At 50.7% G+C, this 131,053-nt stretch overlaps 4 protein-coding genes, 1 long non-coding RNA gene, 5 other non-coding genes and 1 pseudogene across 14 annotated transcripts; 4 read left to right on the forward strand and 7 right to left on the reverse strand.

The window, feature by feature from the left end:
- Positions 1–2,014: 2,014 nt before the first annotated feature.
- On the forward strand, positions 2,015–6,889 carry IDH3B (isocitrate dehydrogenase (NAD(+)) 3 non-catalytic subunit beta). 2 transcript variants are annotated; one of them, XM_062203951.1, is made up of 12 exons: positions 2,015–2,067; positions 2,228–2,308; positions 2,422–2,520; positions 2,608–2,728; positions 4,502–4,562; positions 4,636–4,768; positions 4,870–5,003; positions 5,095–5,197; positions 5,294–5,440; positions 5,590–5,684; positions 5,779–5,839; positions 6,452–6,889. In XM_062203951.1, exons 1-12 carry the CDS (start codon positions 2,032–2,034, stop codon positions 6,536–6,538), a joined length of 1,158 nt encoding a protein of 385 aa, XP_062059935.1. In that variant the 5' UTR covers positions 2,015–2,031; the 3' UTR covers positions 6,539–6,889. The 2 variants fall into 2 exon arrangements, with proteins under 2 accessions (XP_062059935.1, XP_062059937.1); XM_062203953.1 differs by having other exon boundaries at positions 6,751–6,889.
- NOP56 (NOP56 ribonucleoprotein) lies at positions 6,887–12,539 on the reverse strand. Its single transcript, XM_062203950.1, has 12 exons — positions 12,482–12,539; positions 12,235–12,324; positions 11,893–12,007; positions 10,480–10,641; positions 10,189–10,387; positions 9,673–9,860; positions 9,441–9,592; positions 9,202–9,302; positions 8,686–8,834; positions 8,335–8,456; positions 8,016–8,153; positions 6,887–7,333 (listed from the first exon to the last, which is right to left on the reverse strand). The coding sequence occupies exons 1-12, from the start codon at positions 12,482–12,484 to the stop codon at positions 6,971–6,973; spliced, it is 1,782 nt and encodes a 593-aa protein (XP_062059934.1). The 5' UTR covers positions 12,485–12,539; the 3' UTR covers positions 6,887–6,970.
- LOC133769261 (small nucleolar RNA SNORD57) lies at positions 8,220–8,291 on the reverse strand. Its single transcript, XR_009867153.1, has one exon. It is a non-coding gene; the product is annotated as a small nucleolar RNA SNORD57 (small nucleolar RNA).
- On the reverse strand, positions 8,548–8,618 carry LOC133769262 (small nucleolar RNA SNORD56). Its single transcript, XR_009867154.1, has one exon. It is a non-coding gene; the product is annotated as a small nucleolar RNA SNORD56 (small nucleolar RNA).
- On the reverse strand, positions 9,054–9,139 carry LOC133769290 (small nucleolar RNA SNORD86). The gene has a single exon (XR_009867176.1). It is a non-coding gene; the product is annotated as a small nucleolar RNA SNORD86 (small nucleolar RNA).
- On the reverse strand, positions 9,992–10,126 carry LOC133769273 (small nucleolar RNA SNORA51). The gene has a single exon (XR_009867164.1). It is a non-coding gene; the product is annotated as a small nucleolar RNA SNORA51 (small nucleolar RNA).
- LOC133769294 (small nucleolar RNA SNORD110) lies at positions 10,733–10,804 on the reverse strand. Its single transcript, XR_009867179.1, has one exon. It is a non-coding gene; the product is annotated as a small nucleolar RNA SNORD110 (small nucleolar RNA).
- A 9,091-nt stretch (positions 12,540–21,630) lies between the features above and the next one.
- TMC2 (transmembrane channel like 2) lies at positions 21,631–76,467 on the reverse strand. Its single transcript, XM_062202303.1, has 20 exons — positions 76,434–76,467; positions 75,870–75,914; positions 72,212–72,527; positions 68,065–68,217; positions 64,105–64,195; positions 59,404–59,485; positions 58,944–59,050; positions 53,077–53,175; positions 49,645–49,787; positions 46,877–47,024; positions 45,052–45,240; positions 43,612–43,791; positions 42,038–42,187; positions 38,432–38,560; positions 32,760–32,827; positions 31,837–32,076; positions 29,635–29,760; positions 25,299–25,377; positions 24,489–24,606; positions 21,631–21,851 (listed from the first exon to the last, which is right to left on the reverse strand). The coding sequence occupies exons 1-20, from the start codon at positions 76,465–76,467 to the stop codon at positions 21,631–21,633; spliced, it is 2,718 nt and encodes a 905-aa protein (XP_062058287.1).
- A 19,737-nt stretch (positions 76,468–96,204) lies between these two features.
- LOC133767864 (uncharacterized) lies at positions 96,205–102,944 on the forward strand. Of its 3 annotated transcripts, none has more exons than XR_009866914.1 (4): positions 96,205–96,415; positions 97,173–97,648; positions 99,006–99,131; positions 102,058–102,944. It is a non-coding gene; the product is annotated as an uncharacterized LOC133767864 (long non-coding RNA). The 3 variants fall into 3 exon arrangements; XR_009866916.1 differs by having other exon boundaries at positions 96,205–96,355; XR_009866915.1 differs by having other exon boundaries at positions 96,205–96,351.
- On the forward strand, positions 99,541–99,961 carry LOC133767863 (activated RNA polymerase II transcriptional coactivator p15-like; annotated as a pseudogene).
- A 3,948-nt stretch (positions 102,945–106,892) lies between the features above and the next one.
- On the forward strand, positions 106,893–116,417 carry SNRPB (small nuclear ribonucleoprotein polypeptides B and B1). 2 transcript variants are annotated; one of them, XM_062203954.1, is made up of 7 exons: positions 106,893–107,015; positions 109,080–109,231; positions 110,868–110,979; positions 113,674–113,826; positions 114,636–114,774; positions 115,092–115,217; positions 116,023–116,417. In XM_062203954.1, exons 1-7 carry the CDS (start codon positions 107,013–107,015, stop codon positions 116,058–116,060), a joined length of 723 nt encoding a protein of 240 aa, XP_062059938.1. In that variant the 5' UTR covers positions 106,893–107,012; the 3' UTR covers positions 116,061–116,417. The 2 variants fall into 2 exon arrangements, with proteins under 2 accessions (XP_062059938.1, XP_062059939.1); XM_062203955.1 differs by having other exon boundaries at positions 106,895–107,015; positions 115,877–116,415.
- The last annotated feature ends 14,636 nt before the right edge of the window (positions 116,418–131,053 follow it).

Below are 131,053 nucleotides of genomic sequence, written 5' to 3' on the forward strand. Positions count from 1 at the left end.
ATGATAGTTACTCTCAAGAAAATGAACATTTTCTGGAATAAAGATAAGATTATTATCAGTAATCAGATCTAGATGGCCCATTTCTCTTCTTTTTAAATCTGAGTTTCCTGGAGTAAAACAAAATATATTTTTTAAAATTCACTTTTTTCTTCATTAGAAAAAGCTATTTGGAGAAGACAAGTGGTGATGATGGCAACAGCAGTGTGGAGACTAGGAGGTGTATGGGAGCAAAACAGGGGTGGTCTCTGGTTTTGATTTGTTTCAGGAAATACGTGAGCAGACAGAGGAGTATGTTATATGAACAGATTATATATTAACTATAGTCACAGCTTTGTATTCACACTGTTCTTTCCGTTAGTTCTGAATTCTTACTCTCTAATCCTCTCATCCTGCTACTACAGAGAAGGCCCACCTTCAGGAATGCAGAAAGGGAGGCACAAAGGCTGTGCTTGGTCCCCAGGATTAGAACTGCTAAAGTAGCTGGGTAGACAGCAGCCTATGTGTGTAAGCAAAAGACAATGGGAATTTCAAAGAAAGTAAATTGATGTGCAATGGAACAAGGAAACGTGCCCTGAAAGCAGGCCAGCAACTTTGAAGTCACCAAGGGGATAGGGTTCATAAGCCTGTACTTTTTTTTTTTTTAAATAAGGTTTATTTATTTGAAAGAGTATGTGGAGGTGGGGGAGAGATAATCTTTATCTGCCATTTCACTCCACAGATGGCCACCATGGCCAGGGCTGGGCCAGGCTGAAGCCACGAGCCAGGAGCTTCTTTCAGGTCTCCCACATGGGTGGCAGGGGTCCAAGGACTTGGGCCCGCTTCAACTGCTTTTTCTCAGGCCATTAACTGCGAGCTGGATCAGAAGTGTGGCAGCCAGGACAGGGACTGGCACCCATACAGGATGCTGGCCCTGCAGGTGGCAGCTTTACCCACTATGGCACAGCGCCAGCCCCATAAACCTGCATTTTTATTTATTTATTAGTTTTTTGACAGGCAGGGTTAGACAGTGAGAGAGAGAGAAAGGTCTTCCTTCTATTGCTTCACCCTCCAAAAGGCTGCCATGGCCGGTGTGCCGTGCCGATCTGAAGCCAGGAGCCAGGTGCTTCTCCTGGTCTCCCATGGGGTGCAGGGCCCAAGCACTTGGGCCATCCTCCACTGCCCTCCCGGGCCACAGCAGAGAGCTGGCCTGGAAGAGGAGCAACTGGGACAGAATCCGGCGCCCCGACCGGGACCAGAACCCGGTGTGCCGGCACCGCAAGGCGGAGGATTAGCCTATTGAGCCGCGGCGTCGGCCCATAAGGCTCCATTTTAACAAATGCTTCGGGTTTACTCAGATATGTGACCCAAAACTACAGTTCCAGAATAGTGGGGTCTTCCACGTATCGCTTGTAAACAACAGGTGACTACAATTTGAGATACTCGTCTGAGATTTCCCTTCAGTCCCACTTACAAATGAACTAATTTCTGGCACCAGTTATGGGTCTGCTCTGGGAGCTCAGGCCAACACACGCTTAGCAAAGCAACTGTGCGCGAGAAGCGCTCGACCCCGCAGTGAGGCGATCAGAAACAACAGAGCCCTGGGCGGACCGCGGGTCCACGCAGCCAGACCCGCGTTTCCCATGCACTGTGGGCTGTGTGGTCTGCGTTCGACGGCTCTGGATAAGTGTTCACTGAGTGCTTGGGAAAACCACCCGCAGACCGCAAAGCATGACGACGAGACGGACTCCGCAGCACTGGCTCTCAACCTCTTGTTAAACTCGGGGTCTCCTCTGACAAACGTAAAATCACATATTCTGCTTTGATGTCATTTTGAAGTTTCAACATAAACATGGCTCCAAACACAACGCAACAGATAAAGCGCTCAAGTGTCCGAGACCTTTGCCGCCAGAAAAAAATAAGGAAGAGAAGCGGGCACGTCCCGTAAGCTGCCGGGAGAGAAAAACGCCGCGCCCCCCCAGCACGGGCCGGAACTCGGCGTCCACGGCCGCGTCAGCTTCTGCGTCACTTCCGGCGCGACTTCCTGCGCAGAACATGGCGGCGCTGAGCGGTGTCCGCTGGCTGACCCGAGTGAGGCCCAGGGACACGCCGGGCAGGGGACGGCCGGCCGGGCGGGGGGCCGAGGGTTTGTCCCGAGATTTCAAAAGATGGCCAGGTCCCTGCAGTGTTCGGGGTCGGGCGGTGGGGGCGGTCCCAGGTCTGACCTGATCAGCTTGGGTGTCTGTCGCAGGCGCTAGTCGCCGCCCGGAGCCCTGGGGCATGGAGAAGCCTGAGTACGTCGTCCGTGGTGCACGCCGCCTCGCCGAACCGGGTAGGCGCCAGTGTGGCTCCAGTTCCGCCCAGCCCGGCCCCTTGCCTTTCTTCCTTCCCTGGACCCCCGCCCTCGCCCCAGCTGTAGCTGTTCCGCCCTCTCCGCTCCCGCAGGCCGAGGATGTGCGGGTGGAGGGTGCCTTTCCCGTGACCATGCTGCCGGGAGATGGCGTGGGGCCGGAGCTGATGCATGCGGTCAAGGAGGTGTTCAAGGTGAGGGCCTGGCAGGGGTGGGGGTGGGGGGTTGGAAAGGACTTACTCCATCTTGACCCTGCGGTGATTTGGGATCTGCCTTTGAAGGCTGCAGCTGTCCCGGTGGAGTTTCAGGAGCACCACCTGAGTGAGGTGCAGAATATGGCCTCTGAGGAGAAGCTGGAGCAGGTGCTCAGTTCCATGAAGGAGAACAAGGTGGCCATCATTGGTACGTGTGCCCGCGGGCGTGCATTAGGCCCCCTCCTCCCCACAGGCCTCCCAGCACTGCCCCTTGGGCACCTGTGCCTTCCTGTAGGGAGCCCCTGGTGGAGAGGCCACGGAACGCTCCAGGGGCTGGGTGTCCGCCCTGAAGTCCATCATCTGTCATCAGGTCTTGTTAACTGTGCTTCTAGAATGGTAGCTCTAGCTGCCCCTTTTCTTCTTGCCCTCCCTTCTGCCTCCTTAATCTCTTCATTGGATTTTTTTTGGCTTTCTGTTCTCCCCCTACAACCAGTCCATCTTGCCCTTCTCATATTTTGGATGACCCTGCTAGGCTCAACCTTAGAACAGGAAATTTAAGGTTTGTTTTTTTTTTTTTTTTGAAAGAGTTATGTATTTATTTGAAAGCCAGAGTTACACAGAGAGAGAAGGAGAGGCAGAGAGAGAGAGAGGTCTTCCATCCGCTGGTTCATTCTCTAATTGGCTGCAACGGCCAGAGAGCTGCGCCGATCCAAAGCCAAGAGCCAGGGGTCAGGAGCTTCTTCCAGGTCTCCCACGCAGGGGCCCAAGGACTTGGGCCATCTTCTACTGCTTTCCCAGACCACAGCAGGGAGCTGGATTGGAAGGGGAGCAGCCGGGACTAGAACTGGCACCCATATGGGATGCTGGCATGGCAGGTGGTGGCTAAACCTGCTACGTCACAGCACTGGCCTCAGGCAAGTAAGTTCTTATAGAAGTTGGCCTCAGCTCCTCTGCCTTTCATCACATTAGACTGGTAGTTTCCAAATGTATATACTGTCTTACACTGTTCTTTCCACCTAGAATGTTCTTCCTTGATGTTGTCAGAGCCTTCTAGCTCACGCATTGCATTAGTGTCCTATAGTTGACATAAAAATACCACAAGCCTGGTGGCTTAAAATAACATTTATCCTCACAATTCTGGAGGCTAGCAGTCTGACATTACGGTGCTAGCAGGGTCCCACTTCTTCGCAAGGCTTGGGGGAGATTCCTTTCTTGCCTTGCCAGCTTCTGTGGCTCCTGGTGTTCCCCAGCTTGTAGACACAATTCTCCAATCCTTGCTGCTGGCCTCATGTGACTCTACCGCCTTGGAGCCTCTGGGTCTGTGCCTTTGTCGTGGAAGTTAGGGCCCATCCTAGGCAAGGATGACTTGCTCTCAGGATTCTTAAGCACATCTGCAGATGCTTACCTGTAAGGTCACGTTCACGGGCTTGGGGGCCAGACACGGACAGACACTTGGAGGGTCAGTGATCAGAGTGCCAGCTCCTGTGTGACATTTCCTGACGGCCCAGAAGGGATTTCTCCTCTGTGTCGGTATCTTCCCTGTGGTCTTCATCAGGTCTTTGATGGTCTCGGTCTTCCCCAGTGCATCCCTTGCTCCTGGAAGGTGGGAGCTGTGTGGTTTTTGGTTGGTTTCCCTATTGCTTGACATATGGTTGATACGCTGTAAGTGTTGACTGACAGATATCAAATGAGTAGACAGAGAAACACCCAGAAAGGTCGTAGATCTCCTAGCATTGTTTCTCAAGCTGAATTAAGTGAAGGCTTTTATGAAAACAAGATTGTCCTTCTTTTTACGTCATTTTAAATGTTCAACCTACGTTAGGTACAGCGCCTGAAAATAAAGCAGTAGGCAAGTTTTTCTCATTCTACCACGTAGTTTTCCTTTGCTGCTTGCCCCCAGAAGCAGTTCGAGGAGATGGGGTCTGGCTTGGGAGGATTGGACACTGTGCCTGACAGCCCTTCCCCCACTTGGTTTGCACAGGAAAGATCCATACCCCAATGGAGTATAAGGGGGAACTGGCCTCCTACGATATGCGGCTGAGGTAGGTGGGGAGTGGGTGTGCTCACGGGGGTGCAGAGGCGCCTGCACAGAGCTGACGGCTCGGTCCACTCTAGGCGCAAGTTGGACTTGTTTGCCAACGTGGTCCATGTGAAGTCACTTCCTGGATACAAGACTCGGCACAACAATCTAGACCTGGTGATCATTCGAGAGCAGACAGAAGGGGAGTATAGCTCCCTGGAACATGAGGTGAGCCCCTGGAGAGTAGGGAAGGCAGGGCCAGGGGGAGAAGAGAGGCGGAGCCCCTCCTCACCCTCCCCCCACTGTCTCTGCCTTCTCTTCTCACCCAGAGTGCAAGGGGAGTGATTGAGTGCTTGAAGATTGTCACTCGAACCAAGTCTCAGCGGATCGCCAAGTTCGCCTTTGACTATGCCACCAAGAAGGGGCGGAGCAAGGTCACAGCTGTCCACAAGGCCAACATCATGTGAGGCACCCGGCTTTGCGTGGGGTGGATTCCTGGGGAGGCAGCCCCTGTAGCGTCTTGACTGATTCTGTTCCCTTTGGCCCTTGAGCAGGAAACTTGGAGATGGGTTGTTCCTGCAGTGCTGTGAGGAAGTCGCTGAACTGTACCCCAAAATCAAGTTTGAGACCATGATCATAGATAACTGCTGCATGCAGGTGAGGCCCTCCCATGTCACCACGGTTCCGGGGCTCGGTGCTGGGGGTGGGGTGGCCAGTGGAACTGACTGCTCCCCCTCGTGCCCACCCCCCCAGCTGGTGCAGAATCCGTACCAGTTTGATGTGCTCGTGATGCCCAATCTCTATGGGAACATTATCGACAATCTGGCTGCTGGCCTGGTGGGGGGAGCTGGCGTGGTCCCTGGGGAGAGCTACAGTGCCGAGTATGCCGTGTTTGAGACGGTGAGCAAGCTCGCTTCCTCTAGCCTTTCTCTGCCTTTCCTCTGACCTCCCATCCCAATGCCGCCGCCTCCTAAGTGCCCCTGGCTTGCTCCGCCTCTGCGCCCCCCCCCCCTGCCCTCCCAGTCACTCTGGCCCGCCCCCCTCTGCAGGGTGCCCGGCACCCATTTGCCCAGGCAGTCGGCAGGAATATAGCCAATCCCACGGCCATGCTGTTGTCCGCTTCCAACATGCTGCGGCATCTCAAGTAAGTAGGTCCCGGGAGGCTGGGGCCGGGGAGGTCGGGAGGTGGAGGGTGGGTGTCTGGCAGATTCTCAGCCTCTTCCCGTCCCCGTGGGCAGTCTCGAGCATCACTCCAGCATGATCGCGGACGCCGTGAAGAAGGTGATCAAAGTCGGCAAGGTGAGTGAGAGAGGCTGCGGGTTCCGGGGCTTGGCGCTGCTCCTGGCGAGCCCGGCTGGGCGCCTCCTCCCCCCAGGCCCCAGAACATCTGCCCCCCCCCCTTCCTCTCAGGGCTGTTCTTCACCTCCTCTTGGCTGTTTCATCCTCTTGCTCTCCTTGGCCTCTTTAGTTCCCATCCACTGCCCTCGCAGGTGTCTGTCTGTCTGGGGTGGGTGGAGCAGCGGAGGAAGAGGCAGGCAGGATGAGGCCCCAGCTTTGCCTTCCCCAGGCCTGGGAGTCCCCATCCCCCTGCTGTCTTCTTTTCTCCCACCTGGTCTGTGCCTGATTTCCTCCAAGGCAACCTCATCCTGTCTCTGATGTGCATCCCCCCCTCCTTCCTGCTCAGCCCACCCATTCTGCCTTGGCAGCAGCACAGCTCTCATGGTGGCTTGGGAGAGGGGCAGGTCCTCCCTGCTCTTCCACACCTGCCCACCTCCCTCCATCCTGGCTGCCTCACATCTTCTCTGAACGTGTCACCCTCCCTGGATTCCGTGTCCTCCATCACATTGCCCTACCCCGCTTCACGGGCTGTCTTCTCTTCTTCCCCACGGCTGTTGCCGCTGGTGGTTGTAGGTGCGGACTCGAGACATGGGCGGCTACAGCACCACAACTGACTTCATCAAGTCTGTCATCGGCCATCTGCACCCCCATGGGGGCTAGAGCCCTTTATTCCTCCCAACCTCACAAGGACCATACATCCCTTCAGTGCAGTGGACCAGGGAAGAGCCCTTGAGCCTCTAGACAGTGGACCAAACCCATCTCTGGGCAGAGCCTAGGTTGTCCTGGGGCTGGCTCCTTAGGGACCCGAATTGGTGGGGGGGCCGCTGGGGGTGGGGCCCAGGCTGCAGGATGATGATGATTCTCACCCACAGGTTCGAACCTCTGACATGGGTGGCTATGCCACCTGCCACGACTTCACTGAGGCTGTCATTGCTGCCCTGCCCCACTGATAGGCCCTACCCATGCTCGCGCTTGTTCAAGGTGTTCAATAAAACATTGGTCTGTCAGTCAGCATTTTGTGATGTTTTATTGGGGCAAGGACACAGGGTGGGAAAGGGGACCCCTGACAGGTGCAGGGAATGTCCGTGCTAGTCAGTCTTCCTGGGATGCTTTATGGAGCTTTTTTTTCTTCTTGGCACTGCTCTTGGTGGCGGCCTCCTCAGGGCCGCTGCCCCCTTCCTCCTTGGCGGAGAATTTCCTCTTTTTCTTGGGGACCTTCCTGGTGCCCGCCTCTTCCACATCATTCGCCATTTCCTCCTGGGCAGAGGGCTTCTTCCTCTTGGGAGGGCTCACGCCGCCCCCTGTCTCCACCAGATCACTAACCAGCTCCTCCTTGGAAAAAGATTTCTTTTTCTTGGGTTTGGAGGAAGAGGCAGGCGGCTCCTCTATCCCGTTCTCCTGAGGAGCCTCCTGGGGCTTTTGCTTTTTCTTCTTTTTGGGTTTCTCCTGTACCTCCTAAAGGGCAAGATGGGGGAGTCTGTGAGAGCGTTGTCACCTATGGTGCTCACATGCACCCTGCCTCCAGTTAAAATCCCAGCACAGCCACAGGGCAGAGCCACTGGCAGCTAAAGCTGCCCAGGGTTTCTGGGGTGGTTGCTTGTGTGGGTATACCCTTGGAAGGCCACCCCAACACTACTTACTGCCCATTAGAAATTAAGATAAACATGGACTGTCATCTATCAGCCCACTAAGAGCCTACAGTGAAGCCCGCCATGCTGGTCACCATGGAGCAGAGGGGCCTGAAGCACACACTGGGCACTAGGTGAAGATCCCAGGGGAGTGATCTGGCCTGGCACGCCAAGACCTCCCTGCCCCCAGCCCCACTGTGAAAGCTACCGCCTCCGGACACACTGAGAACAAGAGCAGGAATTTGCACTGCCCCCGCTTGAGGACTCCTGGGAGGCGGCCGAGGACAGCGCACTGCCCAGGGACGGGTGTGTGCTACAACCAGCTCTCTGGGCTCTTGAGCAAGTTCTCTCAGCACCTATCTCCTTCCTATGGAATCAAGAGGTAGTTTTAGATGTTTCAGTCCAAAGGCCTGGGCTCCAGACCATGGCTCGGCACAGCACATCCTTTGTTCTGCTGTGGCAAATCCTGCGGTCTAGGGTCTTCCCTGGGGGCGGCCCTGCCCACTGACCTCACACTCCTCCGGGGTGCTGCTGCTGTTCCCTGAAGATGCCAGGGCGAGCGCTGCTAGGCGCTTCTTTTCCTTCTTCAAGCGTTTCTTCTCCTGCTTCTCCAGCTTCCGGGTGATCTCTGCAGCCGCCGCCTCTGCCTGGCCACAGGAAGGTGGTGAGTGGCCTGCAGACCTGGCAGCTCCAGGCCCCCCGCTGGCCATGCTGGATCAGGCTCATTAAATCAGTTTTGTCGCCTCCACTCCACAAGGTCAGGCCGAGACTGCTCATCACCTCCAACAGCCAGCTGTGGCTCCCGCACCCAGCCAAGCCCAAACTGACCTGAACCATGGCTTCCTTCATGACGTCCAGATTCTTCCGGGGAATCTCTCCAGTCTCATAGAAGGACAGCCGCTCTTCAACTTGTTCGCGAAGCTTCTCCCCAAATACACTTGTGGGTACCTCTGTGTATGTACGTGCAGTTGAACAAAGTGCTGTCAGCCTCTGAGGGTCTAACTCCCCCGCCCCTTGTGCTCCCTCCCTCTACCCCCAGCTTCACTCAGACCCAGAGTATCAACACTCACTAGGTGAACTGCTGTTGACGAAAAATATTACCATCATCGTGGAAGCTGGGAAGGTAGTCAGCCCCCTCCCGGCCAAGACCCGCCTCCTCACGGCTGCCACCCCCCATACCAGAGAAGCAATCGATTCGTGAGGCAATACTGCATTTGTTGGCCAGGTATCGGGAGATGCGGCCTTTGTTCTTGGCGGCGGCTCGGCCAATGAAGGTGGAGTGGAAAATAAGTCCATATTTGGGTGTGTTACCCCGTGTCTTCAGGGCTCTGGGAGAACATTCGGTGGAGAGTTTAAGATCAGCAATCTCAACCCCATCAGCCAAGGCAGCTCCGCCCCCTTCTTCCCCTCCCTTCCAAGTCTCCAGAGCGAGCCTCAGGCTGGGCTGGATCATGTATCCCAATGCATGCCAACCCGGCTCCCAGAGGCAGAGGGAAGGCATCCAATGTCGCTGACCTGGAAACTTGGTCCCTTTGCTGGGCCCTGGGAATCACTCAGACACCAGGACTGGCCATCACCCCCATAGCAGAGGCCTGCACAGGTCAGGGAGCCCTGGTCAGCCATCACTGTGATCCCCAAACAAGCAGTGGGCACCAGAAGTGGCACCTGAGTACAGGCAGGTGCCCTCACTGGTACCTGAACAGGGCCTTTTCAGCCCCAAGGATCTGCACTGTGGATGCTGGATACTTGGCCAGGTTGGTGAGACTGCCAGCATGAGCAATGAGGCGGGCACCTACCTGGAGAAAGGTTCAAGGAACGAGTCAGAGACCAGCTGGACTTGCTCCCTGTTTCCCCCTGGTGGTCAGCAGCAAGCAGTGCAGGATGACGGCATGCCCTCGGCACCACCCCCACCCCTCCTGTTCCCTGTGACATACCGCTTCCCCAATGAGAGCAGACAGACTGGGGGCCACCTGGCTCATCTTGGAGCGCAGGTAAGTGTGTAGGCTCTGGCGGTACTCAGACAACGACACCACTCGGCTGGAGAAGCTCTCGATGTTGATCAAGTCGATGGCAGAGATGTCCATGCCTGGAAACACGCCAGTGTGAGTGCAGGTGCCAGCCGCTTGGAGCCCTCCCCCTGTGCCGGCCGTGAGGCTCTGTGCTGACCCATGGAGGACCGGGAGGCATCCAGAATGGCCTTGGCCTTGGCGCCATCCATCGTTAGCTCCTCCAGCTTTTCCAGCTTGTCCTCATTCAACTCCTTTCGGTTTCCGATGAACTGGGCGAGGCGGCAGTACGTGGCGTTGTCATTGATGATCTTCACCAGCTCTGGAAAGTGATAGCCGTACCACTCCCTGCAGAGACACAGTTGTGCTCAGTCCTGGCTCAGCTGCCGCAAGGCCACAAACGCACCTGCCTCAGCCCTCACCACCCCCAACTCGGCCTGGAGCAAACAGGGACAAGCTAGATGCCGGTCCCCTCAACGCCTTGTCCCCCCACTCACAATACAGCCCAGGCACGGTGAGGCCAGAGCTGAGGTGTACATGGGGAGGGCCTGCTCTGCCTCCTCTTTCTATACAGTCAGTGTAAGAACACAGCCTGTGGTAAGCACCAGGAGGCCCAGCCCACTCGCCTAGCCAGATTTGCAGAGGCTCAAGGTGAGGGGTGGCCTCTGGCTGTTACCTGACTCGCATGGAGAAAGTGTTGATGTCTTTGTCCAGCTGGTCCAGGAGGCTGATGGACTGGATGATCATGTTGTCCACCCGGTTCACGTTAAACTTCACTTTGGCACGAGAGTAGCTGTGGCCCAGGCCCAGCTGGGCTTTACACGCCGACACATCGGTCAGCCCCTTCACCAGATTATGGAAATGCAGACGGACACCTGGGGCAGCCAAAACAGGAGCGTGAGCGAGCCAGCTCTGGCACCCCCGGCCCCCTCCCAGGAGCAATCTCGTCGCTCTAGCCAAGCCTCACCTCGAAGGATCTCGGCTATCACGCCTCCAGTCTGGCAGCTGTAGCCCAGTTCCTCTTGTATAGCGGCACCAATCTTGGGGTCCCCAACCCCTAAAAGCACTTTCTTCTTCTTGGACGGCAGGTGAGTCTCCAGCAGCAGGCGGAGGTCCTCGTGCACGACACCTCAGGACGAAGAGCAGGGTGCCCACTAAGTGGCTGAGGGCCGAGGGATCCTGCCTCCCTGGGGCGTCGGGCCCCGCCCTCCCCGCAGGCATTGCTCAGAGACTTGGAGACATCAGTGACAGGACTCAGGGGATTGACAGATTTTTTCGAGTCATCATTGCAAAGCCTGGCTGAACCATGAGAGAAACCGGACTCAGGCGCAACAGCCCAAGTGGGACACACACCAGCCCCCTCGACTGCAGGGGACACCCAGTGGATCCCTGCAACTGGATGCCAGACCCCAGATATGTGTGTTTCCTAGACATACCTTGGATCAAGCCCAATTTACAAATAAGGCAATTTAAGACATGAGCTAATGAAACTGTACAGTAACTACAAAAGTTACCAACTGAAATCTCATTAAACCAAGTCTGGACTGGCGCGGGAGGCCCCGCTGTACAGCGCTGTGTAGTAGGCTAAGCCTCCGCCTGTAGCGCCGGCATCCCATAAGGGTGCCGGTTTGAGTCCCCGCTGCTCCTCTTCCAATCCAGCTCCCTGTAGATGGCCCAAGTCCTTGGGCCCCATTTGGAGAGTGAACCAGCGGATGGAAGACCATTCTGTCTCTCCCTGTCTGTAACTCTCTCAATAAATAACAGTATCTCCTATCCCAATTTGCCTTCTGGGACCAACACCCTTGTAATTATCAAAAGTGCCCCTTCCGAAGGATTAAAAGACACAGCAGAAAATTAATAAGAGAACCAATCGTGGCCGGCGCCGTGGCTCACTAGGCTAATCCTCCGCCTTGTGGCGCCAGCACACCGGGTTCTAGTCCCGGTCGGGGCACCGGATTCTGTCCCGGTTGCCCCTCTTCCAGGCCAGCTCTCTGCTGTGGCCAGGGAGTGCAGTGGAGGATGGCCCAAGTCCTTGGGTCCTGCACCCCACGGGAGACCAGGAGAAGACCCTGGCTCCTGCCATCAGATCAGCGCGGTGCGCCGGCCGCAGCGCGCCAACCGCGGCGGCCATTGGAGGGTGAACCAACGGCAAAAGGAAGACCTTTCTCTCTCTCTCTCACTGTCCACTCTGCCTGTCCAAAAAAAAAAAAAAAAAGAACCAATCGTGCCAAGGCAAACTTGGGCACACGTACAAGTTAAACCAGCCACCAAAAAAAACCACTGATCGCTAACTACAAAGCTAACTACATCGTGGGTTGCATGCGTGAAATGCACCTTAACCACACAAGCCAGCCGACCCCGGGCGTCGACGCCGACTCACCTTCCGACACCGCGTTGGCATTTTCCAAGGCGACCTGGGACGAGGAGAAGGGCGAGAAGGCCACGAGGCGCACGATGTTGTGGAACTTGCCCAGGTTGAGCACGCACTCCTCCACCTGCCGAGGCAATGAATGGCGCGGCCGGCGTCAGGAGGACGCACCGGGGCCGGGCTCTGCTGTGGGACGCTCACTTCCAGGGCTCCTAGCGCGACCCCCGCCCCGCAGTCTTCCGGGCCGGCCCCTCCAGCCCGCGCGGCCGGCCACGTGGGAGCGCGCGGTGCATGCCGGGGGCGCGCGACCGGGGCGCTGCAGCGCAGCCGGGCGAGCCCCCCGAGACCACCCACCTGCGGCAGCAGCAGGCTGATTTCCTCCACTTCCTTCAGCGCCAGCAGCGCGTAGCCGACCGCGTGCTCGAACAGCACGTGCAGGAGCACCTGGAACGGCAGCCGGGGTGCGGCCGTCAGCTCAGCCCCTGCGTTCTCCCGGCCACACTCCCAGGACACACCGAGGCCCGGGCTCTGGCATTCGAGTTCGAATCCAGGCCCGGACCACGGCCTCCGCACAAGCCCGCGACCCGCAACCACTCCTCACCATGGCGCCTGCTCCTTGCCCGGCTCGCAATGCGGCTTTCTGGCTCTGGCGCGCAGAACCAGGCTCCAGAGGACACGCCCCCCGTCGGGTCGGCCAATCAGAGACCGAGGACGGCACCATCTCAGAGCCTTCGCAGGGGGTCCTCTGGGAGTGGTATCGCCCAGAGCGCGAGTCGCGGTGGAGCGCGCGCGGACGAACCGGCCTTTTCCGGTCTCTGCGGCTGCGCGGGCGGGCGCGGTTGCCTGGGACACGCGGGATCGGTAAGGCCCTGCAGGCCGCAGACCTGCAGAGGGGCGCTTTTTCGGATAATGGTCCGATGGCCCGTATTTTCGTAATATGAGGTGTGAAGCAGGGGCAGGAGGAGCCCCGTGGGCGCAGAGCCCGCCCCACGCCGCGTGGCTGCCCGCGCGCCTCACGCCCCCGCCGCCCCGAGCCCGGTGGGCCGCGCGCTGTCTCCTCTCCGGGACGCGGTCGGGCCCTGGCGCCCTCAGCGCAGCGCACGTGGCTCCTCGCAGCCGCATTGCCGAGTTAAATGTAACTTCCTAGTTCTGGGGCGGGACGAGTGTCGGGCGGTAGTGTAGGAACGGAGCGACCCCGAGTCCTCGTGGAGCGGTCTCGCTGGCCCGGGCCGGCCGGGTGTTGCTCGCGGCCCTGAGGCCCGGGAGCGCTTCCGGGGGTCGCTGGGCGACGGCTCCCGTGCTGCTGCCGCGCTAAGTAATGAACTTACAAAGCCAGGCCTGGCCACCCCAGGGAGGACGAGCACGCCCTTCCACCGTGGGCTGTTGAGCCGCAACTAGCAGGCGCGTTCACAGCTTCAGCCATGTGACAAATTCCCCCTTTTTGGGTTCGATGTGGTCGGGACAACGTCTGTTGTGCCCAGATCACTAGATCCCCGCAGAGATCCCCAGAGAGTCGATCACACCGAAATGCAGATCACTAGAGACCCCCAGGGAGTGGATCACACCGAAATGCAAAAGCAAGGTTTATTGAATACAAGCCGCGACAGGGACCCCAGCCAACCAACCTGCGCAGGCCCCGGTCTTCGTTTGGGAGAGTTTTTAAAGGAAACAACCACAGGCTTACATCAGCGGGGGCTTACAGCACGGAGTTGCTCTTAGTTGAACAGGGGGGTCTCCAATTGGCTTGGGTTCAGGGAGTTACTTTATTTAGCAATTTCTTCTGAGCTGTCCTTGGTAAGCTTTGCTATCTCCGGAATGACTGAATGTCTGCTTTTACAAGGACTCGGGTCTGCTACGGGAAACGGGCTGCTTTTTTTTTTTTTTTTTTAAATGGAGCTACTTTGGCTCTTCAATCTCAGCATTGCCTGCTGATGTGGTTCAGTTCTGTCGCTCATACCGACTGAGGCTCGGGAGTCTACCTCAGGGCATTTCACGTTTTAAAATAGAATTGTAAAATCATCTGTTACAGACTTCCTATGCTGAGTGCACCAAATTAAACGGATGCTTTAATATTAAGACATTAGTGCTGTGACATCCGTTTTTCCATTTACCTCATTATTTCCAAACTTCAAACTAACTCTTCCTGGGATTACAGGTGCTTATCCACTAAGGATAAGTTGGGGGCTTCTTTTTAAAAATTAAAAAAAAAAAATTTTTAAGGCTGGTGTTGTAGCATAGCAGGTAAGGCCGCTGCTTTGGATGCCAGCATCCCACATGGGTTCTGGTTTGTGTCCTGGCTGCTTGACTTCTGATCCAGCTCTCTGCTAATGGCCTAGGAAAAGCAGAGGAAGATGGCCCAAGTGTTTGGGCCCTGCCACTTATGTGGGAGACCAGGAAGAAGCTCCTGGCTCCTGGTCGGTCTGGCCCAGCCCCAGCTGTTGTGGCCACTTCAGGAGTGAACCAGTAGATAAAAAAATCTCTAACTTCCTTACTTTGAGTAAATAAATGGATTAAAAAGTAGAAAAAAAAAAAGTATGTCACATACAAAGTAGGGTGTATGTGTATACATAAATATGTAGTACATACTTTTTCATATGTACGTACACATGTGAAATATATACATTTCTGTGTATTTAATCAGCATATTAAAAACCTGAGTCACTCGGTGAGCCAAAAGATAACCAGTCAGACTATGAATGGATTCCCATGCTCTGCTCTGAGGCGCTGTGATGGACTTGCCATCTTAAAGAGGTGGCTGATGGGGATGCGGGGTCACACCCTTCCATTTACCTGCCCCTGGCACCCGTGAGCCCAACCCAGGTGGTGTCTGCCCGTGTGTGATGTTCCAGACCCTTCTTCACGCCTGTTTGCTAGGCTCATGGTTCCTGCTTCAGTCAGATCTTCACCCAAGTGGACTTGCTTTTTTTTTTGACAGGCAGAGTGGACAGTGAGAGAGACAAAAAGAAAGGTCTTCCTTTTCTGTTGGTTCACCCCCCAATGGCCGCTGCAGCCAGCGTGCTGCAACTGGAGCACCACGCTGATCCGAAGCCAGGAGCCAGGTGCTTCTGGTCTCCCATGCGGGTGCAGGGCCCAAGCACTTGGGCCATCCTCCACTGCCCCCACGGGCCACAGCAGAGAGCTGGACAGGAAGAGAAGTGACTGGGACAGAATCCGGCACCCTGACCAGGACTAGAACCCGGTGTGCTGGCGCTACAAGTGGAGGATTAGCCTAGTGAGCCATGGCGCCGGCCCAAGTGGGCTTTTACAAAGTCTTAGGTTCCCCTTGTCCGTGCCAGCTTCCTCTCTACCACCAGAATGGACTTTTTATTTATTTATTTTTTTGACAGGCGGAGCGGATAGTGAGAGAGAGAGAGACAGAGAGAAAGGTCTTCCTTTGCCGTTGGTTCACCCTCCAATGGCTGCTGCGGCCGGCGCACTGCACTGATCCGAAGGCAGGAGCTAGGTGCTTATCCTGGTCTCCCATGGGGTGCAGGGCCCAAGCACTTGGGCCATCCTCCACTGCACTCCTGGGCCATAGCAGAGAGCTGGCCTAGAAGAGGGGCAACTGGGACAGAATCCGGCGCCCCGACCAGGACTAGAACCCAGTGTGCCGGTGCCACAGGTGGAGGATTAGTCTGTTGAGCCACGGCGCCGGCCCAGAATGGACTTCTAAGGAGTATCCGGTCATACTTGGTTGATGCCCACAGTGGATTGGAGTAGTGGGAAGAGTATGGACCATCTGTGGGAGCTGGGCTCCAGGCCTCCTGGTATCAGGCCCACCCCCCCACCCCCCAGCCCTGGCCCCAAACTGGCCTAGCTCTGTGATTTTAGTCACTAGAAGGTCCCATTTTCTAACTTCCAGTGGCGGTAGATGGATGCTTACTGCCATCTGATGAAGTGTTGGAAACAGGGAACGATGACCAGCATGTACATTTGCCGATGGTTGGCACGCTGGATGTTTTTGGCTTAAACATCCTTGTTAAAGTAAGAGTCCTCTATTGGGGTCTGGTGCTGTGGCATAGCAGATAAAACTGCCGCCTGCAGTGCCAGCATCCCACAGGGGCACTGTTTCAAGTCCCGGCTGCTCCACTTCCAATCCAGCTCTCTGCTAATGTGCCTGGGAAAGCAGTAGAAGATGGCCCAAGTCCTTGGGCCCCTGCACCCACGTAGGAGACCTGGAAGAAGCTCCTGCATCCTGGCTTCAAATCAGCCCAGCTCCAGCCTTTTTGACTATTTGGTAGACTTCTCTGTCTCTCTCTGCCTCTAACTCTTTCAAAAAAAAAAAGTAAAAAAAAGAGTCTTCTCTTCGCCAGCTCTTCAAAATGCGCTGGGGTTTATGGGAGCACTCTCACAACCTAGTTGCCAGGAAAAGGGGCACAATGTGTTCTGTAAGTGTTGCTGTGGCCCTGAGAGCGGGCACCATGTGTTTACATTAGGCCCTGAGGAGTCATTTTAACCTGCGGGCGTGAAGATCGGAGGCATGGCGAGTGGCAGGGGAACGAGCCTGCAGCAGGATCACTATTGCCTCAGAGTCCAATGAAACAGTTCAATTCTCCTGACCTTTCACAGACATTGTTTTTGTGTTAGGCAGCCTTTTGCCATTAAGAAAACATCTGACCCAGGCTACTTACAAACTATTATTATTATTAATGATTTATTTATTTACTGGAGATAGAGGTCTTCCATCCACTGGTTCACTCCCTAGATGGCTGCAATGGTTGGAGCTGTGCTGATCTGAAGCCAGGAGCCAGGAGCTTCTTCTGGGTCTCCCACGCGGGTGCAGGGGCCCAAGGACTTGGGCCATCTTCTACTGCTTTCCCCAGGCCACAGCAGAGAGCTGGATCGAAGTGGAGCAGCTGGGTCTTGAACTGGCGTCCATATGGGATGCTGGCACTTCAGGCTGGGGCATTAACCTGCTGCACTACAGTGCCTGCCCCCCAGTCAGTTTTTAAATTCATTAAAAAAATTGTGTGCTATGGGACTGGTGCTGTGGTGCGATGGGTTAAGGCCCCAGCCTGCAGCGCCGGCATTCCATATGGACGCCCATTCGAGTCCCGGCTGCTCTACTTCCAATCCAGCTCTCTGTTATGCCTTGGAAAAGCAGTAGAAGATGGCCCAAGTCCTTGGGCCCCTGCACCCACATGGGTGACCGAGAAGAAGCTCCTGGCTTCAGATCAGCTCGGCTTGGCTGTTGTGGTCATCTGGGGAGTGAACCAGCAGAATGGAAGACCTCTCTCTCTGATTCCACTTCTCTATGTAACTCTGTTTTTCAAATAAATAAAAATAAATTAAAAAACAAACAAACAAACAAAAACTGTGTGCTGCATGCCAGGTATCTTTCCAGGACTAGGACTACAATAGAAACCAAGTCCCTGGCATGGCAGTACATTCTATTAAAGACAGGAAGTCGAGTGAACATGTAGCACATGAGATGTTGACGTGTTCAGGAGCATTGCACTGTTTTATAGAGGCCTTCAATGAAGAGGTGGTACTGGGCAGAGACCGTAAGGAAGCAAGTCAGCCATCCATTAGAGAACTGGGAGGCCAAAAAAAAACAATGGTTGGGATAGGGTTTTGTCTGCACCCCAGATTTGAGTGCCTGGGTTCAAGTTGCAGCTCCAACTCTTTTTTTTTTTTGACAGGCAGAGTGGACAGTGAGAGAGAGAGACAGAGAGAAAGGTCTTCCTTTTTGCCGTTGGTTCACCCTCCAATGGCTGCCGTGGTAGGCGCACTGCGGCCGGCGCACCGCGCTGTTCCGATGGCAGGAGCCAGGTGCTTCTCCTGGTCTCCCATGGGGTGCAGGGCCCAAGCACTTGGGCCATCCTCCACTGCACTCCCTGGCCACAGCAGAGAGCTGGCCTGGAAGAGGGGCAACCGGGTGCTCCAACTCTTGACTCCAACTTTCCACCAATGCAGACTCGCGTTGGCGGTGGCTTCAAGTAATTGAGTTCCTGCCACTCTTGTGGGTGACTTGGACTGTGTTCCCAGCTCCCAGCTTTGCCTATCCTGGCTCTGGCTGTTGCCAGCATCTGGGGAGTGAACCCCTTGATGGGACCTCTTCCTCTTTGTCTCTCTGCCTCTCAAATAAAAAAATGAAAACCATGGTAATAATAATGCGTGACCTGACTTCAGAGACTTTGCAACCCAAAGGGACTGCTTTTGTGCAAAGGCGCAGTGCCTTGGCATGGAGGCTGACCAAGCCAGGTGGAGTTCCCCAGGTGGACTTCATGGCTGGTGGGCATCTTAGGTACCAGAAAAGACTGCGAGGACGGAAAGAGTAGAAGAGGTGTGAAATTCAGCCAGGTCAGTAGTTAGAATGCAGGAGCCCTTGAAGGGACGCTGGGATGAGTGGTTTGGGACTGAGGACATTCCTGATTCTCCATCAAGCAGCGTGTGGTTGGAGATTAATTTGGAGGTGAGGAGCCAGAAAGTTTGCCCAAAGGGTTCCAGCTGGGAAAGTGTCCTGCATGGGTGGGCAGGTCTCAGTGGGAGCTACAGCCTTACCAGGTGTGCGCCAGGTTGCAGCTTAGAGCCGCGAGGGGATTACACGCTGTAAATCACCCGACCTGTATTATTGGGCCTAGCCAATGGCCAACAGCGCCATTTTGGTGTAAATTAACTCCGTTTTTACCCAGCACTAATCTATGGAACTAGGACAGCTTCAGGAAAGGAAGTTGCGTAGACCCACCATAAGACAGTGACGCTTCACTCTCAGTCCGTAGTACAAAAATCCTCGTTAACTCTGCAAGGGCTTCAGCAGCAGTTGCTGGGCTCTCTTGTGAGACGTGGAAAGAGGCCCTGCCGCCTTCCTTGGTCCTGAGTGACCCGTAAATGCACCTCCCCTGCACAGACACAGAGGAGGGACAAGCTCCCGGACAAGGTTGTTAGCCTCACCTTCCTCCTCTTCTGGAAGCCACGCGGAAGACAGCGGTAGATTAGGGTTCCAGGGTGCAGGTTTTGTTCAGGCGATGCTGCTGTGTTCACACCGAGACGGGAGATGCCGGAGCTTTTCTGGCCTGTGATAAAGTCTCTTATTTCCTGGCCACTGAGCACACTGCTTGGCACCTTACGGTCTCAGACGCAGCAACTTGTTGAATTGTCGCAACAGAACTTGAAGGTTGGGTTTGTAAGGCCCATTTTACAGTCGTGGTTCTCTGACATCAATGATGATCACTCTGTATACCTCAGGTAGCCAGCCATGACCTTGGGTCTTCAGTTTTCCAAACTTGCTGCACTGCAGGACAAATGGTCTGGCGGGACACTGCAGACAGGGTCAGTGACAGCTGTCCCCAGCACTGAAGAACAGGCGCAAACTGCATCTTCAAACATTTTTATTTATTTGAAAGGCAGAGAGACTGAGATGGACAGACAGATCGCTCTCTGGTGCTGCATTAGGACAGCATGATTTGAGTGTGTGTTTGCGGTGGGTGTTTAGGTGTACCGGTAACCAGCCGAGGCCAGACGCAGTCACCAGGAGGCCGATGGCTCAGGAAGGCAGCCAGTTCTTGTTCCCTCTCCAGGCGGCTGGCATTATCTGCAGGATGGCACTGAGGCAGATGTTGGCCTGGTGGCCTTCTCTGGGCCTTCCACTCCTGGTTGGCTGGATTCGATTGCCTGGATTCCTGGGTTGAGGTCGGTATTGATCAGCTTTTCATCACAACAGTGAAAATACCCAAGAAGCTACTTAAGAAGGAAGATTTACTTTGGCTCTCAGCTTTGCAGGGTCACAGTGCAAGAATCGGCAGTCCCATTAGGCATCGGATGAGGGCAGAACAGTCACACGGTGAGCCAGGGAGCAGAGCCAGGGCTTACTGGTGTGGTCTCCTAACAACCTGAGCCAATCGGCTCACTCTCCAAGGCCCTTCGTGCATTCACACGAGACTCTGGGGCTCAGGCCCTTACCACAGGGTCCCAGGCAGGGCAGATTAGGGTCCGGCTGTTTCCTCCCAGAGGAAGACAGCTGACACAGGGCAGTTTTGGATTTGGGGGTTAGGCCTGGGCTCCATGGAGATGAGGCCTTGCGACATCTTCAGCTTTGCCTGGACATGATCTGGGGTGAGATCATTTGTCCTGTTTCCTGGTCAGATGTCCCCTCCCTCACTCCACTGCAGGCCGTGTGTGAAGAGATGGCCTCTGGGTTAGGAGTGGGAAGGAGTCGAGTGGGTCCTTGAGGTTACTTTAATTGTGCTGCTTATGAAATCTGTGAAAATCTCCATATTTCCACCTGAGCTGTACCTGACATCCAGGCTGTGGGGGTTCCCCTGAGAACCCCTGGGGGCCTGGTGGCATGGTGGGATGTGTGGCTCAGGGAGGGGTGACATGGATCCTTGATCCGGGAGTACAGAGTAGAGGAAGGAAGGACCTGGGGCTGTTGGTGAATCCTGGACGGCCACTCCCTCCCTGCTAAGCCTCTGTCCCTGCCAGTGAGGCTCCTTGTCCCTCCGAGACACCCTGCAGAGAACCACGGTGACACCAATCAGCCGTGGTGGCTTTGTATCTTGCCCTTTGAACACTCTTCAAGGAAACCATCTTCAAGGTACAATAAGTAGGTTTAGAGTTTGGTGAATGCAAAAGATTTTTCTGCCTTGTACAATATTCTGCTTCTTTTAAGTCAGTAAGAAAACCACTATTACTCCCTAGCTCCTTCGTCTCACCATTAGGCGTCCCCAATGCATTGTTTGTGTTTAGTGCAACAGGTGCTCTCAGGCTGGGTGCTGGGTACCACCCGTCTTCCTGCTCACCAGGGTTGGACTTTGCACAGGAATAGAAATGACAGAATCACCTGGAACGTAGAGTTGTGAACCCTCTGTCCTGAGATGAGTGACAGGAAGGTGTTTTTTGTATTTTCATTCCGTGGCCAGAGGGACTGAAAATGCAGCAGAGGGGCTTGTTCTGCCAAGCGTGTTCTGTGTGGCTCGACATGGGCTCTGTGGGTCAGAAGTCCCTTCTGCCTGCCAGGGCTGAGGTTTGCCACGCAATGACTGAGTTTTACACTAGCAAAGGGCTGTCCCACTCTTCACTAAGTGCTAGACAAACCAACCACTCTCTCCTAGTATTCCTGATCTCATCTAATTGTGATCCAGTGGGACAAATGCTTTCCCAGTGGCACTGAAATGTTGTGGAACAGGAGAGAAGGCTTTGGAAGGCTGGGAAGATGTCCACAAGGAGGCGCTGTTGCCAGCCAAGCCTTGTAGAGCAGTTTTTTGAATGATTGAAGGCAGGAGGAGGAAGCGTCCCTTGGACAGCAGCCTCTGGAGCAGAGGTGTGGAGGCTGATTCATGGCATGTTCAAGGGATGACGAGAATGTCCACAGCACAAGGCCCATGGGCTGGTGGTTTGGGGGTGACTTGAATATTTTGTTTAAATCACTTCACCTCCTTCGATAGAGGTGGTGGTCACAGATGCAGGGCCCTCTGCAGCACCCCCCACCCCTCCAAGTTGGTGCAGAAACCCAGGCCCCAGGAGGGGTCCCATGGACAAAATCTACAAGGGCGGCCACGGCCCTGCCTCCTCTTCCCAGATTCTGGATCCAAGGGAAGCCACTGTGAACGTGAACTCCACAGCTGCCTAACCCAAGATATGGGGAAGGGCGGCTACTGCAGGGAAGGCTCCAGCTCCCCTGCAAGGACTGAGACTAAGGAATCAAAGTGGTCACATTGAGTGAGAGGCGAGAGGAAGCGAGAATCAGTTTGGGTTCGAAAGGTAAGGTGGGGCCTGGGGCTCAGCCCCCGCACCTGTGAGTCCTGGCTGTCAGTGGTGAGGTCTCTGAGCACTCTTTCCAGAGCCTGACCTCCAAGGATGAGCCTGTGACCGGGCTTGGCCAGAATCTTTTCTGACCCCTGTGGGACGAGATCCAGGAAGGCTCCTGGAGGCAGGCGGCACGGTCCTGCTGGCAGCACTGGAGGCCGTCCCCGGGTCCTGGGCCTTCTTGTCCAGGCTCTGGCTTTGGCTGGCAGAGTGAGGTGTGGCCCCTGGGAAATGAACCAAGACAACAAGAAGATGAGGGAGACTGTGGACAGCTTGAACTGGAGCTCTGTGGAGAGGCCCTGCAGTGTTTATAGGTTCGGGTCCTACCTGGTGCTATGAGAGCTGTGAGCCCTCAGGGGCCTGGGGCACCCTGGCCTGCCCTTTGCAGAAGCAGATCCGCTGGAGGACTGTGGTTTGCTGGCTGGGTACCTAGACACTGAACTCTGGCCTTGGGCTAGACTCGCTCTCTCTTTTAAAAGAAGATTTTTATTGATTTCAAAGAGTCTCTCTCTCTCTCTCTCTCTCTCTCTCTCATACACAGAGAGACAGACACAGACACACACACACACAGAGGGAGAGGGAGAGAGAGGGATCTTCCATCTGCTGGTCACTCCCCAAATCACCACAACAGCCAGTTGTGGGCCAGGCCAAAAGCAGGGGCCGGGAACTCCACTGGGTCTCCCATGTGGGTGCAGGAGACCAAGCCCTTGGGCCATCTTCTGCTGCCTTCCCAGGTGCATTAGCAGGGAGCTGGATTGGAGGCAGGGCAGCCAGGTCTTAAACCCGAGCTCGGATATGGGATGCCAGCATTGTAACTGGCCTCAGGCTAGACTCTCTGATCCTGCAGTTTTCTAGAGTGTAAAACTGTAGCCTCTCAGAGTGACTGCCAGGGCCAAGACTGAGGATGGAAGGGGAGCGGCTGTGCCAAGGCTTGGAATCAGGTCCAGCCTCTAGTTCTTTCACTTACCTGTTTCGTCCTCCCGCTAAAGCCAAGCTAGGGACGATGACCACCCCTGTCTTTGCCAAACCCAGTTCCTCTTCTTGTGGGACACAGAAATGGAACCTGTTTCCTTTGGGGATGGCTGTGGCCTGAGGTGGGGCTCCAGGCTGTGACATGCAGTGCCAGGTGTGCCCTGAAGGCTCTCCCCTTTGCACAAGTTTGATGCAGGCAGAGCCGTGGAGTGGAAGGAGTCTGGGTCCCTGCATTGCCACTTACGGCCATCATCAGTTGGAAACACCCAGTTTGGATTTTATAAGTTGAAACCTATTTTGGGACAGTTCGTTATAGAAGCTAATATCATTGTCACTAACACTTTAGTAATAAAAAAATAACTAAAAATGCAATGACTACGAATTGGAAGGCTTGTAAAAAATAATTTCAACTCTGAAATCATTTCTGGCATTCCTGTTTCAGTTCTCACATTCCAGATCAAAATGACAGCATAATGATACCATTTAATCCTTAGAAAACTGGATTCCCTCAGGGATGATCTCTCTCTCTTAAAAAAAAAAAATAGTTACAGAGACAGAGAGAGATATGGAAAATCTCTTCCATCCTCTGGTTCATTCCCTAAATGGCTGCAATGGTCAGGGTTGGGCTAGGCTGAAGCCAGGAACCATGAACTCTACCCAGGTCTCCCACCTGGGTGGCAGGGACCCAAGCACTTGAGCCATCTTTCGCCGCTTTCCCAGGCACATCCACAGGGAGTTAGATTGGAAGTAGAGCAGCTGGGACTCGAACCCAGCACTCATATGCGATGCTAGTGTCACAGGCAGCAGTTCAACCTGTGGGACACAACGCCGGGCCCTGGAGATGGCCTCCTGCAGCTTGGTCTCCCCTCAGTGCAGGCTGGAGGTGGACTGTGATTACCCACTTTGGAAGCCTGTCATACTTCCTGGGGAAATTCCTTTCTAGTCATGTATTCTAGATATTCTTTTTTTTTTTTTTTTTAAGATTTTGTATATTTATTTGAGAGGTAGAGTTACAGACAGAGGGAGAGATAGAAAGGTCTTCCATCTGCTGGTTCACTCCCCAAATGGCCTCAATGGCTGAAGCTGGGCCTATCTGAAGCCAGGAGCCAGGAGCTTCTTCTGGGTCTCCCACGGGGGTTTAGGGGCCCAAGGACTTGGGCCATCCTCCACTGCTTTCCCAGGCCATAGCAGAGAGCTGGACTGGAAGAGGAGCAGCCAGGACTAGAACTGGCACCCATATGGCATTCTGGCACTGCAGGCGGAGGCTTAGCCCACTGTGCCGGCCCCTAGATATCCTTATATTTTAAAATCTTGATTTATTTGAAAGATAGACATGGGGTGAGAGGAGAGAAACAGACAGAGGGAGAGAGACCTTCCATCTGTTGATTTATTCTCCAAATGCCCACAACAGCCAAGTCTGGAATAGGCTGAAGTCAGGAGCCAGGAACTCCATCCAGGTCTCCCATGTGGATGGCAGGGACCCAAGTACTTGAGCCAGTACCTGCTGCCTCCCAGGGTGCACAGTAGCAGGAAGCTGGCATTGAGGGCAGAGCCAGAACTCAAGCCCAGGCACTCTGATAGGGGTTGTGGGCATCTCAAGCACTGTCTTCACCCCGCTGCCCAAAGCCTGGCCCTAGAGAATAGAAACTGCTGCTGTCAGCTCATGCTTCATGACAGGAACGGGGCTCAGTGCTTTCCATGCTATCCCGCCTTTACCACCCCCTGAGGTGGGGGCTGGTTTGTTGCTGTGTTAACCCACCCAGCTTCCTACAGGGAACAGCAGTCAGCATTCTGATGGTAGTCCCACGTCAACCCGATTCCACGGCATATGCTCTCGTCACCTTTTCATGTGGCCTTCTAGAAAACAGGCACCATGAAAGAGAATTTACCTTCCTTGTTGAGCTGGAGCTGGGTGGCATTTTTGGAGCCGCTTTCCAGTGTGTCCCCTGAGTCTCTGGCCATGGCTTTGCTTTTGAGAGATTTGTGGCTCTTCTCGACTTCACGGAGCTGCAGGGAAAAATGAACTGTGGGTCTGGCCAGGGACACAGGCCCAGGAGGGTGAGGGCACCGCTGGGAGAGGGCAGCTCAAGGCTCTCAGATGCACAGCATTGGCAGGAGCATGGAACCCCTTCACTCCTCTATCTTAATAGCTTCTGTACCTGGGCAGGAGCCTAGGGAGGCTGACAGAGGAAGTGTGGATGGGACAGGCAGCAACAAGACAGGTGAGAGTAGAGCCAGAAACCAGGAGGACAGGGCTGAAGGTGGGGTATGACCCTCAGGGTGGTGCATGGAGGTGGGGGGGAGCAGTGAGAAGTCAGCGTTAGCCGGGATGTTGAGAGAGGCAGGGGCTCAGGGGACCTGTAAGGCCAAGGGGCAGAAGCATGGTGTCATCTTGAGAACGATATTTCTGTCCAAATCTGTGCTACTAGTTTTCATCTGTGGGGACTGTTGTGGGTGCTGGGTTTTTTTCTGTTTAGTATCAGCAGAACCCACTGAATCTCTCCTGTTCTTTGGCTGCCTCTCAACATGACTGTCCCTCAAGTCCTAAAGGCAAGGCTGCTTCCTGTAAGACACGTATTTTGGGGTTTGGTTTAGAAGAACTCCATTTAGATAACGACTGAACTCCAGGACAAAATCAGCAAGAACTAAAACTCTGACAACCATTTACCCCCCCAGGACAAAACTCCCACCAGACTCACCGCCTGGATTTTCTTCCTCAGCTGGGCATTAGCTCGGGAGAGACTTTTGGAAACTGAGTTCAGGTAGTAGATGGCCAGGCTGCAAGACAAAAGTGTGCCTCTGATGGCCCTGCCATCTTGGAAACTGGCAGGAGCTAGGCGCCTTCCCTGGGGACTCAGGGCAGCCTTCCTGGAACAGGTGCTGAGGTTTTGCGTGTAGCCAGAGCGGGGGAGGCCCTGCTGTGCTAAGTTCTCTCCTCAAGGTGCAGAAGGTCCTGCACAGCCCTGTGTCCTGTCTATTTCATTGAGAGTAGGCATGGGCTACACATTTGTAGTTCTCAGAATGTGCAACAAACACTGGCAAAAGGAATCTCCCAACTGCAGATGCCGGGAAGGCCCCTGCCCAGGGCGCACCATCTGGCCCTGGCCTTGTGATTTTTAGGGTCCAGCCCCATTGGCTGCATGGGTGCCTGGGTGTCTGAGACTACAGCCTGGGCTTCCCTGTCACAGGACCTAGGATATGGGGTTATGACCTGGACTGTGCTGTCCAGGAGGGGAGAGGACAGAAAAGCCAGAGGCCACCAGGGCTGGAAGTGCTGCAAGCCTGTTGCCTGTGAGCTTTTTAGGTGCATCCACATTAGACACTTTCCTCCTTGAATTCCAAGCCTTAATTCCTCCAGCCTAGGTCTCTGAGACCTTCCCCTCCAGGTTGGGACACCAGAGGTGGCTCAGTTGTATCCTCTCCAGCCAGAGAAGAGGAATCACACTGTCCTCGGGGCAGACCCAGGGTCTGAAGTTGTCCCGTGAGCCTCCTGCAGCAAGGACTCAGAGGACTGTGGGTAAAAGAAGCAGAGAAGGGAGGATGGCTGGAGGGACCAATCCCAGTTTTGTAAGGTCCCCTACTCTGTGCCAGGCCCCTCCCTATCTCCAAGTTAACCCAGTGGTCAAGATCACACAGCCAGCAAATGGATAAATTGTTAAGGGGTGGCTGGTTCCTCCTAAGGTTGCTTTCACATTCAACACAACTCCTTGCTGCTTGCAAAGGTCACACATGTGTGTCTGGGTTCCAGAATTTCCTCAGGTCACATGGCAGTCTAAATTGTCACTATCATGTCAGTCCCTCTCATCCAAGGACTAGAAAAGGTATTTAAAATCAAGGATGTAAAATGACACATAATTGTTTGTGCAGAGCTGAGCTTAAAAAATTAGGTGTTGAGGCTGGTGCTGTGGTGTAGCGGGTAAAGATTCCACCTGCAGTGCTTGCATCCCATATGAGCACCGGGAGTAGAGTTCCGGCTGCTCTACTCCCTATCCAGCTCCCTACTAATGTACTTGGGAAAGCAGTGGAAGATGGCCCAAGTGCTTGGGCTCTTGCACCAGCATGGGAGACCCAGAAGAAGCTCTTTGTTCCTAGCTTTAGACTGGCCCAGCCCTGGCCTTTGCAGACATTTGGGGAGTGAACCACCAGATGGAAGATCTCTCTCTCCCCCTCTCCTTCTCTCTGTATATCTGCCTTTCAAATAAAATAAACAAAATCTTAAAACAAAGTAGGTGTTACAAGAAATGGATGAACAAATAAAAGGATTCGGTGTCCATAATGGGTCCCTCTAGGGCCCTAGATTCCTGCGAGTCTGAGTCTGTATCCACTTCCAGAAGGCTACTGGGCGGGAGGAGTGGAGAGTGGCGGGGAGTGCTAAGGCAGTGGGGCTGTCTCACAGTGTGGCGCTACAGTTCTTCTCCAGCCTGGCAGCCCTGGTGCAGCACCTGGGGAGCTGACCACAGGCCTGCGGGAGACTGGCCCCGGCGGATCATGCTGGAGTTGAAGGGAGCTCTGAGGAGGAATAGCAGAGGTGGAATGTCTTTGGGAACTTCAACACATAAAAGGCAGGGAGGGACACTGTCTAAGAAACAAAGATGTCTGTGGAATAACAAGGATGATGTTAAAGAGGAAAGATTTTAATAAAATCTTCAGAAACTGTCTGAGGCTAAATTTCAATCCAGACACTGGCAAAATGGCAGAGTAAGGACCTCTGAAAATCATCTCTCCCATAAAAGTAATAAGAACACCAGCAAAGATTTCTCCAATCAAGTTTCTCAGAACTCTGAAGTTGACCCAAGTTTCCAGCAAATCCAGAGAGTGTCTATCCAAGGAAAGAGAAGAGTCTCAGCAATAACAGTGAGCTTCGCAGCATTTTAACTCACTTATCCCCTCCTTTCCAACTCATCCCAGTTCTGCGGTAGTTTTGAAAAACAGCATTTCAAAAACATGGTGAAAACCAGTAGCCTGGCTGTCACCAGAAGCTGCTGAATGGGGCTGGAGCTCCCCAAAGTCTCGGGGCCAGAGCTTTACCATTGTTTGATTTCTCCAGTGGCTCCAGGGAAGACTCCACTCACAAGGCTGTTTTTGTTTGACCTGACTCAGAGGTTGGCAGTGTGAACAACCTTTTCTCCGGGAGATATAAAAATAACCATAAGCAACTATGGACCACCATGGCCGTGGGAGGCAGTAGATAGCAGTTGGAGTAAGCAATAGACAACCAGAAAGCTTCAAAGGAATAGATAAGGAATACGATGTCCTATGGGAGATTTGAAAAGCTATAAAAAGTCATATGCATGCCTTGTAGGACTGTGTACACACACACCTAGGGCTGTGTAGGTGTCTGGGAGAGACTCCAGAAGGCCCTAAGCTCTCATCTCTGGCTAAACTAGAGAATCTGTACAAGCAAGAAGGCTAAGGTGAAACTAAACTGCCTAGATCACACACCCTATTGTACCTGCAGACTTGGTACAGCAAATACTGGGAGACTGGTGTGGCACTTAAGAAAGTATCTGTCTAGTTATTAGTTGCCCACTAAGCTACCTGAGCTTCAGTGGCCACACAGAACAAACTTCATAGAATTTCTTCCAAAAAGTTACTAGAACAACAACAACAACAAACAGCAAAACAACAGCCATGGGGACAGGAGGAGAGTCTGATTTCCAGAGTTGCCCCATAACATTATTTAAAGTACCCAGTTCTCAACAAAATTTATGAGACTTGCATAGAAACAAGACCCATACACAAGAGAAAAAGTAGTTACTAGAAACTCACTGGGAAGTCTAGATGCTATATGTCCTAGAAAAAAGTTTAAATCAGTTATGGTAAGTATGTTCAAATAATGAAAGAAAACCATAGCTAAAGAACTAAAGGACAGTATGAAAACAATGTCTCACTAATGTCAATAAAGAGACAGAAATCACAAAAAAAAAAAAGAGTTGAAAAGTATAACAAATGAAAAATTTCAGAGAGGGCCTCAACTGTATGTTTGAATTGACAGAAGAAAGAGCCAATGAGCTTAAAGACAGATCAACTGAGATTATACAGTCTGAACAGTCTGAAGGATAGAAAAAAAAAAGAATGAGGTAAAACAACAGAGCTTTACAGCTCTGTGCAGCAACATCATGTAATTCCAACACACATTGGGCAAGGAAGCAGAGACAGGGTCAGAAACAATATTTGAAGAATTGACTGAAAACCCTCAAATCTGATGAAAACTATTAATCTAAACAAGAAGCTCAATGAACTCCAAGCAGGAGGAACTAAAAGTGATCTAAGCCAAGGCACTTCATAGTTAAACGTAAAATGTCACAGAGAATCTAGGAAGCAACTTATCACATACAAGGAATCCTCAAAAAGAATAATAGCTGATGTTTAAAAAGGTTTTATTTATTATTAAATTGAAAGGCAGAGCAAAGGAGAGATCGAGAGATTGAGCTGGCTTGATAACAGAGTTTGTCTTAGCTGCTGTCTGCTTCCTGGGTCACCAGGTGCCCCTCCTTCTGCAAGCGCTCAGCCACCTACTGCTTTCATCCGATGCCAGACCAAGGGGGCTGATGGCCTTGGGCTGTGAACCTCCAAAATACGAACAGAAATAAACCTCCTTCCTTCCTCAGTATCTCCTCTCTGGTACTTCAGTTAATGAGAAGCTCCCCTCCATTCCACTACCTGAAGCCAACCTACCCATGAACACACAGCTGGCTAAAACTGCCAGGGAATGAACCGACTCCAGTGGTCCTAAACCAGTGACTGGTGAGAGCTGCTCTGCCAATGGCCCTCATTCCTCACCATTAGGGGTGACCCTGAGACACACTGTCTCCCAGAGTTCCCCAGGATCAAAGCCGAGCCATCCAGAACGGTCACCATGCATTTCCCCATCTCCATTCCCTACCCACTCCCCTGTAATCTACTTGCATTTGAGTCCTTGTCTCAGAGTCTGCTCCTGAGGAATCCAGACTCAGAGGGCGAGGGAGAAGGACCTGCCAAGGAAGTCTCCACTGCCAGGGGAGGTCTGCGTGGGGCGGGGCCTGGCTGACTTACAACATCAGCAGGATGGCGGGAATGATGAGGCCTGGGTTGGCGAGGAAAGCAAAGATCTTGCCCAGGAAGGTCGGGAAGTCATTCTCAATGGTCTCGTGGAGGACGTCGTACATTCTGTTTTTCCCGCTGGGAAGAAGAGAGGACGTGTTAGAGCGTGCTGCTCGGCTCATCTGGCACACGCAAGCCCCACAGGCCCACAGCTGTGCTTGTAGCACCTCCCTGGAAGAGCCCAAGTTCTGCTCCACATGGACAGTAAGACAGTAAGACAGCCCCAGGGCTGTAGGGCGGACTCTGCACGCGGGCTCACAGCTTCCCGTGGCTGGTATCTCACAGCCTCTCAGACTACACTGGGCTTCATGTTTCACACCATCCTCAGTGAGAAGAATACGGATTTTCTCAAGTTACAATGGGAGATAATTGCCTATGATATAGCTACAAGGCCAGCAAAGAGCCTCCTCGGGGATCTCCAGAGGCTGCCATGATGGAAATTTCACAGGGCCTCTCAGAATAACCACAATTGGCCCTCAGATTACAATCCTGGGAGACCGGATCGCCCTAGACAGTTCATAGTAGTAATTTCTATTTTCTTCAAATACCTAATGACAATAATGCAGACAGGCTCTACAAATGTCTGCCCAGAAATCCCCAGATGCTGGTGGCTCTTAGTAATTTTGGTGCCAAGAAGTGGGCTTTGGGACTTGAAACTCTGGGTTCAAATCCTTGCTCCCTGCTTTATTAGCTGTGAGACATTACGCTTGTCTGGGCTCGCTGACTGTCCTCTCTAGGGCTGTACTGTCAACTGTGGCTGATAAAAATCAGGTAAAAATGAATCAAAATGATATATAATGAGACAAAACAAAGAATTCAGCCTTAACCATACATTTTAAGTCCTCTATAGTCATGATAGGAGCTGGTACATTAGGAGAGCAGACAATGTTTCCATCATTATAGACATTCCTATTGCACACACTGCAGAGGTGGGATATCTGGACAGGGTACTGAAAATTTCTTTCTTTCTTCCTTTCTTCTTTCCTTCCTTCCTTGCTTCTTTCCTTGCTTCCTTCCTTTCTCTCTTTCTTTCTTTCTTTCTTGATAGGTAGAGTTAGAAAGCGAGAGAGAGAGAGAGACAGAGACAGAGAGAGACAGAGAGAAAGGTCTTCCTTCCATTGATTCACTCCCCAAATGGCTGCTACAGCCAGCGCTGTGCCAATCTGAAGCCAGGAGCCAGGTGCTTCTCCTGGTCTCCCATACGGATACAGGGCTCAAGCACTTGGGCCATCCTCCACTGCCTTCCCGGGCCACAGCAGAGATCTGGCCTGGAAGAGGAGCAACCGGCACTAGAACCCAGGGTGCTGGCGCCACAGGAGGAGGATTAGCCTAGTGAGCCATAGCGCTGGCCCTGGTACTGAAAATTTCTATGCCCTAGTTTCTTTGTATGTGTAATATACTACTATATGAAATTATACACATTATTTTCTTAGAGGATACAGATTGAAAACAAGCAACAGTGGTATTTGTACCCAGGCCCAGCCCTCCATACCTTGCCTAGGGAGAAGCTTCTAGCATGTGGTATGTCCTCAGCCTGGTGTCTTAGGCCTTCTGCAGTTCAACCATTCTTTCCACTCTAGACTGACTCTCCCTGTGCTCTATGTGAAGCCCTGTTTGACCAAACTATGCTCTCCTGGACTTTACTGCTAACATCCCCTCTGGGTCCCATCAACCAGAGGGCTTTCTCCAGGGTTAGGCCCTCACCAATGGAGAAAGACCAGATGGGCACTGCCCAGAGTGAGATTCTCCCCACTGAGTGGAGGCAGTGCCTGGGCTCTGGTCAGGCAGATGAGGCGCTGGGGTGCATAGGGGGAGGAGAATTTGCTTTCAGAGCCACAGCAGGACAGTGCCTCAGCTGACTTCAACCCTAGGTGGGAGTGAACCCAGCTTACACCTCTTGTCTTACTACACGATTCTTCAGAGTGTTTGTGTTAAAATGAATTAAAATTAGAGATTCCATGGCTTAGATCCTCAGCGAGTGTTTACTGTGCAGCACAGACTGAAACTCTGAGAACAGCATTGTTTTTGCACTGCTTTGCCCAACGCTCCATGGCCCTTCACAGGCTGACCTGAAACCAGGCCAGAATTTGGAGCCCAGGCCTTCCCATGGCCTCAGGAGGGAAGCTGCACCCATGTGGGACCACGGCCGTGCACCTGAATGGGCCGCAGTCGAAGGAGGGTGGGAGCGACATGATGGTGTAGGCCACAGGCAGGAGGCTGAGGAAGAGCACCAGCAGTAGCAGGCCCATGTAGAAGTTGTTGGATCGCGAGGCCTTGAACACGCGTTCGTGGGGGACGTTGCTGCTCATCACGGCCCAGCACTGGAAGTACATGGAGGTCAGCAGGCGCAGGACGTTGATGCCCACCAGTCCCGGGGCGTAGAAGGAGCCCATCCTGCAGAGACACAAACCCGACCTCCGGTTGGCCTGAAGACAGGAAAGGCGAAGGGGGAGACATGAGCAGGAGATGGGAGGCTGGGTCAGGGGCACGGGACCCAGGGAGGGAGCCTTGCATGCATGCAGAGCCCCGTTAGCGCTGCTGCCTGGGGCTCTGGCCAGGGTTTCACCCCTGCCTCGCCACCAGGTATCAGCAGATTACGTGGTCTCCTGCCCATTTCTCCCCAAACAACATGGCTGCTCAGAGAAGCATCGAAGCCCCTCAACTGGGAGAATGACATAGTGGCTGGTAGGAGCCCATGGCAACTCAAAAGCTTTGGCTGAAGTCATGTAGGCTCCATCACCTGCTTCAGAGGAGGACCACCCTTCCCCTTCGTCTCTGCTGCTTTCTCTTACCCCTCCCTCCTTGTCCTCTCCTTCCTTTGGCCCCTTCCCCTCATTTGTTCCCCTCCCTCCCTCCTCCCTCCCTGCCTCCCCTCCTATTTTCATTCTCTCCCTCCCTCTACTCCCTGGGCAGCTCAGGGCAGCTCCCGGGTGGGCCAGAAACTGCCCTTGTTCTCCTCTAGTCCCGTCCTCTACTTTCTGGACTGGGTTCCTCTGGACTCTTCCAAGCTACCTGAGTAGCAAAGTCTGGGCCTTCCAGAGGAATGAAGTGATCCCCAGATGAAGTGGAAAACTCACCAAATCATTCCTTGGTTGAAGATCAAACCCAGAACATTTCCACTAATGTCAAACTCTGCATAGGAGGGCTGAGGAAGTGGGAGAGAAAGAGTGGAAGAGAGGAAGAGAGGGAGTAAGGGGACAGAGAGAAGCATGTTAGACAACTACAAGAAAATTGGCCAATCCAAGGCCACTCCATCCAAAACAGCCCGCTCTGGCAACCAGAAGGAAACCTAAGGTTCAGGGTTTTGCTTTTTAAACATCTTTTTAAAACAGGTCTATTGTGGTTGGCGCTGTGGCCTTGTAGGTTAAACCTCTGCCTGTGGCACTGGCATCCCATATGGGAGCTGGTTCGAGTCCTGGCTGCTCCTCTTCCCATCTAGCTCTCTGCTTATGGCCTGGGAAAGTAGTGGAAGATGGTGCAAGTGCTTGGTCCCCTGCACCCACATGAGAGACTCAGAAGAAGCTCCTGGCTCCCGGATTCAGATCAGCCCAGCTCTGGCCATTGAGGCCATTTGGGGAGTGAACCAGTGGAAGACCTCTCTGTTTCTCTCTCTCTGTAACTCCGCCTCTCAAGTAAATGAATAAATATTTTTTAAAAACCCAGGTTTATTTATTTATTTGAAAGGCAGAGTGACACACAGAGAGATCTTCCAACAACTAATCCACTCCCAAAAAGGCAACATTGGTCAGAGCTGAGCTAGGCTGAAGCCAGGAGCCAGGAACTCCACCTGGGTCTCCCATGTGGGTGGCAGGGACCCAGGTACTTGGGCCATCTTCTGCTGCTTTCTCAGGTACCTCAGCAGGAAGCTGGATCAGAAGCAGAGTAGGCAGGACTTGACTTGGTGCTCTGATACAAGATGCTGGCATCATAAGTGGCAGTTTAACTTGCTACACCACAACCCCAGCCCCAATGTGTTTTAGCTTTAAAGAAAACTTCTTTAAGTTGTCAAAACTGAGTGATTTTCAACAAAACATGTGAGAGTTTCTGCCTTTTTGACTCTGCAGGTTGACAGTGTGCTCGTGGAGGATTTCTGTCAATGTCTGAGTCGGCCATGGATCTGGAAACCACACTCAAGGAACAAATCTTAGAAACAATGGACTACAAGTAACTAAATGAGGAGTCAGAGGAAAAGAAAGTTTAATAACAAAACCCAAATCATTCCTCTAACTCTCCTTCCCTATCTCCTTCCTCCAGTCTGAGAGCCGTTCCTGGCAAGGAAGGGCTCAGTCTGATTTTCAGCATTTTGGTGGAGCTGGGGCCCTTGTGAAACATGCTTAGGTGTGCCAACTTGTCTTCCAGAAATGGAGGTGAAGGGTGACAAGAATGAGAGAGGGTCATAGAATGACAAATGCCCTAAATAGCACTCTGGCCTCAGAATCAGCCCTTGTGGCATTCGGATCTGGCTGAAAAGCCCATGCCAGCATTTCAGGCATGGAAAGCCAAGACACTGTGGCAAAAAATGATCTACACGAAGGATCTCTGTGAGTGATATCCCAGTGGAAATAAGGGGCCATCAAAGAACAATGTACTCTTCTCTGAAGGGAGAGCTTTTACTTTGTTTATGGCCCTGTCTAAATACTGACGGAGTTTGTGGATCAAAAGGCTTCCATAGCCTTGGCAGCTCATGACAAGAGCCTTAGGTGATCACTGAAGTCATAAGAGTGTCAATTGTTAAATCAACAACAAGAGTCACTGTGCACTTGCTCCATGTAGGACCTCTGTCCTTAATGAGTTGTACTATGAGAATTAACAGTAAAACTTGCCTTCAAACAGTACTTTATACTTTGTGTGTCTGTATGAGTGTGAATTGTTGACATCTTTACTTAATATAGAGTTGATCTGTATATAAAGATAAATAAAAATGAATCTTAATGAAGAATGGGGTGGGAGAGAGAGTAGGAGGTGGGATGGTTTGGGAGTGGGAGGGCGAGTGTTGGGGGAAAAGCTGCTATATTCCAAAAGCTGTACCTATGAAATTTATATTTATTAAATAAAAGCTTTCTAAAAAAAAAAAAAAGAAAGAGAGAGGAACATGAAGTTATGAAAGAGAAAAGAAGTGCCTATCAAAGGAGGAAACACCCGGTGGTGGTGGCGGGGTTCAGCCCTGGGGATTTAAATGTTTAATGTTTTAAAATATTTTTAAAGGCCGGCGCCGTGGCTTAACAGGCCAATCCTCCGCCTTGCGGCGCCGGCACACCGGGTTCTAGTCCTGGTTGAGGCACCGGATTCTATCCCGGTTGCCCCTCTTCCAGGCCAGCTCTCTGCTGTGGCCTGGGAGTGCAGTGGAGGATGGCCCAAGTGCTTGGGCCCTGCACCCGCATGGGAGACCAGGAGAAGTACCTGGCTCCTGGCTTCGGATCAGTGCGATGTGCTGGCCCCAGCGGCCATTGGAGGGTGAACCAACGGCAAAAAGGAAGACCTTTCTCTCTGTCTCTCTCTCTCTCACTGTCCACTCTGCCTGTCAAAAAATAAAAAAAAAATATTTTTAAGAATGTATCTACTGGGATTTCTGTCCTGCTTAGAAAAATCTTCCTCACTCCAGGTTTCTAAGTTTGTACATATTTTCTCTTTGAAATTTATGAATGCCTTTTTTAGTGTTTACAACTTGGATTCACTTCTACTTAATAGATCAGGTGAAATGACAGAAGGGTTTATAGTTTCCCGTCTCCCAGTGGTTAACCAGTTGTCTTGACCCATTTTCTTTAAATTATTTATTTATTTGAAAGGCAGAGTTACAGGGAGAGAGAGAGAGAGAGGAGTCACAGAGAGATCCTCCATCTGCTGATTCACTCCCCAGATGGCTGCAAAGGCCAGGGCTGGGCCAGGATGAAGCCAGGAGCCAGGAGCTTTCTCTGGGTCTCCCATATGGGTGCAGGGGCCCAAGCACTTGGGCCATCTTCCACTGCTTTCCCAGGCACATTAGCAGGGAGATGGATCGGAAGTAGAGCAGCTGGGACTGTAACCAGAGCCAGTGTGGGATGCTGGCGCTGCAGACTATGGCTTTAATCTGCCCGACCCATTTTTATACAATTCTTTTCCCCACTGGTTTAAAAGGCTCCTTTTATCATAAGCTCAATTTGTGTACAGATTGATTCTACTTCTGGACTTTTTATTCTTTTCTATTGATGTTTGTCTATTCCTCAGTACCAGTTTTAGTCATTATACCTTCTTAATATGTTTTCATATGATAGAGCTAGTCGCTTCATTACTCTATTTTATTTGTTTTTTATTTGAAAAGCAAAGTGACAGGGAGAGTCAGAGAGAGAAAAAGAGAGATTGAGATCTTCCGGCCACTGGTTCTCTCCCCAGATGCTGGCAACAGTCAAGGCTGGGCCAGGCCGAAGCTAGGAGCCGAGAACTCCATCTCAGTTTACCATGAGAGTGGCGGGGGCAGAAGTACTGCTGCTTTCTCAGGCACATTATCAGGGAGCTGGATTGGAAGTGGAGCAACCAGGACTTGAACTGGCACTCCGATATGAGAAGCTGGTGTCACAAGTGGCAGCTAAACCTGCTGTGACATGCCAGCCTCATTCTTCTTTTTAAAGACGTCTCCCGGTGGGACAGGCATTTGACAAAGTGGCTCAGATGCCATTTGGGATGCCCGCCCACCTCCCATATTAATTGCCTGCCGCTAAGGTGCATCCTTGGAGGCAGCAGGTAGCGGCCCAAGGACTTGGATCTCTGCCACCCTTCGGGAGGTCTGACTGAGTACTGGTCTCCTGGCTTTCGTCTGGCCCAGCTCCAGCCTGTTGGATGGAAGACCTCTCTGTCTCTCTGCCTTTCAAATAAGTGAAAATAATCAAATAAATTTTAAAGAAAAGAATTTGTAGATTTTCCCACATGCCTTTTTTTTTAAATTGACTATAAGTGTTGGATCTACAGGTTTATGTTTTTTTTTAAAAGATTTATTTTATTTATTTGAAAGAGTTACACAGAAAGAAAGGAGAGGCAGAGAGAGAGAGAGAGAGAGAGAGAGAGAGAGAGAGAGAGAGAGAGAGGTTTTCCATATGCTGGTTCACTCCCCAGTTGGCCACAATGGCCGGAGCTGCGCCGATCTGAAGCCAAGAGCCAGGAACTTCTTCCAGGTCTCCCACGTGGGTACAGGGACCCAAGGACTTGGGCCATCTTTCACTGCTTTCCCAGGCCATAGCAGAGAGCTGGATCGGAAGCGGAGCAGCCAGTCTCGAATCGGCACCCATATGGGATGCCGGCACTGCAGGCGGCGGCTTTACCCACTGCGCCACAGCAATGGCCCCCACATGCTTAATTTTTGAATAAATTTTAGTACTATTTTGGGATCTTGTTGAACTTGTAAATTACTTTGAGGATAGTGACATCCAAGTATTACTGTGTTTCTGTCCAAAATGTGATCCTGTTTGAGTCCCAGGTTCTTCCCCCGCTGTTCTCAGACGAGGCTGTGAATCTCCTTGCTGTGGAGAAGGAGCTGAGCAGGTTTGTTCAAAACTGTGGCTGGTGACTAAGAGAAAAAAAAGTACGGCAGAAACCTGTTCTGGGCCCTAACCTGGGCCGGGGACCCTGCTACAGGCCAGAGTGAGGACCCCAGAGTTAAACAAGACCTGGGGCCTCCCACCAGGAGCTCAGCTCACACCTCGTGATCATTGGGTGGGCCCACCAGGTGCTGAGGGGGAGACACACACAGGCTAGGTGAGCAGGCCAGAGGCTCTCAGAAGGTTGTGGAAGGCCATGGCAGAGAGAGGAGCTAACATTCCTTTGGATCTGCAGGCGATGGTTGTGTTCTTGGGGTGCTTTAGGACTTCTGGAAACATTCACAGCCACTCGAGGCTTTCAGCCTCCCTAACAAGCACAGAACCTGCTCAGCACTGAAATGTAGGGTTCATTTCCCCCCAAGGCCAGTGCCTCCATTACCCAGGTCCGGAAGTCGCACTGCAGGGTGGGCATTTGTGGTGCAGCTGGTTAAGCCTCTGTGTAACCGTCCTGGCTGCTCTGTTTCTGATCCAGCTCCCTTCTCATGTGCCTAGGAGGCAGCAGATGATGTCCCAAGTGTATGGGTCCCTGGGGTTCCTGGCTTTGGCCTGGCTCAACCCTGGCTGTTGCAGGCATTTTTTTTTTTTTTTGACAGTTAGAGTTATAGACAGTGAGAGAGAGAGACAGAGAGAAAGGTCTTCCCTCCCTTGGTTCACTCCCCAAATGGTTGCTACGGCCGGCGCCGCGCCTATCCGAAGCCAGGAGCCAGGTGCTTCCTCCTGGTCTCCCATGTGGGTGCAGGGGCCCAAACACTTGGGCCATCCTCCACTACCCTCTTGGGCCACAGAAGAGAGCTGGACTGGAAGAGGAGCAACCGGGACTAGGACCTGGCGCCCATATGGGATGCCGGCACCGCAGGTGGAGGATTAACCAAGTGAGCCACGGCCCTGGCCCCTGCAGGCATTTCTGGGAGTAAACCAGGGTATGGAAGATTTCCCTCTCTCTCTTTGCCTTCCAAGTAGATAAATTTTTTTACAGGTCATTTTGTTAATCACATTGAAAAAAAAAAAAGCGGAGTTTCCTTTTTAAGAGGCCCCTTAAAGGAAACAGATTGAAGAGCCTTGCACTTCTCAGAGCAGAGCCTGACACACGCATCTGGAGAAGTGAGACACACAGGGTGCGCCTGCCTGTACGCATCAAATGGGAGGGTGGGAGTGCCTCTGTGCAGGGTGTCGGGACCTACAAACCCAGCCTCCAGGTCCCAGCACCAGCAGTGGTTCATGAACCGGACAAAGCACGCCCGGAGGAAGTCCCCCACCAGGATGGTGATGTACGTTACCAGCATGTCGGACACTGTCAGCCTCATGAACTCCTGCAAGGAGGAACACAGAAGTGGTCGTCAGGGTTCCAGCTTGCCTGCTTCTGCTGCGTGACTGCAGCCACGCTCTCCTACCCGCCTGAACTCATCTTTGCAATCCCCCGTTCTTTGTGGCAGGGGAATGGTGCAGACAGGACCTTGGGCTTTGGGGAGTGTTGACTTTAGGTCCCAGCTGTACCGACTGCTATCTGTATGGCTTTGAAATAATCCTCGAACCTCTTGAAGCTGATAGAGATATCAACCTTGCAGGGCTGTTGGGAAGGGGTCAGTGATGGCTGGTGCATGGCAGCTGTCAGCACTGTGGCAGAGGTTTAGGATCTGAAGCCACAACCTTAGCTTCCTCCACCTGCTCTGCAGTGACAGCTGCCCCTGCTAAGACGGACTGTGACATCAGTCCCTGGGGACAATGGCTAGTTGCTTTAGCTTCTGCTAATTGGGTTTTTTTTTCTATTCCTTTCTTCCATCTTTCTTTCTTTCCCTCCTTCCATCTTTCCTCCCTCCTTCCCTCCCTCCCTCCCTCCTTCCCTTCCTTCCTCCCTTCCTTCCTTCCTTCCTCCCTTCCTTCCTTCCTTCCTTCGGCACAGTTACAGACAGAGAGAGGCAGAGACAGAGAGAAAGGTCTTCCATCCATTGGTTCACTCTCCGAATAGCTGCAATTGCTGGAGCCAGTCCGATCTGAAGCTGGGAGTCAGAAGCTTCTTCTGGGTCTCCCACGTGGGTGCAGGGGCTCAAGTACTGATTTCCCAGGCCATTAGCAGTGAGCTGGATCGCAAGAGGAGCAGCTGGGACACAAGTTGGCACCACAGGCTGGCACCACAGGCAGAGGGGTAACCTACTATACCATAGCACTGGCCCTGGGATTTTTTCTTAATATGTAGAGAAGATAAAACAATTTTTGCACAGAGGAACCTAGCAGGCAAGGCAAAAGCCAAAGAACAAAGCATGCTCTACTTATGTAGTCTCTCTGTGTATAATTTATTACTTTTTTGAAAAAGCTGAAAAGATCCCAGAGACACTGTCACAGCCTTTGAGACACCTAATAAATCTGGGGTTCCTGGCGGCTACAGGCCTGCTTTGTTCATTTCTGTATCCCCCAAGACGATTCAGAAATGTTTGCTGGGTGAACAGCTGACGGGTTTTCAGGGTTATTCTCCAACAAGAACTCGGGTTAGTGCTCCTTAGTAAAAGATGAGCCAACAGGTGTCAAGTCGCTCCCCTGTGGAGGTGGTGGTGGGTAGGGGTAAGCAGGATGTGACACCTCAAATCCATCCTACCAATGAGCTCAGAAAGAAACATGCTTTTAAAAATAGATATATTGGTGTTGGTGCTGTGGCGTAGTAGGCTAAGCCTCTGCTGGTAGCACTGACATTCCATAAGGGTGCCAGTTTGTGTCCCAGTTGTTCCTTTTCCTATCCAGCTCTCTGCCTATGGCCTGGGAAGGCAGTAGAAGATGGCCCAAGTGCTTGGGCCCCTGCACCCACGTGGGAGACCCAGAAGAAGCTCCTGGCTCCTGGCTTCGGATTGGCCTGGTTCTGGCCATTGAAGCCATTTAGGGAGTGAACCACCGATGGAAGACTTTGTTCTCTGTCTCTCCCTCTCTGTCTATAACTCTACCTCTCAAATAAATAAATAAAATCTTTTTATTTGAAAGGCAGAATGACAGAGAGAGAGAGAGAAAGAGAGAGAGAGAAAGAGAAAGAGAGAGAGAGAGAAAAATCTTCATTCCACTGGTTCACTTCCCAAGTGGCTACAACAGAGAGGGCTGGGCCAGACCAAAGCCAAGAGTCAAGAGTTTCATCCTGGAATCCCACGTGGTAGGGGTTACTCCTGCCTTCCCAAGTGCATGGGCAGGAAGCTGGATTGGAAACAAAGTGGAGTAGCTGGGACTGGAACTGGCACTCTGATATGGAATGCTGGCATTGTAAGCAGGCTTAACCTGCTATGCCACAACGCTGGCCCCAAGAAACACACTTTAGTCAGTGATATGAAAGGTGATGGGCAGTCAGGGAGGAGTGCCAGAGAGATGAGGCTGGACCTGCGAATTCTACAGTGGGATGTCCCAAAGGAATCACGTGGGTGATTAACTCTTCCGTCTGCTAACAGGGGTGGTTTTATTGACTTGAGGACCCTCCTGTTACATGCCATGATGGGTTTGGAAATGCAGTGGCTGGGGAAGCTGCATCGCTCTGCGCTTACTCCTTAGAGGTAAGGAGGATTTGAACAGCATGGGGGGAGTCTGGACAGGAGGAGACAGGAGGTGGGGAGTCTGAGTCCTCCAGGAAAGAACTGGGGGAGGAAAGACCTCAGGCCTCATGGGCTAGTGCTTCTGAAACAAGAAGTCGTCCTCTGGAGGACTCACAGGCAGTGTGCTATGAGGCTGTGAGGTCACCTGCCCCTCCACGGCCCCTCGTCACCCTCAGTTACAAACATGGAGTCCAGTCTTGTGTGAGTGCATCCTCCAGGGAGCCGCCAACAGTGACAAGCGCTGCATCTCAGTGGGGCGTGCAGGTGCAATGGAAAGTGATGGAGTGGAGGAGGAGGAGGCAGCCGGGCTCTATCTCACCCATGAACACGTCTGCTCAGGAAGACAAAGAGCACCAGGATCTGAAGTCTGCACTGGGCAAGCCACAGGAATGGTGGCGAAGGGGTTAGGGGGTCAGGGTCATTCTTAATTTTTAAGATTCTAATGAAAACCATTAATTCTCTTTACAGAAAAATACACTGGGGCCGGCACTGTGGTGTAGTGGGCTAAGCCTCCTCCTGCAGCTCCGGCATCCTATATGGGCACCAGTTCTAGTCCTGGCTGCTCCACTTCCGATCCAGCTCTCTGCTGTGGCCTGGGAAAGCCGTAGAAGATGGCCCGAGGGCTTGGGCCCCTGTACCCCCATGGGAGACCCAGAAGAAGCCCCTGGCTCCAGGCTTCAGATCGGCCCAGCTCTGGCCATTGCAGCTATTTGGGAAATGAACCAGCAGATAGAAAATCTCTCTGTAACTCTGACTCTAAAATAAATAAATAAAATCTTAAAAAAAAAAAAGAAATGGAAACTTTAGGGGTGGGTGTTGTGGCACAGTGAGTTAAGCCACTCCTTGGGTTGCCCCCATCTCATATCAGAGTGTCTAGAGTAGAGTCTTGCCTCTACTTCCCATCCAGCTTTCTGCTGAGGCACCTGGGAGATCATGGCTCAAGAGCTGAGTCCCTGCCACCCACATGGGAGAACCAGATATGGAATTCCTGGCTCCTGAAATCAACCTAGCTTTGCTTCAATAGTTGTAGGTATTTGGGGAGTGAACCAGCAGATGGAAGATTCTCTCTCTCTCTCTCTCTCTCACACACACACACACATATATATATATCCCTCTCTCTGTTTCACTGCACGTTTCAAATTAATTAGTCTTAAAAATGCAAATATCAAAGAAGGAAAACAAAGAACTGAGAACAGGGATCACCTCTGCAGAGAGAGGAGCACTCACAATGCCCACGGCAGTCTCCCAGCAAGAACCCCGGGGCACATCTGCAGGGTGCAAGGGTGGCCGGGGGACGCTCTCGTTCCAGCCCGAGGAGTTGTAATAGTTAAACAGGGTCCAGTGGGTGATGTTTTTTATGGTCTCTTCCTTAGAAAGCTAGAACAGAAGATGCAGATGCGGGGTTGGGTAGAGCCAGGGACGGTCCAACTGTTTCCATGGGAACAACAATTACAGCTGGCATAGGCCATAATGCTATCGTCTAGCTTCTGCCCTAACCGTGAACAGAGTCTTTCCAGGAATGTCTTCCACAGGCTTTCAGTCTATACGGGGAGAGGGGTGACGGAGTTCAGTCCTTGGGTCTTTCCCACGCAGTGACCTTCTTTTCCAGGTCGGCATCTTTCCAGTCATCCGTCATCCAGTCATTCATTCTTCTTTGGAGACCAGTTCACTCAGGGTGTGCTCTGGGCACGCGAGGCAGAGGTGATACAGGGGTGCCCACAAGAGAAGGGGTTTCTCTCGGAGAGTTCGCAGTCTAGTGAACAGTCACAGAGCAGGATGACAGGAGCTGGGGAGATTTTCAGTGGGGACTGAGCGACGGCCACGTCACCAGTGGGGCCCACAAAGACCTTCTGGAGGCAGTGACATCTGGGCCAAATCTGGGAGGATTAACAACTGAGAGATTGTTTTAAAACAGGGAGAAGAAATGGGGAGAGGGAGGTGAGAGGGCATTTTGTTTTGTGGAGGATCTGGGAGGCGCAGGAGGGTGGAAGAGTCTCCCAGGGGACGAGGGAAGCCAGAGATGAGGGTGGGGGTGAGGGCCAGGTCCAGGCACTTCCACATTTAGAAACATGCAGTATTTCCTGTAAGTTCCTGTATCTCAGGAGAGTTCCTGTGGCTCAACGAGAAGGGAGGGGCAGGGAAGGGGCATGTTATCATCTGGGCCTCCCCGTCCCCCAGTCTCATTTTCCACATTGTCCCCTGCACCGCACTGTTCTTTATCCTGAAACTCCCTGTGGGCAGCAGCTGCTCCCCCTGCCTTTCCTAGCATTTTGGCCAAGGTTCCCCAGAGTGGGGTTTGGACGCCCTCTTCTGGGCTTGCCCCCACTGGAGCGCACCCCACACCCTGCTGTCCTGAAGGAGTCGCCTCCCAGCCCAGAGAGAGAGCATGACTGCAACAGGCCTGTGTCTTGCTTTCTGTGGTGCCCCAGGGCCTGGCACAGAGGGAGCACCTTAACAGTCTTGTGAGCACTGATGAGCAGGTACAGCACCATGGCACAGTCCCCTGGCTGCTAATCCCTTATGGCAGCTTTGCAACAACATGGGAAAGTCTACAGGTGCAATCCCAACGGTACCAGGCGCCTTGTAGACAGTGTGAGGAAGGCAGCCTGAGGAAAAGACAGTAAAGAACTCCAGCAGCACGTCAATGGCTGTTATCTTCAGGTCAGACTCAGGTTTGTTTTTTCTTCTGTTTATTTTTCTGAATTTCCACCATTTACTTCCCTAACATGAACTATGCATAATGAAACTAGTGTATTAACAGGAGGAGATGTGGTGGGCACCAGGGATCGGGCAGCTCTTACCTTGAGGTGCACATCGTCCATCAGGGCCAAGAGAAATGTGTAGAGGTTTCCCAGGAAGAGCGCAAAGATGCGTCCCAGCTGCCACTTCAGCCCAATGCGAGGGTGGTAATTCTCCAGGGCAGCAATGGTTTCAAACAGAGGGGGACAAAACATCCCAAGCAGGGACATCACAATCTCCACCTGAGAAGTCAAGCAAGCCGGGGTCACTTACATCATCAATGTCATTGCTGAGCCATCGTCCCTGCATGCCCATGGCCACTCATCTCCGCTCCCCCGAGGGCCCTCTTCTCTGCCCCTAGAGTTGAGTCTCCACAACTTGCTAGGTGGTCCTGGGCAGTCAGCAATGCCTGCACATCCTAACCGCTGGGAGACTGGTTGCTCTGCGCCTCTCATCATTCAGCAGGACGGCCAGAGCTGGTTCCCAGGTGGGGGTCTCAGCTTTCCCAAGAGCAGTAAGGGATCAGGTTGCAACTGTCTTAACGACAAAATAAACAAGTCACACGGCCATGTCAAGCCGGATTTAAGGAATAGGAACACAGATTTCCTCCTCCTCATGAGAAGAGCTACAAAAATAGCATTGTGAAGAAATGTGCATAAAATATAAGAATGGGTACCATTTTTGCAAACTATCATAGCTGTCAAAGTCCCAAGAAATTTACAGATTCAATCTAACGACAACAAATCCTTAGTGGATTTTACTGTGGATCTGCATGAGAGAGCCCAGTTTCCCAGATATCAAGACATAAAGCCATAGTGTAGAAGTGTTGTGACTGATGCAAGAATAGAGAAACAGACCCATGGAATCGAGAAGAAAGCCCAGAATCACACCCATGCTTTCGTAAACACTTGATCTGGCTGTATGGCACTGCAGAGATGTTGAGGAAAGGATTGCCTTTTTAATAATTGGTGTTAAGGGGACTGGTGCTGTGGCTTAGTGGGTAAAGCTGCCACCTGCAGCACCGGCATCCCATACAGGCGCCGGTTCAAGACCTGGCTACTCCACTTCAGATCCAGCTCTCTGCCATGGCCTGGGAAAGCAGTGGAAGATGGGCCAAGTCCTTGGGCCCCTGTACCCGTGAGACTTCTCTCTCTCTCTCTCTCTCTCTCTCTACCTCTGCCCCTGCCTCTCTGTAAATCTTCATTTCAAAAAAAGAAATCTTTACAAAAAAAAATTGGTGTTAGGACAACTGGCTATGTGGTTGATTGATATGTTAATTATAATTTGGCTTTCTCTAGTTATAATAGCTAGCCTCAAAGGCCTAATAATAGGTGATTTTTCATTCAGGATGTTAATGTCACCTTATGGGATAAGTGATATAATCTCACTTTTTAAACCAAATCCTAGAATTCAGGTTTCCAATAATTTCACTAAATGGCATGGGAACCAGTGATTTCAGTATTTACCCTCAGTCTTCCCGTCATGAGAGAGACCCTTCTTACCTCATTTCTTTCATACCAGCTGACGTTCTGCATTTTGGAGAATTCCTGGGATCGCTTCACCACAAAGTAGATGAGATACCCGCTCCCACACAGACAGCAGATGATGAGGAAGTTGGCCAGAACGCGGAGGAATCTTGTCAGGTGGACATTTTCCTCCTTGTTGCTCTCTTGCTCATCCACGATTGATTCCTGATGTGTGAAAGCGAGATGCGAATAATTTCAGGCCAGGGACCGACAGGAGCTGCACTGTTGGGAACCTGAGAAAATTACCTTCTGCTTCTATAAGCGAAATAAAATAGAGGGCGATGTAATAACCGTGCCCTGTGAAGAGCTGACTACGTTCTTGAAAGCAACCTATTTTTTGTTGTTAACTAGTACACACAACAAAGAAGACTTAGATGGACCGAATGCTCGCCACGTGCCAGATGTGGCACCAAATGCTCTCTAAACCTAAACACCAAACCGACTCGGCAATTACTGTCAGCGCCCACCCTGCAGACACGAGGGCTGGGGAGACTTCAGTAACTGTTGAGAGGGGATTGCTTTAATCTACAGATCAGTTATATCTGAAGTGAATCTGAACACTATTGAGTCTTCTAATTTGGGGGTCAGCAGGTAGCCAGAGGCTCCCCACAGCTGTGAGGAGAAGAACTGGGTCAGCTCCCTGCTCCACCCACGACCGTGAAACCCATATAGTCAATCACCTTTGCCTGGCGGGTGTCCCTGCCATGTGCAGGCACTGGTGATGGACAGAGCCATTGGCCCCACAAGAACGGGGCAAGAAGAGAGAGGAAGGGACAGAAAAGCAGAGCTGTGGTGTAAATGTCACCTCTCTTAGGTCCCGAGGGAAAGACAGCCTGAGTACTCAGGCGAAGTCTGGACCGCCCAAGAACTTGACATGGTTTTTAAAGGGATGGGGGAAGACGATGCTGTGCAGTGCCTCAGCATCACGGCTTCTGCCTCCATTCATTTCCTCGCCATCTGGTTTACTGCTATTCTTTTTTACTTTCATTTTACTTGGAAGGAGAGAGAGAGAGTGAGAGAGATCTCTTGCAGCCACTGGTTCAATCCCATATGCCCATATGCCCGAAACAGCCAGGGCCAGGCCAGGCTAAAGTCAGGAGCCTGGGACTCAACCTGGGTCTCCCGCATGGGTGGCAGGGACCCAGGTGCTTGGGCCGTAACCTGCTGCCTCCAGGGCGTGCATCAGCAGGAAGCTGGAATTGGAAACGGAGCTGGGACTCAAACCTGGCACTCCGATATGGGACGCTGGGGCCCCAGGCAGCACCTTAGTTACTGATTTATTTTATATTTTATATTGTCACCTCAGGCGTCTCTGTGACAAGGCAATGAGATCATCATCACATGTGTATCATAAGAAACACACAGCAGATTCCTTTACTCCCACACCCTTTCTGGGTGTTCTACTCATGTGGGGAGTGTTCCAAAAACCAACAGCAGGACCCCAGCCCAGACTAATTACAGCAGAATCTGTGAGAGTGGTGGGGACAGGGACAGGAAGCTGCCAAAGCTCCTCAGGTAGTGGCTTGCAGAAGAGGGTGAGAATGGCCATCCCAGTTCGGTCCAGCTACTTCCTCCAGCAGAAAGCAGTTCCACTAGAAAACAGGCAGGCCCAGACCCCAGCACTGAGGTTCTCCAAAACAGAAGTGGGCACCAGCCAGGGGCTTCCTTTGCAGAAGGCTTGAGAACTGGGCTCAGTCTCCTGGGGGATTTGTTTCCTCTACCGCAGCTGGGAGAAATCTCCAAGTGCTGGCGGCACCCAGAGACCCCCCCCCAGCCCTTGGGACCTGCCTCGGGCAGCTACCTTGAAACTGGTGGTGATGGAGGCGTACTTGTTGTCGGCTGTCTCTGAATTCCCGATCAGGTAGTCCCAGCTGGTGAACATCTTGAAGCTGAAGGTGAAGTTGTCACTCTCCCCTTCGCTCGTGCTCCCCTGGGAATTGCTGGCCATCCTGCAGGGCACACACCGCCATCGTTACACCTGCTCTGTTTCTGGTGTGTCACTCAAGGGGACTGTGCCCTGAGCCAGTCTTGGGCACATGGAAGATGAACAGGTGGCAGGTATCCACCGAGGGGAAGAGCCAGGCAGGGACTTGAGCCAAGACAGTTTTGCTGACAGCCAGGGGGTCTTCCCTATAAATTCAGGGTCCCCTGCAAGCATGGTGTCAGTGGGGGAAAAAGGAGCCTTTTCTACCCCACACCTGATTTCCTGTGGCCTGGCTCACCTGCAAATGCAGTTTGAGAACTCCTTGCAGGTACTTTTTTAACCAATTACCAGATTTTCCACACAATGACCAGTTACTGTGCTCAGGTCTCAGTACCCCACATCGACTCACATAATTCTCGCAACATCTGCTCTGTTAAGTAAGTGTATTATCTCTGGGTTAACAAACTCCGAGGGGAAGCAGCCTTTTGTCTTCTTAGATATTTGAAGTGGAACATCCCTTTCTTTTTGAAACATCTTTTAGAAATTTATATATTTGTCTGAGAGGCAGAGAGAAAGCCAGCGAGCTCCCATCTGTTGGTTCACACCCTCAGACGCTCATGACAGCTGAGGTGGGACCAGGGCTGAAGCCATGAGTTGAGAATGGCAGTTCAGGTCTCCCATGTGGGTGGCAGGAACTCGATTACTTGAGCCACACTGCTGCCAACTAGGGTCTGCTTTAGCAAGAAGGTGGAATCAGGAACCACAGAAGGGAACGGAACCCAGGAACTCTGATGTGGGGTGTAGGTGTCTTAAACGGCACCCTAAGAGCTCAGCCATACCATTGACTACATGAAGGAATGTATCTTTTTGAAGAGATTTAAATTCTGTAAAAAAAAATGGCTGAAACAATTTTAAAAATGAAAGAGAGAGAGAGAGAGAGAGAGAGAGAGAGAACTAAGCCAAATGGCCATCCTAAGGCAGCCTTCTAAGACACCCATTTTCCTGGATGGATATGTATTTTGTCTGTTTCAAAACTCAACAAACCCTAAGGCGGCTGGCACTACAATTGGGTATTGTTCACACACACACACACACACACACACCCTTTTTTTTTATTAACCAAAATGAAAGTCCCGTGGACCTTCCTAATTTCTCCTACTGCCCTTGGTCTCTGGAGTTCAGTAGTGCTCCCTAATCCTATCGTGTGTGCTGGCTTGTAGATTTTCTGTTCCAAAGGACTCAGTTAGCTATTTTCATTCACCATAGAAGCATTGCCTGGTTCTACACTTATCTGGGATAGTAAAAGGGAACAGTGTGGGCAGGCATTTGGTATAGTCATTAATTCATTGACTGGGATGCCCACACTTATCCAAGTGTGCCTGGGTTCGAATCCTGCCTCTGCTTCCAGTTCCAGCTTCCTGCTAATGTACCTCCTGGGAGGGAGCAGGTGATGGCTCAAGTAGTTGGGTCCCTGGCGCCCACGTGGGTGGTGCAGATTAAATTCCTGGCTCCTGGCTTCAGCTTAGCCCAGGCCTAGCTGTTGTAGGCACTGGGGAGTGAGCCAGTGCCTCTCTCTGTATCTCTATCCCTGTTTCACGGTCTTTCAAATAAATACATTTTCAAAGAAGGAAAAAGTAACAACAGGAGGGCTCAGAATGAAACCAATCTGGTATCCTGGTTTTTTCCCCTTAGCGTTACAGAGCAGGGGAGTCAGGTATCACCCGTGGTCACTGCTGAGTGCTGGGCAGGGTCTTGTGAACAGCAGCAGTTTCCCCCATGACCATGCAGCAGGAAGCCAAGCCGGGCTTACCCATGGCCCCTTCAGGGGTTCGAACCAGGCTTCAAGAGAGCTCTCCTCTCCTGGAGGCACAGCCACCCATGCTGATCTGGGAGACACTGGAGGCCTCACTGAAGGGCGAGTGGGCCCTGGTGGTCAGGTTCGAGGAGTCTGTGCCCCCCCTCCCCAGCCCAGCCACCATGGATAGGCTCTCCTGGCCCCCAAAGGGCATGCAAGGACTGGGCCAAATTTGTCCCCCAGACAATATGCACTCAGAGGCACAGACCCATTCCACTGAAAGCCCATTTCTGACCCCAGGGACAGGTGCAGTTGGGTTAGAGAGGTTAGCTATAGCCACACACATTGATTTATGGTAGGTTTGCTGTCTTTATCTTTGTAGGGCCAGTTTGGCTAGAGTGCCAGAGGAGCTTTTCCAAGGAAGCCAAACTCTGGAGAGAAGCAGGAATGGGCCTCGCATACCTCCAGCCTCACCTTATCAGATAATCTGCTCCCTCTCAAGCCACACTGGGCTTTGGACAGTTTGGGGAACACAGAGGATATCTGTAGCCTCAGGGCCTTTGCACATGCTCTTCCTGTGTCTAAAACATTGCACCCAGACTTTGGCTGGCAGCTCTTGGCCTCATCTAAAGGAATTTTCATTCCATTTCCAAGAATACCCCACATTGCCCAGTTTCTGCATTTTATACCATGTGTTAAAATCCACATTTGCTTTGAGTATCTGTTTCCTTGTTTTCTCTCTAACTGCCCCACAAGAAGGTTAAGCAGGTATCGAGTGGCCAGGGGAGCGGGGAGTGAGCTCTTTGTGTGAAGAAAAGTCAAAGCTCGTAAATGAGGCAGTTATACTTACGATCTAATGACAATCATCAGGCTGTAGCCAAACACGCTGACCCCCACCATAAAGTAAGCCATCGGCAGCCTGTACCGCAGCCACCCGATGGTCCTCTGGTTGTTGTAGTAGCCGTAGAAGAGAGCCGAATACTTGATGTAGCCCTGGAGGATGGCAAATCCAGAGGCTCTGGTTTGTAAGCTCAGAGGACAGGTCTCAGACACTCTGTCCTCCCGGCAATCCTTTCTCAGCATTTTAACCAGAGTCTAAGGAGAGGAAAGTTCTGCATGTTCTTGTTCCTTTTGCCTTCCCCCATGGTTCCAGGATCTGTCCCTGTCTCCTCTTTCATGCTTCATTCCCTTTATTCCACTATTCCATGGAGTGCATGGAGATGTAAGAGGCAAGGAACAGCGTTGCTAGCATTCGGGATGAACTCAGGGATAGAGTGTGTGTGTGTGCGTGTGTGTGTGTGTGTCCATGCACGCACAAATATGCACACATAACTTCAAGTTATTTTCCCCATCCTCAGGGTCACAATTAAAGTAGACTGGAGGGGCCAGCACTGTGGCGTAGCAGGTAAAGTAGCTGCCTGCAGTGCCAACATCCCATATGGGCACCGGTTTGAGTCCCAGCTGCTCCACTTCTGATCCAGCTCTTCTATGGCCTGGGAAAGCAGTAGAAGATGGCCCAGGTCGTTGGGCCCCTGCACCCATGGGGGAGACCTGGAAGAAGCTCCTGGCTTCAGATTGGTCCAGCTCTGGCCGTTGTGACCATTTGGGGAGTGAACCCGTCGGTGGAAGATCTCTCTCTCTCTCTCTCTGCCTCTGTCTCACTGTAACTCTGTCTTCCAAGTAAATAAATAAATCTTCTTTTTTTTTTTTTTTTGACAGGCAGAGTAGATAGTGAGAGAGAGAGAGAGACAGAGAGAAAGGTCTTCCTTTTTGCCGTTGGTTCATCCAATGGCTGCTGCGGCCGGCGCATCTCGCTGATCCGAAGCCAGGAGCCAGGTACTTCTCCTGGTCTCCCATGCGGGTGCAGGGCCCAAGGACTTGGGCCATCCTCCACTGCCTTCCCGGGCCATAGCAGAGAGCTGGCCTGGAAGAGGGGCAACCGAGACAGAATCCGGTGCCCCGACCGGGACTAGAACCCGGTGTGCCGGCACCGCAAGGTGGAGGATTAGCCTGTTAAGCCACAGCGCTGGCCAATTTTTTTTTTTTTAAAGTAGATTGGAACCTTTGATCTTTCTCAGTGTTTCAAAACTTCCAAGAAAATCTGCACACAGTAAAGTTTCAGAATCTAACTCAACCTCAAATTTTATTTCATTTTTGGTTTTCAGTGTAACTGGCTTTAGATATAATTGATATATTTTTAAGGTACAATAGTAACTTAGACTTCTAGCACTTTTTATATGTCTTTGCTTAACACAAAGGAAAGGATTATTGTTGAATAAATTAAGACGTTTTTGGTAGGTAAAATGTTGCAACAGGGAACCTTGGGTGAAATAAAGAATTAAGGAAATTCTTACTAGCAAGTTAGTTGAGTGCTCCTGTTACAAATAACTTGGGAAAGGCCGGCGCCGCGGCTCAATAGGCTAATCCTCCACCTTGCAGCGCCGGCACACCGGGTTCTAGTCCCGGTCAGGGCACTGGATTCTGTCCCGGTTGCCCCTCTTCCAGGCCAGCTCTCTGCTGTGGCCAGGGAGTGCAGTGGAGGATGGCCCAGGTCCTTGGGCCCTGCACCCCATGGGAGACCAGGAGGAAGCACCTGGCTCCTGCCATCGGATCAGCGCGGTGCGCTGGCCGCAGTGCGCCGGCCACGGCGGCCATTGGAGGGTGAACCAACGGCAAAGGAAGACCTTTCTCTCTGTCTCTCTCTCTCTCTCACTATCCACTCTGCCTGTCAAAAAACAAAACAAAACAAATAACTTGGGAAATTAATCCAACTCACTTTCCTATATTTCTTTTTTTTAATTTTAAATTTTTTTTGACAGGCAGATTTGGACAGTGAGAGAGAGAACAGAGAGAAAGGTCTTCCTTCCGCTGGTTCACCCCCCAAATGGCCGCTATGGCAGGCGCGCTGCGCCGATCTGAAACCAGGAGCCAGGTGCTTCCTCCTGGTCTCCCATACAGGTGCAAGGCCCAAGCACTTGGGCCATCCTCCACTGCACTCCCTGGCCATAGCAGAGAGCTAGACTGGAAGAGGAGCAACCGGGACAGCATCCGGCGCCCCAACCGGGACTAGAACCCAGGGTGCCGGCGCCCCAGGCAAAGGATTAGCCAAGTGAGCTGCAGCGCCGGCCCATATATTTCTGAGAGGTCTCAAACTTGGTTTTGAAAATGAAGGGTGGTGGCAGTGGTGAATCATTGTGGGAGGTACCACGGCCTGTGGTCCAGCTGTAGGAACCCCTTGGAGCTTCAGCCAGAAGCAGGGGGTGTGGGGACTCCCACAGGAGGAGGGAAGGGTGCTCCAGGAAGAAGACCATGGGCAAAGGCAGGGAGGCACTGAAGGTGTGTGATGCATTTGGGGACTGCCCCCAGTCTGGACAATGTCAGGCTATTAAAGTGTGAGGTACTGGGCAGACATGGGCCTGAGAAGTAGGGAGTCGCGGGGCTGGAACTGTTCTTCTGTAGACACAGCGAGGAACGCTGCTTCTTATTCCATTTGGGCTGAGAATCAATGACTAAGCACGGCAGGAGAGTGACAGCTCAGATCTGCAGTTCAGAAAGGTCACTCTGGCAGCGGAGGGGATGCAGATTTTAGATTCTTCTAGAAGAGTCTTACAACAGTTCTGGTAAAGTGAGAGAGCGTTATTCGAGGCAGAGGTAAGAGGGATGGTGAAAGGAGGCTGATTCAGGACATATTAGTAGGCAGGCTCAGCTGTCTGGAGGGGGATGGTGCAGAGGGAGACGTAAGTGACCGCTTGGATGATGGAACGACTGGCAGCTCCAGTAATGGAGACGGGAGACAGAGGTGATGGAGACGGGAGACAGAGGTGATGGAGACGGGAGACAGAAGTGATGGAGACGGGAGACAGAGGTGTGGGCTTTGGTTGGCCGGGTATTGAATCTGAGGAGCAGTTTGGACATTCCATTGGAGACGCCGTGTTGAGACTAGGGGAAGGGCTCAAGACGGGAGAGACTTGGGATCTTCATGTCTTAGGGGAGAAAACCATACTATGGGATCCCCTTCCATAGAGATTTCACAGAAGGGCGGAGTGAGGCGAGCCACAGCCTCACTGGAGGCTCACATCCGTCAGAGTGCGAATGAGAGGGGCTTGTGCAGGACAGCTGGGGGAGACTGTGGAGATGTGGCTGTGAGTTCCTCATGCTGAGATCCTACTTGATTATAGCACTGGTTTTCCAGTAATTAAATGCAGTATTTCACACCTGCCCATGCAAGCTTTTGACCTTACAGGCTCAGAGAGGAAGTGCACTGGCACGTTGGCAGTGGTACCTCAAAGTCCCAGAGGACGGAGAAGTCCATGGCTTTCTCCTGCTCAGCTCGAGGCACCGTCTTCCTGGGGATGCTTCCGTAGGGCACGCCCATCAGCACCTTGCGCGGGGACAGAATGACCAAGCGTGAGCAGAGGAAACACAAACGCGGAGCTCATGCACTGTCCCGGTTTAAGCACGTCCCTTCTCAGGGCAGACACGCACATTTTCTGTAAGTGACATTAACCATGTTCCTGGTTTTCAAAGTAATGCACACGTACTGTAGGAAATGTGAAAAAATACACAGGAGTATTTTTTAAAAAATATTTATTTATTTATTTGAAAGTCTGAGTTATACAGAGAAAGAAGGAGAGGCAGAGAGAGAGAGATAGAGAGAGAGAGAGATTCTTTGATCTGTTGGTTCACTCCCCAATTGGCCACAATGGCTGGAGCTGTGTCAATCTGGAGCCAGGAGCCAGGAGCCTCTTCTGGGTCTCCCCTGCGGGTGCAGGTGCCCAAGAACCTGGGCCAACTTCCATTGCTTTCCCAGGCCATAGTAGAGAGCTGGATTGAAAGTGGAGCAGCCGGGACTCAAAGTGGCACCCATATGGGATGCTGGCACTGCAGGCAGCAGCTTTACCTGCCATGCCACAGCGCTTGCCCCAATACAAGAGTATTTTTAAAATTGCCTATTACTTCCAAACCCAAAGATAATCACTGTTAGGTTTTCATATATTTCCTTTCAGTTATATCTGATGTAGTCTGTATATAAGAATCTTTTTTTTTTTAGAAAGTCTTTTTTCTTTTCTTTTCTTTCTTTTTTTTTTTTTTTTTTTTTTTTTTTTTTTTTTTTTGATAGGCAGAGTGGACAGTGAGAGAGAGAGAGACAGAGAGAAAGGTCTTCCTTTGCCGTTGGTTCACCCTCCAATGGCCGCCGCGGTTGGCGCGCTGCGGCCAGCGCACCGCGCTGATCCAATGGCAGGAGCCAGGGGCTTATCCTGGTCTCCCACGTGGGTGCAGGGCCCAAGGACTTGGGCCATCCTCCACTGCACTCCCTGGCCACAGCAGAGAGCTGGCCTGGAAGAGGGGCAACCGGGACAGAATCCAGTGCCCCGACCGGGACTAGAACCCGGTGTGCCGGCGCCACAAGGCGGAGGATTAGCCTGTTAAGCCATGGCGCCGGCGACCGGCCCAGGTTTTACTTTTAAAACCAATGCTGCTGGCAAAGACAAAGTAAGTTGCTTTGGACATTGTCTCACTGAGAATAACCAGAAAAGTGGACAAGGCTGACTTGTGTGGCAATCACCCAGGGGATGAGGGGCTGTGGATTGCTGACTTCCAGGAGTCATTTGCTGGTTTCAGATAGGAGAGCCAAGAGAGTATGAAAGTGTGCAGAGATTTTGGACCAAAGGGCTGAGGAAAGAGGTGAAACGTTAAATTTAATGGTGGGGCCAGTGCTGTGGCGTACTGAGTAAAGCCACTACCTCCAGTGCCAGTATCACATATGGGCCTGGTTCGAGTCCCGGCAGCTCCGCTTCCAATCCAGCTCTCTGCTCTGGCCTAAGAAAGCAGAGGAAGATGGCCTAAGTCCTTGGGCCCCTGCACCCACATAGGAGACTTGGAAGAAGCTCCTGGCTCCTGGCTTTGAACTGGCCCCACTCCAGCTGTTGCAGCCATTTGGGGAGTGAACCAGTGGATGGAAGACCTCTCTTTCTCTCTCTCTCTCTGTTTCTGCCTCTCCCTCTCTGTAACTCCACCTTTCAAGTAAATAAATCTTTCAAAAAAAAAAAAAAGAGCTAGTGTAATTAAATTAGGAAAACCAAGATAATCAGAGTGATTTATCATCATGTTCCCAATGGTCACTCAGTTTCTTGCCAGGGAACCCTCTCCAGGCTGCTTCATCAAAGCTAAGAAGGGAATCAAAAAGAATGCCAGCAGATGGAAACCACAGGCTTTTATAGCCTAGCCATGCCAATGACAGCCCATCATTTTGGTTATATTCTGTGTGTTAAAAGCTAGTCACTGGGCCGGCGCTGTGGTGCAGTGGGTAAGGCTGCTACTGCAGCGCCGGCATCCCATGTGGGTGCTGGTTTGAGTCCTGGCTGCTCGCTTCCAGTCCAGCTCTCTGCTGTGGCCTGGGAAAGCAGTAGAAAATGGCCCAGGTCCTTAGGCCCCTGCACCCACGTGGGAAACCCAGAGGATGTTCTTGGCTCTTGGCTGTGGATCGGCCCGGCTCCGGCCGTTGCAGCCATCTGGGGTGTGAACAAGCAGATGGGAGACCTCTCTTTCTCTGCCTCTCTGTAACTTTGCCTTTCAAATAAAAAAAAAATTAAAAAAAAAATCTAGTCACTGGGGCTGTGGCATAGTGGGTCAAGCAGCTGCCTGCAGTTCCAGCATCCCTCATGGGTGCTGGTTCGAGTCCTGGCTGCTCCATTTCCAATCCAGCTCTCTTCCTGGGAAAGCAGTAGAAGATGGCCCAAGTCCTTGGGCCCCTGCACCCACGTGGGAGACCCGGAAGAAGCTCCTGGCTCCTGGCTTCGGATCAGCGCGGCTCCAGCTGTTGCAGCCAATTGGGGAGTGAACCAGTGGATGGAAGACTTCTCTCTCTCTGCCTCTTCTCTCTGTGTAACTCTGACTTTCAAATAAATAAATAAATAAATAAATCTTTAAAAAATAAACAAATAAAAGCTAGTCACTGGGTCTAGTCTGTTCTTAATAGCAGAGGATTATACCAGTGCCTGAACACCAGGAGCTGGTGCACAGGAGGCACCTTGTAAGGCTGCTTACTACAGGAACTTTTAAAGTAGAAGTGCAAAGCCTACACCCTCAGTGGTCAAATTCAGTTGACTGGGGTTCCAGTGGGGTGGGGGGCGTGAGCCTTGAGCCTGGTAGTTTTTTAAGCTCCCCAGGTGGTTTTCACATGTAGCCTGTGTTGAAAAGTGAAGTACATGAACTTGTCAACTGGTAGGGCCTTGCCAGCCAGTTCCTGCAGTATAACTGAGAGTTCCCCAGGAATCCAGTAGGCATCCTGGGTTTGAAAGGTAATTGCCATCAAAGCTGAACAAGACTCATTCTAGCATTTCTTGCTGGTATGCAGAGGGTTGTTTAATTCCAGTGATATCAAGTGTTTGTAGTCAATGGAAGATGACTATGAGAAGAAATTCTGCTCAGGTCGCTTAACGTTTGAACACTTCTGAAGTCGTACTCCTTGACCTTCTGATTCATTGTCCCTGAGACACGGGGATGTGTGATCACTGGCTTACACTCAAAACCTCTGGGACCTGACGTTATTTGTCTCTGACAGACTAGGTACTCTCTCCATTCTATCTGCGGTGAATCTGATTCTCATGTGGCTAATTTCCATCATCCTAACTAAGAAGTCATCTTGTAATAGCCCATATCCCCAGTGCTGGTCTCCAACCTGTTACCAAATCTTGTTCATGCTACTTCTCAGTCATCACTTATGACCCACTCCCACTGATGCTACCCTGATCTAGGACCAAGCTGCTACAACAGGCTCCTACAAATCTTTACCTCTGTCCCTCACCCCTGGTGGTCCCCCTGGGGCCTCCCACCCCAAGGCCTTCAATTCAGCAAAGCCCCTTCCCTTTGTCTCTCTCCTATTCTACCCCCTCCCTACCACCACTCCAATCAAAACAGAGGTGCTGTTGCATGGATAGTTCAGGTCCTGGTGGCTTCACTGGAATGCACCAGTCACTAAGTTTTCCTTGTTTCAAATAAATGTCCCCTCCATATGAGATATTTATAAGTTGTAAACATTTATGTAAATTTCACAAAGTTAATGGTTCATTTAAAATACTCAATGTCCTTAAAACTATTTATTTCTCTATTGAGTGCCTTTATGGACCACTGTATGGGTCTCACAGGCCCATAAGCCTATGTTGTCTCATAGGCCCATCGCATTTAAATGGCCTTTCTTCTCTTGGAAGCGAATAAATCCATTTGGAATTTTTTTTTTTTTTTTTTTTTTTTTTTTTTTTTTTTTTTTTTACAGGCAGAGTGGATAGTGAGAGAGAGAGACAGAGAGAAAGGTCTTCCTTTTTGCCGTTGGTTCACCCTCCAATGGCCGCCGCGGTTGGCGCGCTGCGGCCGGCGCACCGCGCTGTTCCGATGGCAGGAGCCAGGTGCTTCTCCTGGTCTCCCATGGGGTGCAGGGCCCAAGCACTTGGGCCATCCTCCATTACACTCCCGGGCCACAGCAGAGAGCTGGCCTGGAAGAGGGGCAACCGGGACAGGATCGGTGCCCCAACCGGGACTAGAACCCGGTGTGCCGGCGCTACAAGGCGGAGGATTAGCCTACTGAGCCGCGGCGCCGGCCAATCCATTTGGAATTTTAAAACTCCCAGGAGAGAGCCAAGAGCTCTGGAAAGGTCAATTTTCCCAGTGAGTACTGGGAAAACTTTTCACATTTGTTTCATTACAGAGGAAAGAAATGACATTTCTAGTTATCGCCTAATAATATTTATCCCTTGGGGAGAACCAGAGTGGGTGCAAGAGCATTTGCATATACTTGCCAGAAGTAGTAAAATCCTAACTCCTGGGTTAGATGGTGATATTGGTTAAAATATTAGCAGAGCTAAGTGGACTCATAACCTTGATCTCCATGTGTGAATATAAAGGGCTAGAAGGGTAAATTAATGACAGATCTGTCAGTACACTCCTTAGGTAATACAGAAAAGAACTCAATGGTTTTATAAATAATGTAACACTTCTTTGATAAAAAGCAATATTATAATGTTCTCTCAACCTCTTTCAACTAATCTGCTTTAATTCACATTATGTGGAAGGTTATTCATTTTCTGAAAAATGGATGTGCAGAAAAGTCAAGCATTTGCCTGCAGATAGAGTTGCCTCCAATATGCTCACAGAATCATTTATAATAAGATAAGGATCAGTAAGTCTCCATGGAACCAGTGGATAAGTCAGGAGGGAAGAAAATACTAAAGCACACATACTGTTTACGTTGAAAGCTGTTGAAGTAGATCTGTGGTATACCTAGCACCAGCACCAAACAATTCAATAGGACTGTGGCACTTACAGTGCTCGCGGCCTAGTGGACCACATGTGCCACTGGAAAAGAACACAGGGCAATACTTGGGGACCTAGGGTCTTAATTCAGCTCAAATTTACTGTGAGATTTGCAGATGTCACTTATCCCCTTTTTGGTCTCTCAATTAGTCATCTGTAGGCAAGGATCTACCTACATCTACAACAAGATGAGGGAAATAGCTAGGAGTAATAACTCAAATGCTAGGTTTTTATTGATGATGAACTACAACATAATATATTTCACTATTCTCTAAAAAAAATTTGGGTTGATGTTGTGGCATAGCAGGTTACACCTCTACCTATGAGGCTGGCATCCCATGTCAGAGTACCAGTTTGAGTCCCATCTGCTCCACTTCTGATCCAGCTCCTGGCGTGTGTGCCTGGGAGGGCAGAGAAGGATGGCCCAAGTACCTGGGCCTCTGTTACCCATGTGGGAGAACCCAGACAGAGTTCCAGGATTCTGGCCATGGCATTGTCATTTGGAGAGTGAACTAGAAGATGGAAGATCAATCCGTCTCTCTCCCCCTACCCCGTTACTCTTCCTTTCAAATAAATTAATAAAAACTTAAAGAAAAAAGAAAAACTCACTGAGATAGTAACTCTTCACTGATCTTAGGGTAAAATGAAATGTAGGGTCCATCTCTTAATTCAGAAACATAAGAATTTTGGTTCCATTCTTTGCACTGATCTATCTGAGCAATTGAATTTAAAATGATTGACTGACTCTTTTGTACAAGGGCGCTTTGGTTAATATAAATGAAGACAGTGGTCATGTTAAGCCTTGATATTACCCAGAGATACAGGGAGCTCTTGTTTTACCTCTGGGATTATGACGAGACCAAAGATTAAGCCAAAAAGGACGAGGTTGACTCCATACATCCACCGGAGAAAGATGAAATACGATGCCACTGAAGACCCAAAGTGACCTGGCAGGGAGAAGTGGGTGGGTTAAGCACTGTAGGAGGAGAGAACAGATGCTGTTGAGCCCTGGGTGTGCTGGATTCGGTTTTCACATCCGTCTGTGGCGCAAACAGCCCAATCTCCCTTCTTTCCCCTGCAGATAAACAACCTGCAAGGGTAACTTCCCTGCCCAACTGCCCACAACCACAATGTGCGGATGCAGAACTCGGATCTTAGTCTCACAAGTCCAAACCCATTCTTGTTTTCTAGTACAACAGGACCTATGAAATAGTCTACCCAGAAAGTCAAGAACACGGCCCCGGCCCTTGGAAAATGCTTCAGAAAACCAATCAAAAGGCAATGGTATGAAAATACTCACTTTCAATGTCCTTGATTTTCATCTCCCAGGGAATACATTGCATCTTAAAATTATCAAAGTCTCTCTTGAACTTGACCCATTTCTGAAATAAAACAGATGAAGCTCTCAGTTATTAACATGCTGATGGGGAGCAGGGAGGCTGGAAGAGCGCGTTGATGATCTTGATGTGAGGTGAACATGTGAGTGACACTGCACACGTGGGGTCCCCATCTTCTGTAATCTTTGATCCCAGGCTGCCAGAGGTGCATGCTCACATCTTGGCTTTTCCAAAGTCAGGTATGGAGCGAGAGAATCCAGGGCAACAGCAATACTTTGCTTTTTACTACATTGCTGATAAAAATCTCGGGTTTGGAAAATGTGTAAATGAACTCAGAAATTGTTTACAATTTTTGGATGAAAGAAATCTTACAACACTTGTCAGACAGCCAAATGCCTAAATCTGAGAGGAGTTGCTGCTAAAATGACAGGCTGGTGGAACTGGTCAGAGATCTTGATCTACGGTTTCCCATTCTTCTCCCAAAGAAGCGACAACCTTGAAAGGAGTTAGGAAGGTGTTTTGCCCCCTCTCATGGTCTGGCACGCAGGTATTCCATTTCATGCTCTGACACCCAGTCTTTATCAGCCAGAAACCCAAGCAGCTGTCTGTCTGGTGGTGTCATGTTGCTTTGTCAACTCCCCAAGGGACTGCTCTTCACCACCCTTACTGCCTGGAAATAAATCCACTTGGAATTGAAAAAAAAAAAAAAAACAGCTAATAAGGGCTGGTGTTGTAGCATCGTGGGTTAAGCTACCACTTGTGACACCAGCATCCCACAGCACAGCACGGGTCTGAATCCCGGCTTCCCCACTTCTGATCCAGCTCCCTGCAATTGTACCTGGGAAAGCAACAGATGATGGCTCAAATGCTGGAGCCTTGCTACCCACATGGGGGACCTGAATGGAATATGTGGTTCCTTTTGCAGCCTAGCTCAGCCTGGGTTATTGCAGCCATTTAGGGAGTAAACCAGTTGATGGAAAATCTCTCTCTTTCTCACCCAGGCAGCAGGTTACGAGGTAGGAGAGAGCAGATCCTAAGAACACTTTGTATTATTAAAAGGTCTCCTAAGAACATATTCATAAAGAAAATTAGATTTTCCTTTGTACATTCACTAAAGGATAAAAAGGAAAAATTTATGGGAAGAATCATATTGGCTTCTATGCCTGATTTTCCACTGTGATTTTGACTATATCCTGATTGAGCAGTTACTGCAGGAAGAAGGAAACCACCTATGATTAGAAGGAGATGGTCACAGATACAAAGCAGAAGAGGGGCTCCTAAGCCCCTAAGCCTGGAGGGATGTGGGGGATGGCAGACGACAGACACTGGATGCGTCTTTTCTCTTCTTATTTCTGATTCCGTGCCCAACAACAGTCTTTGGCTGATTTGGCTTCCAATGGGAGTTTACTGACCACCCAGGCTGAGTATTTTGCTGTCTCTGGCAGTGACTTTCACTGTAATAAATAGCTGGGACATAGGACGATGGCTCGACTTCCTAGGTAACTAACTTGACTGTCCAAACTATTCGACAGGTGGACTTTGAATGTCCTGGTTCTTGCATTGGTTATTTCTCCCTGTGAATTAATAATGCCGTATCTGGTTTTATGTATCAGTCTCATAAACTTTATTCATGTGAGTCTTCCACTAAGAAATGGACCTGCTGTCAGGGTGCTGATAAAATCAGAATAACATACAGGCTGCCAAGGCTGGGGAGCGCAGGGGTAATGAACAGCGCCAAGTGAGGCTCCTGGAGGCCCCGCCTGTCCCTGGGCAACCACCTGACAGCTCCTGAAGGCTGCAGGGTCTGGGACTGGGAAGTGCTAGCCTGGAGCTGGGCAGAAGCAGAGAGGCCAGGGAGAAGCTCAGGCACTGAGGTTGTTATCACATTTAGAAGAACCCCTCAAGAATCATCTTCATATAAATAATCAGATGAAAATGATTATTAGAATTGGGAGTACAATAAGGCAACCAGATACAAGGTTAACACACAAATTTGAAGCTTTTCTATATACCCCCAATAAGTAGTTATTAAATTAATGGGAAATTACCGCATTCATAAAAGCACGTAGAAAATAATCTACATGGAAATAAACTTAGAACATGGCAAAGATGAAGAAAATGACTAACCATGCTGAAGAATGTGAAATATAACTTGAGTAATATGCAGTATTCATTTGTGAAGACTAAACAGATCAACAAGAAGTTCTCCAAAATGAAGTCAAGGATTTAAAAAGTCCAATTAAAATCTCAATAGGCTACATTGGAACTTGACAAAATGGTTTTGAAAATGCATATGAGGGGGCTGGTGCTGTGGCATAACGGGTAAAGCCGCCGCCTGCAGTGCTAGCATCCCATATGGGCACAGGTTTAAGACCTGGCTACTCCACTTCAGATCCAGCTCTCTGTCACAGCTGGGGAAAGCAGTGGAAGATGGCTCAAGTCTTTGGGCCCCTGCATCTGTGCAGAAGACCAGGAAGAAGCTCCAGGCTCTTCAGATTGGCCTGGCTCCAGCCATTGTGGCCATTTGGGGAGTGAACCAGCAGATGGAAGATCTCTCTCTGCCTCTGCCTCTCTATAACTCTACCTTTTAAATAAATAAATAAATAAATCGGCCGCCATGGCTGGAACCACACCAATCCAAAGCCAGGAGCCAGGTGCCTCCCTCCGGCCCCCATGCGGGTGCAGGGGCCCCAGCACCTGGGCCATCCTCCACTGCCTTCCCAGGCCACAGCAGAGAGCTGGACCGGAAGAGGAGCACCGGAACTAGAACCCAGCGCCCATATGGGACGCTGGTGCCACAGGCGGAGGACCAACCAAGTGAGCCATGGCACTGGCCCCAAATAAATCTTTTAAAAAGATGCATATGAAAGTGGCTGGTACTGTGGTGTAGAAAGTTAAGCCACTTCTTGCAGTGCCGGCATCCCATATGGGCATGGGTCCAAGTCCCAGCTCTTCCACCTCTGATCCAGTTCACGGCTAATGAGCCTAGGAAGGTTGAAGATGGCTCAAGTCATTTGGGTCCCTGCCACCCATGTGGGAGATATGGGAGAAGCTCCTGGCTCCTGGCTTCTGCTTGGCCCAGCCCTGATCACTGCAGCCATTTGGGGGAGTGAACCAGCAGGTGAAAGATCTCTCTCTCTCTTTTCCCCTTCCTCCCTCCTTCTCTCCCCCTCTCCCACTCCTTCCCTTTCTCTCTCTATATATCTCTGCCTTTCAAATGAATAAATATTTTAATTTAATTTAACTTTAAAGATTTATTTTATTTATTTGAATTACAGAGTTAACAGAGAGAGGCAAAGACAGAGAGAGAGAGAGGTCTTCCATCTGCTGGTTCACTCCCCAGATGGCCGCAACAGCTGGAGCTGCACCAATCCGAAGCCAGGAGCCAGAAGCCAGAAGCCAGAAGCTAGAAGCCAGGACCCAGGACCCAAGAGCTTCTTCTGGGTCTCCCATGAAGGTGCAGGGGCCCAAGGACTCAGGCCAACCTCCACTGCTATCCCAGGCCATAGCAGAGAGCTAGATTGGAAGAGCAGCCGGGACTAGAACCGGTGCCCATATGGGATGCCAGCACTTCAGACCAGTGCTTTAACCCACTGCATCACAGCGCCGGCCCCTTAATTTTGTTTTTAAAAATATTTCTTTATTTATTTGAAAGGCAGAGTTACAGAAGGCGGAGGTAGAGTGAAAGGTTTTCCATCTGCTGGTTCATTCTCCAGATGGCCGCAATGGCTGGAGCTGTGCCAATCTGAAGCCAGGAGTCAGGAGCTTTTTCTTCTGAGTCTCCCACGCTGGTGCAGGGGCCTAAGGACTTGGGCCATCTTCTTCCACTTTCCCAGGCCATAGCAGAGAGCTGGATAGGAAGTGGAGCAGCTGGGACTCAAACTGGTGCCCATGTGGGATGCCAGTGCTGCAGGCGGTGGCTTTACCCGCTATGCCACAGCGCTGGCCCCTGAATAAATATTTTTAAAAGTGCATATGAAAATTGGCAAGACAAAGCCAAGGCATTTTTGAAAAACAAATGTATATATAGAGAGAACTGGGATGACTGGGCACCAGATGAGCCGAATGATGACACCAGATGATAGTTTGAAGTAAAAGCCCTGAAGCAGGATAGTTTTTGAGTCAGTGGGTACGTCAGTACTGCAAAGGGTAAGCCTTCAGTAAGTCCTCTATTAAACAGCCTCTCAGAAATACCCTCAGCCTAAATCAGAAGCCCAGCTTATGACGGAGCTCCACAAAGCAGACCGTTCTCCTGGTGACCGTGTGTCACCCACACAATCCTGATCGCCATAGCCTTGCGGGATCTTCATCAAAGCCACACGTCCTCATTTGGGTTTGGAAAATAAGATCCTGGTGGTTTTAACGTCAGTCATTCTATGAATTTATTCATTAGAGAGGAGACGAGTCTCAGATACATCAGAGCCCTGACAGGTACACACATACAGAGAAAATGGCTGGAGACAGTTGATTTTCATTCTTGGATGAACTGGAATGAATTCTATTCTCCCCTCCCTCCCTTCACTCCTCCCTCCCTCCCTCCCTCCTTTGTGCTCAGGATTCAGGGCTAGCTGGGTGCAAATGGTGAATCTCAGCAGGCACTTGGGATGCCCCATATTCTGAAGCTAAACAGGCCTCTCCCATAGGGTTACTACTGCACCACACACCTTAGCCATCAGCATTCTGTAGGCGTAGAGTCTCTTGCCTTTCCCTTTTCCCAAGGCTCCTTCATATTTCTCCACAAATTCTTGGGCCTCCCTGGTTAGGAAAAAGGAGAGGAATTCAGTTAACACCCAACCAAAAGACATATGGACTACAAAGGGATTTACGTGGCTGAAAGCCTTATGCATTTTTATATTCCTGGTTAGAACACAAATTCTATGAAGTCAGGGCAATTTTTTTTTTCTGTTTTGTCCATGAGGTTTTCCAAATATCAAGCACAAATTTCCCAAGCGCTTGGTACAGAGTAGATAATTCTGTCCTCCCCCATAGCCTTTGCCCGTCGGTGTTATACCCATGAATAAGCTGTGCCCCATGGTAAAAAGGGAACTGAGGGTATAATAAGACTACTGGCTTTAAAGCTGGGACAATGAGGCAGGAGTTGGTGTAGCAGTTGATGCCACTCGGTTGCCCGGGTCCCTTATTGGAGAGCTTGGGTTCATTTCCAATTCTGGCATCCCCGTTAATGTATACCCTGGGAGGTGACACATGATGTCCTAAGTACTTGGTTGGGTTCCTAACACCCATATGGGAGATCCAGATTGAGCTATGGGTTTCTGGTTCTGGCCTGACCCAGTTCCAGCTGTTGCAGGCATTTGGGGAGTGAACCAGTAGATGGGAGCTCTTCCTTCCTCCCTCTCTTCCTTCTTTCCTTCTCTCTCTCTCTCTCTCTCTCTCTCTCTCTCTCTGTGCCTTCGGGGGGCGGATAATAACAGAAGAGGAAGGCAAAAACAGGCAGATGAGTGGCAGAGGTGGAGTCAGAGAAACTGGAAGCAGAAACATTCCTGGTGTTCTGTTTCTAGGACAGCATGAGAAGGAAATGAATTATTCTACCAACCAGTGAGCTTGGAAAAGAGCCTTGAGTATCCAGTGAGAACCGTAGCCCTGATGATATCTTGATTTTAGCCTGGTGAGACCCTGCGCACAGAATCCAGCCAATCCATGCTGGATTTCTCACTTACAGAACTGTGAAGTAATAAATGAGTGTTGTTTTAAACTGCTAAGCTTGGCTTAATGTGTTGCAAAAGAACAGAACATTAATACTCATACAGCATTTGATAGCTATTTGCAGAATGCATGAATGCTGAATGAGTGAGCGAACGTCCAGTGGAAGCTGGATGGAAAGCATATGGATCTATTAAATATTAAATTAAATATTCTGAGGTTGTCTGCTGGAGCTGGTAAGAACTGGGTCTGAGACTGGGTGGTTAAACATTCAGGAAATTAGCCAATCAATTGTTAACTTCAAATTGGCAAAGGTGGGAGTATTTAGACCATGGAAATCAGCAAATGCTGTAGTCAGAGTTCCATCCTTCAGAGAGCCAGTTTAATTACAGCCACTGGATAAAGCCAAACAGGGAGATGGAGAATGAAGTCCACCTTTGTGGATGGGAGAAAGCCTTAGAGAGTGTTGCTGGGGGTCGGCGCCGTGGTGTAGCAGGTAAAGCGCCTGTGTGCCAGTATCCCATATGGGCAAAGGTTCAAGTTGCTGCTGCTCCACTTCCTATCCAGTTCTCTGCTATGGCCTGGGAAAGCAGTAGAAGATGGCCCAGGTCCTTGGGCCCCTGCATCCACATGGGAGACCCGGAGGAAGTTCCTGGCTCCTGGCTTTGGATCAACCCAGCTCTTTGGGGAGGGAACCAGCAGATGAAAGACTCCCTCCACCCCACCCCCCCGTCTGTAACTCTGCCTCTCAAATAAATCTTTTTTTTAAAAAAAAAAGAGAGAGAGAGAGAAAGAGCATGTTGCTGCCCCAAATAGAACATTGGGAGACAGTATCTGCTAGTCTGAAATCTGGAAGACTCCTGGGTGAAGGCAGGGAACACAGGTGGTCAAAAGGTGGTGGCTGGAGAGTGGAGGAGGGCAGAGATGAGCAGTGTGGAGCAGGCTGCTTTGGTGTCTCTACGGCCGTTTTCAATTGTGGTGACGAGACGCTGGGCCCACTGCAGACAGCGGTGATGCCTCAAGTAGCTGAGTCCCTGCCATACATCAGGTAGACCTCAATCACATCCCCATTTCCCAGCTTCCAGACATTTGAGGAGTGAACTAGTGGATGGGAGATTGCTACCCTCTAGTTCTCGCTCTCTTTCTCTGTTACCCTGCCTCGTGTTTTTTTCTGATTAAAAAAGATTATTTTGGTGGAAAAATATGTTGAAATCTGTGTATACGAGAGGTCTTCAAAAAGTTTGTGGAATATGTATGTTACAAAAAAAATCATGCAGGGATTAAGTAAATTTTGGTATCGCAATAAACATCTTTTAAAAAATATTCTCATTTATCTATTTATTATGTGACAGGTAGAATCAGAGAGAACCATCTGCTGGTTCACTGCCCAAATGGCCACAATAGCCAGGACTGGGCCAGCCTGAAGCCAGGAGCCAGGAACTCCATCTGGGTCTCCCGCATGGGTGGCAGGGGTCCAGGCACTGGGGCCGTCCTCTGCTGCCCTTCTAGGTACATTAGCAGGAAGCTGGATCAGATGCTGAGCAGCTGAGACTCAAACTGGCACTTTGATATGGGATGCCAGCATTGCCAGTCATGGCTTAACCTGCTGCGCCATAATGCTGGCCCCAATACATTCATCCTTTAGTTTCATTTTCCACGAACTCTTTAGAATCCCTGCTACTAATTTCCAGGGCAGTGGAATAAGCTCTGCTTAACAGAATGCGTTTCAGGGACTGTGCTGTGTCGATACAGCCACTGGGGTAAGCTGTGTCAGAACTCAGCTGCCAGATTTTCTCCCTGTTGCATGCAGGGGTTGGAGTTAGCCTTGAGTAGTATGGGAGGAGCCAGGGGAAATGGATTTTATGCAGAGGAAACACAAAGGTGGGAGTCACTCCAAAGCTATGAAAGAAAACAGGGAAGACAGACCTGCGGGGAAATGGTAATGTTGGATGGGAACTTTTTAGTAAAAAACTGGAAACGATGCAGAGTTACTTCTGCCTTCATCTCAAAACTGCAGCAGACTCAAAATCCCTAAAACGTTTGATGTGCCAGCCTTTCATGTGGAAGCCAGAGGAGCGGGCAGTGCAGTGGCACAGCTTCAAGGCCTGGCATCGTTTCCAGAGCAACACTCATGAAGCAGCATCAGCAGCAGGGATGTGCAAGTAGCTAAGACAGACAGTGTCCTCACTCATGCAATGTACATCCACTGCCATTGGCTACACGTGGAGAGAGGCTGGGTGTTTAAAGAAAACAAGAGGGGCCGGTGCAGTGCCATAGCAGGTAAAGCCGCTGCCTGCATCCATAGGGGTGTCAGTTTGAGTCTCGGCTGCTCCACTTTGGATCCAGCTCTCTGCTATGGCCTGGGAAAGCAGTAGAAGTTGGCCCAAGTCCTTGGGCCCCTGCACCCATGTGGGAGACCTGGAAGAAGCTCCAGGCTCCTGGCTTCAGATCACCCCAACTCCAGTTGTTGCAGCCATATGGGGAGTGAACCAGTGGTTGGAAGACCTTTCTCTCTCTCTCTCTCTCTCTCTCTCTCTCTCTCTCTCTCTCTGCCTCTGCCTCTCTGTAACTCTGCCTTTCAAATCAATCAATCAATCTTAAAAAAAGAACACAAGACAGAGCTGATCTTGTGTGTGTGTTGGGGGCGGGGGGGGCTGTTGTAGAGAGCTCCTGCAGCGGACACATGTCTGTGTTGGGTCATGAGGGAGGCACAGAGCCACCCAACAAGGAAGGCAGTCAGGAGCGTAGTGGTAGAGTGGGGCACAGGTCAGGGTCTCTCCTCCTCCATGTCCCTCCTGGTGCTGGCAAGGCTCACCTCTGCCTTGGCTCTCGAGATGTTCCCCTTGGGTGCTGTTTGCATTGGCGAGGCAGGAGGATGGGAGCAGGAAGGGCCCCCCATTCCCACCAGAAGGAGCTAAGCCTTTCGGAAGCTGAGAAGCCTCATCAACCACCAACCCGCTCACCTGAGCTCGGTCAGCTTCTTGGCCATGGGCCAGGGCTTGTTCCGCATGGTGGCAATGAGCTTCTTTTTTTCTTCCACCTGCTCCAGGATCTGGGCCAGCTCCTCCTCAGACAGGGACTCCCCACCAGAACCACTGGAGGCTAAGGAGAGTGATCTGCAGGCAGAGCCAGGGCAGGTGTGGGGGACTTGGAAAGGAGGCGGTGTCCTTGCACACTCTAGAACATGGAGGAGCAGCAGTGGGGCAGGCTCCCTGACACTCAGCTGGCTGCCCACGCCCGCCCCTGCTCAGAAGTCAACGATTCTCCCCTGTCCTCCACCTCCCCCAGCCACTGTCAGAGAGGCCAAAACCATCTTGTAGCCCAGGGCACCGCAGGGTTACCTCCCCGATACACCCAACTCTAGGGCAGTGCTGCCTCACAGAAGCAGAATGCCAGTCATGTACTGTAACTGCAAACTTGCTAGTCACCACATGAAACCAGTAAAAAGAAATGGATAGGCCGGCGCCGTGGCTCACTAGGCTAATCCTCCGCCTACGGCGCCAGCACACCGGGTTCTAGTCCCAGTTGGGGCGCCGGATTCTGTCCCAATTGCTCCTCTTCCAGTCCAGCTCTTTGTTCTCTGCTGTGGTCCGGGAAGGCAGTGGAGGATGGCCCAAAGTGCTTGGGCCCTGCACCCACATGGGAGACCAGGAGGAAGCACCTGGCTCCTGGCTTCAGATTGGCACAGCGCACCGGCCATAGTGGCCATTTGGGGGGTGAACCAACGGAAGGAAGACCTTTCTCTCTGTCTCTCTGTTTCTCTCTCTGTCTAAATCTGCCTGTCAAAAAAAAAAAGAAAGAAAGAAAGAAATGGATAAACTGACTTGAGTAACACATTTCATTTAATCTAACATACGAAAAATTGCAATTTCAACAGATTATCAACGTACGGACTACTAATGGGTATTTAGTCTTTTTTTGGCACTGTCTTCAGAACATGGTATCCATTTTACACACACAGCATGTGTCAATTCAGAAATTGCATTTTCATTGGACCTATTTGATTTTCATAAATTTATACTTGAAAAAAAATAGATCCATTTACCCAAGTCATTTTAGACACACTTAAGTGTTTTCCAATAACTCAATCAAGTAATAAAATATCATGTTCCTGTGAAATGTGTTTCTGGTTGACAAAATTAGCTTACTGTTTTGTAGAAGAAATATTTTGGTTTCAAAGTGAAATTAAATCCATTTCAAGAGGCCAGTGTTGTGGCGCAGCAGATTAAGGTACTGCCTGCAATGCCAGGCACCAGTTTGAGTCCTGGCTGCTCCACTTCTGATCCAGTTCCCTGCTCATGTGCCTGGGAAAGCAGCAGAAGATAGCCCAAGTGCTTGGGCCCCTGTTCCTATGTGGGGGACCTGGAGGAAGCTCCAAGCCCCCAGCTTTGGCCTGGCCTACTCCTGGCTGTTGTAGCCATTTGGGGAGTCAACTAGCAGATGGAAGATCTCTGTCTCTCTCTCTCTGTAACTCTGCCTTTCAAGTAAATAAATAAATCTTTAAAAAAATTCATTTCAAAACTATACCTGCCTGTCCAAGTTAAGTGAATTCACTGACTCTGCGTCAAGTGTGGTACGAACACTGGATTGAAACTAAATTAGGGGGCCGGCGACATGGCTCACTAGGCTAATCCTCCGCCTGCGGCGCCAGCACACCGGGTTCTAGTCCCGGTTGGGCTGTTGGATTCTGTCCCGGTTGCTCCTCTTCCAATCCAGCTCTCTGCTGTGGCCCAGGAAGGCAGTGGAAGATGGCCCAAGTCCTTGGGCCCTGTACCCGCATGGGAGACTAGAAGGAAGCACCTGGCTTCTGGCTTAGGATTGGCACTGCGTGCCGGCCGTAGCAGCCATTTGAGGGAGTCAACCAACGGAAGAAAGACCTTTCTCTCTGTCTCTCTCTCTCTGTCTAACTCTGCCTGTCAAAAAAAAAAACAAAAACAAAAACAAAAACAAAACAAAAAAAACTAAATTATGGCCGGCGCCGTGGCTCAACAGGCTAATCTTCTGCCTTGCGGCGCCAGCACCCCGGGTTCTAGTCCCGGTTGGGGCGCCGGATTCTGTCCCGGTTGCCCCTCTTCCAGGCCAGCTCTTTGCTGTGGCCCGGGAGGGCAGTGGAGGATGGCCCAAGTGCTTGGGCCCTGCACCCGCATGGGAGACCAGGAGGAAGCACCTGGCTCCTGGCTTTGGATCAGTGAGATGCGCCAGCCGCAGTGGCCATTGGAAGGTGAACCAACGGAAAAAGGAAAACCTTTCTCTCTGTCTCTCTTTCTCTCACTGTCCACTCTGCCTGTCAAAAAAAAAAAACAAAAAAAAACACACACACACACACACAAAACAAAACCACCCTAAATTAGGGGACCGATGATGTGGTGTAGTAGGTTAAGCCTCTGCCTGCGGTGCGGACATCCCATTGAGTGCTAGTCGGTGTCCCAGCTGCTCCGCTTCCAATCCAGCTTCTGACAGCTTCTGTTTCTTCCTCTCTGTTATGTAACTTTGCCTCTCAAATAAATAAATAAATCTTTAAAAATTAAGTTAGAAGTTCAGTTTCTCAGTCATGTTGGCTATATTTCACACGCTTGACAGCCACACGTTACTGATGGCTATTACACTGGACAGCACAGCTGTAGAGAATGTCCAGCTAGAATCCCCAGTGAGATCACCCTCCCCATCTCCCAGACAACACTGGGTGCTCTGTGCAACAAAATCCAATTACTGTGAGTGCTCCTCGCGGCCTCCATGGTGAGCCCTTTACTGATCAAAGCAGTGACTCTCGGCCAAGCAACAGCAGCTGAGCTGATAGGTGTGGGAGCGGGCTGGAGAACGGTGGTGCCTGGGCAGCTCAGCCAGTTTCATAAATGGAAGAACCAGGATGTGGGCGTGAGTTACAGCAGGTTTTAGAGGCCAGTATGCAGGAGCCTCTATGAATTTTAGCTTCTGGTTAACTCCTGAGGGGCAAAGAAGAAGTCTTAGGGTGCCCTGGGAGGCAAGAAAGCCTAGAGCAGGGGTGTTCTGCCGGACCTCACGCTCACCCCACAGTATCTGCCTTTGTGCCTTTGCATAGGGTGTTCCTTCAGTCTAGGGGTGGGCGATGCCCGGTTCTTCAAAGGCGTCCTGAAATGCTTACCTTGTCCATGGAGGAAACCTGACGCCCCGCCCCCCAGCAGGAGAGAGCTCTACCAAACCCTGCCTTGTACGCAGGCTGTGTTCTGCGTTTTCATTCCAGCCCATGTCTTGTCTGCCTTGCAGGGTCTTTTTCAGTCCTCTACACCCTGATCTCGTGCATGGGTGCAAACGGCACGACTGGGTGCTCGGGTGTTCGCCTTACTCTGCATCTGCCATCCCTTCCGTGAGGCCCACTCAGCACAACGGCACATCCCACTCCGGTGTGGGCGGAGGACTGCTGGAACACGTGGGAGGCAACATCAGTTCTTTGCCCTGATCCTGACTCTTCCAACTGTTTCCAAAGCCTCACCTATCCTCACAGGATTCCTGAGAACTGGGTAGATTTCTGACCCCAGTGAGTGAAAACGGGGGAAAAGACAGCCAAGTCACTGCAAGAAAATTGATCTCAATAAACAAAGACAAATGGAATGAAAATCCCCGCGTGCTGATTGCATGAGTTGGCTCTGTCCACTACCGCACCTGTGCTAGTGTTGATGGAGCGAAGCAGACAAAAGAAGGAATTCCAACTCCGGCATCCCAGAATTTCAGAGCTAGACCTGAGCAAGCCATCTAGACCGATATCCCCTTTCCTGAAGAGCAAACAAGTCAAGGGAGGGGACGGGCAGCCTGAGCCACCCCATGGCACCTAAACTCTCTCATGTTCCCTTAGCAGCTGGCATTTGGGGCACCTGGGCTCTGGTCCCTGCTGCTGCCACGCCCCACCCAGAGCTTCACCTGTGCTGTGTGACACGGGTCACCTGGGGTGGCCTGGGAGCCTCATCCCGGCTCTGCACAGACACCCAGAGAGCCAGGCCTGCCAGTGGAGGCCTGAGGAGGGCAGGGGCTGCGGCCCGCAAGGAGGGGGACACCGACCCTTCATGGGGGAGGACAAGGGCCGCCAAGGAGAGGCAAAGGGGCCAGAAGACCACCCTGGACCCCAGCCCCATGTACCTGGGCTTCCTCAGCTGCTCCCACGCCTCTTCCTTCCTCGGAAGCCCCTTCTTCTCTGCGGATGAGCTCTGCTCCTTCAGGGAAGCTCGCCCGTCCCTCTTCCTCCGGCTGTCGCGGATCCTGCCGGCTGAGCTCCGTTCCCGTCCCCGCAGCTCCTCATGGCCTCGCCTGCGCTCCAGCTGCTTCCTCTGGGGCGACCCTGGCCTGGAGCTGCCCACGGTGCGCTCCTTCCCACCGGGCCAGGCTCTGCACCTGCCTGGAGCTGCTTTGGCTTTGGGATCTGGCTTCCTGGAGGGTCTTTGCCCGAATCTGTCACCTGCAGAGGTGGGAAACCAACTGTTCTGGCTCCATTGGCCTCAGCCCCAGAAAATGCCCCTGACAGCTGATCTAATAATTGAGATGGCTATAAAGTGACTAACAGGAGGGTAGTGTATACAGGGTGGATGCACTGGACAAAGCACTAATTCACATCCTCAGCAGGATGGAGGGGGACAGCGAGAGATCTCATCACACTACTAAGAATGGCATGCAATTAGACACATCTGAACCACTTATTTCTGGAAATTTCCTTTAGTATTTTCAGACTATAGTTGATTATGGGCAACTGAAACCACTGAAAGTGAAATGGCGGGTAAGGGAGGACAACGGTAATTGCCTTCAGCTCAAAACAATCCTCATGCTCCCTCGACATACTCTGGAGTGAGGGTGTGATCTGGCAGCACATTTTGTAAGGTGAGGTCTACATTAAAAGATCACAGTGGTTGGCTGGCGCCGCGGCTTAACAGGCTAATCCTCTGCCTTGTGGCGCTGGCACACCGGGTTCTAGTCCCGGTTGGGGTGCCGGATTCTATCCCGGTTGCCCCTCTTCCAGGCCAGCTCTCTGCTATGGTCCGGGAAGGCAGTGGAGGATGGCCCAAGTGCTTGGGCCCTGCACCCGCATGGGAGACCAGGAGAAGCACCTGGCTCCTGGCTCCTGGCTTCGGATCAGCAAGATGCGCAGGCCGCAGTGGCCATTGGAGGGTGATCCAAAGGCAAAGGAAGACCTTTCTCTCTGTCTCTCTCTCTCACTATCCACTCTGCCTGTCAAAAAAAAAAAAAAAAGATCACAGTGGCAGCACAGCACAGGGTGATGTGGGCTGGGAACTGGTCCCCAGTTGCTGTAGGCAAGGTCTGGGGAAGCGTCACTTGCCTTGAACACAAGAAGAGGCATGAGACAGGAGTGACCCTGACATTAGCAACCTTTGGGATTTGGTTTTCAATCACTGAGCTTTCTACAGGAACCAGTGAAGTAACTGGTATAGGTGCACTCAGAAGTATGGGAGTGCTACTTAAGGATTCAAAAATAGGTAACTGTATGTGCGACAGGGTGGATTTTCTTAGCCCACTCCTACATCATCCTCTTTTTCCTCCTGCTCATCCCCTGTAAGAAGAGGGTCTTTGGCAAGGCAATGTAAAGAAAGACCATTTGGCATAACTCATCTAAGTTAGGAAGCCAGCTAGTCCCAGTCAGTGAGACATGGTTTGTTCTGTAAATAAATGTTCCTCTCCATTCCTTCGGAAGGCTTCAGCCCCTTCTTGCAGGGTGGGGTGGGGTGTTGGAGTGAAACAGTGTGACCAAGGGGAACTCTAGGGCTGAGCCAAGAGAGGACAGAGAAGCAGACACAGAGGCAAGGAGCGGGGAGAAGGTGCTCCCAGGCCTCCATCAAAACTAGCCCCACATGGCTTAAAAGGTGAGAAAGTCATTAATATATGTTTGCATCCTCTTCTGAATTCTGTACATGGCTCCAATCAACCAATAGGAGGGTTTTCATTTTGGTAATGAACTATAGCCAGCATTCTTCCAAGCATGGTAGATATAATGTGGGGTTCACAGATTGTTTTCCTGTTGTAACCTCATTCCCCAACTCCAGGAAATTCGTGTGGGATGCGGAAAACATTTGCCCTTGAATCTTCCCCAAACTTTGTCTACAGAGAAAACAAGCTGTTTGGTTTGATATGTTTTTCTTTCATCGCCACTTTTCCCTGCACTCCACTTGATGCATAATTTAGGAGCTCAATAGGCAGCTGTCTTGCTAGGAAGCCCTCCAAGCATAGCACAGCTCCCTTGAACCTAAGAGGCCTCCTCATGTTTATCACCTGGCTGAGTCACAGAATTCACAGAGCACACGCCAGGCTGAGCGGAGCTGGAAGAGCCAGCGGGTCTGGCCCGTCCTCCACTGTGGTGATCTGAACGGCTCCATGCACCTGCCAGATGCTACGGAGGAGGGAGAGCTGTGATCCTTCATTTCAACTGATGGGAGAGCAGATTGTAATGATTTTGAGAAGAGAGCTCTGTATTCTCAGACATTTTTTTCCCTCCTTGTAGAGTGTAAATGGAAGGAATAGGATACTAGGTCCCCTCAGAGGCGAGCTCAGAGGAGCTTTAGAGTGGAAATCTTGGGGTCAGGTACTGTGCAGGTGAGTTTGGAATGCCTGCATCCTGTATCAGGGTGCTGGTTCAAGTCCCAGCTGCTCCAACTCTGCCAATGCACCTAGGAGGCAGCAGATGATGCTCATGTACTTGAGTTCCTGCCACCCTTGTGGGAGACCCTGATGGACTTCCTGACTCCTGGTTCTGGTTTCAGTCTGGTCCAACCCCAGATGCAGCTATTTGGGGAGTGAACCAGCAAAATGGAAAGTCTCTTTTTCCCTCTCTTTGTTACTCTGCCTTTTAAATTGATTTATTAATTAATGAAAGAATAGACGAGGGCCAGCGTTGTGGCATGGTGGGTTAAGCTGCCGCCTGCAGCACTGGCATCCCATATGGGCACCGGTTTGAGTCCCAGCTGCTTGACTTCTGATCCACATCTTTGCTAATGCACCTGGGAAGGCAGTGGAAGGTGGCCCAGGTGCTTGGACCCCTGCACCCATGTGGGAGGCCCAGAGGAAGCTCCTGGCTCCTGGCTTCAGCCTGACCCAACCTGGACTGTTGTGGCCATTTAGGGAGTGAACCAGTGGATGGACGATCCCTCTCTGTCTGTAACTCTGTCTTTCAAATAAATAAACAAATCTTTTTTTTAAAAAAAAGTCTTCATATAATTGGATTTATAAGTTGATGGATTCCCAAGATTTAACTTCACTGTATCCCCTTGCTTGTTAGGATCCCTGAAGTGAAAATTCAGACCCAGTTCCTCTTGTCTATGGGAAACGGAAAAATAGCAGCAGCAGAGAGGGAGACTCCTCGCAGAGGGAAAGGGTTTGTGTTTTCAGCAAAACGAGCTTCTACTTCAGTCCCATGCAAGGTGATTTACTCACAGGTGACTCTCAGCAGGCCCCATGCCTGCCCCAGGGAAGAGCTGCAGTCACAGCCCCAAGGGGAAGGGCCCGAGTCCCCACTACCGCTGGTACCTGTGGGAGAGTGAGAGCAGGGCTTCCGGCCTGGACAACGTTCACTGCCGCCCAGGGTCCCGCTCAGAGCATCACTGACTCCCGGCGTCTCCCTGACGCCCAGGGCTGAGTGCGGGTTCTCTCTGCCCGGCCCTCAGGCCTCTCCCTGATGAAATGCCTGCCTCTAGGGAGAGGGAGGAGGAAGGAGGATGTGGGGTGGGTGGATGGACTACTGGGCTGGTGGAGCTGAGCTGGCATGGCAGGCCCCCTAGGAACCCATCCCCCGCCTCACCTGTGCGCGGACAGCTGCTCCTCGCCCGCCCTCTCCCTCCTCGGGCTGTAAGAAATGGGATCCGGCATAAGTCAATGTCCTTGGAAAATCTGCCCCCGACAGCACCCGCATTTCACCATGGGAATCCCGGGACTGGAACCTGCTCCAGGTGATTGGCTTGTCAAGCTCTGGGTCCCCAGTCCGTGGCATTTCCCTGACACCTTGGGGAAGTCATGACATCAGAACCTCCTCCATCCCCCTGCCTCACACAGACAGACAGGCTAGCAGGCAGACAGGCAGACATCTGCTGAGGCGACTGCCAAGGAAAAGGCAACCGTGATGGAGACAGCAGGTCAGTGACCCTGCAGGCTCTGAGATCATGATGGCCTCCAGCACTCACAGTCACACAGGTGCTGAGCACGGTCCTTCTACCTCACAGACGAGGCCCAGAGAGGCTGAGTGAGCAGACTGAGGTCGCCCAGCATGTAGCTCGTGCCCCTCTGTCAGACCACATCTGCTTCCCTGTGCCCACTAGTGCCCAGGAACCCGGTGGTGGGCCCCACAAGGATGAGGGTGCAGACTCACCTTCGTCCTCCAGGCCCTTGGACTGGAGGCTCATCGTGGCAGGACTCCCGGGACCCCTACTTGGGCTCACACAGCCTGCTTGTCCATGCTCGCCTCCAGCCAGTGGCACTTTCCTGCCCTCATGCTTGCCGGCCGGCCTTCCTGGCCCCGGCAGTAGCCAGTGCTTAGGGATTGAATGTGGAGAGAGGCGAGGAGGGAGGCAGCCAGCTCCCGGCCCATCAATCCGGCCGCACACTCCTCTGCTCAGGTTTCCCTGCGGAGAGGCGCTGGCGTCACATTTCAGGCATCACTTACACACGAGGGGCCCTGGAGGGGCCAGGAGCCACAGGCCCATCTCCTGGCAGTGATGCCACTTGCACACCAGCCAGCAAAGGTGGGAGGGGCCTCCCAGGGCTCTTTTTCACCATTTTGAGACTCCAGCTGGGACAAGGCACCAGAGGAATTCTATGACTTTGTTCAAGTTACCCCTGGGCTTCCATTAAAAATGCAGATTTTCAGGATGAACACTGGGAATGGGAATCGCAGGTCTAGGCTAGGCCTCACAGACCTGTCCCCAATATCCTGACCCACGAGTCTTGAGGCCACACTGATGAGTGTCCCCTCGGGCCACCTGCTGACTTCTCATCGCTCTTCCCACCACACCCCCAGCCTCCAGGAGGATGGATTTGCTTGCTTTGAAAATCCTTACAAGAGATTCTGAATGGGCATGGCATTGTGGCACAGTGAGTTAAGCTGCCACCTACAACACCTGCATCCCATATGAGGGCAGGTTCGAGTCCTAGCTGCTTCACTTCTAATCTAGCTCCCTGCCAGTGTGCCTGGGAGAGCAGTGGAGGATAATGGCCCAAGGATAATAGTCTCTGAACCCATGTTCGAGACCCAGATGGAATTCCAGGCTCCTGGCTTCAGCCTGATCCAGTCCTGCTATTGTAGTCATCTGGGGAGTGAACCAGTGGATAGAAGATATCTCTCTTTCTGTAACTCTATTTTTAAAATAAATAAATTTTTAAAGGTTTATTTATTTGAAAGGCAGAGTTTGGGAGAGAGGGAAAGAGGGGGAGAAGGAGGGAGGGAAGGAGGGAGGGAGGGGGGGAGTGAGGGAGACAGACAGAATGTGTCTTCCATCTGCTGGTTCACTCCCTAAATGGCCGCAATGACCAGGGATGGGCCAAGCAGAAGCCAGGAGCCAGGAGCCATGTGGGTCTCCCACATGGGTGTAGGGACCCAAGCACTTGGGCCATTTTCCACTGTTTTCCCAGGTGCACTAGCAGGGGAATGGATTGAAAGTGGAGCAGCTGGGACTCAAACAGCCACCCATATGGGATGCTAGTGTTACAGGCAGTGGCTTTACCAGATGGGCCCTATACTTTTTTTAAGAGAAAATCTGAGGGACTGTCTGGAAGGTGGCCACAGGCTTTGGAGATCAAGGTTCTTTTTTTTTTTTTTTTTTTTTTTTTTTTGACAGGCAGAGTGGACAGTGAGAGAGAGAGACAGAGAGAAAGGTTTTCCTTTGCCGTTGGTTCATCCTCCAATGGCCGCCGCGGCCGGTGTGCTGTGGCTGGCACTCTGCGCTGATCCAAATGGCAGGAGCCAGGTGCTTCTCCTGGTCTCCCATGGGGTGCAGGGCCCAAGCACTTGGGCCATCCTCCACTGCACTCCCGGGCCACAGCAGAGAACTGGCCTGGAAGAGGGGCAACCGAGACAGAATCCGGTGCCCCAACCGGGACTAGAACCCGGTGTGCTGGCGCCACTAGGCAGAGGATTAGCCTATTGAGCCGCGGCACCCGCCAGAGTTCAAGCTTCTTAACCTGGGGTCCCTGGCATTCCCAGAGCTGTGGCTATGATTCTGGGGGGTCTGTGAAAAGTGCCATAGACACCACTGCATGTTGATTTTCCCCAGCCCTTGAACTGAAACTTGCCATTTTTCTCAATTATGATTGAAGACAAAAACATGTGATTTTGTCCCAACACAGATATTTTTATGTCACCTTAAGCTGTCAGGGGATATCTCAAAATACCGTTTATGCTTATCACTACTTTGAAATCATAATGATTACAGACTTGCTGCGAGATCTTGTTGTTTACTTATTAGGAAGCACATGTGTCATGACGTGACAGATATTTAATGCCTTTAAGATCTATGTTCTGAGAATCTCCATGACTGTCACTGGCATGCCAAAGGATTTTGTGGAACAAATGATTTCGACTTTATATATAAAATTTCAGTTTCCTTTGCTGTTTGTTTTTGGATAAACCAAAGTCAAAAACAAGGCAAAACAAAAGTACCTTCCACAGGGCGAGCCTCCTGTGGGTGTCAAGGACAGGCTCAGCCTCTACCCAGGCCCATGAGCCTGCTCATGCCCTGTTTCTGAGGGGGTCAGAAGGAAGAGTGGTCCCATGTGGTCCCCATGTGGCCTCGGTGAAGGGAGGGGGGCACAGGACCTGCCATGGGTGGGGCCATCTGAAATGCACAGCCCCAGGTCAGCTCAAGCTCTTCACCTGTGTTCTCAGTCACTTCACCTCCATCTCTGACCCACCTGGCTCCTGCAGTGGCCCCCCAGGCCAGGGCACAAGAGCAGTGAGGGGACTCTGCCCACCAGGCCGTCCCCTGCAGGGCCCTGTCAAAGTGGGGCCAGCGTCGCTAGCTGCAGCTCTAGGGTGGTCTGGACCAGAGGAAGGAGGAGTCAGGCCCCTGCTCCCACTGTGCAAGGAGGAACCTGCCCTTCCTGGCTCCCTGTAACTGGGGGAGGTCGGGCTTCCTCACCACCTTCCTCGCCAGTGTCTGCCTGTCTACACGTCGCTCCTCCTCCCCCCACAGAAGCATAAACACCTGCTGGGGCCAGGTAATTTGCTTTTCCCTTTGCCCATGATATCCATTCCAGCACTTCCTGAGATCACCACACATTTGGACATTTGGGTGGGGGTAAGACTCCTTCATGCCAGGGAGTAGAAAATATTGTGGACTCTCCCCACATGGCACATGCATGGCACACTGCTCTGTGCTGGCTCCACAGGGGCTCTCCTATCACATATTCCTGCACCTCACCACAGCCTGGCGAGGCCGTGTGGTCACCCAGTGTGCAGACGGAGGGAATGAAAAGCTGCAGAGCCCACTGTCCCCTGGGCAGGTCTGTGGCAGAGGCTGATAGCACCTGGAAGCTGGGATACGTGGCTTTGACCAAGGATGCTGGGAAGGTCACGCTGACTCTGGGCCGCAGCTTCCTTATTGTTCAGGACCGGACTCTGCAGTGGACACTGCTGGTGTCCTGTCCAGATTCCCGCTCAGTGCAAGTGCAGACATCCGGGCTGAAGGCCTGCGCCTGACTCCTCTTAGGGAGAACTGCCTGTGGCTGAGCCCCGAGCAAACCTCCCTTCCCCACTCCTGGGTCAGCCTGCAGCCCTAGCGGGTTGACATGGAGGAATGGTGGCCTGGTCCCTTTGCTAAAAGGAATGGTGACTTTGTGACGTCATTCATACTCTGAGCTCCCTGTAGGTCAGGCGGAAGCCACTGTCCAGCAGGCCCTTGCTCTTCACCCTGCCCCACCCTGCCCTGTGCTGCTATCTCCTCCTTCCCCAGGAGCTGTCCTCCAGGCCCACCATGGGGCTATTGCCAGGCACTAGGCCTGGCATGGCCTTTTCTAGGCCAGGGCAAGAGCCTCACATCCCTCTGCCATGGGCTGAGCGGGAACTCTGGGAGCTGGACTGGTGGGGATGAAGGGCACAGGGCAGACAAGGGCAGGGGCAAGAATGCCCGTGCAGCCCAAGGGAATGATGGGATCTGAGAAGAGGCTGGGGCGGCCTTGGCCTCCCCTGCGCTGATTCACCTGCTTGGACCCGGAGCTCAAGTATCTCTAGATCAAAACATGCCTGTCACCCTAGTGTCCAGTGACTACTGGGATTCGACTGCCTTCTCTCTGGCGCTCACTCCCCTGCCCCTGAGGGCTAATAGTGAAACAGTCACGCTGGCTACACAGTTTGTGAGACTCCATGCAAAAAGAAAATGCAAGGTCCTTTGTTGAAAAAGGGAGGAAAGCCATGTGGTTCAGTGCACTGGACTATGGAGTTCTTCATTTCTGCTATTTAATATCATTCCAAGAAAACAGAGGGGCTTCTTGCCAGGCACTGGCGTCATTGCTGGCTACCCAGGGAGGGTGGTGAGAGGCACAGGGGGTGGGCATCTGACTTGCCCTGGCACAGGTAATTTCTTTCAGAGAAGAGGGGGGCAGTGTGCATGAGCCCATCTTGAGATTGCTGTTAGAGGACAAGCTCCGTGCTTATCTTGAGGGAACACAGTGTGGCAACAGCTCGACTCTGAGAATGCAATATCCCTCAACAGCTGGTGATGAGGGAAATATTCAAGCTTCTAAGACAGTTCTTCCACTAGTCTGCCTTTGAGTTCTGCTTCATCAACATTTGCTTTTTCAGGGCCAGTGTTGTGACACAGCAGGTTAAGGACCACTTGCAACATTGCCATCACAAATGTTAGTCCTAACAGCTCTGCTTCCAATTCAGCTCTCTGCTACTGTGCCTGGGAAAGCAGTGGATGATGGCTCAACTATTTAGGCCCCTGCCATCTACGTGGAGTTGCTGGCTCCTGGCTTTGGCTTGGTCCAGCCCTGGCAGTTGTGGCCATTTGGGAAGAGAACCAGTGGACAGATTATCTCTCTCTCTCACTCCCCAGATGTCGGCAATGGTAGGAGCTGGGATCCAAAGCCAGGAGCCAGGAGCTTCCTCTGGGTCTCCCATGTGGGTGTAGGGGCCCAATAATTTGGGCCATCTTCTACTGCCTTCCCAGGCCATTAGCAGAGAGCTGGATCAGAAGAGGAGCAGCAGAACTCCGAACTGGTGCCCATACAGGATGCCAGCACCACAGGTGGAGGATTAAACTACTACACCACAGTGCCAGTGCTGGCATCCCATATCTGAGCACAGGTTTGAGTCCTGACTATTCTGCTTCTGACCCAGTTCCTTGCTAATGCCCTGGGAAGGCAGCAGAGCATGGCCCAAGTGCTTGGGTCCCTGTCACTTACATGGGAGACCAGGATGAAGTTCCTGGCTCCTGGCTTCGACCTGGCCTGGATCCAGCCATTGAGCCTATTTGGGCAGCGAACCAGTGGATGGAGGTTCTCTCTCTTTCTCTCATTCTTGTTCTGCCTTTTAAATAAAGAACATTATTTTTAAAAGGACAGTATTCCTGCACTAAGTCTCTTTCATTTGAGTGGCTGGATCAAAATAAAACCCTAAAACTCAACATAACAGCAACAAAAGCATTGTGCAATCTCAATCAAAAGTCATAGGCCCTCCATCCAAAACTAGCGTAGTGCTTTCTTCACAAAACCCTATTAAAAGGGGAAGATTCTCGGGCCCTCTTGTCAACTTATCTCTCCAATTAAAAGTATATGTATATATATAATTAGCTCTGGCTATCTGCTTACAAACATCCAGGATCTCTCACAGGACGTTGTAAACCAGCACAATGGGGCGGATCCAGTTTCGCGGCAGTAACACCCTAGCTGGACAATGTGAGCCGGCACTGTCACAGGGCCACTGCCCTTCACCTACTAACCCACACCAGAGTGCTCCCTGCTTTGGCACCGAGTGGCAGGGGGCTTGGGAGATACGGATGGCAGCAGCATGTCCCCACGAGCATCGGGACGCACATCACAGGTGGGGAGTTCCTCAGCCTTCTTTGAGCAGCTGGTTAGTTCCCCTACTTTTCTCAGCACTGAAGGTTAGGCAGAAATGTCTTGCTTTCCAGGGGCTCTTAAAAAGTTAGACCCACACTCAGTATATGGGGCCTGGCAGCGAGGAGTGATTGCTTCCACATCCAAAAGCCAGGCAGACTGAGAGCTGCCTCCCATACAGCCCACAAGGCAAACTGCAGCAAATGGCAACTTCGGGTCATGCTTTTAATTGGTTGGCTTCCTCTGCCACCACTCCAGAGGCCGAAGGGAAAGACAGGAGCAAGTCAAGATTCAGAGGGTCTGTTACTTCTGGATGGTTCATAACAAGAATGCTTCTCAAAGCACATGGGTGACAAGGAAAGTCCAACTCCACTCAGAGGTGTTGCCGGACTCTGACAGGTACAAATCCCTCTTTGGCCCCTGCCACTACCATGGACCAGAGCCAGTCCCTGAAGATTTCTCTCCCTCTGTTTCCTATCTGTTGGGTGGAGGTAATTCTGCTATGACTCCTACAAAGGGTCTGTTGGGGACTGAGTGAGGTATGGCTAGGACTGGGACACCCAAAGTCCTACAGCGTGAGAGGGTTCTGTGGGACTCTCATTCTTGTCATTGCTCATAGGCTCAGTGCTTGGGCCGGCAGGGTATCTGGGCCCCACTTCCGCCAGGACATGGAAGAGCTCCTTGACCTCTTCTCTTCTATGCACCTGCCACAAAACTCCTACTTCACTGCTTCACCGACATGTGGACAGGGGTGCGTTTGCCTTGTCACCTGTCCCACCCCCACCTCTGCTGTGTTCTTTGTCCCAACTGTCTCCAGAAGGGGAACATCTCCTACTCCTCTATTTGCCACAGCAGCACTAAGCCCCGGCGGCTGTGGGGTACGGTCACTTACCGCCAGTCATTTAGAACAACCTGGTGTGGCTATAGTGCAGTCCAGGGCACAAAGTCCCGAACAGGGACAACCTTCACAGCTTTAAGTTCCCTGGCCACTTTGATATTTTGTATTCTGTCTATCATTCTGTTTCTACAATTCACTCTTCTAGCAAGACACTGCTCACCTAATTAAATAGACCATCAAGGTCTTCATGCATACTATTGGGGCCAAGAAAAAGATCTTCACTGAACTGTACACACCCTATTTTAAGATCCCTGGGAAACCACCAGCCCTGTGGTTGGAGTGCTACCAGTGAGCATGGACTAAGGCAGAGGAAGCTGGGAAGGAGGCAGGGGGCTTCACCATCGAGGCCGTGTGCCCACCAGGGACAACCTGGCTCTCCCTTAGTCACCTGGGCAGGCTCTGCTAGCTCCTCACTCTTCTGATACTGGTTTTATTGCTTGGGGGGAGGGGCACTATGTCGGGCTGTCTATATGAGGGTACTTCAAAAGGTTTGTGGAAGAGTGGGATGAATAGATGTTTGTCTTAATGCAAACAAGTGGAAATCCATGGACAGTGTCTTCATAGTACATCTTTTCCATATATGTTTTCAAGATTCCTATACATACATGATTTCCAGACTCGGTTGTGAGGCACTAAAAAGCTACATGGGAGCTTTCTGCAGGTGCACAGGCCTTCAGGACTTGTTTCTTACCCTGGCATCACTGCCATTTTAAAAAATATTTATTTATATTTTATTTATTTGAAAGGTGACACAGAGAGGGAGAAAGATAGCTAGTTAGCTAGCTAGTTACATGATAGACAGATAGACAGACAGATCTTCCATCTGCTGATTCGCTCCTCAAATACCCACAACAGCCAGAGCTGGGTCAGGCCAAAGCCAGGGGCCCAGAACTCCATCTAGGTCTCCTATGTGGGTAACAGGGACCCAAGGACATAGGCAAACCAACCTCCACTGCCTTCCCAGGAGCATTAGCAGGAAGCTGGATCTAAAGTGGCGTAGCCAGGATTTAAACCAGGCACTCTGAGGGGGGATGCAAGTGTTCCAAGAGGCAGCTTAACGCTCTGCACTACAAGATCCACCACATTATTGCCATTTTGGTCCAGACTATTCTCTGTGGTGTGAAGCTGTCCTGTGCATCATGAGATGTTTGGCAGCACCCCAGGCCTCTGCCTACTAGGATGGCTTTTTTTTTTTTACATTTATTTATTTAAAAGGCAAAGTTTGAGAGACAGAAGGGGAGACAGAGAGAGAGAGAGAGAGAGAGAGAGAGAGAGATCTTCCATCTGGTTCACTCCCCAAATGGATACAATGGTTGGGGTTGGGCCAGGCCAAAGCCAGGAGCTTCATTTGGGTCTCCCATATGGGTACAGGGGCCCAAATACTTGGGCCATCTTCCACTGCTTTCCCAGGTGCATTAGCAGAGAGCTGGATCAGAAGTAGAGCAGCCAAGACTCGGCACTTATATTGGATGCTGGTGTTGCAGGTGGTAGCTTAACCCACGACTAACACCAGCCCTACTAGATGCCTGTTGTACCTGCCTTCTCCTTCCCTCCCTCTGTGAGACAATCAACAATGTCTCCAGGTATCACCATGTGGCCCTGGAGGGTAAAATCACTGTAGGCTGAGAAGCAGGCTGTAGGGTGGTGAAGGCAGGGCAGAGAGACACCTACTCCTAGGGTCTGTGGGCCTTTTCTTTTGTACAGGGAAGAATTCCCAGAGCAAAGTCTCCTAACGTCCAGCCTGGGGAATATGCCTTGGCTGCCAGGGTTTGAGGAGCCAAGAAAGAGGAGATGAGAGCCCACTCTTCATCTGCAGATGTCTATCCCGTTCCCTTACGTTCAGTGTAGCTCCTCCCCTCACCCAGGCTGTGTCCACCATCCTTGGGCCTGGAGCTTCCCACTTGGTCAGCCTCTTCCAAGAGCCAACTCTGCACCTGCAGGAGGAAGGAGAAGGTCTGGAGCCCACGGAATCCATTTTTGTTTTATTTTTAGTGACAGCTTTGTAGAGATCTAGTGCACACCCCGACCAACCATCCAGCTCCATTCCCTAGCACCACAGTCCCGGGGATCCCACGGGGACTCCTGCTTGGTCAGGCTCCTGCCTGGAGACTCAGGTCACTGAGGCCAACGCTGTGGACTTTGCTTCTGGGTGAGAAGCAGGGTCTCAGCTTCTGCAGGGGTGGGGTGGGGAGGAAACTGGGCACTCCGTGGCTGGCAGCCGTGGTGGACACTCAGTCCCTGAGCAAGGAGGTCGAGGTCACTCTCTGCAGCCACGGCCAGGACCAAGTGCCCCGTGAGCACCAGGTGGGAGGGGTCAGGTCCCTTGAGGCAAGGGTCATGACTTAGTCTCAGCAACCTAAACAACAGAGAAAGATTCTCCAGGAGTAATGTTATACACTGGGCAGCAGCAGAGCACTGCCGTGGGGATATGCAAGCCACAGTACAGCGTGGACATACTCAAAGAGGTTGAGGGAACTGAAACAATAATCTCCCGTCACACTGGTACGTCTCCAAGGTGACGGGAGTGTTGAAGGACTGCTGGGAAGGCGTCCTTGCCCAGCGCTGGTGGAGGTTGCCATGGCTTCCGAGTCATGCTGCGATTCTGGTAGGATCTTTTGTGACAGTTACTATCAGGCAATTAGGCCTAAGAACCCTTTCTTTATTACCTCCTGGCTTTAACTACAGACTTATCTGTTGAGAGCTGACACAGGTGACCTTATTTTGATTCTGACAATGTTCCTGGTCTCTGGAGAGAAGGCTGGAACTTGACCTTGTGTTCAAGAGTCTGAATTCAGCTGTGCTGAGCATTGGAGTGGGGGCCAGGATCCAAGGTGGAGTCTGGAGAGAGGGACTCAGCTTCTGAGTGGAGACCCGGAATCCTGGCCTGTGAGGCCAGGGGGTGAGGGTCTCCTCTTGGAAGGTGCCTGCACGCCAGCATGGATGTGGAGGCCGGCCCCTCTCCTGCTGTTGTACACAGAATGGCGTGGCCAGGCTGGTGCTGGGGCGTGGCAGGTTAAGCTGTTGCCAACAATGCCAGCATCCTATATGGGTAACAGTTTGAGTCCTGGCTGCTCCATTTCCAATCCAGCTCCCTGCTTTTGGCCTGGAAAAGCAGCAGAAGATGACCCAAGTGCTTGGGCCCCTGCACTCACTTGGGAGACCTGGAAGAAACTCCTGGCTCCTGGCATCCACCTAGCCCAGCCCCAGCCATTGTGGCCATCTGGGGAGTAAGCCAGTGGATGGAAATCTTTCTCTTCCTGTCTCTCCATCTGTAATTCTGACATTTAAATAAATCTTTAAAAAAAAAAAAAAAGAAAGAAAAAGAAGAAGAAGAACGGCACAGCCAAGGGCCAGAGCAGGGAGCACCAGCCTGAACCGGGGGCGTCCCTCTTGAAAACCCTCCATGCCCTCTGCCAAGGTGCCCGGGGTCCCTCGGGTACATCTCCCTGCCCTGGGACCCAAGGAATAGGCCCTGGGAATTTGCTCGCCGGCATCAGCCCTGGCGGTTCTGTAGTGCGCCCTCTGTCGGTCACGTTGGCCTTGGCGGCGCGGGCGAACAACGAGGAAACAGAATCCGACTGCAATGAGAAGCTGAGGCTGAGGAGGGCAGCAGCGTGCGCCACTGACCAAACCTCACGTCCTCTGTCAGGACAAGCGCTGTTTTGAGAACAACCGTAGGTGAATCCGAGCAGTATAATTTTACAGACTCTGATTCACTTTAACCTCAAAAGCAATTTTTGATTGTGAGTTACAGCAAATACACATGTAACTAAGCAGCTTTTGTTAAAATTGAAACTAAGCTATGTTGACTTATGGTGAGCTACAGCGCATTAGCTCAGAATGGCCAGCTAACAAACTACTCAGAAAGACCCATCTCCTACTAATAGCAGTGCCACTTAGAGCAAATGAAGACAGAGCTGGTTCTATTTCTAAACCCAACTTCCTATGGGAAAGCAGAACAAATCATGCCTGTGTGAAACAAAGCTTAAAAATCAGTAATTTAAAATAAAATGTATGGGGTTTAAGTGCTGTTTGAAATTTATATGTGCAAATAAGCTCAGAACACAGTCACTTCAAAGTCACCACCTAAGTATAAGTTAGAGCAAATTAAGTAGGCCGAGTAAAAACATCATCACATCACATTTATAGCTAAGGTAAATCAAAAGTTACCGAAGTCAAGTTGATGAAAATGAAGATGAAGTAAATGTGTACAAACAAAGCAGTATGCTTATAAACAAGGCTAAGAATCAGACATGCTCCTTTAAGAAATGGTGAGAAAGAGCAAATAAAAATGAGTTACGGAAATGAAAATGAGTACTAAGGACTGTGTCATTATTCCTTAGCCTAAGATGTCATGAGGAACTAGAGTAAGCCTAGGTAATACTAAACATTTTACCTGAAATCAAGCTCCAAGTTACTCATTTTCAAATGCAACTTCCAACTGCTCTTCAGAGGTCATTCATATGTAGCAGTTGCTGCGAAAACAAGTACAGACTTAAGCATTCTCAAAAGTAATTTGGCGTTTCTTTGAAATCACTCATTCATTTGAAACAAACCTTAGCAGCCTCCTAAGTGCCCTGCAAACTTGATGTGTGAACAAGGTCAGAAACACGTGTTCATCTCCCACAGTCCTATTCCCCCCACTCGGCGGGAGCTCCTCAGGCCTGGCACACAGAGGCCCCCTTTCCCCAGCTACAGAGGTGGTGTTGACTGAGACCGCCAGGCCAGATTCCGGCTCCAGAAGCTAGGTGCCCATGTCCCATGGCAGAGGCTGGATCCCCACTCCTCACAGCGGACTAAGACTCGCTCACAGGGCCTCCTCAGAGACCTTCCTGCGTGTGTGGGACGGGGACACAAACATGTTTTGGTGAGCACAGGTGAGGTGTTCTGTGTTGAGTGCGGTACTAAGTGCACAAGAGTAGAGTAGGAAACACAGCGGTTTTCTTACCTCTTCAGAACCATTTTCATCCTGAACCTCACCCCAGCCCTGCCTTATGCAGAACTTGACTCTAACCTTGACCCCGACAGCCAACCTTCCTGAAGCCTGACAATGGCACTGACCCTCATTCGCATGCGTGTTCATCTTTATGGTCTCCTTCCCTCTATTGCTAACTGTCACCCTGAGATGTCCAATACCCCGCCCTCACCCTCACTGTAGCTTCAACCTGAGCCTCACTCTGGCTCTCAGCGTCTCTGTAGCCCTGGTCCTCACCTGCAGTTATCTTCACTCTGGCTCTCAACAGAGATCTCTGCTTATTTTTATAGATACTGACTAGGCTCATCTCACTCTGAGCTGACTAGCACTAAGAAGGTTCTTTGCGGGGGCCGGCATTGTGGCACAGCTGGTTAAAGCCCTGGCCTGAAGCGCCAGCATCCCATATGGGCGCCGGTTCTAGTCCCAGCTGCTCCTCTTCTGATCCAGCTCTCTGCTGTGGCCTGGGATAGCAGAAGATGGCCCAAGCCCTTGGGCACCTGCACCCATGTGGGAGACCCAGAAGAAGCTCCTGGCTCCTGGCTTCGCATTGGCGCAGCTCTGGCCGTTGCAGCCTTCTGGGGAGTGAACCAGCGGATGGAAGACCTCTCTGTCTACCTCTCTCTGTAACTCAAATAAATAAAAGAAATCTTTAAAAAAATAAAAAAGAAGGTTCTTTGAGAACACGCATGATTATGAGCTCATTTACGTAAATACTCCTTTGCTTCACTAAGTGAAATTCTGAGATCCTTGAAGTTTTAAAGAACTTGCAAGTATTTTTGAATTCTTTTGAAGGTTCGTTAGGGAACAGTATGCAATTCAAGCTCATTTTCATAAACCATTGCTTAGCTACATGTAATTTGGTCTCACTTGCAGGAAGAAGTGCAGTTGAGGCACGTGAACGTGCCTCCGTTTTTCAGCTCATTTCAAGATTGTGTCACCTTGGTTCATTCTAATGGAAGCAGGAAGTTTCACTTTGCTCCATTTTAACCATTCTAAGGCGTACTGTGACATTCAGCATGTTCACCATGGTGCACAACCATTACCTCCACCTAGCTCTGGAACATTTTCATCACCCCAAAAGGAAGTCTTGTACCCATCACTTGGTCATTCCACCTTCCCACCAGACTGGACAACTACTAATCGACTTTCTGTCTTTATGAATTATGGGTTAGAAATAGAACTATAAATTTGTTTTCACTTAGTATATTTTCAAGGTTCACCCATGCCATACCACATATCAGTACCTCATTCCTTTTTATGCCTGAATAACTTTCCACCTATTGCTGTACCATATTTTTCTTATCCATTTGTCAGATAATAGACACTTGGATTATTTCTACTTTTCGGCTATAACAAATGGTGGTGCTATGAACATTCTATATAAGAATTCTGCTTCAGCAACTGCCACTCTTTAACGTTTTGTGTATTTATTTATCTATTTTTTTTTTGAAAGGCAGTGGGGTTGGGGGGAGGGATGTGTTCAGTCCCCAAATGCCGACAACAGTCAGGGATGAGTTGGGCTGAAGCTAGGAGCCAGGAGCTCAATCCAGGTGTCCCATGTGGGTGGCAAGGACCCAAGCACTCGAGTTTTCATCTGCTGCCTCCTGGTGTGTGCACCAGCAAGAAGCTAGAGCAGAAGGGGCTCAAACCAGGCACACTAAAATGGGTGTCCCAAGGTGCTATTTAATGACTTGTCAAACACCTGCCCCAAAGAGCCTATTCTTTCCCCCTCATTGCTGAAAATCAACTGGCATTCTCAACTCCATCCCCCTGGTCCATATGTCAACCCTATGCCAGCAAAACACTATTTTTATCACTGTGGCTCTGTATGGTTTGTTCTTTTCGAAAGTTGTTTTGGTTATCTGAGGTCCCTTGAAATCCCAAATCAACTTTAGAATCAGCTTTTCCATTTCTGCAGAAATGGCTATTGGAATTTTGAGAGGGATAGCACTGAAAACATACATGGCTTTGGGGAGTATTGCCATCTTAACCATACTGAATTTTCTAATTCAGGAACCAGGGTGTACTGCCATTTATTTACATCTTATTAAATTCCTTTCATTAATGTTTCCAATTTTTAGTGTTCAAGTCTTAAGCCTCCTTGCTATAACTTATTTCTTATTTTTAAAAATATTTATTTATTTATTTAGAGTTACAGTCAGAGAGAGGGAGAGACAGAAAGAAAGGTCTCCCATCTGCTGGTTCACTCCCCAAATGGCTGCAAAGGCTAGAGCTGGGCCAATCCAAAGCCAGGAGCCAGGAGCTTCTTCCTGGTCTCCCACATGGGTGCAGAAGCCTGAGCCTGGGGGCCATCGTCTGCTACTTTCCCATGCCTAAGCAGAGAGCTGGATTGGAAGAAGAGCAGCCAGGACAGGAACTGGTTCCTATATGGGATGATGGCACCAAAGGCTGAGGCTTAGCCCACTACACTTCAGCACTGGCCCTGCTATAACTTATTTCCAAGTATGTTATTTTTGATGTTACTGTAAATGGAACTATTAATTTCATTTTCAGAGTTCATTATTAGTATATAGAAATAAAGCTGATCTTTGCCTATTGGTCTTGTATACTGCCTCTTTGCTGAAGTATTTATTACCTCTAAGAAGGTTTTTTTTTTTTTTTTGGGGGGGGGAAGGGGTGAATTCTTTAGCCTTTACTACATATCAGATCAGATCATCTGTGAGTAGACTGATTTCTTCCTTTCCAGCTTATATGCCTTTTATTTCTGTTTCTTGTTTGAGTTAGGCAAAAACAAAGGTAAGTACCTTGCTTCAACACTTCGTGAATCCCAGACGGGTTAGAACAAACACACTTTTTGAGAGTAAGCTCTGCTCTGCTTCCATGGAAACTGGGCGTAGGGTTCCATGCTGTGATTGCGGGCTTCAAGCCTGCTGGCTGAGGGTTGGTGGCCTGCGGCTCATCACGGGGCAGCAGGTCCGATAGAGCTCCTCAGGGCCAGCCTGGGGAGCTCGGGGCCGAGCGGGATGATGCGTGTCGGCGGCAAAGGAACCACACCAGAGCCAGGAGATCAGTCAACGCCCAGGGCACAGCCAGGTTCTCGACTTTACTGGGAGGGGGAAAAGCTTTTATAGACACAGAAATGGGGCTGTCCAGGGCACAAGGGAACTGAGCCAACCAGCTGAAAGGTAAGGCAGGACACGAGCCGGGCACGCCCTCAAGGGCCAATCACAGCAGAGGACACATACTGTCCACGAATACGGAAGTCTCCTGTCAGGCTAGGTACCTCCCCCGGGGGCCATCTTGGGTTGTTGGAAACGCTGAGTCACTGGAACATGGAAGTGCAGCAAACTTGAGCAAAGGCTTAGCGGCCTTGTTTCCTCTTCCACTGAAGCCCCCCGCAGTGGCCTAGTGGTTAAGATACCCATATCCTACATTGGAGTGCATGGGTTTGAATCCTGGCTCAGGCTTCTGACTCCAGCTTCCTGCTTGACGGCTCCAGTAGTTGGGTTCCTGCCACCCACGTGGGAGACCCAGATTGAGTCGCAGGTTCCTGGCTTCCATTGTGAGCATTTGGGAAGCCAATCAGCAAACAGGAGCATGTGTACGCTCTCTCTCTCTCTCTCTCTCTCGCTCTCTCTCTCTCTCTCTCTTTCTCTCTGTGCCTCAAATAAACAAGAAACAAGCTGGTCACTTCCAGAGGCTGGACTAAGAGGTGAACCTTTGAAACAATGTAAAAGAAGAAGGAGAAGGAGGAGGAGCAAAGGATTATTGTGGAACCAGGGATGTGAGTGGGACAAAGACAAGTAAAAACTGCAAAGTTTCCCCACTTTTTCTCATTTTATAAATAGCTTCAGTTTTATAATAGCTTTAGGTTCATAGCAAAAATTGAGCAGAAAGTTATATTTTCTATTGATGTCACTTCTGTCCTTGTACTTTTTAACTGGTCCATGTATATCATATTTCAAAAAGTTTGTGAAAAATGTAATTATATAGCAAGGATTTTTGCCAGGCCCAAAAAGACAAATTCCATATGTTTTCTCTGATCTGTGGTAACTAATAGAGTATAAAAAAAGTAATGTATAATTATTTGCATTGCAATCTGCATAAAATTATTTCTGAGCATAAACTGTTGAGAGGAAATGGCTTGAAGTCTAAATGAACTTAATTATCTTGTAACCACACAGGAAATATTTAGATGCTACATTGCCATTGGACTATTTTGTTGAAAGAAATTATATGAATGACTAATTGCCAAAAATAACAGTATATGTGTGAAATGGTCAAAAAAAGAAAAACCAAGTATTTTGGTGCAAAAAAAGAATCGTAATCCAAGCACAATTTTTTCATAATACACATTTCCACAAAACTTTTGAAGACTCATCATATGCTCGGACTTCTTTTTTTGTCATTTCAAAAATAAACTTACCTTTTAATTCTATTGCCCATGATCGTCTTTTTTTTTTTTTTTTTTTTTTTTGACAGGCAGAGCGGACAGTGAGAGAGAGACAGAGAGAAAGGTCTTCCTTTTTCCGTTGGTTCACCCTCCAATGGCCTCCGTGGCCGGTGCGCTGCTGCTGGCGCATCGTGCTGATCTGAAGCCAGGAGCCAGGTGCTTCTCCTGGTCTCCCATGCGGGTGCAGGGCCCAAGCACTTGGTCCATCCTCCACTGCACTCCCGGGCCACAGCAGAGAGCTGGCCTGGAAGAGGGGCAACCGAGACAGAATCCGGCGCCCCAACCGGGACTAGAACCCCGTGTGCCGGCACCACTAGGCAGAGGATTAGCTTGTTGAGCCACGGCACTGGCCCCATGATCTTTTTGAAGTCCACCTGTTTGGGATTCACACGGGAAGCCCAGAAGGGTGCTGGCAGAGGGCTCCAGTTCAGAGCCGGGTTTGCCCAGTGCTAATGCAACAGCATCTGAGAGAAGAGAATGACTCTGTTTTGTGACATCTAGGACAAAATTTCAGGATATTCTTATGTCTCTCCTTGAAATAGTATGTGGCAAGCCTTAGCTCCACCCATCAGAGAGTAGACTAAAAAAAACAAAAAACAAAAAACAAAAAAAAACTAAAGATCAAGACTCAGCCAGCGCCGTAGCTTAACAGGCTAATCCTCCACCTTGCAGCGCCGGCACACCGGGTTCTAGTCCTGGTTGGGGCGCCAGATTCTATCCCAGTTGCCCCTCTTCCAGGCCAGCTCTCTGCTGTGGCCCGGGAAGGCAGTGGAGGATGGCCCAAGTGCTTGGGCCCTGCACCCGCATGGGAGACCAGGAGAAGCACCTGGCTCCTGACTTCGGATCAGCGAGATGCGCCGGCCGCAGCGGCCATTGGAGGGTGAACTAACAGCAAAAAGGAAGACCTTTCTCTCTGTCTCTCTCTCTCTCTATCCACTCTGCCTGTCAAAAAAAAAAAAAAAAAAAAAAAAGATCAAGATTCAGGTGAAGGAACTGGTTCAAACCAGTTGGGTCCAATATGGCATCCAGATTTACAGTCTCATTATATCCTTATTATAATGCATTCAGATAGTAAAAATCAACTACTACTCTCACCATGACAATTTACAATGGTTATGGCAACCTATGGATGTGACCATACAAGGAGAGAAAAATGATATGGGGTTATTCATTTTTGGAAGTCACCACCTCTTTCCAGAAATAGGATGAATATTCCAGCCAAATATTAACACACATTTCCTAAACTCCTTAAAGGTAGAACTGCAACAGTACGATGAGCTGCAGTGTCTGTGGAGTGGCCTGCTCTGTGCTGCTCTCTTTAATAAAACTGCCTTGCTTTCACTTTTCTGGATTGAGATCGACTTCCATCTCTCACTGAAGTCCAGGACCCTCTGGACGCTGTGGTGGGACTTGGGGGGGTGGTGGTGGTGCTCCACGCAGGGGTCCTCAGCTGACCTGTATCATCCTGGCTCACAGTGGCCTTGGGGCCTTTTTCTCTGTCTCCATAATACTCAAGAACAGAGAAGTCTCAGAAGGCTAATACAGGGGTGGTGAAGAGAAGATAGAAAGAAGGATGGCATGAAAAGGAAATGAAGGTAAGATTTCCTGCCAACCTGGAAAATCCTCTTTGCAAAAGTAAAAAAGACAGAAAGCAGTTTTATTTTTATTTTTGACAGGCAGAGTTAGACAGTGAGAGAGAGACAGAGAGAGTTATAGACAGTGAAAGAGAGACAGAGAGAAAGGTCTTGCTTCCATTGGTTCACTCCCCTAATGGCCGCCACAGCCAGCACTGCGCCGATCTGAAGCCAGGAGCCAGGTGCTTCCTCCTGGTCTCCCATGTGGGTGCAGGGCCCGAGGACCTGGGCCATCCTCCACTGCCCTCCTGGGCCACAGCAGAGAGCTGGACTGGAAGAGGAGCAACCAGGACTAGAACCCAGGGTGCAGGCTTTGCAGGTGGATGATTAGCCTAGTAAGCCACGGCGCCGGCCAGAAAGCAGTTTAAAAAGATTTATTTATTTATTCAAAAGGCAGAATGAGAGAGTGAGAGTGAGAGAGAGAGAGAGAGAGAGAGAGAGAGAGAGAGAGAGAAGCTAAAACAGTGAGATCAATCCTCCATCCACTGGTTCACTCCCTAAATGGCCACAACATCCAGGGCTGGGCCAAGTAGAAGCTAGGAGTCAGGAACCACATCCAGGTCTCCCACAGGGCTTTCAGGGACGCAAGCACTTGGGCCATCATCTACTGCTTTCCCAAGTGTGTTAGCCAGGAGCTGGATTGGAAACAGAGCAGCTAGGACTCAAACTGGCGCTCTGACATGGGATCCTGAAGCCACAACGCCAGCCCCAGTTTTGTTTTTGAACATTAATCAGACTGCAGAGCACATCATAGGTAAGCTGCTATGAGGTTCCTAAGACAGAAGGAACTCTCACTTCTTTCAAAGTTGAGTAGGTACAATCTATTACACACCTTCTCAAGATTAATGGCAATGTCTTTTTGAAAAAAGACTTGACATGGTTTGCTACACAACTTTTCAGTTTATTCTAAGGTTACCGGGTAATTAGGGAAGCCATCTGTGCTAAATTGCCTTTACCATAAAGAAAAATAAGACCTCTATCTCTATTGCAAACAGGTAGCCGCAGGCATTAACACTAAGCTCCTGATGATAGGGAGATGGGGCAATCTTCCCTAATATTTAGATTGAAGAGCCAAAGTGACTCCATTTAAAAAAAAAAAAAAAAAAGCAGCCTCTGTTTCCCATAGCAGACTCGCGTTCTTGTAAAAGCAGACATTCAGGCATTCCAGAGATAGCAAAGCATAGCAAGGACAGCACAGTAGAGATTGTTAAAGTAACTCCCTGTACCCAAAGCTCCCGCTGATGTAACCCTGTGGCTTTTTCCTTTAAAAATTCTCCCAAAGACCGGGGCCTCACTCCTTCTCTGATGCGATGGTTGGTTGGATGGGGTCCCTGTCGCGGCTTGTACTCCCAAATAAACCTTGCTTTTGCAGTTCGGTGTGATGACTCTCTAGGGGTCTCTGTGGGGATCTAAGGATCTGGGCACAACAAGATTTCAGAGTTCTGTACCCTCCTTGGCCCCCTACCGCTGCCACTAAGAAAACACTCCTACTTGTAAAGCTGACAAGATGCTTATTCCTCTTTCAAAAGGTCTACACACGTATCCTACAGGCACGTGGTTCACAAATAGGTCTCAAGGTCTAAGGGAGGGAGGGGAAGCAGCAAGAAAAATCCAATTTAACTTTTATTTACCATTACATTTAACCGCTCTTTCCAAGAAGTGTAGTAGGCGCGCTTTGCAGAGCCCCCATGGCCAAGCTGCGCAAGGCACCACCGTAGGAAAATTCCTAACCAGCACCGTCAATAAAGGGCAGGAAGCCAGGCTCCAGCCCGCGCGAGGCTTCCGTCCCCCAGAACCTGCATGAGGGTGTGCTGCTGGCTTTGAGGACTTCCACAGCAGGCAACAACTGCGAGGCACCCCAGGGAGCACGCTTAGGGTAAGCCTTGAGTGGGACGGGAACGACTTTGCTCCGTGTCTCCCTCGAGGAAAATGGGAATGACCACAGAACGAGGTCAAACCCGTGCGGTCCTCAGGTAAGGTACCTTGTATGCTAAGGAAGGCGGAAGGCCTTAGCCCAGAGAATTTACGTCGGCTAAGGCGCAGAAACCCAAGCCGGAAGCACGCTTACTAGCCGGCCCGCTACAGTGACGGACTCGCCGACCGGAAATGCCTTGGCGGAAGCTGCCCCAAGGCCTTCTGGGGAATGTAGTCTTTCCGATGAATGGGTCTCCGGTCTCAGACTATCCTAGGCACCTCGCTGTGTTGTTCAGGTATATTAAGAAAAGAGACGTCATCGTGCTGATAAATGGCATGGACCAGAAGCGGCTGCTCCGTGACGGCCTTTGGGAGCCGGCTCCTGTGAGGACTTTTGGTGTAGGTTAGCGTCGGATGGCGGGACGGGCTGGTGCAGGTGGCCCTGTGAGCGAGGCCCACACAGGTCCGTGGTCCCAGGGTGCCCTTTCCTGTCGGGGGAGGGAGAGTCTGGAAAGGCCAGGCTAGTACTGGAACGCTAGTTCTAGTAGAGCGTGGCTGGCGGCCAGGGCCGGGGGCGAGGTGGCTCGGTCCGGATGTTCGAGGTGTTTCTGTTTGGACGCTGGAGGCGTGGCCATGGGACTTCACCTGTTTGTGTGCAGCAAGAGTTTGGTCTTTTTTGAAGAGGTTATGCTGTGCCAATTAGCGAACGGGGAGGAAGGTTTCGATCGTGTGTCCCCGAAGTTTATTTGGGCTGTGGGTTTAGCCATCCTCTCTGGACAGCGTGGGGCGCCTCTAAGGGCTCTGTATTCCGGGGTATTTTTGGGGGAGGTGGAGAGCTTATTGGGTTTCTGCATCTCCAAATAGTGGTGAAACTTAGGGTTGATGGTGAATGCCAACACTCTTGTTTTTGTTTGGAGGGGCAGGGTGTGTCCCAGGTGGCGACTGGAGGCAGGAGGGAGTGGGGGGACCTTAATTTGCCTTGGTTGATTGGAGTGAGTGGAGGTGAGCCTGAATTGATCAGAAAGGAAGCTGTAAATTGGGAGAGATAAGGGAGAGTGGCAGGGGACAATGTCGAGGGCCTACAGGTCAGGAAGGTAGGGGATCCAGAGAACTTCCTGTTTGTTGGGTGGGGCTGTGAGATGACAGGCCCCCTGCTGAAGACGATAGGCTTAGGGCCACATAAAGCCCTAGCAATGTCACATTGCTTCTCCGTCCCACAGGTCCTTGATCCATGGAAACGAGATGGACCTGAGTCCTCCGCGGGCAGCAGAAATCCATCTGGAGATGAAAGAACGTCTACCTGACGCTCTGGCAGACTTTCAAGGCGTACCCTGGGCTGACTCTGGGGCCATGATCTCACCTGATCCTGCCCTGGGGAGGGCAGGACTAGGAGATTTTGCCTTCCAAGAATGGTGAAGATACGGAAACCATGAGGAAATTGGCTCGAAATCCATGAGGCAGAAGATGAGGGTTGCTGAGAGTCTGGAGCGGTGAAGAGGGGGCCGGGGTTCCAGGTTCACCTGAGATGTGGAGGTCACAGCGGAGTAGCGTGGCTGCTTCCTGCATCCGGAGCCACAGAAGGACTACTGTGGGAGCACCATGGAAGTCTGGTTCTCAGCTTCTGTGTCTTCCTCTAGGCTTGCTCTCAAGTGATGCTGACTGGCTCCAAGAAAAAGAAGGAATGCCCCAAATCGTGGTGAGCTGTGATCACACTATTTTTTTGCCTGCATTGCCTTAGGAGGGGTGAAGCATTTAGGTAGACGAATGAAACACCAGGGCTTCACTGAAAAGGGATGTGAAAATACATAGGCCAAGACAGGGATTTTGGGGCCGGCACCCGCGGCTCAATAGGCTAATCCTCCGCCTGCAGCGCCGGCACACCGGGTTCTAGTCCCGGTTGCTCCTTTTCTAGTCCAGCTCTCTGCTCTGGCCCGGGAGTGCAGTGGAGGATGGCCCAAGTGCTTGGACCCTGCGCCCACATGGGAGACCAGGAGGAAGCACCTGGCTCCTGGCTTCGGATCAGCGCGGTGCGCTGGCCGCAGCGCACCAGCTGCGGCGGCCATTGAGGGGTGAACCAATGGAAAAGGAAGACCTTTCTCTCTGTCTCTCACAGTCCACTCTGCTTGTCCAAAAAAAAAAAAAAAGACAGGGATTTTTACAGTTACCGTTTGGTGACCTAGACTCTTCAGAAATGTACCTTCCAGACCCCGTCTGTTCACTCCCACTTGTCTTGGTAATCAAGGGTTTTGTTTTTTTCTCCATTGTCTCCTCTAAATCTTTACCACCCACTGACGGCCAGCACAGGCCCTGCATCCATGATTGCTTTTCCTTCTCCAGCTCAAACTCAATTCTTCCATCTCTGAATTCTTCCATTACAAATCCTCCAAGGTTACTCTCTTTTTTTTAAGAGCTCAGGGGCAGGGTTTCTTTTCTTTCTTTCTTTCTTTCTTTTTTTTTTTTTTTTTTTGACAGACAGAGTGGACAGTGAGAGAGACAGAGAGAAAGGTCTTCCTATTCTGTTGGTTCACCCTCCAATGGCTGCCATGGCCAGCGCGTTGCAGCCGGTGCACTGCGCTGATCCGAAGCCAGGAGCCAGGTGCTTCTCCTGGTCTCCCATGGGGTGCAGGGCCCAAGCACTTGGGTCATCCTCCACTGCACTCCCTGGCCACAGCAGAGAGCTGGACTGGAAGAAGAGCAACTGGGTCAGAATCTGGCGCCCCGACCGGGACTAGGTGTGCGGGGGCCGCTAGGCAGAGGATTAGCCTATTGAGCCGCGGTGCCGGCCTCAAGGTTACTCTTGAAGAACACTGCTTGAAGTTTTCAAATGGGTGCACAAATTTTTTTGTCCAAGGAAGTCCTTAGGTGTTCAAAGGCCTAGCATGTATCTCCTGCATTAGGTACACCCCTCACAGGCTTCTACTCCAAACCAGGTGTGTGGGAACTCCCAGAAGAACTGGCTGTGGAGAACCATGTTCTCTGGAAAGATCAACCTCTTGTATATGCAGACTCTCCTGGGCAATGTGTCCTGCTATACCCTAGTGTGTTCCTTGCAGGGTCCGGTATCTCCAGGGATGTGGCTATAATCTTCATGGCGTCGGGATGGAAGAGGCTGAGCTCTGAGCTGATGGAGCCAAATGAAGAAGTGATGCTGGAGAGTTGCAGGAATCTGCTGTCCCTGGGTGAGGCTGTGTTCTTTCCTTTCCGTCATTAATTCAGTAGAGATGTTCTGACCACCACCACGTACCAGGAGATGTTCTGAACACCTAGGATGAAATAGCAAACCCTGTCCCCTAAATGGGCTTGCTTTCTAGTATAAGAGGACAGACAACAAACAAAAGCTTCATGTGCTGGGATATTGTAGTGTGATATGTTACACAGTGATAACTGCTTCATAGTAAAAAAAAAATAGATAAAACAGGAGAAAGGGGTATTGGGTATGATGGAGTTACTAGCTGAATGTTGCAATGGGGTGTTTGAAGTCAGTGTGGCGGTAATATTTGCTCAAAGACAGAATGTGGTGAGAGACTTAGAGCTCTGGGTATCAGCAAGCATGCGAGTAGGAGACTGTTTAGCTGCAGGAACGGAGCAATGCCCAAGTCCAAGGAACTTGTTTCTTCAAGCTCATCTGGCAGTGATTCTGACAGTGAAGATGATAAAAAAGTTAAAAAGGAAAAAGCAAGTTGCTCCAGAAAAACCTGTGAAGAAGCAAAAGATGTCCGGAGCTCTGTCATCTCCCAAACAGAGCAGCGGCAGCAGAGAGGAGAGCATGTTTCAGAAAGGGAAAGTTTTAGTTCTGTGTGCTGCCAAGGCGAGCGCCAGACAGGGAAAGTGAGGTCCACCGGCGTTCAGGGCTGCAAGGGGAAAGTTCTTAACTGATATTCCAGAATACTGGATGGACCCAGAAGGTGAGATGAAACCAGGAAGAAACGGCGTTTCTTTAAAGCCAAAGCCGAGGAGCCAGCTGAAGGAACAGGTTTCTGACACTGATGATGTAATGAGGAAACTGTAAAATCCAAGCTATGTAATACCCGTAGTGTGCTAGTTGTTTTAATCTGTCTTTTTACATTGGCTTTTTTTTCCTGAACATTGTTTTCTAAGCTATTGTTTATTGAGATTGTAGAAAAATTTGTAAGGTGAATACTTTTTTTTATTTTTATTTTTGACAGGCAGAGTTAGAGAGAGAGAGAGAGACAGAGAGAAAGGTCTTCCTTTTTCTGTTGGTTCACCCCCCAAGTGGCTGCTACGGCTGGCGCGTTGTGGCCAGCACACAGTGCCAATCGGAAACCAGGAGCCAGATGCTTCCTCCTGGTCTCCCAAGCGGGTGCAGGGCCCAAGCACTTGGGCCATCCTCCACTGCACTCCCGGGCCACAGCAGAGAGCTGGCCTGGAAGAGGGGCAAGCGGAACAGAATCCGGCACCCCAACCGGGACTAGAACCCGGTGTGCTGGTGCCGCAGGCAGAGGATTAGCCTAGTGAGCAGCGGCGCCGGCCGTGAATACTTTTTTTTTAATGTGCATTATTAAAGATGTTCTGAGTCAAGCTCATTGTCACCTTTATTAAGGAAGATTGCTTTGTGGCCACCTAGTATGAAATAAAATCAAATAATTACAATCTTAAAAAGATAATAAGAACACTAGGCATCTAGAGCGAGAGCATTCAAGTGAGGGGAATTGGAAGACCTAAGGGAAGGGCTGTGCCTGCTCTATGAGGAACCGCAAGGAGGCCAGTGAGGCTGCAGCAGGTTTGCAAGGAGACTAGTGCGTGGTGCCTTCTGGTCACAAGTTAACGTTGTGTCAAATTTGTTGTGTTTGTTGGGCTTCAGAAACCACATATTTTCTTTTTGTTAGTTTAAAATTATTTAGGCAGATGCTGCTGTCAATGGGAAGTTTTTCTTTTGCGTTGATTTTTGAAAAACGGAAAAAAGGGCAGATTTTGGAGTGGTTTGGGGCACAAGGTGCTGGAATCCCTGTCCACTGCTGAGCGCACTATACCTAGCTGGGAACCTGGCTCCGAGAAACGCTCTAAGTCTTTGTTTACAAACGGAAATTCTGAAGTTCAAATGAGTAGCATATGCAGTCTCTGTCACCACTGTGTCATAGTCTGCTACATTGGGACCCCCTCCAGACTGGGGGACTTTACATTTCTGTCAATCCCCTTTAAGAGTATATGTATTTTTAAATTTATTTGAAAGGAGCAGGGAGAGGGAGATTTTACATTTGCTGCTTTACTCCCCAAATGCCTAATACAGCCAGGGCTGAGCCAGGTCAAAGCCAAGAGCCCAGAACTCAATCCAGATCTCCTAAGACAGGTGGCAAGGCCCCCTACTTGGGCCGTCACCACATTTCCTCCAGAAATGTGCATTAGCACGAAACTGGAATCAGAACTCCAGCAGAGCCTGTCTGATATGTGATGTGGATGCCCCAAGCATCTTAGCCACTGTGCCAAACACCCACCCGTCAGTCCCTGTTTTATAATTATAAAAAAAAAATCATGAAGGAAATTTCCACATGGGTCACAGGAGCCATTAATGCCAAGTAGAGCAAAGGATTGTGGACAATATATATTAATGGCTCAGTTGATTTTTTAACAAGATTAATTAATTAATTTGAAAGGCAGAATGACAGAGAGAGAAAGCTCCCATCTGCTGGTTCACTCCCCAAATGGCCACAACAGCCAGGGCTGGGCCAGGTGGAAGTCAGGAGTCAGGAGCTCCATCTGTCTGGGTTTCCCACATGGTTGACAGGGGCCCAAGTACTCGGACCATTTTCCACCGCCTTCCCAGGAACATTAGCAGGAAGCTGGTTAGGAAGTGGAGCGGCCTGAACTTGAATCAGCACTCTGACATGGGGTACCAGCATCACAGGTGGCTGTTTAACCTGTTGCACCACAGTGCTGACCCCTTAAATGATTTTAGTAGAAGGAAAAGTCTAACTCAAATGGAAACTATTTGTGGAGTGCCTGCCTGAAAGTTTCTCCTAGTGTGACATAGAAAATGTTTTTGGTGTAGATTTTCTGGATTGCAGTAGAAAATAGAATGTGTAAAAATGGAACATAGGGAGTTTTGGTGGGAAACAAGTTGTTCAGGAGACATATTATCAATTACAGGTGCGGCAGTAAGACATTCTGTCTCCCAAGACAAGGTGCAGTGGCCCAGCAGCACCGCTCACGACTCCTCCGACAACTTATTGCTTCCGAAGAGCCAAAGCCGGAAGTCTGCCCTTGTCCCCCTGCGCCGGTCTGCTCCTGTCTAATTCCTCAGCCAGCACATGCTCAGATCTTCCTGGAAGATCTGATCCTGCAGAAAATCCCTTCCAGCCAAGGGGGTTCCGCCCAGGGCATCGGAAGCAGCAGGGTGCTGACCACGGCTGCAGGGAGAAGGTGGCTTCAGACCCCGTGGGTGAGCACTGAGAAGAGACAGGCGTCGAGAGCATTCTTCAGCCCATTCTGAGGACAGTAGCAAGGCCCAGAGAAGGCAACGTGGTGGGAGGAACAGAGCCACACTCAGCCCAGGAGGCAAGCCCTGTGCAGCCAAAGGACTGAAGGAATTAGAAACCTTGAGATTTGGGGCAATCAAATGTAGGGGGTGTGAGCCAGACTGTAGCCTAAAATCAGGTTCCATCACTGACTGCAGGCCCCTCTTGGGGAAGAAGCCCCGTGTTTGCAAAAGCTGTGGGCAAGGGGGGCTGGCACTATGGCGCAGTGGGTTAACACCCTGGCCTGAAGCGCCGGCATCCCATATGGGTGCCGGTTCAAGACCTGGTTGCTTCACTTCCTGTCCAACTCTCTGCTATCGCCTGGGAAAGCAGTGGAAGATGGCCCAAGTCCTTGAGCCCCTGCACACATGTGGGAGACCCGGAAGAAGCTCCTGGCTCCTGGCTTCGGATCGATGCAGCTCCGGCTGTTGCGGCCATTTGAGGAGTGAACTATTGGATGCAAGACCTCTCTCTCTCTCTTTCTCTCTCTCTCTGCCTCTCCTCTCCTCTCTCTGTGTAACTGTGATTTTCAAATAAATAAATAAATCTTAAAAAAAAAAAAAAAACTGGGCAAGGCCAAGTCGGCCCTCCTCAGATCCCATCAGACACATTCGCTAGAGAATGTGTGCGGTGAGTGTGGCCATGACTTTGGCCAAATGTCACTTCTTATTAATTACCATCGCACACACTTGAGGGAGAAACCATCTGAGTGTGGTGAGTGTGACCGAGGCTCCAGCTAGAAGTCCGACCTCAGCAGACACCGGAGAACACGTTCAGAAGAGAAGCCTTGCTTGTGCAGGGAGTGTGGGCAGAGCTGTAGGAAGACGCCAGTCCTCGGCACCCATCAGCACACGCGCTCGAGAGTGAAGCCTCCTGTTTGCAGTGTATGTGGGTGAGGCTCTGTGACAAGTCATCCTGCTTCAGACATCAGAGGTCACACTGGGGAGAAGCCCTGTGTGTGCCCGGGGTATGGATGAGGCTTCAGTGACAAGGCAGCCCTCAGAAGATACACACTCGGGAGGAGCCATATGTGTGTGGGGAGTGTGGGGAATGTGGGTGAGGCTTTTGCGACAGTCAGCTGTCCCCATGCCTGAGAGGACACTGGGAGAAATGTCACGTGTGCAGGGAGGGCGGGTGAGGCTTTAGCCGGAAGTCAGATCTCATCAGACACCAGAGGATGCGTAGACACAGGGACTGAGGGTGAGACCCACGTGCATAGTGCCTATGTGTGCATGGAGTGTGAGAGTAACCACAGAGGCTCCCAGGACACATTCAGACAAGGGCACAGAGTATGAGTGTTCACGTGCGGGTAGCTAGCTTTGAGCCAACCCTCAGTGTGCACAAGAGAACACGTGTAAGGGAGAAGGTTTGTGTGGGGGGACTGTGGGTGAGGCCTTAGCAGATATCCAGGGGTGGACTTGGGGGACAAGTGTTCAGGGAGTGTTGATAAACATGGACAGAAGAATGAACAGGCCCAAGGTGGCCTACTCAGGGGAGCTCTTTGCAGGGAGTGTGGACAAGGCTTTTGTGTCACAACCCACAAGGAGACTCTATATGGGCGGACCCTGTAGCACTCGGCCCAGGTGGCCTTGTCAGGACCAAGACCCCAGCTGCTGGAGAGAAGAGTGCTGCAGCCTGCAGAGGGGCATTCCTCAGTGGGGCTGAGAGACTGGCACTCAGCCAGGGGCTCGCCTTCCTGACCTGTGACTCCGGGCCAGTGATGTTTAACAGAGGGGTACACTTGAGGGGGAGGCCTTGTAGGTGCAGGGGTCACAGGCAGGACTTGAGCAGTGAGACCACAGGGCACCCTTTGACTCCTGTGTGAGCAGGGCTGAGAGTAGAGCTTTATCCAGTGTCTGGATGAAGGAGAGTCTGGCCACCACAACCACTGGCCCTTATACTGCATGTGAGAGTGAGGATGGCAGTAACAAAGAGACATTTCCTCCACTTTTTGGAAGCAGAATAAAAAATAGGCTTTGTTTAAGTAATCAAAGAATGATTGGCTTCTTTTCTCTTCGTGCACCAGTTCTTGCCCATCCTCCCTTCTGCTCCGAGCTCTTTTTTTTTTTTTTTTTTTTTTGACAGAAAGGTCTTCCTTTTCCATTGGTTCACCCCCAAAATGGCCACTGCGGCCGGTGCACCGCACTGATCTGAAGCCAGGAGCCAGGTGCTTCTCCTGGTCTCCCATGTGGGTGCAGGGCCCCAGGACCTGGACCATCCTCCACTGTACTCCCAGGCCACAGCAGAGAGCTGGACTGGAAGAGGGACAACCTGGATAGAATCCAGCACCCCGACTGGGACTAGAACCCGGTGTGCTGGTGCTGCAGGCAGAGGATTAGCCTAGTGAGCCGCAGTGCCGGCCACTCATTTTCTTTAAGAAGCTGAGGCTGTGGACCCTAGTCACTCATCCAAGCAGAAAGGGGCAAGCAATTCAGATTCACATCCCAGATTTCCTGCCAATCAGCTTTGGAGAACCCACTCCCTTGCAGGGGTAGGGGTGCTTGGGATCTGGAGAGGCCAGCGGCAGGGGGGAGGTTCCCAGGTCTCCAGGGACTGGGTCACCTCTTCTGACTGCTTACTTTGGCTTCTTGGGAAGCTCTCCTCCCCGGAGGCCTTCCATCTTTCTGGTCTCTGTTCTGGTCTCTTTCCTGAATCCTTCTTTACCGCATCGCAGTATTGTAGTTCCTGGTCAGTCTGTTCACAGCCTCCAGTTCCAGGGACCCTTTACTCACTCGCCTTGCTGATGCCAGAGGCGAGTGCTTCAGCCGAGCCCAAGTGTCCTCCAGTCATGAGTCGCTGGTTTGGGCCTTTTAGCTACTCCCAAGTCAGATCAGAATAAACATGTCTGAAATCCCTAAGCCTCCACTCCTAGGGTCCTGCTGATGACAGCCACACCTCATCCCTCTAGTAAGTAGTCTAAGACAGCCTAGATACACCTCCCCTACGCATGCATGTTTTCAGGCAAAGGATCTATGGTTTAGCCACACCTGTTCTTAGTCTTCTCTCAGAGCCCCAATTGCCCAGTTTTGATAACTGCCCATTGCCCTAACAATGACTTCTGTCCTGGACCAAAAACTGTTCACTGGAGAGGATCTGTTAGCTTACAAAAAATTAGTTTGTCCAATTGGAGTTTCCCAGGTCCACAGAATGAATAGCAGGTCTGGAAAGTCAGAAAAAGCACAGGACTGGCGTGGCGCAGCAAGTTAAGCCTCTGTTGGCAAGGCCTTCACCCCATGTCAGAGGGTTGGTTTCAGTCCTGGCTACTTTGCTTCCAGTCCAGCATTCCCTGCTGATGTGCCTGGGAGTAGCGGATGATAATGAAGAGAGAACTATAGTGATAGCAGTTCATCTACCGCTCAGAGAGGCATTCCCTGATTGCCTTGCCAAAAGTGCACCCTACCACTCTCATCCCCTCCCCCTGCGTCATTATTTCTCTCATGTCATTCTCATGTGACATTGTACATGTCTTCATTTGGTGTATTGTCTGTCTTTCCCACTAGAACCTAAGCTCCTTGTGTCCAAGTAAGAGTGCATTATCTTAGTAGGTGCTGAATAATTAGTCTATTTGTTTATTTACAGAGACAGAGAGATCTTCCATCTGCTGGTTCACCCCCACAAATAGCCACCACAGTCAGGGCTGGGCCAGGCCAAAGCCAAGAGCCAGGAGCTTCATCCAGGTCTCCCACGTGGGTGCAGAGGCCCAAGGACTTGGCCTGCCTTCCGCTGCTTTCCCCCCTGGATTAGCAGGGAGCTGGATCAGAAATGGGCCAGCTGGGTCTCGAACCCGGCATCCGTGTAGGATGCTGGCACTGCAAATGTGGCTTAACCCACTGTGCCACAGCGCTGGCCCCTAAAATATATTTTTTAAAGAAAAAAAAAAAAGTCATGAGTTCAGATGCGATTCATTTATTAATTCAACAAAGTTTTTTTTTTATTTTTTATTTTTTCCCTTTATTTTTGTGCTAAGCAGTGTTCTAGGTATTTCAGTAATGGAACCATATACAATAATCGACACCCTCACAGAAAATATGGCACAGTATTACGGAGATAAAGCGGAGACGGGGGCGAGGTGGGTAGCTGCAGTTTTAAAGAGGATGTCCAGGGAAGTCTTCTCCGGGAAAAACATTATTTAAGCTTAAGTCTTGAAGGAAGTGAGGGCCTGCGTCACACACAGGCCGAGGGACCGACAAGGCAAGAGCACGGTCAAGCCGGTTCACGGAAAAGCCAGGACACTGGCGGCAGAGGGCCGAGCCCCAGGCGGCGGTGGGCGGGGACAGGCACAAGGGATAATCGCGACTGGGAGCCGCACCACTTAAATTAGGAAGGTGTTCAAAGAGCATCCTTGACGACATTAAAAACCGGACGTTAACCCCGCCTCCAAGCCCCGCCTCTGCACGGAACACAAAACTCCGTGCCGGGGCCGGAACCCAAGGGCCGTGAGCCGAGGCCGGAAGTAGCTTTGTACCCGACCGCATTTTACTGGAGGCTGCACTTCCGGCAGCAACGGCGGGAATCGGGCTGCTGGCTGGCGTCTAGGCCTCGGTGGAAGGGAATCCGGCGGGGATCTGGGCCATCAGAACCGCCAACATGGTGAGGAGGCGCAGGGTGGCGGCGCGGGAGCTTCCCAGTCTGTTGTGGAGTGGGGGATGGCGTTTGATCTGGGTTGGAGCCGCTTAGAGCTATGTAGGCCCGGGCCGCGGCCGCTGGATCCGGGCAGGAAAATCTCGGACTTAGCGGGGAGAGAACAGAACCGGGACACGGAGGCCGGGTCGTAGAGGAGGGACATGGGTAGAACCGCGCCTCCCGACACCGCTGCAGCGGTAATGCCTGGGACCCGGTAGCACCGAGTAAACTTTTACCGAGTTCGTGTTTGTTGGGAGTTTCGGAGCAGGCGCTGGAGCCGCAGGAAGGCTAGGGAGGACCCAGAGATTCGTGCTGGTGAAAGCGGATGAGAGTTTGAGGAGTTGCAGAAGGAGGCGGAGGACTTGGGGCCGGTTCCTTGGGTCTTGCTGAGTCTCGTGCACGGGAGCGGGGGAGAATGAGGATGTTTGGGGACGCGTTCGGCGCGTTTGTTCGGCCTGTGTGTACGTTCGCGAATGTCTGGCTTAACTAGGCGCTGGGACCACGCCACGAGATGTACTTGCTTCCTTCGCCGAGCTCACTTTCTAGTCGGGACACGGGTCGTGTAGTAACTCAGCCGAGGGCGGAAGTGAGCGGAGCTGATAGACTGCACCGACTGCTCCTGGCGAAATATTCCACCCCGAGAACTCCAAGAGCAAAGGCAGGGGAAGGGTAGCAGACCTGGCATGTGGCGGTGGGGAAAGGAAGGAAGAGGTCAAGGCTGACCTGGGAACAATTGGCAGGAGCCTGGTTGCCCGAGCCTTGCATACTGCTTTGCTCTGTCGGTGGTGAGACGCCGCGTTTAAGAATTCAGCCAGCCGAATGACAGGAACTTAGCTTGTTTAGAAAGGTCGTTCTAACTGCTAGGTACTGGCTGAGGCCCGAAGCAGGGGAACCTGGGGGGATACTGACTACAGAGAATTGCTTAGGCGAACAGGCGCTGGATTCAGGCTAGGTTTCCCAGCTGTGACACAGGGCAAGTTAATTAACCTCTCCCGGCGGAGTGCGCTAATCTGTAACACAAGAGGCCCACTTTTGAGGATTAATTGAGATGAACATTGCTTCTCATAGTGGGCATCCAGTAAGGACCAGTGAGTGTTGCCCTGAAGGTCAGGGCCCTGTGGGCAGGTGCCTCTCAGGGAGCCCGAACCACCCAAGTCCTTGGGGGGGTGGCAGGCAGGACTTCGGAGTTTCTGATGCACACATTGATTTATTGTCCAAGCTCACAGGGATGAAGGATAAACACACAGCCCGGTACATAAAAGGCCCTGGGGTGAGCTGGAACTGACCTACACTGATCAGACAGGTGGGGAGCAGACACACAGATCCAATGCCAGGTGATTTGTTTCTAGGGAGAAGAAAAACTGAAAGGCACCTGATGCATCATATTGTGTTTGTGTAGTGTATTATTTTAGCAAAGCTACATCCGAAGCCAGGCTATAAAAGTGGAAGTGTTCAATTAGTTAAGAATTAAATGTGGCATTATACGTTCTCCAGTGCTGTGACCTGTCCACACTGGTTAGATCCTGGCTGGTAGAAGTTTCCCTCTCCCAGAGACAGTCTTGGAGGCCCACTGTTGCCCTCTCACCTCCAAGATGATCAGCTCTTTGCTGATAGCAAGCTTCTTGATAATTGGAGTTTGGTGCCAGGCCCATTTCCGCTCTTCCAGTTCTGTCTTTGTGATGGGAATTGGGTGTTCCACTCCACTGGAGTCACACCTGTAACCTGCACGGTGCAGATGGCTGATGTCTAGTAAGCGGATTAGATTGTTTGATGACAGCCTCCACTCTCCCCTGAAACTGACACTGTATAGACAAAGGCAGTTGTACTATTAGCAAGACTGATTTCAGGGAGAGGGAGAAGAGCAGGTTACTGGGCAGAGGTCAGGGCTGAAAACAGGGTGACATGGGAGAATTCCCCGGCAGGGGCTGTGGGTGGAAGGTGGAGAAAGGCATGTGGACAGCGAGGCCTTTGTGGCTGCTTTGGGTTTGTGGGCCCGAGAACTGAGTGTCCCCTCCCGACCGTGTCTTGCAGACGGTGGGCAAGAGCAGCAAGATGCTGCAGCACATCGACTACAGGATGAGGTGCATCCTGCAGGACGGCCGCATCTTCATCGGCACCTTTAAGGCTTTTGACAAGCACATGAATTTGATCCTCTGTGACTGTGATGAGTTCAGGAAGATCAAGTGAGTAGCACCCGAGGGGAAGGTTGGTGGAGGTGGGGAGGGGTTGGGGGGGTGGGCCGGGTGACTGGTGGTGGTGTAGCTAGATGGTTCCTCTCTGCTCTCCTGCTGTAGAGGGCAGACCTAGAAGGGGACGTTGAACACCAGGGGAGCTCCTTCCTTAGTCTGGCAACCTTGCTCTCTAGTTCTAGCGAAGTACAAGCTTTGAGAAGGGCTGCTGGGCCTCTTTATTTCTCTGTCTGTGCCCCTGGGTACTGGGGTAAAGGGCTCTCGTGTTCTCCCCACAGGTGTGTAAGGGGGGAGAGCTTGGTTTTCTGGCCTCATTGCCCATTTGTAAAGCTGTAGCCTACAGGGCTCCCCAATGCGGCCTGGTCTGAAACTGCTTTAAGAAGCCTCTGACCCTCTTCAGGGTAAGTGCTCAGCTCCCCATGTGGGTTTGGGGCCAGTGATTTTTGTTGGCATTTATGGAAACAATTGGAGATACACTTTTCTACTCTACTCTGATTCCATAAGTTAATTGGCTGACTGCCTAGTCCTACGAGTTACAGATCTTAAGCGCTGACCATTAAAAGATGTGGTCTAGCTCTTTGTCCTGTTTTATGTTCAAGGCATATTGAGGCCTCAAGAGTTTCATGTGAACTTCCATGATCATCCAGCGGTTTTGGCGTATCCTCTGACCAAATTCACTTGTCACTGGCTGTGAATTTCCTTCAGGCTGGTCTCTCGCAGCCTGAGATCACGAAGCACAGGATAGAAACTGGCAGAGATGCTGGGATGTCAGGTGCACATTGAAGGGGGCCAGCAGATCAGTGCGCAGCTATTCCAAATGATTCCCTTCTGCTTTTCAAAAATGAACCAAATTTTGTTTTTAAAGTGAAAGTATATTGGAAAGTGTTTTTAGAAATATGGAAAAGTTGCTGAGAAAAAATCAAATACTCAGACAGGTCTTTCTTATGAAAGGGCAGTACATACTGATTTTAAAAATAAGAAAACAATGAGCTGAAAAGGACAAATATCCTTCCCAGAAAACCAGTTAACATGACAGAAAATGTCATTAAAATGAAATCTCTCAGTTGTTTCTTAAAGTTGGAGTATTTTGTCTTTATTTTTAGGCCCTTGGCTTTGGCTTCTTCCACCCCTTTGCCCTATTCTGTTGCAGTTATTTTTCCTAGTTTAAGTTTATATTTTGTTTGTTTTTTTCTGGTTGTTGCTGTTGGGTTGGTGGGGTTCTGTTTTTGTGCTTTTGAGGAACACGTGAAATATCAATTTCTATTTGAGTGAAATTTCTTTTTCTTCGTTTATTTCTAGTTTGAAGTGAGGGGCAGAATGACAGGCCCGGGAGGTTGAATTGGTTGGAGAAAGACACTGCACGGGAGTGGGTGGGATGCAGTAGTTAGGGGCATTTAGTTGCTCCTTTCATCAGTGAGCCCTTGAGCCCACAGGAAGGAAGAGTCATGAAGACTGAAGAAGGGCCTCACAGCTGCCCGTGGGGTAGCATTTGAGCCAGGCCTGGCCTTTCTTGACTCTCGATGTATCATTTCGTCTGTGCATCTTTTTGGCTTGGTAGGAAACAGGTAGAGAACCGGCTGTGGGGTCATCATCTCCTTGTTTTTTATGTCTCTTTTAACTCTGTCTGTAGGCCGAAGAACTCCAAACAGGCAGAAAGGGAAGAGAAGCGAGTCCTCGGCCTGGTGCTGCTGCGAGGGGAGAACCTGGTCTCCATGACAGTAGAGGGTCCTCCTCCCAAAGATGTAAGTTGGAGTGGGAGGCCTGGTGGAATGGAGGCCCTGCTGTGAGCCCGCCTCTGCTGGGTCTCTGGTCCCACTGCAGCCCTCACAGACGTCCTCTGGGTTTGCCCCCTTTTTATACATAATAAATAGAATTGTAAAGGGATTACCTTGCAAGTAAGCAGTGGAGAGTGGAAATAGAATTGGGTGTTTCTTATTGATACACATCTGCTGAAGCTCCTGATGTGATGACAGTCTGGGCAGACCTTACAAAGTTGTAGTGACTCCAAACACTAGAACGTGGAAGTGTTTTGTTTTGTGCAATTATAGAATAATTAATATTCATTGAGCATCTACTGTACACCAAACAGTTGAAGAGTTTTATGTAATTTTTTTTTTTTTTTTTGACAGGCAGAGAGGATAGTGAGAGAGAGAGACAGGGAGAAAGGTCTTCCGTTACCATTGGTTCACCCCCCAAATGGCCTCTAGGGTCGGCGCTGCACTGATCCGAAGCCAGGAGCCAGGTGCTTATCCTGGTCTCCCATGCGGGTGCAGGGCCCAAGCACTTGGGCCATCCTCCACTGCACTCGCTGGCCACAGCAGAGAGCTGGTCTGGAAGAGGGGCAACCGGGACAGAATCCAGCGCCCCGACCGGGACTAGAACCCGGTGTGCCAGCGCCGCAAGGTGGAGGATTAGCTTATTGAGCCGCAGCGCCAGCCTTATGTAATCCTTATAACAGTCTGTTGAGATAGGTTATTCTTACCTTACAGATAAAACAAACTCAGCTTTGGTACCCTGCCCTAGGTGTCACTGGCAGTAAGTGGTGAAACTGACATTGTTACCAGGCAGTCTTGGTTCTGTAAACATCAAGTTATATTTATGAATAGAGCATGCTTTAGAGAATCTAGTCAAATTTTTATTTTTCCTTTTTCACTTTAAGATCTTAAGGCAAGAGAATAATCTTAACCCTGTGTTTATTTTTAACCACATATCTCTTTTGTACTCCCCATAAATGTGTAACTTTTTTTTCCTTTTTCATTTAACATAAACATTTTTCCAGTTGGCTTTCTGTACATTCTTTGCAACAGAAAAATTTATTTGTACTTATTTCCCATACTTTGCATATCTTTATATAGTGCTTTTTAAAAAAGATTTATTAATTTGTTTGAAAATCAGTTACAGAAAGAGAGAGACACACAAAGAGACTTTCCATCTGCTGGTTCATTCCCAAGGTGGCCATAATGGCCAAGACTGGGCCAGGCGGAACCCAGAAGCAGCTTCTGGGTCTCCCCACATGGGTGGCCAGGGCTCAAACATTCGGCCATCTTCACTGCTTTTCCCAGGCCATTAGTAGGGAGCTGGATCAGAAGTGGAGCAGCTGCAACACCAACTGGCACCCATATGGGATGCCAGTGTCAAATTTTTCATGTCTTTGTGTTGGGAATGTTCAGAATCCTTCCTACAAGCTGTTTTGAAAGATAATTTTGTAATATATATACATATACTCTGCTATATAGAATCTTTGAAATTATTCTTTCTGTCCAGCTGTAGACCTGTACCTGCTAACCATCCTCTATTCTTCACGCCCTTCCCCAGCCTCTGGTAACCGCTCTTCTACTGTATACCATTCTTAAAAGATGTATTTGTTTGAAAGGCAGAGATGACAGAAAAGAGATCTTCCTTCTGCTGGTTCACTCCCAAGTGACTACACCAGCTGGGGCTGGACAAGGCTGAAGTCAGGAGCTAGGAACTCCATCTGAATCTGCTATGTGGCCACAGGGACTCAAATACTTGAGTTGTCTGCTGGTTCCCAGGTACATCAGCAGGGAGCTGAATCAGAAGTGGAGCAGTCTGGACTTGAGCTGCCATTCCAGTATGGGATGTGGATGTCTCAAGTGGTGGCTTGACTCAGCTGTGCCCCCCTGTTGGCCAGGCTAAAGCCAAAAGCCGGGAACTCCATCTGGCTCTCTCATGTGAGAGGCAGGGAATCAAGTACGTGGGCCATCATCTGCTATCTCCCAGGAGCACATTTGCAGGAAACTGGATTGGAAGTGGAGAAGCTGGAAGTCAAGCCAGACACTCTGAAGAGGGATGCTGGTGTCCCAGGCAGTGGTTTAACCTGCTGTGCCATACCACCTGTCCCATACTACTCTGTACTTTCTAAGACATGTTAATAATTTAAGATAACACTCTTAGATTTGTACCAAATAGTTTATTCTGTTCTCTTTTCTCTTTTTTGGATTTATATCACAGTTTTATCCAATAGTAAGAAGTTTTGGAGTTTACTTGCAGGGGAGTTGGCTGTTGCACAGCCCATTATAAATTTTCATGACCACATGTAGTTGTACTATAACTATCGTTTGCAGATAAGGAAGCAGTTGTGGGGTTATTTGTGTACTGTCACCCAGCAGATGAGAATCTGAGGTGAGACTGGAGTTCATGTCCTTTGATGGCAGATCAAGTACTCATGTCTGCTGAGTCCTAAGTGGAACCCTGGCCTTTTACAAGAGTGCATTTAGGTGGCTGAGCTGTGGCAAGTTAGGTTCTAGCCTGCTTCAAGGGTGATGGACAGTAATCTTGGATGGAGGCGGAGTGATATTAGTGTGTAAGGGTGCGTAGCATTCGTGAGCTCTCCTGATGCTTGTGTATGTGAGGGGCTCCCCTGGTAAAGTGCCCTTCTGATTTCTAGGCCACTGAGCATGTGTTTTATTTTTCAGACTGGCATTGCCCGAGTACCACTTGCTGGAGCTGCTGGGGGCCCAGGGATTGGCAGGGCTGCTGGCAGAGGAATCCCAGCTGGTGTTCCCATGCCTCAGGCTCCTGCAGGTCTTGCTGGCCCAGTCCGTGGGGTTGGTGGGCCATCCCAACAGGTGAGGGGTTGGGAGAAGGTCGCTAGCTACTTGGGGCTAAAATAAAGGATATAAAGAGAGGGTCCACAGTTCAGGAAGAGTCCAGAATGACCACATGTGATTGTTAGCTGTCAGTGTTTCACTGTGACCTCAGGGTCCAGTGAAAAGGAAAACTTGCCATTGTGGGTTATATTGATGCTGTTAAAGACATGCACAAAAGGTATTTTAGCCAAATGTATGTGAGCAAAATATATTACAGCCTGTCATCTAGTCACTTTTGAAAATGTGATGCCTTAGGTTGGTACCCCCAGTTTTTTTTTTTTTTTTCCTTTTTTAAGATGTATTCGTTTGAAAACATTACAGAGCCCAAGGCGGGGGTGGCAGAGAGAGCCCCTTAATCTCTTGGTTCACTTCCCAGATAGCCACAACAGCCAGACTGAGCCAGGCTGAAGCACTTGGGCTGTCTTCTGGGCCTTTCCCAGGTGGATTAGATTATTAGATTATTAGATATGGGGCTTTCCCAGGTGGATTATTAGATTATTAGATCGTAAGTGGAGGGGCTGGCATGTGAACCTGCACTCATGGGATACAGGTGGTGCTTAACCTTCCCCACAATCCTGGTCCCAGGTTGGGCACCCTTACACCTAGGCCTAGAAGTTTTTAGGGCATTCAAGCTTGATCTTTATACTGGCATGATTCTGGGTAGGACATCTGATGCCCTGAGTTCAAGCTTTAACAGATTTAGTCTCTGTTCTCCAAGCTGGGGAGGAGAGTGGGAACCTGTATCGCACTGCACTGTTCTGCCTAACTTCTGTCCTGTGTGCTCTCAGGTGATGACCCCTCAAGGAAGAGGCACTGTTGCAGCCGCTGCAGCAGCTGCCACAGCTAGTATTGCAGGGGCCCCCACCCAGTACCCGCCTGGCCGTGCGGGTCCTCCCCCACCCATGGGCCGAGGTGCACCTCCTCCAGGTAAGGAGTTCATAATGTGACCCATGTTAATTGATACAAGGTGGCTTAGCTGGATTCATGATGAGACATTACCTTGACTGAAACTGATGATGGGTTTGTGTAATTCAGCAGGATTACTCTGAGATCCAGCTTGGCTGACTGACCGTGGAACTAGCTGGACAAGGGCCATTGAGAGCCCTAGCTCATTGGCTCAAGTGCCAGTTTGATAGGCGAGGCTGAGGATGGAGGGGTCCATCTGTCTCAACTTGGTGGGCAGCTTTGTATGTTTCCTGCTACCTTTTTACTTGAGCCATATTCTTGGGGCTTTTCTCCTGCAGGCATGATGGGCCCACCTCCTGGTATGAGGCCTCCTATGGGTCCCCCAATGGGAATTCCCCCTGGACGAGGAACTCCAATGGGCATGCCCCCTCCAGGGATGCGGCCCCCTCCCCCTGGGATGCGAGGTAAGTGCCTGCAGCCGTGACTTTGGCTGCCTTAGGGATGGGAAATAGAGATAAGATTGGATTTAGATTGTATCCTCTGGTTTTTGGGCCTTAAGCCCAGGGAGATGAGTTCGTAGATAGTGTTGTCCTTAGAAAGCATAGGGAAGAGAAGACAAATAATTCTTAAATTGGCCTTATCTCCCCTCTTAAGACAGGGGAACCATGCACCCATGGAACCTCCCAGTTTCTAAGGTAGCATCTTCAGGATGTGTTCTGAGAATTCCCCAACAGAGGTTATAAGGTTGTTACATGCCTTCTGGCTTGATACTATGGGCTTAGCTATACTATTTATTGTGTCTTTGTAGAGATCAGCCTTCATGTGCATGCGAGAATAGGCCCATAGAGAGCTCAGCATTCTGACTCCCAGCCCAGTGTTCCACCCACCAAACTGGCCTCTTAGATAACTCATGGCCAACTTGGTGATCCCTGTATCTGGATTGGGTTTCCCATTTATGGGTTTCTAGGCCCCGGAATTCAGTCAGCTGCAGAGCTTTCCCTAGTTAGTACACATGTCAGGATCCCCGGATCACCTGGTAATTGCAGGGTGGGGGAGGCTGGGGCAGGGCTGGGGATTTGAGTTGCAGATCAGGCACTGACTAAACTTCTTACTCTTACTTCAGGCCTCCTTTGACCTTTGCCACAGAGTTATGGAAGTAGATCCACAGAGGCGTGGGCCCGATCCCCCAGGGCCACGTTACCACAGACCTGTTTGTTTGTAATGCTGTTGTTCGCGGAGTCTCACCGGATTGTCTGGTTTCCCTTACAGGGCCCCCTCCCCCGGGAATGCGCCCACCAAGGCCCTAGACTCATCTTGGCCCTCCTCAGCTCCCTGCCTGTGTCCTGTAAGGCTGTACATAGTCCTTTTATTTCCTTGTGGCCTATGAAACTGGTTTATAATAAACTCTTAAGAGAATATCTTAAATGCACCTGATGTATCTATTTGTTTTTAGAAAAAATCTCTGATATATTGGGTGCTTAAGAGTCAAGAGGGTTGCCTTGGAAAAATTGCCCTAATCTTAGCTGCTTCCCTATAAAATATTTTACTACACATTTGATCTGATATACAGCCTCATATAATAGAATTATAAAATTGAACTGCAATAAAACATTTTCATCTATCAAAATCAGTTTGTTGAAATAAACACATACAATTGTTGGTGAGGAGTGTGAATTGATTTATCCACTTGGAAAGGCACTTATCAGTACTTTTTCTTTTTTCTGTCCAGTAAAAATGTGAAGCAGATGCTAAAAATGGAAATGCTGTATGGAGAACAACAGTTTTGGTACAACTTTATCCTGGGTCAGACAGACACAGCCTAGTGCAGCTTTGAGGTTGCGGAGCCCCGTAAATCCTCCCACCTGAAGTCTGTTTAGTTGATAAGTGGTGCTCCTATGACTCGAGTGTTTCCTACCTCAGGCTTCAAGTGTATAGAAATAAAGTCTAAACACAAAGCAGGTGTTAGTGAAAAAAAAAAAAAAAATAGTATTCCTGGGGTGTTAAATTTCTCCAGGAATTTAAGGGTGGTTCAGTAGAAAACCAGTGAATGGAACTTACCATATAGTCTTTTAAAGATTTATTTATTTTTGTTTGAAAGGCAAAGTTAGAGACAGAGAAATCTTCCATCGTTTGCTTTATTCCCCAAATTTTCTGCAAGGGCCAGAGCTGGGCCAGGCTGAAGCCAGGAGCTTATTCGGGTCACCCACGTGGTTGCACGGGTTTAAGCACTTGGGCCATCCTTTGCTGCTTTCCCAGGTGCATTAGCAGGGAGCTGGATCAGGAGTGGAGCAGCCAGGAATCAAACTGTTGCCCATATGGGATGCCAACACTGAAGGCAACTGCTTAACCTGCTACACCACAGTGCTGGCCTCCAGGATATACCATATTAATAAGGGGACAAAAGCTGTAAGATTAGTACAATAAATGTAGAGAAAGCATTTAACAAAATATCAGCACTTTTTTTTCTTTTTGAAGATTTATTTATTTGGAAGGCAGGGTTATAGAGAAAGGTCTTCTTGAGCTGGTGCCCATATGGGATGCTGGCACTACAGGTGGCAGCTTTACCCACTTTACCCTGGTCAGCACTTTCAAGATAAAATATACCCAGGAAACTAGGCCTAGAGGGGATTTTTCTAAACAAATGGATTTATGAAAAGCCAGCAGGTAGTGAGAGACTGAAAACATTTCCCTTAAGATTAGGAACAAAAGAGCTATTGCTTTCACAACTGCTGCCCAACATTGCCCTGGAAGTTCTGCCAGCATTTAGGCAAGAGAAAGAAGAGGGATCCAAGTTGGGAAGGAGGTAAAATGGCAACTGATGAGTATGTAGAAGATCACAGTGAAGACTACTAAAGCTGAATGAACGTAGCGGAGTTGCAGGATGCAAGCTCACATAATCCGGACAGAAGATTACAAAAGCAAGCAAAAGAACAAAATGCCATGGAATACCTAAATATTAAAAACCGAGAATTCCAAAATACATAGGAATCAACCAGAGATGAAAGATGTGTGTTCAGAAAGCTAAGTTCCTGTGAAAATGAATAACATGAAGATGTGTTATGGATTGGAAGATGGTATTATTAAATAGCAATAGCACAAATTCAGTGCAATTCTTGTAATTTTGTTTTACTGAGATGGAGAAGATCAAATTTATATTAAGCTACAAAGGGCTGGGCCCCAAATAGCCAAAACAGTCTCGAAAGAATAGATCAGAGATCTCAACACTTGTGATTTCAAAACTTAGCTACAAAAGTCATCAAAACAGGAATTTTTTGGAATTGAGATTACAGAGTAAGTCTTTACGTATGTGGCCAATTGGTTTTCAACAAGGATACTAAAAGCACTGGAAGGAGACTGATCCCTTCAACGAGATGGTACTGGGACAACTGGATAACCATGTGCCAAAGAAGCATTAATTCAATGGATCGACAGTTGAAATCTAAGAGCTGGAACTATCGGACTAAGAAAAACCTGGTGAGTCTCAGCTTTGATGGAGACAGATTTCACCCTGAAAACATAAGCACTGAAAGGAAAAATAGGCAAATACAGCTTCATCGAAATGGAAGTGCTGTGCTCGAGAGTGACAAGGATGTAGAAAACCTGCAACAGAGTGTCTGCAGATCATAGAATACGCCTAATGTCATAAATCCATTTCGAGTTCCTAAGCCTACTGAGTATCGCAGGTTAGCAACGCGGATGGTGGGAGGTTTATCCTTGTGATTGTGTGGCTGGCCGAGCTTTGGCTACCTGCTGCTGCCCAGCTCAAGACGATGGTAGTGCATGTCACCAGGTTAGGCAAGCTCAAAAATCAGGATTTGAGGAATAATTTTGCAGGGTCTTAGTCCACCCATACGAGGATGGACTGGGTCCGAGGAAAGGTAAGTACATGCCCCTCGCCCCTGCCCGCCCGTTTCCCAGGAGACAATCAGACACAGTGGGGAGCCAAGTTGTGCATAACAAAGCCTTTTATAGCACAAAACTGCAGAGTCATTGGGGCAAGGGCATAAGACTAGCCAATCACTTAAAGGGTCACTTTATGGGACGATTTCTTATAGGACTAGCCATATGTCTATACACTTGCTATCAATTGTCACTTCCCCTGATGTTCCGTGGCCAATTAGCTTTGGTGGTAAACAAGTTTGGGTTCCGCCCACCTTACTTCCTTTGGGCGTCATCTTTGAACTGCCTCTTGTGCCTAATTTCCCCACATAATTTCACTGGGTAGGTTGCTTTCTCACTACTGTAAGTTTGAGAAATCTTAGGTGAGCTATTGTTAGGCACTATCTGATTAGGGTTTTTTGTTGTGTTTTTTAAGATTATTTATTAGAGAGGCAGAGAGAGGTCTTCCATCTGCTGGTTTACTCCCCAGATGTCCTCAACAGCTGGAGCTGGGCCAATCCAAAGCCAGGAGCCAGGAGCTCCTTTCGGGTCTCCCACGTGGGTGCAGGGGCCCAAGCAATTGGGCCATCTTCTGCTTTCCCAGGCTGTGGCAGAGAGCTGGATCGGAAGTGGAACAGCTGGGACTTGAACCGGTGCCCATATGGGATACTGGCATTGCAGACCAGAGCTTTAGCCTGCGAAGCCAGAGTGCCAGCCCTCTGATTAGGGTTTAATATCAAGATTACATTAAAAACTTGTCCAACAATAAAAAGAGAAGCCAGTTTAAGGGTCAGTGTTTGGTGCAGTGGTTAAGGCACTGTGTAGGACCCTGGCATCCCATATTGGAGCGCCTGGGTTCAAGTTCCGGCTCTGCTCCTCATTCCAGCATTCCTGCCAGTGAGCACCCTGGGAGGCAGTAAGTGATGGCTCAAGTGTTTGAGTCCCTGCCACCCACCTTGGAGACCCAGCCCTGGCTGTTGCAGGTATCTGGGCAGTGAACCTGAGGATAGAAGATCTCATTCATTCTCATTCCTCCCTCCCTCCCTCCCTCCCTCCCTCCTCTTTCTACCTCCACCGCCACCCCTGTGCTCCCATTTCCCTCCCTCCCTCTGCCTCTGCCTGTCAGACTTTAGGAGGGAGATACACTACACACCCGCTATGGATGGCTTTCGTGAGAAAGCAAAAAGCTGAACATAACGTGTTCAGGATGTGAAGAAATAGGAACCCCCATGCATGCTGGTGAGACTTGGACACCACTGTAACAGTTCCTAAAAGCTAAACGATTACCGTATGACAGCAATTTCATTCCCAGATGTTGGTGGCCGCATAGTACGGAGTGTGGCCCCTCTCACAGAGCACCCCAAGTCCTTGGAATTCCCTCGGTGTTAGGAGTGCCATTTGTTGTTCATCATGAGCCCCTTTGATCACCCGGGTTCGTGTTAACAGGGTGACCTAGAGGAGGTCCCTGGGTAGCTTCAGGGTGGGAACTATCCACACCAGCAAGACCTGAGTGACTTGGGGTGGATCTCCTCCCATGGAGATCACACTCCTGCAAGCTTAAGCTTCCAGGCTGCTGAACAGGTGGAGGGGCTGTGGCTGGAGAGATCATGGAGGCACTAAGTCCTTCAGCTCGTATCTCATCCTGGGCACCTCTTCAGCTGGCTGTATTCTATCTGCGTAATTAACCAGTAACAGCAAAGTTTCCCAGAGTTCTGTGAGCCATCCTAGCAAGTGATCAAACCCACGGAGGGGGGTTAAAGGAGTATATTTCTCGGTTTTCTTTTTTTTTTTCTTTTTTTTTTTTTGACAGGCAGAGTGGACAGTGAGAGAGAGAAAGAAAGGTCTTCCTTTTGCTGTTGGTTCACCCTCCAATGGCCACCGCAGTTGGCGCGATGTGGCCGGCGCACCGCGCTGATCCGATGGCAGGAGCCAGGTGCTTCTCCTGGTCTCCCATGGGGTGCAGGGCCCAAGCACTTGGGCCATCCTCCACTGCACTCCCTGGCCACAGCAGAGAGCTGGCCTGGAAGAGGGGCAACCGGGACAGGATCGGTGCCCCGACCGGGACTAGAACCTGGTGTGCCGGCGCCGCTAGGCGGAGGATTAGCCTATTGAGCCGCGGCGCCGGCTATTTCTCGGTTTTCATTTCAAGTTTTTGCTCCCAAAAGCTGAGGCATAGAAACAGTGCAAAAAGGAGAGCAGGATTTTTTTTTTTTTTTTTTTTTTTTTTTTAAGATTTATTTGTTTGAAAGAGTTAAAGAGAGAGAGAGAGAGAGAGACCTTCCATCCGCTGGTTCACTCCCCAAGTGGGTGTGACAGCTGGAGCTGGGCCAGGCCAAAGCCCGGAGCCAGGAGCTTCTTCCAGGCCTCCCATGTGTAGGGGCCCAAGTATGTGGGCCATCTTTCTCTGCTTTCCCAGGAGCATTAGCAGGGAGCTGGATCAGAAGTGGAGCAGCCAGGACTCAAACCATCAACCATATAGGATGCTGGCGCTACAGACAGCTTTACCCGCTATGCCACAGCACTGCCCCTCATCACTATTCTTTAAAGTCCAGTCAGACTCTCCACATACAGCAAATATGGCTCTGTGCATACAAACCCACGCAGACAAATCATATGTGCTCTGGCTTTGGAGAACCACTGAACAAAGAAGTCTTCAAGCAGACTTGGGCATTCTGGCCGTCAGATCTTTAAGAAAATTCCTAAGCCCTGTGGGCTTCTGTGTTCCAGTTTTCACAGTACGTCCCTGTAACCTTAGTTCACGCTGGTAAATCATTCTGTAGCAATGAAGGCTGGATAACGAGGAAAGGCTGTGGGTTGGATGCTTGATTAAATCTAAATTCTGCTTTGTTGGGCCCACAGGCATGCTATTTCACAGTTTATGTATTCTACTTGTTTATTCTAAAAGATTACTCATTTGAAAGAGCGGCAGAGAGACCATATGCTGATTCCTTCCTCAAATGACTACAATAGCCGGGTCAAGCTGAAGCCAGGAGCCAGGAACTCCATCCGGGTCTTCCACATGGGTGCAGGGCCCAAGCACTTGGGCTATCTTCTGCAGCTTTCCCAGGTGCATTAGCAGGGCGCTGCATCAGAAGCAGACTAGCTGGGTCTTGAACCAGTACTCTGATATGGGATTCTGGTGTCCCAAGTAGAGGCTTAACCTGCTTTGCCACAATGCTGGCTCCTACTTGTCTCTAAAAACTATCTGCAAATGGCCGGCGCCGTGGCTCAACAGGCTAATCCTCCGCCTTGCAGCGCCGGCACACCAGGTTCTAGTCCCGGTCGGGGCACCGGATTCTGTCCCGGTTGCCCCTCTTCCAGGCCAGCTCTCTGCTATGGCCCGGGAGAGCAGTGGAGGATGGCCCAGGTCCTTGGGCCCTGCACCCGCATGGGAGACCAGGAGAAGCACCTGGCTCCTGGCTTCGGATCAGCGCGGTGCACCGGCCGCAGCGGCCATTGGAGGGTGAACCAACGGCAAAGGAAGACCTTTCTCTCTGTCTCTCTCTCTCACTATGCACTCTGCCTGTCAAAAAAAAAAAAAAAAAAAAAAAAACTATCTGCAAAATGACTGTAGGAAATGCTCAGAGGCCCAGCCCTCCCCACTCCATATTCAGTGCTAGCCTTCGGTCTGGGCTGCGGCTTGAATATGGGTTGTCCCCTGCTAAATTCGCGTAGACGTTTGGTCCGTGTGGAGAGGTGACGGGAACTTCAGGGGCATTGGGAGGTCAATCGGGAGACTCATGCCTGGCCCAGGGCAGCGTCTTGTCTCTTCCTCATGGCCCGCATGATCTTGTGCTTTCTGCCGTGAGCTGAGGGAGCTCAGGGCCCTCCCTGGTGCCACGCTCTGGGACTTCCCAATTCCGGAATCGTGAGTCAAAGTAAGCTGCTTTTTTTATGAACTGCCCGTCTCCGGTATCCTCTTACAGCAACCGAAAATGGAGCAAGGAGTCTACTCATTGGGTTTTATGATCTTGCTTTCTATTTCTCTGAACAACAAAAGTATTCCCCAAACGTTTGCAAACGTTATGGTAATATTAGTGTCCCATTAAGTCTTCAGTTAACCAATCCTCAGCAGTTGGAGATTTAGCTTAGATTTTTTTCACTAACATAATATGAAGAACATACTTTTGCATAAAGATTATTTTATATTTAATTAAGATGGAATTTCTGAGTCAAAGGATATAAACATTTCAATTAACAAAATGTTCATTAAAATGAATTATCTTAAAGGCCCGAGTCAGTTTGCCCTATTACCAGTCATTTGCAGCTCTTCTTTCCGCGGCACGCTGCTCGGAACTGATGGCTGTCATTAGGGAGAAATGCACTTTCTGTCTGACAGCTGCGAAGCGGCACTTGTTCTCATGTCATTGTGTTCTTTGTGTTTCGGAGGAGGGAGTGGTTTTTATTGTTAAGCTCTCTGTTTCCTCTTCTGAGGGTTGTCATCACCAAGAGCTCACGACAGGCGTTTTCCAGGTTCCGGCGTAGTCTTCAAAATGCCTATGGCAGGTGTAACGTCACATGGCTGTTCCTCCCACCCTGAGAATTCGTGTTAAATCTGCGTTTTCATGACTACAAACCAGACAGTAATGAATTCCTTTTTTTTTAATATTTAGTTATTGGAAAGGCAGAGTTAGAGAGCAAGGAGGAGACAGAGAGGTCTTCCATCTGCTGGTTCACTCCCCAAATGGCTGCAATGGTTAGGGCTGGGCTAGGCCGAAGCCAGGGGCCAGGAGCCAGGAGCGTCCTTTGGGTCTCCCACATGGGTGCTGGGGCACAAGCACTTGGGCTGTCTTCTGCTGCCTTCCCAGGTGATTAGGAGGGAGCCGGATCAGAAGCAGAGCAGCTGGGACTCAAATTGGCGTCCATATGGGAGGTTGGCGTTGCAGGTGGTGGCTTAACTGCTAACGCCACAGCGCCAGCCCCTAATGAATACTTTGTCTAGAAATACTGTTCCTTTGGATTTTCTAAGCTGTTAGGAGCCATATTCATGATTTAAAGGCATGAGCTGCAAAGAAAGAAACTTATTTACAGAAGCCACGTGCGTGAATAAAATTCCTCTGTGATCGGCCCATTTGTTTGCAGGTGGAGAACAGGAAAAGGGAGAGTTTTCACTGAGTGCCACTTAGAACCTTCTAACTATCGAGCCGTGGAAGCATATTGCCTAGTTTAAATAATTAAGTACATTAAAAAGATTTTAAATGATGACATAATGAATGTACTTAAAAAAAAAACAAACAACCCAAATCCACCAGGAGGCAGCATTGCTCTGTGAGGAGGGAAGGGACAGAGCATGGGTGAGGCCAGGCTTCTGCGCAGGTGTTGGGACTGTGAATTCATTTAAACACACCTGCTTTAAGGAAAGCAGGGAGGGAGGGCAGCACTGTGGCGCTGTGGGTTAAGCCACTGTCTGCAGCCCTAACATCCCATATGGGTGCCCATTCCAGTCCCAGCTGCACCCACGTGGGAGGCCCGGAAGAAGCTCCAGGCTCCTAGGTTTGGCCTGGCTCAGCCCTGGCCATTGAAGCCATTTGGAGAGCAAAGCAATAGGTGGAAGGTCTCTCCTTTTCTTTCTCTCTGTAACTCCGCCTTTCAAATAAATAAATACAAGGAAAGCAGTGGAGGGCCAGGCCCTGTCCTCTTGAGCTGGTGGCCTTATCTCTGTTAGTGTACAAATTCATAAAAGGGGAGTTACTGAGGAGGAGGAGGATTTTCAATGATTACAATATTGGCAGCTATGCCAGTGGGCCGCCATTGTATTATCCCACATCACGAACAGCCGTGCACCCAGCTGCCAGCTGTTAAGAGCCTCATCAACAAGGCGTGCTGCCACATGCTTAGATCTCGCTCGATTTGGTAGGTTCAAAAATGTGCTCTGGTTCAGGCATTGGGCGCCGCAGTCACCTCTTGAGACGGCCACGTCCCACATAGGAGTGGCGGCCCCCCTCCTGACTCCATCTAGCCATGATGAGTTAAGCACTCGGGCTCCTGCCAACCCACCAGGAAGACGTGGACTGAGCCCCTGACTCCTGCTTTCCATCTGCTCCAGTCCGGGCTGCTGCGGGAATTTGGTGAGTGAACCAGTGGATGGGAGATCTCTGTGTCTCACTGCTTCTCTGCCCTACACATAAAATACATAAATAAGCAAATAATTTTTGAAAATTTCATTTTTTTTTGAAAGAGTTACAGAGTGAGGTATAGACAGAGAAGTCTTCCATCCACTGGTTCACTCCCCAGATGGCTGCAGCAGCCAGAGCTGAGCCGATCCGAAGCCAGGAGCCAGAAGCCAGTGGGTACAGAGGCTCAAGGACTTGGGCCATCTTCTACTGCTTTCCCAGACCATAGCAGAGAGCTGGATGGGAAGTGGAGCAGCTGGGACTTGAACCGGCGGCCATATGGGATGCTGGCACTTCAGGCCAGGGCTTTAACCCGCTGCGCCACAGTGCTGGCCCCAAAATATTTCCTACTTAACTCTTGTATGTTTAATGAGAAGGGAGGCTGGTTGTGTCTTCACACACTTGAACCAGTTCTGTTTATTTTTCTTTATTTTTAAAGATTTATTTATTTTATTTGAAAGTCAGAGTTACACAGAGAGAGGAGAGGCAGAGAGAGAGAGGTCTTCCACCTGATGGGTCACTCTCTAATTGGCCACCATGGCTGGAGCTGTGCTGATCCAAAGCCAGGAGTCAGGACTTCCTCCAGGTCTCCCACGGGGTGCAGGGGGCCCAAGGGCTTGGGCCATCTTCCATTGCTTTCCCAGGCCACAGCAGAGAGCTGGATAGGAAGTGGAGCAGCTGGGTCTTGAACCAGTGCCCATATGGGATGCCGGCGCTTCAGGCCAGGGCGTTAACCTGCTGTGCCATAGCACCAGCCCCCTGTTTATTTTTCTACCCTCACTCTAATGAGGGCGGGGAGGATGTCCACACTGCCTCTCCCGCCCCATGCACACAGACACATGGTCAGTGACCACTCCCCTGTGGAATGGGGGATATGTCACAGTGGAGACCCCGCCCCCCCCCGCCCATCCACATTTGGTTTAGATGTCCGAGCCTGGTAACAAATAATACACGATGTCGGGGGGTGCTGATTTCTATGGAGAGAAAGAGGATCGGGGAGGGGGAGCTGGGGCCCGCTGTGGCCATGAGTCTGTGTAACCAGGGTGGTCAGGGGAGGCCCCACTGAGAAAGAGCAATTTGAGCAGAATCCTGTAGGAAGTAAGGTAGCGAGCCATGCAGGTGTTGTTGGGATTTGAAACGGCGCTGTGGCATAGTAGGTTAAGACTCCGCCTGCAGTGGCTGGCATCCCACTGGGCCCTGGTTCAAATCCCACTTGCTCCACTTCCAATCCAGCTTCCTGCTAATGAGTCTGGGAAGGCAGCAGAAGATGCCCCAAGTGCTTGGGCCCCTGCACCCATGTGGGAGACCCAGAGGAAGCACCTGGCTCCTGGCTTCGGATAGGCCCAGCTCTGGTTGTTATGGCCATTTGGGGAGTGAACCAGTGGATGGAAGACCTCTCCGTAACTCCGCCTCTCAAATAAATAAAAGCTTTAAAAAAAAATCAGAATCCCAGGAAGAGGGTCCAGGAGCAGCAGGGCTCTGGGGCAGGAGCACCTTTATTTCTCAGAGAACCTCAAGCAGGTCACAGCAATTTAGCACCCTTTAACGATTTATTGCACCCTGCAGAACCGGCTCACACAATTTTTTTGCCAGTTGGCATGATGCAAAGGTTTGCCAGTAGAGGGTGCTGGAGAGACGTAGCGTAGCCGGGAGAGAGGTTGGCTTTCTGGTTGTCCTGTACCTTCTCTGCTGGCTTCTGCAGCCTGCCTTGCTGCCCCTGGCTCAGCTCCTAGCCCGGGCGACCCCTCCAGCCTCGACCTCCTGCTGACCGGAAGATGGCTTTTGCAATGCACAGCGACCTCAGCACCCAGCAGCTTCTCCTGGCGCCCTCGTTGGGTGGGTTCAGAGCAGGGAGCCTCTGGAGAGACCCCTCTGCTGAATGGCTTCCTGATACCCTAGCAGGCGGGTGTCCATCCACCACTGTGGCTACTCTGTCGGGCCAGGGCTTGCGCTCGCCACCAGGCCTGGGTGTCCACTGCTGGGGGCCTGGGCGGCTTTGTCTCCGTCCCAGGGGAAGTAGCTGCTCCTTAGAGCTGCAGTCTCTCTGTTCTCTGGGGTCCTCTATCTCTCACCAGCTTTCCCTCCTGACTGCAACCCTGTGTTATAGTGAATCTTTCCTGATGCTACGCTTTCCCCCTGTGAATGACTGCATGGCTGCTGGCTTCTGAGTAGACCTGAGCAAGAAAGAGAATGATGGCAGATGAAGCCAGACACCTGCTCGCTCTCTGAGCAAGGGGGCTGCCCGTGGAGGGGATCTGAGCACAGGAACCCCACGGTGTGGCTTAGGTTTGCGAAGGCCCCCACTGGCTGCTTAGGGAGAAGGGACAGAGGGGAGGCAGGAGCAGAAGCAGGGAGACTGGCAAAGAGGCTACTGCAACATTCTGGCAAATTCCAGGGTGTTCTACACATAATTAAAAGGGCTGGAGGTTGGAGGGGATGAGAGATAAAGGATGTTAGTCAGTTAACAGCTGGAGGCCAAACCATCACCAGCAAAAACTACTCCAGGAGGCGGGCGTTTGGTGCAGTGGTTAGGGTGCCGCTCGGGATGCCTGCACCCAGGGCAGAGTCCCTGTTTTGAGTCCTGGCTGCTCTGCTTCCCGTCCAGCTTCCTGCTAGTGCTCACCCCGGGAGACAGCGGGGATGGCTCGAATGCCTGGGTCCCCGCCACCCACGTGGGAGACCTGAGTGAAGTTATGGGCTCCTGGCTTTTGACCTGGCCCAGCCCTGGCTGTTGTGGGCATTCTGGGAGTGAATCGGTAGATGGAAGATCTTTCTCTCTCTGCCTTTCAGATAAAGTGAAAAAGCAAAACAAAACAAACCAACTCCACATTCCTGGATGTATGTTAAAACCTTGCCGGAGACCCCAGGGACTGGACTGCCAGGCACCAACACTTTTGCTTCCAACCACAAGGGATTCAGAACACAAGTGCTTCAGGCAGGCAAGTTTCCTATCCCAAAGCACTCCTGTCTTGCCTTCTTCCACCAGCAGATGGAAGCTCTCGCTCTCTCTCTCCCTCTCTGTAACTCTGCCTTTCAAATAAATAAATAAATATTTTTTAAAAAAAGTTTTGGTTTAATATTTAGAAAAAAATTTTATTTTACTTTATTTGAAAGGCAGAGTTACAGAGAGAAGGAGAGGGAGGGGAGAGGAAGAGGGAGAGAGAGAGATGTCTTCCATCCACTGGTTCATTTCCCAAATGGCTGTAATGGACAGGGCTGGGCCAGGCTGAAACCAGGAGATTCTTCTGGGTTTCCTGTGTTTGGGGCCAAGCACTTGACCCATCTTCCACTGCTAACCCAGGTGCATTAGCAAGGAGCTGGATTGGAAGTGGAGCAGCCGGGACTTGAACCGGTGCCCATATGGGATGCCTACCATTGCAGGCAGTGACTTAATACGCCACGCCACAGCGCTGGACCCCATGGCTTAACACTTTTTTTTTTTTTTTTAAGATTTACTTATTTTTACTTGAAAGTCAGAGTTACACAGAGAGAAGGAGAGGTAGAGAGAGAGAGAGGTCCTTCATCCACTGGTTCACTCCCTAGCTGGCCACAACGGCTGGAGCTGCGCCGATCCGAAGCCAGGAGCCAGGAGCTTCTTTCCGGGTCTCCCATATGGGTGCAGGGGCCCAAGTACTTGGGCCATCTTCTACTGCTATCCCAGGCCACAGCAGAGAGCTGGATAGGTAGTGGAACAGCCGGGACCTGAACCGGCACCCATGTGGGATGCCAGCAATGCAGGCATTGCCTTTACCCACTATGCCACAGCACTGGCCCCAGCTTAACACTTTTTAAACAAAAGATGAGGGTGGCACAGATCAGGGTGGCATTGGCAATGGTGTTGGGAGACAGCTGGATTTTGGGTATCTTTTGATAGAATACCTGACAGCATATACAGCTGGATGTAACGAGATGAGGGAGGAAAACGGGGTAGGGAGTAAACATGGGGGCAGACGCCGGGGCACAGGCTGTCGGCTTTCACCATGGTTGCAGGGCTGCCGGTTTCCAGGGCAGCCGTGGAGACGGGGAGTGGAGCGCAAGCAGGCACACGTCTCACTGCAAAGCTCTCGTGTCCTTGCAGCGTGCAGCATTTTCATGGAAAAGACGAACACTCTTCAGGTTGTTGCAAACCTTTGGTTCATTTCCAGAGTTTGAGAATATTGGTTTTTTGATCATTGTTGTCAGCGTCCTTGTTGCTTTAAAGGAGCAGTGGGATTCGGGAGGTTTTTACCCTGCCATTCCTGATGCCATCCTGAGAAGGCGGATGCTGGGTACATGTCTCGCCCATCTTTTGGTCATCTGTCCCTTACTGATTTGTGGACATCCTCTGGTATAAGCCTCTGTCTGCTTTATGCGTTCCAAGTACCTTCTCTCATTTTTGTCATTGGTCCTTTGACTTTCAGTGGGCGGTGTTTTGAGTAAGAGAATCTCTTACATTTGAGTGGGTTCAACGTATTCATATTTTCATTTATAGTTAATGCTTTATTGTGTGTTCCGCTTAAGAAATCTTTCCCAGTGCAAGGAAACGCTTTTTCTGTTATCTTCGCTGTCTGACCTTTTGTGGGTTCTCATTTGCCATCCACCTGGAATTAATCTGGTGAATGTGTGTGGGGAGTTTGGATCTGATTTTTTTCTGTAAATATTCGGCTGACCCAGCATCCTTTATTGAAAGGAATCTGCCTGTACCCCGGGCTCTTCAGTGCTGCCTTTGCTACAAATCAGATAGTCACAGGGAGGCCTGCGGGTGGCCCAGTTCTGTTCTGTTGGCCTCATTCTCCTCCTGTCTATACTTTATGGACATGTATACACATATAGATCTATACTTAAGATGTACTTACTTATTTGAAAGGTAGAGTTACACAGGGAGTAGGAGATATGAGGTGGGGGTGAGAGAGGGGAAGAGAGAGAGAGAGAGAGAGAGAGAGAGAGAGAGATGAATCTTCTATCCACTTGTTCACTCCCCAGATGGCCACAATGGCCAGGGATGGGCCATATCCAAGGCAGGAGCCTGGAGCTCCCCCCAGATCTCCCACACTTGGGCTCTCTTCCTCCGCTTTCCCAGGCGCATTTGCAGGCAGCAGGATCAGAAGTGGAGCAGCAGCGTCTTGAACCAGCGCTCTCGCAGGATGCTGGCGTTTGCAGGCAGTGGTTTACCCTGCTGTATCACAACGCCAGCCCCAATCCTTCAGCGTATTAATTGCTATCGTTTATAATGAACATTGATCTCCGTAGAGTCTTCTCACTTTGTCTTGGCTTCTTTTGGCCCTTTGTGTTTCCATATACATCTCAGGGCAGCGCGAGAGACAGTCATTAGTGCAAGTTCCAGAGGACCAGGGGCCGCTCCTCTGCCTTGTTTCCTTCAATTAAGCAATGGCCTGAGAACCTGCTCTGCCTGCCCAATGAACAGGAGCCCAAGGGTCCTCCTGAGGCTCTGTTTTCTAGGCCTGAAGAAACTGCAAAGATGACTCGAATGAGAAGCCATGGGAGCAGCCAAGGCCAAGGTCAGGGCCACTGACCAATGTCAAAAAGAGCGCAGCAAGCTCAGGCCTTGGGCACATTGGCCCTGCTCTGCTCCCCGTATCAGGCTCCTCTGCCCTTCGTGGAGTCAGGGCTCTAGGGTGAGCAAAGGAGAGAAGCTTGCCGACTCCATCCAAAGCAGAGAGGATGCTAAGAGACAGACCAGACCCCGGGGGAATGCGGGGTCCCACGCTGCCCAGCAAGGACGGGACGATGTGGCTGAGTGCATGGCTCCAAAAAACAGCTTCAGCAGCATTCCCAGTCCCTCTGGCGATGCCGGAATCTCTCCACTCCTTACCATGACTTGGAGTCTGCTTCCTCTGTTCTTGAACCTGGGAGGAGCATTGCAACGTCCTCGATGAATAGGACGTGGCAGAGTGACGCTGGGTGATGACCAGTGCTAAGCCACAAAGGCCATGTGCTTCCCCCCTCCTTCCCCTCCAGGGCTCTATCTGCAGGTGCTCAAGCTTGTAACCAGCAGCCACATGGTGAGGAAGCCCAGGCCACATGGAGGGACCGGACAGGTGTTCCAGCTGACAGCTCTAACCGAGGGTGCGGCCATGGGCCAGCATCAACCACCAGCAATGAGCCTCTCCTGATTCCGGTCCCCGGACTCTGAGGCAAGCTCTGAGGGGAGCAGAAAGGAGCTGGCACCCCCAAGCCCCCCTACTCCAAGTTGCATACACATGAGCCCATGATTTTAAGCTGTAGGTTATGGGTTGGCTTGTTACACAGCAGTGGGTCACTGGAACACAGCGACCACGTCTCAACAGAGATCACTAAGTGGACATGGC

Source organism: Lepus europaeus, chromosome 10 (assembly GCF_033115175.1).
Source record: "Lepus europaeus isolate LE1 chromosome 10, mLepTim1.pri, whole genome shotgun sequence".
NCBI lineage: Eukaryota > Metazoa > Chordata > Mammalia > Lagomorpha > Leporidae > Lepus > Lepus europaeus.

Coding starts and splice junctions, on each gene's coding strand:
- NOP56 (XM_062203950.1), bottom strand. Junction 8,457..8,685: donor ACGAATCGATTGCTTCTCTG/GTATGGGGGGTG, acceptor GTACATACACAG/AGGTACCCACAAGTGTATTT. Junction 8,154..8,334: donor TGAAGGAAGCCATGGTTCAG/GTCAGTTTGGGC, acceptor TCCTGTGGCCAG/GCAGAGGCGGCGGCTGCAGA.
- SNRPB (XM_062203954.1), top strand. Junction 109,232..110,867: donor GATGAGTTCAGGAAGATCAA/GTGAGTAGCACC, acceptor CTCTGTCTGTAG/GCCGAAGAACTCCAAACAGG. Junction 114,775..115,091: donor CCGAGGTGCACCTCCTCCAG/GTAAGGAGTTCA, acceptor TTTCTCCTGCAG/GCATGATGGGCCCACCTCCT.
- IDH3B (XM_062203951.1), top strand. CDS start 2,032: ATGGCGGCGCTGAGCGGTGTCCGCTGGCTGACCCGA. Junction 2,729..4,501: donor GAACAAGGTGGCCATCATTG/GTACGTGTGCCC, acceptor TGGTTTGCACAG/GAAAGATCCATACCCCAATG. Junction 5,441..5,589: donor AGTATGCCGTGTTTGAGACG/GTGAGCAAGCTC, acceptor CCCCCTCTGCAG/GGTGCCCGGCACCCATTTGC.
- TMC2 (XM_062202303.1), bottom strand. CDS start 76,467: ATGAGCCTCCAGTCCAAGGGCCTGGAGGACGAAG. Junction 29,761..31,836: donor TTCGACTGCGGCCCATTCAG/GTGCACGGCCGT, acceptor TCTTCTTCCCAG/CGGGAAAAACAGAATGTACG. Junction 24,607..25,298: donor TGAGGAAGAAAATCCAGGCG/GTGAGTCTGGTG, acceptor TTTTCCCTGCAG/CTCCGTGAAGTCGAGAAGAG.